The sequence below is a fragment of the Ahaetulla prasina genome, chromosome 7 (genome assembly GCF_028640845.1).
Source record: "Ahaetulla prasina isolate Xishuangbanna chromosome 7, ASM2864084v1, whole genome shotgun sequence".
NCBI lineage: Eukaryota > Metazoa > Chordata > Lepidosauria > Squamata > Colubridae > Ahaetulla > Ahaetulla prasina.
The window spans coordinates 63,483,635-63,617,542 of record NC_080545.1 but is presented as its reverse complement, the minus strand read 5'-3'; the positions used below and the strand labels follow the sequence as shown (position 1 = coordinate 63,617,542).

General features: G+C 39.1%; 1 protein-coding gene and 1 long non-coding RNA gene across 9 annotated transcripts; one reads left to right on the top strand and one right to left on the bottom strand.

Annotated features, from left to right (window-relative positions):
- Positions 1-17,607: 17,607 nt before the first annotated feature.
- LOC131201905 (uncharacterized) lies at positions 17,608-65,034 on the top strand. The gene is made up of 3 exons (XR_009156032.1): positions 17,608-17,802; positions 62,759-62,905; positions 64,271-65,034. It is a non-coding gene; the product is annotated as an uncharacterized LOC131201905 (long non-coding RNA).
- On the bottom strand, positions 59,783-126,147 carry FAM234B (family with sequence similarity 234 member B). Of its 8 annotated transcripts, none has more exons than XM_058190267.1 (14): positions 96,884-97,049; positions 95,248-95,316; positions 88,927-89,319; positions 86,927-87,025; positions 86,380-86,568; positions 82,060-82,190; positions 81,504-81,651; positions 79,145-79,286; positions 74,589-74,732; positions 72,770-72,851; positions 71,496-71,651; positions 63,505-63,607; positions 62,675-62,898; positions 59,783-61,559 (listed from the first exon to the last, which is right to left on the bottom strand). In XM_058190267.1, the coding sequence occupies exons 3-14, from the start codon at positions 89,165-89,167 to the stop codon at positions 61,554-61,556; spliced, it is 1,665 nt and encodes a 554-aa protein (XP_058046250.1). In that variant the 5' UTR covers positions 89,168-89,319; positions 95,248-95,316; positions 96,884-97,049; the 3' UTR covers positions 59,783-61,553. The 8 variants fall into 8 exon arrangements, with proteins under 8 accessions (XP_058046250.1, XP_058046249.1, XP_058046251.1 ...); XM_058190266.1 differs by lacking the exon at positions 96,884-97,049 and adding an exon at positions 96,466-96,504; XM_058190268.1 differs by lacking the exons at positions 95,248-95,316; positions 96,884-97,049 and adding an exon at positions 126,110-126,147.
- Positions 126,148-133,908: the final 7,761 nt, after the last annotated feature.

Sequence of the window (133,908 nt, the reverse complement as noted above, 5' to 3'; positions counted from 1 at the left end):
TGACATGATCAAATTATGCCATTCTGATCCTTAGATGTGGAAATTTACCCTTGATCACATAGCAATTTCTATTTTAATTCAATCCAGCTGTGTGACCAGCCAGGATTTTGAACACAGTTACACAAACATTTCAAAAATTTAATGTAATTTAATTAGTATGGCCACCCATTCCAGAAGACTCTGGGCAGCTTACAAAATTTAAAAAAATAACAGCAAAATAGTTAAAACGAACACAAACAAGTGGCCTGGACTAAAACAAGTAGAACAACAAACTGGACAGGCTCCTACTAATATATAAAAACCATATGCCTTCTCTATTGTAATCCCTGGTTAACTCAGGGCTTGGACAGAGCCAAAGTCTTAAGAATCTTCCACAGCTCCAGAAGAGTGGGCACCATCCATGCTATTCCAGAGGGCAGGGATCACAATAGAGAAGGCATGCTTTTTCAGTCCCACATTCTTGTATTGCCAATTAAAATATGAATTGTTTTAAATTTGAAATGCCCCAGTTTGAGGGTGAAATAGTTAATTTACACTCAGGATAGAGCATTTCAAATGAAAAACCCTTGTTTCACGCTCAAAATGAGATGTTCCAATTTCATGCTCTAAACATTTTCAAGTTATTAAAACGACCCGTTTTTATGCAAAACAACTGATTCATACCGTTTTAACAAAACAGAACAGAACAGAATAACAGAGTTGGAAGGTACATTGGAGATCTTCTAGTCCAACCCCCTGCCCAAGCAGGAAACCCTATAACATTTCAGACAAATGGTTGTCCAATCTCTTCTTCAAAACTTCGAGTGTTGGAGCATTCACAACTTCTGGAGGCAAGTTGTTCCACTGATTAATTGCTCTAACTGTAGGAAATTTCTCCTTAGTTCTAGGTCTCTCCTTGATCAGTTTCCATCCATTGCTTCTTGTCCTGCCTTCAGGTGCTTTAGAAAATAGCTTGACTCCCTCTTCTTTGTGGCAACCCCTAAGATATTGGAACACTGCTATCATGTCACCCCCAGTCCTTCTTTTCATTAAACTAGACATATCCAATTCCAGCAACCATTCTTTATGTTTTATCCTCCAATCCCCTAATCTTCTTTGTTGCTCTCCTCTACACTCTTTCTAGAGTCACAACATCTTTTTTACATCATGGCGACCAAAACTGGATGCAGTATTCCAAGAATGGTCTTGGAATACTGGTCTACCAAGGCATTGTAAAGTGGTATTAACACTTCATGTGGTATTGATTCTATCCCTCTGTTAATGCAACCTAAATTTAAATATTCAGAAGGAGCAGGCATTGCTATTTGTGGCCCTTGGAAACAGGTAAAAGAAACTGGAATCAGTAAAGCATACTGACACCAATAGCAAAAGAAGTAACTAAGGCAGCTGTAAGCATGCAAAAAAATAATAATAAATAGAACCATGCTTGGGAGCCAAGCTTGTTAGTTACATGCATATGTATAACATTTAATGTAAATTTAATTTAATAGTTGTTACATTAATAAATTAAATTAAATGTTAACTTTAATTAAATTGCAAATTAAATTACTTGTCATATTTCTAGGTCACCCAACTACCAGATTACTCTGGCGGATCAAACTTATATTTAGTCATATATGTAGATCATTTGAAATTAGTGGGCTATCAGGCATCTCCATCTACTCTATGACAAATTTGATTCAATTCAGAGGTAATGCCCCTGGGATTTCTATGCACCTATGCAATACCTAGTTACAGATAGTCCTCAATTTACAACACAATTGAGTCCAAAATTTCCATTGCTAAGCAAGTGGGTTTTGCCCCATTTTATAACCTTTCTTGCCATAATTATTAAGTGAATCACTGCAGTTGTTAAGTTAGTAACACAGTTGTTAAGCAAATCTGTCTTCCCCATTGATTTTGCTTGTCAGAAGTTCACACGACAAAGGTGATCATATGACCCTGGGACACTGCAATGGTCATAAATATGAGTCTGTTGCCAAGCATCTGAATTTTGATCACATGACGATAGGGATGCTGCAATGGTCATAAGTATAAGAAATGGTCATAAGTCATTTTTTTCAGTGCTGTTGTAACTTCGAACAGTCACTAAAAGAACTGTTGTCAGCCGAGGACTACCTATATTCCCACGTGGATCTCTACACATTCCTTCTGCTTCAATATAGCTTGTTAGGCTTAGCACCAGGTCTAAACAGTTCTGCTCTTGTCGGAAGCCGGCTTGTTCTACAAATAGATGTTCATCTATTATGGGACCTATCCTGTTTATAATTAATCTTTCCAGGAGTTTGTAGCAGGAGCTCAAAAGGGCGATAGGGCTGTAGCTTTCAATTCTGTCTTGTGGTTTGCCAGGTTCTAGAAGTGATATTATTTGAGCTTTTTTGAATTCTGGTGGGAAGTAGCCATTGGAAACTATGTCTGAGAGGAATTTACCAGTTCAATTCCATGTGCACCTCTTGGAGTTTATCAGGAATTCTGGATGAATGCCATCGAAGTCTGGTGATTACCACATTTCAGACTACCAATGCCAGTTTCAATTTCCTTTCTAGAGAAGGGACAAGAGTACCCAGAAAGCGTTCGGCCCAATCACTGAAAAGCTGAAAGTGCTTCCTTGATGAGAGTGAAGTGTCCTTTCCCTCTTGGACTTTGGAGAGAGATATAACTAAAGAGGCTATTTGATCATGGTTACATTGGGTGTTTGTCATGCGAGTTGTCTAGCTCAGTGGTGGGATTCAAATAATTTAACAACCGGTTCTCTGCCCTAATGACTGGCTGGGTGGGTGTGGCTGGGTGGGCGGGGCCAAGGTTGTGACAGCACTCAGCCTCCTGCAGCACTCTGCCAGCCAAAACGGGGCATGAGGGTTAATTACAAAATGTAGGTTTTGCTTTGTGACATCCAGATCCAGCAAGCAAGGGGTGTGAACTGCACAGAAAATACACTTTTGTTTGGTTATGAAGAAATATCCCCAATCAGATGTACACTAAATGTAGACTGACTTTTTTGAAGCTCCAGGTAAAGAGGATTCATTTTAGGATGAGAAACCACAGTTTGCATGTTGGAGGTTCCTAAAGGAATGCTGGGAAACTCTGTATTTTAAAGAACGTTTGAGGGAGGAGTGCAGAATAGTCCTTCTCTGCCTAAGGCTGTAGAGACCCTGCACTAATTGAAACACTTTTTGTGAAGCAACTGATCAACACTGACAGGGTAAGCCACTAGTATATGAAAATAAGAGCAAACTCCACTCCCTTCTAGTACAGATGATGTTACCTAGTTTGGTAATGGAACATCTGCAAGAAAACCATCCAGCTCAGAGAGCAGCAAGGAACCCACAATTCAACCCTGAGCTACAAATATTCTCTTCTATCAATAAACACTTTCTGGTTAGAGCCTGTGTTATATAAGATGGCTCCCAGTGGATTTCATTCTAAGTTTTGATATGATTTTTGTAAATAAGGAATGTGAATTACAAAGGCTGAGTATTTGATCCTTCATACATCAAAAAAATACAAAGCTAAGGAATAAACAAAAAACAGATTTGAAAAGAAAAAGCTCAGGAAAGAAAAAGAGTCAAAGTGTAAGAAAGAAAGAGGAAAAGGAGGAAAACTGAAAAAGAATGACTTCCAACTTTCTTTGGTACAGATATAAGTAGAAAAATGTATCAAACTTTTACTATAAGATTAACATTTGTCTACATTATTTCCATAATCCCTTATTTAATCATCAAAGTCCAGATCAACTTTTAATTTCAGTTTCTCACAAAAAGTCCAGTAATGGTTCATATCGCTTTAATCATTATTTATTAACAAAACTACAACTGATTTATTTAATTGCACCAAATTCTAAATAAAATAGGAATGGAAAATCATAAGCTCTAGTGTAGACCCATACTTCTCAAATTTGGCAACTTTAAGGTGCATGGACTTCAATTTCCAAAATTCCCCAGGCAGAATGAAGTTCGCCCATCTTAAACTTGTCAAGACTGAAAAACGCTGATCTACAGATAGGGATTTTTCCATTCCTCTTTTACTGGTTCCTTCTTACTTATGAGCAATCATAATGCAAAATTCCCATTCCCAATTCACCCACAGTAATGAGAATGCAAAATCCCCATTTCCAACTCACCCTAGAGCAGGGGATTTTGAGCCTGGAAGACCTCCTGCACCACCCTTGAAGCCAAAATGGGGGTCTGGGGAGCTTCTGGGAGGGGAGGGGAGGGGCAGGGTGGGTGGGGCCAGCCAGGGATGGGATCAGTCGGTTCTCCAAACTGGGCAAAAAGTTAACAACTGGTTCATCCAAACCGGTGAGAATCGGCTGAATCCCACCTCTAGTCCAGCTCCACCCAGTTTCCTTAATAGGCTCCAAGCTTCTCTGCTACATTTGCTGAAATTTAGTGATTCTTTGTATTGTTTCCACTTCTTATGTTGAGCTGCATCCAAGTTGTGTAAGAGATCATCAATGATCTCCCGATCACCGCTCTGTAGGAAGGTCTGGTAGAGTCTTTCAGTCTCTTCATTCCATCCTGGGGTGTACTTTCTTCTGAATCCTTCAGATATATGTCTTTTTGTTGAGGAGATTATTGCTTTCATGAATCTAGGATAGTGCTGACTACTTTGTGGAATCCACTGTATAGTTTTATCAAGATTTTTGACAAATTTGGGCCACCTGGCTTTTTTTCAACTTGTTCAGTTAGAAAACAAAGACTCTCAGGTCCATGGTTGGCCAAAGGTATACTTTACTTAAGCCAAATGGTTACAGAAGAAGCAAAGGTGGATCTGAGGTTTTCACGCCAGTGGTGGGTTTCTACCGGTTCGTCCCGGTTCAGGAGAACCAATAGCGGCGGCAGCAGGAGGCCACCACATCATAATGGATGCTCTGCACATGCGCAGAAGGTTCTGCACATGCGCAGAAGCACCCCACGCATACTCAGAGTTTCAAACCGGTAGTGAAGGTAAGTGAAACCCACTACTGTTTCACGCCCAAAGCATATGGTTAACTTTTCTTTACTCCTTTCCACTTCTCTGGTTATCAAAAAGTGCCCAATTAGGGACTAACAAATTGTTTGGGTAACAGTCCCTGTTTTTGTAGATGGCTGCATTCCTTTGCTTGACCTTGGACTGGCCGGCAATTCTCACAGAATGGTGCAATGCTTGGTTTAAATTCCTCATGGTAACCCTCCCTCTTACCCAACCCCACAGCTCCCCCCCTCGGTTACTATGACAGGCTGTCGTAGGCTGTCAGCAGGCAATGCACAATGCATAACATAACTGAATGGCAGCCCTGATGGTTCCATCTGGGTCTAGGGGTAGAAATTAGGGTAATTTGGATTCCAACTTCTAGTAAGATAGGACTTGCTGGCTGTGCAGGAATATATCCATTATTTTCCGGTTCATGGGGTTGGGCTGCAAATTTTGGCCTTCTGTGACAAAGCACAAGTCTGGATTGGTTTTGCAGTTCCATGCCACCAATCTAAACATGCCCTTGTCTTTAGCATTGAAAATCAGTTGAACTTCTTTGCTGAGGCCCAGTTCAACAATAGTTTGCTGTTGTCATCAGTGGAACAGTATTTCCAATTAAAATGATGGCTATTGAAATCATCCACATAGATTATTGGATGCACCTTGATGTTCAGGCCATGCTGTGTCCATGCTGTCAGAGGTGGTTTATAGATGTTCACTTTGTCTGGATGCCATTAAAGCATTAAAAGCAAATGCTTACCTATAGAACTGATACACATCAAGTCCATGCCAAAGTTGGAGCCAGCTCCCTTTATCTTTAAAGAACTCAGGAAAGGATAGAATTGAACTTTCCTTTCAGCCAAATACTCTGTAAGGAATTTGCTCTGTTCTTAGGGGATAGTTTTCTTTATAGTCAATTCTAATACATAAAGTCTAGTACATAAAGTCTCCGTCCCATTGTTGACAATGAAATACTTTGATCTATATATCTGAAGGAACCAAGCCCCCTCACATGGATCTTAGCTCTGATGCTATAGAGCAGGGGTCAGCAACCTATGCGTCGTGTCCCACTCCTCCGCTGACGGCCGGGTCAGGGAAGTCCGTATCAGGCGTGCCTCTGCAGCTCTGCCAAAGTCCTAGCAAAATTCTCAAGGCAGGCAGGAGACCAGGAAGTGGCTTCAGCAATCCAAGGTAGACTTTGCCTGACTCAGAGAATGCCAGAAAGCAGATCCTTTATATAGGCCATGGGGTGTGGCTCCATGACTCAGCACTTATCCAGGCCTGCCCCTCCCTTCCTTTTGCTGACGCCGCCTATCAATTCTCCTGAAGCGAGGATCTCTCCAGGCTCCAGCTGTTGGTAATTCACATTCCTCAGGCTCACATGCTGTGGGGGAGGGGGAGGGGTCTAGTTGCTCCGTTTGCCTGGGCATGGAGCCAGGGCTGGGGGCTGGAAGCACGTCAGGCCCTTTGTCTTGCTCTGCCTGTCTGGGCATGGTGCCAGGGCTGGGGCCTGGAAGCATGCCAGGACATTCCTCAGTGTTCGGCAGGAGATAAGAGGGACCAGGCTGCGGGGAAAGCGAGCGAGACACAACACTATGGCTTTGGAGCAGCGGTTCTCAACCTGTGGGTCGTGACCCCGTTGGGGGTCGAATGACGATTTGCCAGGGGTCGCCTATTTCCCATCGGAAATATGGGAAGTATACTTGCGAGTCGAAGAATCGCGCTCCAATGGTTGACTCCACAAGCCAGCTGCAGGTTCTTCAAATCGCTAGCCGAATTCGGCTTCAGGCGCGATGAATTAAAAAAGAGAGAAATCTTTGCTCTGATGTCTCCCTCTCAAGCCAGCTCCAATCACTCCCAATCACTAGCCTAATCTGGCTTCAGGCACGATAAACTTAATAGGGGAGGAGTCTCCGCTTTAATGCCTCCGTCCTCAAGGCAATCGCAAGCAGTTCAGATCGCTAGCCAATACGGCTTCAGGCGCGATAAATTCAAAACGAAAATAATTTTACGGTTGGGGTCGCCACATCATGGGGGATTGTATTAAAGGGGTCGCCACATTGTGGGGAATTGTATTAAAGGGGTCACAGCACTATAAAGGTTGAGAACCACTGCTTTGGAGTCACATGTGGCTCTTTCATGCCTCAGATGCAGCTCCCTGTTTCTGGTCGGTGCCACAATTTGGAAAGGAGCTTCCAGTTAAGGGTGGGGGGAGAAAGCATGGCATCCAAGGAGTAGACTCTATGGCAAGGGGCGGGTTTTCTGGTTGGCTCCACAATTGATAGGGCTTTTGGTTACGACAAGTAGAGGAAAAAGGACACCTCATTAGGAGAAGACTATGGTGGGGAACTGAACTTCTGGTCGGCTCCAGAATTGAATGGGGGGCTTTCGGTTAGGACCTTTGTGGCTCTTTGAGGGTTTAAGGTTGCCAAACCCTGTGTCGTGTCCCACTCCCACTCCGACGAACGAGTCAAGAAAGTCTGTAACAAACTTGGCAACGAAGCCTTTGCAGCTTGCCAAGTTCCTTTGAGGTTTATCAGGGCAGGCAGAAGTCCAAGTTGTGACTTCAGCGATAGAGTCCGATATCAGCAAACTAGATAAGACACTGCTTGACTCAAGGTTGGAATGCCAAAAGCAGGTCCTTTATATAGGCTGTGGGGTGTGGCTCCATGACTCAGCATTTATCCAGGCCTGCCCCACCCCTCCTTCTGCTGGCATCACCTCTCAGATCTCCGGAAGTGAGGGTCCTCCCACTTTGAATTGTCTTCAGCTGGATATGCTGTCAGCGTCTGGGAAAGGGAGGGGTCAGAGGGAGTAGGGCCGAGTAATTCCAGCACCTGGCTGGCTTCCTGCTCTGAAGGCTGAGCCAAAGGAACACACGCTGTATGAATGAGGTTTATCGGGCTTGTCCTTTCACTCCTGGAATCCTCTCTGGGCATGGGGCCAGGGCCAGGGGCTGGAGGCATGACAGGCTGTTCATCTTCATTATCAGACTCAGAGTCTGATAAAAGGCCCGGTTGGAGATGGGAGAGGCCCGGCTGAGGAGAGGAGGGAGGACGAGTCACAACACTCTGCTATAGAGCAAAGGTGTCAAACTCACATCATCATGGCAGCATCATGTGACGTATCGGGACTTTTTTCCCCTTTGCTAAACTGGATGTGGGTGTGGCCAACTCATGATGTATCCGGTCCATGGGCCGGGAATTTGACAGCCCTGCTGAAAACAATGTTAAGGGCCAACTTAGTACCACCTGTATTTAGCATTTTAAAGAGATGCCACCTGAGTACACAAAACAGCCTACATTCTTCTGTTTTCTAGAATGTTTTTGTTACTATTCCATGTAAAGCCCTTTAAAAATGTAAGGCAAGTGCTCTTCTGCAGATCCATAGCTGAAAGCCCCCCATCCTCATCTATGGGAGGGTGGAAGGTGTTTTTTTTTTAATGTTTCCCATGCAAGAAAGAGAGATTCAGAGACAACATATAATCTTTTCCTGTTGTTAATAACAATATCATTCTAATCCCTTTCCCAGATACTTCTAAAACATTAATTAAAAGTAACTGATACACAGTTCTAACTCATTATTTACTTACCTATTTTACTAACCTGAACACAGAGCCCATAATTATCATCTGGGCTTTCTATAGTTAGAAGAATGGAGTAGTTCATTTGCAGCTTCAGGAGGAATTCATTCAAAACTCACAATCCTTTACTTTTAGAAGAGGCACTTTTAATGTTTGATCTTCTAAATATTTACCCTTCACTGTTGGTCATCCCAACTCTTATTTTAATACCTAATCATTTTCTTAAAAATTAAAAAGAATCTTCAAGGGTATCCTTTCATCTCATAATTTAGAAATCTTATCTCTAAATTCTAAAAATTTGGGGTTAACATTTTATCAAACATTACACTCTGTGCAAATAAAATTCCTTTTGAAAATTTAAAAAGACATGCATTTTAGAAAGATGCTGTTTCTACCACTCTTTCTTCATTCATTGAAAATAGACATGAGAAATAGACCAGTATCATTGATGTCATTTATTGCTGGGTAAGAGGAGGGAAGGCTGTATTTCATTTTTTTTTCACAAGCAAGATACAAATACAAGAAAATATTTTTATTTTGGTGTGCTGCATGTTGCTAATTAATGCATATCATTCAAGCAGACTTTGAACACAGAGAATATTCTTTATTTTTACCTAATACCCTGAGATTTATCAACTAGAATTGGTAAAAAAGATATGAATTTAGAATTAAAAAAAAAACTATATCCAAGAATTGATTCTGATTATTGGACTTACACAACAGTTGCAGACTTCCCCACACAGAAAGTCCACTCCAAAATCTATATATTAGCCCATTGACTTGAAATAATCATCCATTTCATCCCTCTTTATTCCTTCATATACCACAGGAGATGAAGGGATCTATGGGTTAGGAGAAGTTGCACAGACACAATCCTATCCAGAGCCTCAGTTACCTACCTATTCCAAGAAGTGAATAATAGCTCAACAGGACTATGCAGTAGGCCTGCAGTTATAACTCCCAATTCCTTCTGAAACCCATCCGGGTCCATTAGTCACTGGGGGCAGACTGATCTAATAAGTCCTGCCTATCTGGGGGATACAGCTCTACAGAAACTCATTGTGATCTGATCTTGACATGGGTAGCAAAGGTAGTTCCACCAATTCCAGGACACAAAGGCCCTGCTCCAACAAGAACATCCAATCAGGTTGCTGACCACCTGGTTGGGCGCTGGATAACCTAGGACAGGCCCATGAAAATCATGGTTTCCATGAAATCCCAAGCTACCTCCTAACCTATCCCAGGGATGGTAGATTGAAGTCCCCCAGAATTATAAGCCTGGGGAACTCTACTGTCAGGCCTGCAGTGAGGTCCAGGAGGGCGGGTAGGGAAGCTGCCATGCAGCAGGGAGGTTGGTACAGCAGCAGCAATTCCATCTGATGCCTTGAGCCCAACCTAAGAAAAAGGGTCTCATAGCCGGGCACTTGTGGAGCCATGCTCCTGCGACTACCAGAGAATCTCTAACGACAACAGCCATACATCCCTCCCCACCCCTGTAGTCAAGCTGGTGTCCTATTCAATAACCTGCTGGGCACATTTCTGAGAGAGAGAAACACCTCCCTCTGGGACCAGCAAATCTCTGTGATACAAGCCAGTTCAGCCTTCTCTACAAGAATCAAGTCAGGAATAAGGCAACCCTTATTACAGGCTGACCTGACATTTAAAAGCATCAGCCTAAAACTGGGGCCATCACAGATTTGCTGACCAGGTAAAAGAGGTGACTTCAAGGGGGTGGAGTAAGAGACTGGTAAGGTAAAGGTTGCCCTCGCACATATGTGCTAGTCATTCCCAACTCTAGGGGGCGGTGCTCATCTTCATTTCAAACCCAAAGAGCCAGGGCTGTCCGAAGACGTCTCTGTGGTCATGTGGCCAGCATGACTAAACACCAAAGGCACACAGAACACTGTTACCTTCTCACCAAAGGTGGTCCCTATTTTTCTACTTGCATTTTTTACATGCTTTCGAACTGCTAGGTTGGTAGAAACTGGGACAAGTAACAGGAGCTCACCCCATTATGCGGCACTAGGGATTTGAACCGCTGAACTGCCAAACTTTCAATGGACAAGCTCAATATCTTAGCCACTGAGCCACTGAGCCACTGAGCCCTTAAGAGACCGGTACTAAATACCAAGGCCTCATTCCAAGTGATTGGCTTCCCCCTTGCATCCCACATCTCCAGTTACCCAACTCCACTGAAATACACTGCCCTACCTTGACTTCCCTGCCAGCCATTCCATCTTCAACACTCTTTTATTGATCTAAAAGAGAACCTCCTCCAACTGGCAAACAGTCAAAGGTAAGATGAACCCAACAGGCACTACTCTCAGTGCCCTCAAGCCCACACCACCCCTTCTTCACTGCAGCAGAAGGGTCACACCCAGCACCCCTATATCCCCCAACACATTCACTATACATCCATTCAGTTCATAACAGCCATGCTCTCACCCACCACACAGGGATCCACTCTCCTCCTCCCCAGCTCTCAACCAGAGGAGAGGAAGCAACACACTCATTTGACTCTCACCCAACCCCACAACCCCAACAATAGATTGAGAATTGAGAAAAAAACTCCGCCGACTCCCACAATAGACTCCCACAATAGACTCCCACAATAGATTGACTCCCACAATAGACTCCCACAATAGATTGAGAATTGAGAAAAAAACTCCGCAAACTCCGACAAGACCTGTGCTTAACTCATAGAATTATCTATTGCAATTTCCTTCCTGTTGAAGACTACTTCAGCTTCAATCACAATAATACAAGAGCAAACAACAGATTTAAACTTAATGTTAAGCGCTTCAATCTTGATTGCAGAAAATATGACTTCTGCAACAGAGTTATTAACACTTGGAACACACTACCTGACTCTGTGGTCTCTTCTCAAAATCCCAAAAGCTTTAACCAAAAACTGTCTACTATTGACCTCACCCCATTCCTAAGAGGACTATAAGGGGCGTGCATAAGAGCACAAAAGTGCCTACCGTTCCTGTCCTATTGTTTCATTTCATTATATCAATTAATGCACCTTTTCCTCATCTTCATTTATAGTCAGTTTTCTTTTCTTGCTTTTTTGCACTGTATTGTCATTCTATTTTATGACCATATGGGCAGGAAATGATTTTCTGAGATTCAGCATAGAAATATGCAAGCATTTTTAACGGGAAAATGTGAAACGGATATTTTAGTGGAGGGAAATTTGGAACTTGGAAAAGGAAAGGCCTATTATAAAAGCAGATGCTTGCCTAATAAGCTATGATTACTTTCTACAGTATGATTAGTGTAATAGTATGATTTTGCAAGCCTGTTTGCGTTTAAAGCTAGCTTACCTCAGTCCTCCCATCATTGTTAATTCATACCCAACACACTGCATATTGTATATTTCATTTTCCAGATGTAGTCAAATCTCAGGATTACAGGATGGAGTGCAACATTTTTTCAGCTTTAGCATATTTAGAGTGTGTGGCAGAAGTGGAGCAGGCAATATGGTTTAAAAAGGGAGGAAAACTGCAATTATAAAACTGATCCGACTTACTTCTCAATGCTGTATATATTTAGGCTAAGTCTTCTATATTTTCTTAACTTTTAAATTGTACACACCATAGAAGTAGCATAAGATAAAGATATGAGGCATTATAGAAATAGGGTAGCAATTCCAGCTGGAGGCTTTACTGTCTCAGTTGGTGTAGCTAATCAACTAAAGTTTCTTTCATGAATTAAACTGTGTTCCCCCATTAATGTATAAATATGACTCCAGGGTAGCTTTTTGAAGGATGCATGTCTCTCACGAGTCTTTGAGGATCTTTGGCTCCTCTCACCTGTACTAACAGAAAGCTGAAGCTAGAAAATTACTTTTTCAAACCAAAGGCAGAATATCTCACAGCTTGTTTTTTTTGTTTTTTGTTTTTTTGATATGAAACAACTTTGTCAGACATCCTACTCACATGGCAGAGTGTTGAAAGTAATAGACAAAGACATTCCCACGGGCTCCAAATTTAACAGAAATTATTTTGAATGTTTTAAAATGGAGTTAGAAACACATAACAAGGAAGAAACAGCAACATGGCTCAGAGAAAATACTGTTCAGACAACTTACTAAGCCGGTTTGTTTTATTACAATTAGGTAAATTAACCCAATATGTTACTCTTGTATTCCTATCCCATGGACCAGAGGTCCCCAAAGCTTTAAGACTTGTGGACTTCAACTCCCAGAATATCCAGCATAGCCATTGGAGCCCACAAGTCTTAAAGCTGCCAAGTTTGAAGACTTCTGCCATAGACTATGCTTGGGGTGTCAATGGCTTGGATGCCATTATTACTTAGCTATTCCAGCAGTTTGAAAACACTGGCTATATCCTGCAGATAATGGACAGATTCAAGCCCTTCTGTCAAACCATGTGCATTCTAGGCTGGAATGTCCCATGTAAAGTAGATTGTGAAGCCTGCAATTGTGTTTGAGAAAATACAATTTCCATTATTGACAGGACAGCAGTGGTGTAAAGACATTGCAAACTGTCAAAAGAAAAGATAAGCTACGTAGAATTTGGGCAAAAGTTTCTAGAAGAGTGAAAAGGAGTTGCCAGTTCTAAAGAAAAAAAAGGTACCAGTAAGTCAGGAATGGGATAAAGAGAGTGAGGCAAGTTATCTATTGTGTAGAAGAGGAGAGGAGCAGAAGGAACAACTGATAGAAAGAGCTTGGAAAGGAGGAAAACGCAGGATCAAGGCAGATTTTATTAGGATCTAAACATGAAGGAATAGTATCAACAGAAAACAGATGGATAAGCAACAAGACTAAAGGCCAGCTGACTGCAATAAAATTGCTGCGAGAGCTGCTGTGCCCTAAAGAAGTATGGAAGTTTTGCCACAGCTGTTTCTGTATTGTGCTCTCGTGTTTTTCGGGAGTAAAAGAAGGCATATTGGCCATTTTGTCATGCCGGATGAATTAATCTGTCAATTTACTGCTTTGGTTAATGTGGTTGCATTACCTGTGGTTTCCATCTGTAAGTGTGATAGCTATGTCACCATTGAGATTCCTTTTTTGTTGACAAAGGCTTGTGCACACAGAGAAGAGGAGGAATGGGCTGGAAAGAAGAGTTGGGTGTGAGAGAAATGCATAGATCAGGAACACCTAAAGTAACTGCATACCTGAGATGCTTTCACATTTGTTTCTGGGCCAAAGAGGAGGAGTTCCTACTTACATTTCAAGTAATACAGCTCTTTCTCTGTTTGTCATTCATAACTTCTCTAAAAAGAAAAGAAAATTTTGTAACAATGTTTCACAAACAGATTATTAAATCTCCCACCCCACCCCACCCCCAATTAAATAAATAATGTATATTTGTGTAGTATCTTCTGTTGCAAACTGATTTCAACCCAAATTCAATTCATATCATAGCCTGGAGTAAACCTTTACCTCAACACTAGTATATTCTATAGTAATGATGACCATAGTAAACTCAAAATAGGGGTGTATCATTCATTCAATGGCAAAAAATACAAAACTGCACGAGAAAGTCCTATGCTTAATCACAGCATTAAAGTTGGCCCAGACAGGCAAATATGCACAGGTAAAGGATAGGTAGTTCCTAGCTCAACACTACTGCCTATGAGAGGAATACAGGTGTCCTGGTGGACCATCACTTTAGTATGATCTATGGGGTGCAGCAGCTGCCAAAAAAGCCAACGCAATCCTGGACTGTATCAACACAAGGATAGTATAAAGCAGTGGTGAAATCCAAATTTTTTTACTACCAGTTCTGTGGGCGTGGTTTGGTGGGCGTGGTGTGAATTGGTGGGTGTGGCAGGGGAAGGATACTGCAAAATCTCCATTCCCACACCACTCCAGGGGATGGATACTGCAAAATCCCCATTCCCTCCCCACTCCTGGGGTAAGGATACTGCAAAATTTCCATTCCCACCTCACTCTGGGGCCAGCCAGAGGTGGTATTTGCCAGTTCTCCGAACTACTCAAAATTTCCACTACTGGTTCTCCAGAACCTGTCAGAACCTGCTGGATATCACCCCTGGTATAAAGATGTGTATAGAACAGGATGTGACAGTATAGAACAGGATGTGACAGTCCTGTTCTATACTGCACTAGTGAAGCCACATTTGGAATACTGCATACAATTCTAGCTAGAACAGTACAGAAAAGATACTAAGGTCCTAGAAAGAGTGCAGAGCAGAGCAGTTAAGATGATAGAGCAGGGGTGTCAAACTCAGGTCATCATGGCGGTATCACATGATGTATCGGGACTTTTTTCCCCTTTGCTAAACCGGGCGTGGGTGTGACCAGCATGTCACACATCCGGCCCTCAGGCCAGAGTTTGACATCCTCCAGATAGAGGGTCTGGAGGCTAAATCCTACAAAGAAGGGCTAAATGAACTATGATTAGTTTAATGAACAGAAGACCCAGAGGAGACATCTCAGTGCTCTTCCAATACTTGAGGCGACTGCCTCAAGACTGAGGACATTGATTTATTCTCCATAGGACCTGAGAGTAGGACAAGATGTAATGGGAAGCTCCTCAGAGGGAGATCCAACCTGGAAATAAGGAGGAATTTCCTGATGGTGTGAACTATTAACCAGTTGAACAGCTTGCCTCCTGGAACTGTGGGTGTTCAACCACTGGAGATTTTCAAAAGATTGAACAATAATTTGTCTGACATGGGATGAAGACTCATCCCTTGGGCAGGGGGTTGAATCTGATGATCTCCAAAGATCTCTCTAACCCTGTGATTCTGTAAGCAGGGAACTGAGTTTTCCAAGCACTTTAGTTCAAGCTTTCACAACATCATAGGAGACTCAGATGAACCACCATCTTTTCTACAACCTACAAACTATAGTCTCCCCTACCAGCCACTCTCACTAGCTGGCTAGCGGTACCTGCCAATCCATTTACCACCTGTACTCATCAATTCCCCTGACAGAGGTTACCCATGAGTAATCAACCTCTATAAAGAAAACCTCCATCATCCAGGACATGACTTTGAGACCAAAGGTAAAATGGCTTCCACAAGGGAAAGAGTCCCTAGCAGCCTTCCAAAACCAGCCTTACACTGCCACTACCCCTTCCCAGCTCAGCCAATCCCAACCATCCAATTCCCTCAAAGATTAAATCAAACAGTCTCTCAGGGTCTCAGATAATCTCATGGGTGGCCTCTTGATATGGAACTATGGGAAATATTCTGTTGCATCATCTGTCCCCGGCACAAGTCAGTCTATCACACCGCTGCTGTTACAAGCATAGCAAAAACATGGCTGGGCATATTTATCATTGCGTACAACAAGATGACACAGTCTCCAGTGGGCAGAACATTCTCACCATCCCTGCCAAAGCTTCCTATCCAATTCAAGGCAGCTAAGTTTGCCACCAAAGCCAGCCTGGGAAAGACATGTGGATCACCAATGAGCCAGCATATCTTCCACAACCTCAAAAGCCTTCATAACACCATAACAAATGTTCAACAGAGTCCATGTTGACATGACCAACCATTCTCACCACTGTCTTACTATTTTACTACTATATACTACTATACTATACTATTTTACAGTAATTATATTTTATTGCTTTAGATTTTAAACTACCTTGTTTTTGTCTAGTTTAGATAGTGCTTTAGTTTGCATTTTATTTATTGTATACGTCTTTCTTCCAACTGCATTTTAGTATATTTTATTGAAATTGCCAAGACAGAGCTTTGGCTATTGAGCAGTTTGAATTTTTAGTAAATTAATAAAATCAGTAAAAACATATGCACTATCTATTCAATATTAAACAGGAAATCCATTTAAAAATACATTATGAACACAGCAGATGCTGCCAAACATAATTTCAGCTTTACTATCATTGTTTGCTTTCCAACTCTTTGTCAAATATCCCAGGAGGAATTTCAGAATGTAAGACTGAATGCCCTGATTATGAAAAAGAAAGGGGGAATATTATTTTAGAAATGGTGCATACTCTCAAATGTTCCAAATAGTTCATTTTTTTCCCCCACAGCATCTGATTTTTTATTCTGTCTCTTCCCCCTTTTCTTCAATTGCATTGAAGGTCAATTTTTGTCTTCCTCATATTATAGGTAAAGGTAAAGGTTCCCTTCGCACATACGTGCTAGTCGCTGCCGACTCTAGGGGGTGGTGCTCATCTCCATTTCAAAGCCGAAGAGCCAGCGCTGTCCAAAGATGTCTCTGTGGTCATGTGGCCAGCATGACTCAACACCAAAGGCGCACAGAACGCTGTTACCTTCCCACCAAAGGTGGTCCCTATTTTTTCTACTTGCATTTTTACGTGCTTTCAAAACTGCTAGGTTGGCAGAAGCTGGAACAAGTAACGGGAGCTCACCCCATTACACGACAGCACTAGGGATTCGAACCACTGAGCTGCTGACCTTTCAATCGACAAGCTCAACGTCCTAGCCCCTGAGCCACCGCGGCCCCTCATATTATAGTAGGCAGCAAAGAGATACAGAAAACCCTAACTCTTGGCTGGGATTTATAGCAGGGGTGAAATTCAACAGGTTCTGGAGAACTGGTAGCAGAAATTTTGAACAGTTTGGAGAACCGGTAGCAGAAATTTTGAGTAGTTCAGAGAACTACTGGGCTGGCCCCAGAGTGCAGTGGAAATGGAGATTTTGCAATATCCTTCCCCCAGGAGTTGAAAGGGAATGGGGATTTTGCAGTATCCTTCCCCTGCCACGCCCACCAAGCCACACCATGCCCACCAAGCTACACCCACAGAACTGGTGGTAAAAAAAAAATTGGATTTCACCACTGGTTTATAGCTGTATTTGTACCTTAGAAATGGTAGCCTTTTCCATTGCAGAGCAGCATTCCGGGAATCCTCTGTTCCAAATGGGAGGAGGAAATATTCACATCTGGAGGTCATTTAAATTTGAAGAATTTCTTTGGAAGTTTCTCCTTTTGAAATCTAATCTATGGGTATGTCTATCCAAATGAACTTTTTGAGCACTGTGACTCATAAAAAAAAACTTGGCAAGGGGGAGAACCAAGCTGCTAAGAACAGCCTGACATAAAACCAATGCATCCAGTTCAAAGTCATGGATAGCACAAATAAGACGACCTCCTGAGGATGTCATTCAGGGAATTTTTGGAGTCAGTGTTCCTTCACTGAATCCTAACTTATTCAATACTGTTAAGTCTAGCAGATTGCTTTACGTATGCTAATCTCCTACAGGAGAATAATGTCCTCATTATCAGGTATGCATAGGATCATCAGGTATGCATAGGATCATCCATCCTTTATAAGGTAGGTAAAATGAGGAGCCAGATTGTTGGGGGCAATAAGTTGACTTTGTATATAATATACAAAAGGATGAAGACTATTGTTTGACATAGTGTAAGCCACCCTGAGTCTTCGGAGAAGGGCGGGATATAAATGCAAATTTTAAAAAAAATTTAAAAAATTAAATCTCACAAGTAATTTCTCTGTATTGGTTCAATAACCAAAATGCTTCCCTACATGATGAAATTGGGACTACGGAAAAGAAATGTCTTTTAGTGGGAGATGGCTTCATCTTCTTTCTTTTTATGGAGTACATGTGTTAAACCAAACAAAGCCAATAACTATTGTAAGAATTGGCTGCAATCCTATATCTATTCTCTTTGGAATAAGAGCAACCGAACTGGATGAGACTGTAATGTTAGAAGATAATTTTATCTTGGAAAGATTTTTCCACAGATGTAAAACACTAAACATCATTAGCATTAACTTGGAGCTCATTATTTCAAAATAGGGACATGTCTGTCTCTGCAGTTAACCAGATGAAGGGAGGCAGGATATTTTAAGAGTGTTGATTAGCTGATAAATTGCCAGTGGTGTGTATCACTAGCATTCCTTGAGAATCTGCTGATGAATGATTAAAGCTGGTTTGGTCAGATATGTCCACTAGGTGTGGTCGTAAAAAGTCAAAATGGTGGTAATGAATGTAACTGAAGTTCTGTTTGTTAGTTTTTGTTTGTGTGCATTGAAAGACTGACAGGTCCCAGTATAAATGGCAATGAAAAAAAGGGCCAAATAATTACAAAAATTATTTCAAAATTATTTTGCTTTATGGCATACAGATATGGATATTATAAACTACAACTTTTTCTTCTGCGTAAAACCATTTTGTAAAAGCAGCTTATAATGTCATGTGAAAATAACAATACAAGCAACAGATATAACATTAAACAAAATAAAATAAATGTTGTAGTATATTAGAAGTGTTATCTCAAGACTAGGACAAAATACCAGGTGAGTGTCTCAGAGGTCATGTAATGAAGAAAACCTTCAATTAAAATCTGAAAACAGGATGTGCAAACCCATTACTTAACTACTGCACAATATTGACCAAGCTGCTTTAACTACTTTGTAAAGTATCATTTGTTTTAAAAGCTATCATTCAAATTATTCTTCACCATATTTTTATTTTAAATGTCTCAGTTTAGGCCTGTGGATTTCTAAGGGTGATGGGTTAACTTTTATTCAGAAACTTGGACATGGCCTCTCCAAACTGGGTCACTTAAAGTTTTAAATAGTGACATCAATTTATAAGGATGAACAATTGTCGTAACAGTCAAAATGGATTCAGACATGTAACATGTGAGCTGGAAGATACTTGAAAGGTCATCAAGTCCAATCACAACTTAATTGCATTAAAGGTCTCTTTGTTGCTCATCATTTATGTTCCACTGATTTCAAGAGGAACAAAGTACAACTACTTTACCCTAAATCTACTGATTTACCCTGGTCCAGGAAGAATTTACATTGAATAATCAACAGAGAGTATAAATGGTGTATGTAGTTTTAGGAAGTAGTTTGAGAATATTATGGGGCTATAACTTTAGAGAGGTCTAGACAATACTAATTATCTAGACCAATCTAGACTGGAGTTTGATTTCAGATGAGGAACATAAAACAGAAAACTCACAGTTTTGATTTCTTTTCTGGACTCCTTCAAAAAATTGAATACATGAAGCCATTGGGAGAGATTAGTCATTTGTTTAGGGTAAGATAGCATCTATATGGTGATGGTATTCCATTATTCATCTGTATCCTGTTATCAGTGAGAGATGCAGTGGAAACTTTGATTTGGTGCCTGAGGACTGTAAGGACAGATGTTGGACAGAGTAAAACACACTGATTCAATCCAAGCAAGATGGAGTTGCTTTTAATTAAGAAACCTATTGGTTCTAGGATTGTACCAATTTTGATTCTTGATGGGGCCATACTTTCCAGAAAGAAGGCTTGCAACTTGAGACTTTCCTGTATTCTGGGCTCTTGTGTAAAGAGCAGGTGGAAACAAGATTCCCTGAAGATAGGTACTTGTGTCTTGCCATCTTTCAGTTTCATTACTACAATCAACTCAGAATGGGTTGCTAACTTTAGCTGGTGCAGAATGGAAAGGTCTACATCAGGGGTGTCAAACTCGCACCCCACGGGCCAGATGCATCACACACTGGCCATGCCCATGCCCAGTTTAGCGAAGAGAGGAAAAGTTGTGATACATCACATGACAATGCCATAAGGGCCTCTGGTGGTTCAACAGACTAAGTAGTCTGTTATTAACACAGCTGCTTGCAATTACTGCAAGTTCAAGTCCCACCAGGCCCAAGGTTGACTCAGCCTTCCATCCTTTATAAGGTAGGTAAAATGAGGACCCAGATTGTTGGGGGCAATAAAAGCTGACTTTGTATATAATATACAAATGGATGAAGACTATTGCTTAACACAATGTAAGCCGCCCTGAGTCTTCGGAGAAGGGCGGGATATAAATTCAAATTTTAAAAAAACCGATGTGAGTTTGACACCCCTGGTCTACATGCTTATTTGATAACCACAATACTGTTACATGCTATGTTACTTGCTATGAGAGCTGCACTAGTTATCAATATATTTGAAAGTGCAATTCAATATGCTGGTGACTACCAAAAGCCTAGGTAGCTGGTTGCACTAACTTAAGAGGTATGGCAGGAGGAGGCCCTGTAAAGGCTTCTTCTGTGGAAGTTCTCATCTCCTAATGGAACAACCTGTTGCCAGAAGGAAGGATGGCTTCCATGCTCATGGCCTTCTGGAAGCTGGTAAAAAAACTGATTCTCCTAGAGCGAAGGAACTCTGGCTGAGGAACTCTGGGAGTTGAAGTCCACAAGTCTTAAAGTTGCCAAGATTGGAGACCCCTGTCCTAGAGGATCTACAAGAGTTAGCTTTGAAGCCTTGGCACCTACATTAGTCAATGTATTAATGGAACTTTTAATTTATAGTATAATGATTTATTGACATTTATTATTGTTTCTTTATTGTTGTTTTTACTGTTTCTAAAGATTTGTAAACTACCTAAAGCAGGGGTCTCCAACCTTGGCATCTTTAAGCCTGGAGGACTTCAACTCCCAGAATTTCCCAGCCAGCTTTGCTGGCTGGGGGATTCTGGGAGTTGAAGTCCTCCAGGCTTAAAGTTGCCAAGGTTAGAGACCCCTGGCCTAAAGTGCCTCCAGAATGAGGGGTGGATAAAATCGTATGTATAAATATTTATTTATTTGCTTGATTTCTATAGCCGCCCTCTAAATAGTAAAATGGAGATCCGATGGCAGGATTGACAATGAATTTGAGTTTGGGAACAGAAGATAGGTCCTTACATTATGCATTGCATATATTTTTCTATCTGCGTGTGTTTATCTTATGTACATGATCTCATTTTCATGAATACAAATGTATAGAAGACACATTGTTTGCAAGGAGACTGGGCAACATTTTAATTGACCCATGGTTCGCAATTATATTCATACCCATCACATTATTCCCTTAGAGGAAACATAACATTGTGCAAAGTATAGAAAAGGAGTAAGAAATAGCAAGCCGAAGACATTAAAGACATGAGATTTTTTTAAAAATCAAAAAGGAAATATTGAAAAATCTAGTTTATGATATCCTGTTTACTTCCATAGATTTACTATGCTGAAAACCATCTTTTCTTTCACTACATCCTAGATCATTTTTTGTTTTGTTTTGTTTTATTTTATTCCAGAAGATCCTCCAGCCTTGCAATTCTCTATCTTTACTCAAAGATTCAGAAAGTTGTACATCTATATCAGTTTCAAATGCTAAAACGAGACCCTGGCAGCTGGCAAGGGGTTTGAAAACTTGTCATGTGATTCACTGCTGCATATTGAAAAGAAGAACAATTGTTAATATCTGACCACTTCTCCACCCACTGCAGTCAGGGAAAGAGAGGGACATGAGGGAAGCATTACGATCATTAAAGCAGGAACCTGAAAGTGCAAAAGGAGTTCTTGCAGGGTGTGTGCCGTGGGCCTTGAATGTCTCAGATATGAATCAAAGTTACAGCGGGAAAGAAAATCAACTACAATATGGGATAATTTTTTGCATTCTCGCTATGCTCATTTTCCAGCCAAATGATTGAATTGGCATGATTTTCGTCAAAAAGGAGCTATAATGCCTGAAGACTAACTAAATGGTCAATTTTCAAACTGAAAATTGTTCTTTTTGTTAAAGTAGTCAAAAGAAGAAAAGGAGGGGAGGGAAGGGAAAGGGAAAGGGAAAGGGAAAGGGAAAGGGAAATAGAATAGAATAGAATAGAATAGAATAGAATAGAATAGAATAGAATAGAATAGAATAGAATAGAATAGAATAGAATTTTTTATTGGCCAAGTGTGATTGGACACACAAGGAATTTGTCTTGGTGCATATGCTCTCAGTGTACATAAAAAAAAAGATACGTTCATCAAGGTACAACATTTACAACACAATTGATGGTCAATATATCAATATAAATCATAAGGATTGCCAGCAACAAGTTATAGTCATACAGTCATAAGTGGAAAGAGATTGGCGATGGGAACTATGAAACGATTAATAGTAGTGCAGATTCAGTAAATAGTCTGACAGTGTTGAGGGAATTATTTGTTTAGCAGAGTGATGGCCTTCGGGGAAAAAACTGTTCTTGTGTCTAGTTGTTCTGGTGTGCAGTGCTCTATAGCGTCGTTTTGAGGGTAGGAGTTGAAACAGTTTATGTCCAGGATGCGAGGGGTCTGTAAATATTTTCACAGCCCTCTTCTTGATTCGTGCAGTATACAGGTCCTCAATGGAAGGCAGAAAGGAAGGGAAGGGAAGGGAAATAGAATAGAATAGAATAGAATAGAATAGAATAGAATAGAATAGAATAGAATAGAATAGAATAGAATAGAATAGAATTTTTATTGGCCAAGTGTGATTGGACACACAAGGAATTTGTCTTGGTGCATATGCTCTCAGTGTACATAAAAAAAAGATACGTTCATCAAGGTACAACATTTACAACACAATTGATGATCAATATATCAATATAAATCATAAGGATTGCCAGCAACAAGTTATAGTCATACAGTCATAAGTGGAAAGAGATTGGCGATGGGAACTATGAAACGATTAATAGTAGTGCAGATTCAGTAAATAGTCTGACAGTGTTGAGGGAATTATTTATTTAGCAGAGTGATGGCCTTCGGGAAAAAACTGTTCTTGTGTCTAGTTGTTCTGGTGTGCAGTGCTCTATAGCGTCGTTTTGAGGGTAGGAGTTGAAACAGTTTATGTCCAGGATGCGAGGGGTCTGTAAATATTTTCACGGCCCTCTTCTTGATTCGTGCAGTATACAGGTCCTCAATGGAAGGCAGAAAGGAAGGGGAAGGGGAAGATTTGCCTAGAGCAATGATCATTCAATGGTAGAAAAGCATTCCTCACATCAGTAAATTTCACCAAGAAGAAATATAACTTTTTTTTTTACTTCATTCATTTAGTGGTTGGAACTGTAATTCATTTTCCATTGCTAAGCCTTTTGAGTTATCCTATTATTTCTTTTATCATTTTCTTTCAAAAAAAAAAAAAAACCTAAAGGAAAAATCCATTGCCTCAGTTGTGTGACTTGGTTAAATAAATACATTAAACAGAAAATGACAGAATGGTTGCAAAGTGTCTTTTTGCACAGTTGTACTAGAAACCATTTGCCTAGAAATACCCAAAGATTATGGCATTTCTTCTACTGTGTTGTCTAAATAATATTTGGAGGTGGAAATAGTGAAATCTACTATACGAACCATCTTCCCAGGTCTGACATTAAATTCCTATAATTTAATGTGAATTCTGAGGTACCCAATGGAGTAGAAAGACCAAATGGAACGGACAAACAAGTATCCAATTGACTAAGTCTATCCTATACTCTTTGGAATAAAGGCCTATTAAAATAAAGGGATTGGGACATCCAATTTCCATAACATATCACACACTCCTAGAGACATACAGGAGTGCCCATATCACATTTAGACAAATACTAGTTCTATGAGACTGAAACTCCACCCTTTTCGAGACTGCACCCATTGCCTGCAGCTTACTGTACCTTGCCAGCATGGGTGTGATAAATTGTAAATTAGTAGTTTATATTTCTGCACTTTTGTTGCAAGTTATTTGAACTTTAAACAAGAAAAGTATTCTGACAGATAAACTTGGGTGGAAGAAGCAAACTTTCCACCATTCTTTTGCCTTGGTGAAGATAAGATTATCTTGGTTTCCATTTTCAAACAAAAACTGTAATATGCAACAGCCAAGTTAAATTTCAGTGCCTGAGAAATGTACTTGGCATAAATATTTCTTGTAAATCTTTTCAATGTCAGAGAAAATCAGTCAAAGCCAGGATAGCCGGATACCTTCAAGCAACCACATGAATAACTGTTAAGACATAAACCAAAGAAAACTGCAGGACAACAAGATCAGGATGTGAGAGTGGATTCTAAAATCCTTTGCTCCTGTGGTATTCCCAAATATATATACCCGTATTTTTCAGAGTATAAGACGCACCTTTTTCCCCCAAAAAAGAGGGTGAAAATCTGGATGTATCTTATACTCCGAATGTAGCCCCGCCCAGCTTTCAAACAGAGGTTTCAGAGACTGAAAAAAGCATCAGAAACGAAGCTTCAAAAAAGAAGCCCCCAAACAGAGCTTCAGAGGCTTTTTTTCTGAAGCTCTGTTTTGGAAGCTTTCAGAGGCAGAAAAAAGTTTTTTCTGAAACAGAGTCTCAGAGGCAGAAAAAAAAGCAAAAAAAAAAAAGCAAGGCACAGAGCTCAACAACCAAGGAACCTGTTGCTAAAATTCACCTCTGGGAACAGCTGATTGGGGGTATTCCAGGAGGCCAATCCACCTGCCAATCAGCTTTTTTCTTATTTTCCTCCCCAAAAACTAAGATGCTTCTTATACTCCAGTGCGTCTTATACTCCGAAAAATACGGTGTGTGTGTGTGTGTGTGTGTGTGTGTGTGTGTGTGTGTGTGTGTATGTATATGTATATATACATATACATATATATAGGTCTTTGGTTGTTCGGGTTTTCTCCCGTGTAAAATTGGAAGTGTCTTGGCGACGTTTCGACGAAGTCTCATTCGTCATCTTCAGGCTTCAGCTTCGTGCTTCTGGGAGCAATAATATAATAATATTATATATTATATATGGGTCTTTGGTTATTCGGGTTTTCTCCCATGTAAAATTGGAAGTGTCTTGGCGACGTTTCGACGAAGTCTCATTCGTCATCTTCAGGCTTCAGCTTCATGCTTCTGGGAGCAATGTTGACGAATGAGATTTCGTCGAAACATCGCCAAGACACTTCCAATTTTACACGGGAGAAAACCCGAATAACCAAAGACCTACATACAAACACCCGCGAAAACCTCAGAAAACATATTTTTTATATATATATATATATATGTTTGCATGATTGCCACTGCCCCTCCAGACACAAGAAAGCAAGTACACTCTGTGAGCTTACTATTTTATATGATAAGAATATTGACTTTATAATCCACTGTATTGGAACAAAAGTACTTGACAAAACTAATGCCGTGTTCATATATTTGTACCCACTGCTATAATAGTTAGGGATGTCCCATAAAAAGGAGAACAGGAAAGTCTATCATAAATCCAAGGGTCTATTTTGGGATTCTCCCTGGAGATGAGGGTGTCGTACTCTACCAATGAATTTTATACTCTGATGTTTAAGGAATAAGAATTACAATTATGCTGACTGATTAAACTTCGCATTAACAAACTTCTGGAAGTTACTTATGGAAAGATAGGAAGGCAGGTAGATTCCTTAAGAGTAAGGAATGTATCTTGGAAATAGCCCCTCAGAACATAAGAAAAAAGTATGCAAGATTGAAAGCATGTGCATTTAGTGGGGTAGGGGTGCTCACACTGCACTATAATGCAGTCTTCTGACAAGGCCATGGGACCATCTGGGGCTATCACTTGTTATTCACAATGTCACAATGACAGCTGAATCAAGATAGTGAACATCCAGTGGAATTCTAGTCTATGTTGTTGTGCATGTGCGCTTGAAAGGAATGTTTTACAAAATCTTATATCTGGATTTTTTTAAAAAAACAGCATTTCTCAGGCTGTTTATGCAGGGAAGATTCAAATTCTCAATTTGGAAAGTGGATGAATTTCTGTTCTTAAATCTAATACAGGCAAAAGAGTTATTGTTTGACCAATTGGAAATGAGATCCGCCTTTTCCATTTCCTTTTCTATTGTCCCAACTCCTCTTATGCCTAGAGGGAGAACATATCAGAATAACAGAGTGGGAATGGTCCTTGGAGGTCTTCTAGTTCAATCCCTTGCTCAGGCAGGAGACCCCATATCATTTTAGATAAATGATTGTTCCGTCTTTTCTTAAAAGCTTCCAGCAATGGAGCATCTACAACTTCTGAAGGCAAGCCATTCCACTGGTTGGTTGGTCTAACTGTTAGGAAATTTTTCCTTAGTTTTAGGTTGTTTCTCTTCTTTGTTAGCTTCCATCCATTGCTTCTTGTCTTGCCTTCTGGTGATTTGGAAAATAGGTTTATTTATTAATACATGTATGCTAGAATGTTAAAACTAGCACTACCCTCATTAGAACTTCTTAGGACTTGCTCTTTCTATCTGCCCTTATGCATCAATTTCTTCTTTGCTTCCAGTTTATTCCCACCACATTCCTGAGTAAGAATGGAAATTATTGTCATTATTACACTATTCATTTTTGTTAGTTTTTAATTTTATTTCCTTGAGGATATCTTCAGGGGCTCAGGGAAGAAGATGCAAGAGATAAGAAGAGGAAGCTTCCCAGGTAAAAAATGAGTCCCCTTATAAAAAATGCTTGGTAGTGCCCAACGTTGCCAGTCTCTGCCTCCTACTTTAATCTTCATCTGTTTTATGACGTAAAGGTTATGTTATGTCATTCAGAGTGAAAGATGCACTATTTTTTAATATTTTGGGGGGAATGTCTGCTCTTATAAAATCTTTGCTATTGTTAGAGATCCTGGTGCCGTTTTCACTTCAGATTTCAATGGCTTGTGTTGAGCGAACTTCAACTTCAGCATTTATGTCTTTGCGCTTTCCACACCACATAAAGAAAGACTTGTATGTTCCTTTGAGGATTACATGCATGGTTGCCACTTCAGGGCTGCTGTTAATCTACTTTGGCATTCCTCACTTGTTCCAGGGGTCACTAGGGTGTGTTTCTGTTGAGACTAATAAAGAGGAAACTCTGGGTAGGGCAGAGGTAAATACCTGGTTGCTTGCACAAGAGAATAATATATTTTAGCAACTTTAATCCTGCTTTGGATCTTCTGCCTATTGTATTCAGAATGAAAGAACAATACTAAGTGTTCCATAGATGGTGGTACAATAAATTTCAAGTTTTCTGAGCTATGGGATAGCTTGATGCTCACCAATGGAAATTATTCCTTTTGTTAACAGATACAACTTTGTGCTGTTTTAAGAGGGTAATGGAATATTTGGCTGTAAATCAAGGGCAGCTATAGCATCAGGAAACAATGTAAGGCAGCCACATTAGAAATATTCTGAATAGTTGTCAGTTCCATCTCCCATATCTGGGTAGAAAAGAAAGAAAGAGAGAGCACAAGCTTCATATTTGAACAACAAACAATGTTGATGTTCTGTTTTGAGATGTGGAAATTTACCCTCCAAAGCCAATCTTAGTACATGGTTTAAGTAACTTTAGCATAGTCTTTAAATTTTTGCAAACAATTTTTGCAGGTGTGCAATTGGGCGTATGTGCCAAAGTAGGAAACTATCATTCACATTTATTTTAGTTGTTCAAGTGGGTGGACTTTCAACTGACGCTATCATCCCTTAGCACTGACAGTATTGATTAAGGCTAAGAATTAAGAATAAAGATTTTTTTAATGTTTTATCTTGTTGCTTTTTATTTGGTTGTAAGCTGCTTAGAATTGCCTCTAGATAAGATGGGCAGCATATAAATTTAATCAATCAATTAATCTCCAAGACTATTTGGATAATGATTGGAAAAATGATCTAGACCGTGTACTGTGAATATTTGATATTAATTGTGAAAGATTTCTGTATAAAGACAGCACCTGTGACATTTTTAAGGGCACTTCTACTAATTTTGGAAACTTCAAAGCCAAGCTGAAAACCTGAGAAGCTCACATGATTCTAGGCCAGGGGTTTCCAACCTTGGCAACTTTAAGACTTGTTGACTTCCACAAGTCTTAAAAGTTGCCAAGGTTGGAGACCCCTATTCTAGGCCAAGATGTGACTATTGGATTTTCACCCACTATGCCCTTATTTTCCTTCCAATGTACTTCTCAGAATACTCTCTTTTCAGATGATGTGAAATGTACAAAACTATTTGTTCCCCAATTCCTTCAGTCTCTGGAGTTCTTCAGAATGCAATCAAATACACTTAATAATAAGCAAAATATTGTGCTGATGAGCTGCTTGTCAGAAAGAGACCATCACTTCATGTCGGGTCTCCTCTGTCTTGTTCAGGAATATCTAATACAGGTAGTCCTCGACTTACAACACTTCATTTAATGGCCATGCAAAGTTACAATGGCACTGAAAAAAGAGATTTATAATCATTTTTCACACTTATGACCATTGCAGCATCCCCGTGATCACATGATCAAAATTCAGATGCTTGGCAACTGACTCATATTTGTGATAGTTGCAGTGACTGTGGTGTGTGTGTGTCATGTGATCCCCTTTTGTGACATCCTTGCAAGCAAAGTCAATGGGACGCCCGATTCATTTAACAGCTGCCTTACTGACTTAACAGCTGCAGTGATTCACTTAACAACTGTGGCAAGAAAGGTTGCAAAATGGGCAAAATTCACTTAACAAATGTCTCACATAGCAAGAGAAATTTGGGCTCAATTGTGGTCATAAGTTGAACACTAACTGCATTACCTCTTATTTGCCAGATACATTCTATTGCCTCTATTTCAGGGTCTCCAACCTTGGCAACTTTAAGACTTGTGGACTTCAACTCCCAGAGTTCCTCAGCCAGCTTTGCCAAGGTTGGAGACCCCTGCTCTATTTGGTACCTGGCTGTGATTGCTAAATTTTAGGGTTCTAACAGTAATCAAAGTAGATCTCACCCTTTCATTCCTCACAGGAAATATAGACATTAAGATCTGAAACATCTCCCAATTCTTCTCCGTCCTCATAAAAATGCAGCCTTCTCTCCTGGATGACATGGGAATTCAGGGAGCCAAAGAAACAGTTTCAGCTGCCATGGAAGAAATTAAAGCAAGAATTTTTTGCCATTATGGAGAGTTCTACTCTGCAGCCCATTTTAGTAATACTGAATTCAGGGAGAAGTATTTTCAATTGCTTGTTAAGCAAATATGAACTATGCATAATAATTCCCAGAAGTCTCTGCTTCCTTTTTTCTCTGGTGCTCCTAACTCAAAAATGACATGGGCCTGGAACAGCAAAGAAAGAAGGCATTTCCTTTTGGAAACTTTCTTGTGGCAAGGAAATGCAAAGAAATAATAACTGCATCAGGAACATTGTGTTACATGGAAAGCTTAGAGTTTGACAAAGATACAAAGAGAGAGCCATTGATTAATGTGCACGAAGACATATGAGTGCATGGGAATCTCTTCAGATGGATAGGTTAGTTCAAGGTAAGAGGGGTAGAGAGCACTTGAAATGAAGTGGCAATTATCACATGATGTGGTGAAGAGACACCAGTACAAGTTTCAGATTGCAGCTTGAGAAAAGGTGCCTTTTTTTTTTCTTCCAGGTTTACACATCAGCTCAGACTGCTGGCTTGTTTTAACAAATGAAGCCATAAAATCCGATGAATATAAGCTTGGTTGAAGCTATTCATTCTTGCTTTTTTTAGATAATTGTTCTCGCAGGTCTCAAAGGCAATGTTTTTCACTTTATGAAACTCTTCTTCCTCTGGAAGTTCACCCTCATTGTTGTTACTCTTTCCAAAGTCCTTCACTTTGTCTTGGAACAACTCTGCTCATCTTGCCTGCTGGTTGCACGTGGCAAGGCAGGAAAAGGCTGCACATAGCGATGTTCATGGGTGAAATTCCTCAGATTTCACTGCAGGGGAAGGAACAGCTAGCAACAGGTATTATCTTAAGAACTGCAGGAAGCCCCCCCCCTCCCCAGATTAAAAATATTCTTAATATTTGTTGGAAGAAATGTCCATCTGGGTTCAGTTCCAAGTGGGGAAAAAGACACTGGAAACATGGAGACTGCTTGGAAAGATGGTTTAATGGTGGACAGGATTACATGGTTTGAGTTCCTGAACAGAAAAAGGACGAGATACTGAGCGTGCCTTGGTTTTATGCTTTCTCTGAGCTTTGAACTTCCTGGGGCACAGGAAGAATGTCCTGATTGGTTGTCAGACTCCCAGACTCCCAGGGGGTGGGGGTCTTAACTAGCCTTGCTGGCTGATGTAATCTTCCCAGGTGCCATGTGGTGAGTTTCTAGATGGGTTGCTAGATGGGTCCTACTGTGTTGCAGATGATGGTCCATTGGCAAAGGTGGGGAGAATGAGTTTCATTGAATGAGCCCATTGACAAAGGTAGGGTGCTTTGTCCTTAAAACATGTTTCTCCATTTCTCATCCAGGGAAATATAATATTCTGCCCTTTTTAATATTTTCTAAAATATTTCATTCTTCTAGGAGAGGGGTGGGTGCTAACTTCCTACATATTAAAAAGAGGCAGAATAGTATATTTCCCCGAAAGGAGAAATGGAGAAAAAAAAAGTCTGAACAAAGGCAGAAAGCAGCCCCAGTCTTTCTTAATAGCCTCAAGCAAATGCCTCAAGTCTTTATAGATGGATATTTTGTACCTATTAAGAAACACTGGGCTAATCAATTCATAAACAAAACACCTTCAGCCCCCACAGTTGATGGTGTTAAATTCGGGCAATAACGAGGCAGAAGACCAGGATAGTGACAACAGCTCTTTACTATATGGTGAACCCAGCAGCTCGGGCTGGGAAAACCCTCTCTTTATATACAGTTTAGCCAGAGGCTTCATCCAATCAGCAACGTGCTTTTTTCCCGCTCAGTTTTCCCTCCACAACTTTTAAAGATACATTACACTCCTTCCCTCCCAGAGAACACTTTACCAATATTTACATAGAATTAACATCTTATTTTTCAACGTAATCACGCAAGTAGACTGGGCGTCTCCTGACTCTTTCGGACCTGCGCAATTCATTTTCTGGGAGTGAGTCGAGCTGACCGGAGGGACTGTTTGTTCCTCTCAGCTCCTCCTCTAGGCCATCCGGCCCTGGATTATTTGCAGAGTCGTCCCTGCTGTTTTCAGGAGGAACCGGTTGGCGTCGCTGGACTCCCTGGAACTCAGATAAGTCCCGCGTTTGCCCCGGGTTTGAGTCAGCTGTGGATTCAAACATGGGATAGTCAGGGCTTATTTCGTCTGATTCTGATTAACGGTTATGCGTTTCCTTATTTGGTCTATGTGGCGCTTCCACACCCGGCCATCCTCTATCTCTACTAGATATGATTTTGGTCCTGTTATCTCTAGGATTTTTCCTGCTAACCAGGTCGGGCCCTCGCTGTAGTTGTGTGCCCACACTAGGTCGCCTACTGCCATCCCTCTTGTTTTTCCGTGTGCCCCTTTGTAACCGTCTGGTGTGTAGTTTGGGTTTAAACGGTCTAGTGGGCACCTAAGCTTCCGACCCATTAATAGCTCTGCCGGGCTGCGGCCAGTTGTTACACAGGGGGTTCTGTGTTGGACTGCTAGGAATGTATCGATTTTTGTTTGCCAATCGCCTGGCCTGATTCTGGACAATGCTTCCTTTGCGCTCGAGCAAGCGTTCTGCAAGGCCGTTAAATCGCAGGGTGGAAAGGCGCCGAGAGGACATGTCGGATGCCCTCCTCTGCCAAGTACCCCTCAAACTGGGTTGCCGTGAATTGCGGGCCGTTATCGGAGACTAAAGTGTCGGGCAACCCGTGGGTTACAAATAGGTGCCGTAGGACTGAAATCACGACCTCGGCTGTCATGGATCTCATGAGGATGATTTCCAGCCATTTGGAGTAGGCATCGACTACTACCAGAAAGGTTTGGCCGTGGAAGGGGCCGGCAAAATCGATATGGATCTGTTGTTCCATATCGTGTTGTTCTTTGGAACCGGGGCCTTCCTGATGGCCCGTACCTTGCTTTCAGTGGGGTGAATCCCTTCCCTGTCTATCCGGTAACCCAGGAATTCCACAGATTCAACCCCGATCTGGCATTTGTTCAGTTTAACTTTGAGACCGGCAGACCGGAAAATGCCCAAAACTTTTCGCAGCCTTTCCCCTAATTCCTCTAGATTCTCAGCGGATACCAGTACATCGTCAAAGTATGGTACCACCCCTGGTAGTCCCTGCAATAGACGCTCCATTAGGTTCTGAAATAACCCTGGAGCCACACTAACCCCAAACTGTAACCGGGTACACTTAAAAGCCCCTCTGTGAGTCACAATTGTCTGCGCTTCGGCTGTGCTGTTATCTACAGGCAGCTGTTGATAGGCTTGGGTCAAGTCTAGCTTGGCAAAAACCTGCCCTTGCCCCATTGAATGCAGTAAGTGCTGTACCACCGGACGGGTAAGCACTCTTTGCAACGCTTTGTTAAGCGTTGCCTTATAGTCAGCGCAAATCCGGACCGACCCGTCCGGTTTGACTGGGGTGACTATAGGGGTCTCCCACTTAGCATGGTCAACTGGCACTAGAATTCCCTGGTTTACTAGTTTGTCCAGTTCCCGGTCAATCCTGGGCTTTAGGGCGAACGGGACCCTCCTAGCCTTTAAACGAATAGGGCAACTTGTGGGTCTAAGTTAAACGAGATAGGGGCCCCCGTGTACTTGCCCAGGCAGTCTCTGAATACGTCCCCAAATTCCTTCATGAGTGAGTCTTTGAGGTTGACTTCGTTTCTGAAGACTCCAGTCACTCCCATGCCCAATGCTCGGAACCAGTCCAGTCCCAACAAGCTTGGCAGGGTCCCCTCGACTATGGTGATGGGCAGAGTTTTCTTGTATTGTCCATACTCGGCGTGGACGGACGTTACCCCTCGAACAGGGATGCGATTCCTTGGTAGTCTTGTACCTTTAATTTCTGTGGTTGCAGCTTGCGCTTATGATGGCGGGTAAGGCTTTCACGAGTGTCCCAGGACATGATCGTGATCGATGAGCCGGTGTCCACCTCCAATCGGCACGGCACCCCCTCAATCTTTGTTTCCGTAAAGATTTTTTTTCTAGGCGTGTTGATGCGTGACCCACTCTCACGGTAGTCTGATTCAACTTCGCGCCTTTTTTGAGTTGACCAATCACGGGCCGCTTCGCCGTTCCCGCGCTCTGATTGGTCGGTTTGAATTTTTGGTGGGAAGGTTGGGGTGCTCGACAGGCCTGTGCTATGTGCCCCTTCCTTTCGCACCACCGACAAGTCGCATCCTTAAATTTGCATTGTTGTCGTTGGTGTTGCCCTCCACAACTCGCGCAGTCACCCCGGTCTTCTTTCTCTGGCCTCCCGGTGTGGAAGACTCCTTCCTCTTCCTCACCGTCCAACTCGGCCTGGACCTCTTCGTTGTGGACCGGGGTTGATTTCGCACCAGCCGTTGGTGCGACTGGCTTTTGTAGGGTTTCCGCCGCCTGGGTAGACATCTCATGAGCCCTGGCTTCGTCCAAGGCGTTTGCCAGCGTCAAGTTGCTTTTGGACAGCAGCCGCCGTCGCAAACGTATGTCCCTGACCCCACGAATGAGTTGCTCCAGCAATGCCTCTTCCAAGTCTCGGTACTCGCAATGGTTCGTGGCTTTCCTCAGGGCTGCCATGTATACGCTGATGGACTCGCCCTCTTGCTGCCTCGCTCCTGAATTCGAACCGTTGCACATACTTGGGCGGCGTTGGTGCATAATGGGCTTTCAATACGGTCTGTAGAGTCTGCCACGGCACCGACAGGGTTGGCTATTCGCCAACGATTCTGCGGTGTCGAAAACCTCTGGACCGCAGTGGCTCAGGAAATACGCCGCTTCCTGTTGTCTGAGACTCCTTGAGTTCGTTCGCCTCGAGGAAACACTCAAACGAGCCATGTATGACCCCATTTTCCTTAGCTGGGTCGAATGGCGCTGGCGGTGTGTAGCTGGACATCGCTGCTTTCCGCCTTGTTTGCTGGGTTCGCGTCTTCCTGGTGACTTCAGCTTTTTCCTGGCGCTCTTAGCCTCGAGATCCCATCCTCGCCGCCAGTGTTAGATTCGGGCAATAACGAGGCAGGAGACCAGGATAGTGACAACAGCTCTTTACTATATGGTGAACCCAGCAGCTGGGCTGGGAAAACCTCTCTTTATATACAGTTTAGCCAGAGGCTTCATCCAATCAGCAACGTGCTTTTTCCCGCTCAGTTTTCCTCCACAACTTTTAAAGATACATTACAGATGGGATTAAATTTGCATTGTTGTCGTTGGTGTTGCCCTCCACAACTCGCGCAGTCACCCCGGTCTTCTTTCTCCGGCCTCCCGGTGTGGAAGACTCCTTCCTCCTCCTCACCGTCCGACTCGGCCTGGACCTCTTCATTGTGGACCGGGGTTGATTTTGCACCAGCCGTTGGTGCGACCTGCTTTTGTAGGGTTTCCGCCGCTTGGGTAGACATCTCATGAGCCCTGGCTTCATCCAAGGCGTTTGCCAGCGTCAAGTTGCTTTTTAGACAGCAGCCGTCGCAAACGGATGTCCCTGACCCCACGAATGAGTTGCTCCAGCAATGCCTCTTCCAAGTCTCGGTACTCGCAATGGTTCGTGGCTTTCCTCAGGGCTGCCATGTATACGCTGATGGACTCGCCCTCTTGCTGCCTACGCTCCCTGAATTCGTACCGTTGCACATACTTGGACGGCGTTGGTGCATAATGGGCTTTCAATACGGTCTGTAGAGTCTGCCACGGCACCGATTGTACCGGCGTTGGCTCCGCCAACGATTCTGCGGTGTCGAAAACCTCTGGACCGCAGTGGCTCAGGAAATACGCTCGCTTCCTGTTGTCTGGGACTCCTTGGAGTTCGTTCGCCTCGAGGAAACACTCAAACGAGCCATGTATGACCCCATTTTCCTTAGCTGGGTCGAATGGCGCTGGCGGTGTGTAGCTGGACATCGCTGCTTTCCGCCCCTTGTTTGCTGGGTTCGCGTCTTCCTGGTGACTTCAGCTTTTTTCCTGGCGCTCTTAGCCTCGATATCCCATCCTCGTCGCCAGTGTTAAATTCGGGCAATAACGAGGCAGGAGACCAGGATAGTGACAACAGCTCTTTACTATATGGTGAACCCAGCAGCTTGGGCTGGGAAAACCCTCTCTTTATATACAGTTTAGCCAGAGGCTTCATCCAATCAGCAACGTGCTTTTTTCCCGCTCAGTTTTCCCTCCACAACTTTTAAAGATACATTACAGATGGGATTAAGAATTTGCATCCCCCACCCAAATTCTAAAGACAGGACATGGCCTTTAGGATATAATAGGATTAACCCACCATTCACTACATTGCACAACCCACTAGAGCAGGGGTGTCAAACTTGCAGCCTGCAGGGCCCGGATGCATCACACACTAGCCATGCCCACCCCCATTTTAGCAAAGGGGGGGAAAAGTCACAATACGTCATGTGACAACAACGTGACGCCACGAGCTTGATACCCCTGCCCTAGAGCAGGGGTCTCCAATCTTGGCATCTTTATGCCTGGTGGACTTCAACTCCCAGAATCCCCCTGCCAGCAAAGTTGGCTGAGAGTTGAAGTCCACCAGGCTTAAAGTTGCCAAGGTTGGAGACCCCTGCCCTAGAGCATCTCAATCACAAAATCCCAGAACCCTATAAAGATCCACCCATTCACCCAGCCAAGCAGTCAGCCACCCCAGAAACATGCTTCTGTAACTGAAGTGTCTGGCAACCAAATAAACCTTCTTTCCTTGCAGCCAGTCAGCCTTCATTTTATTTCCAGTATCTTTCTCCCAGCTTGGAACCGGACCGGGTTTTTCTTCCAACAAAATGTAAAAGAAGCCAAGGGTTCATCTTTTCCAGTATCCTGCTTCCCACAGCAGTCAGTTAGTTGCTTTGGGGAATCTCACACCACAAACAAGTCAAGAGTTTAATATCTCCTCCCACACACACCCGATAGCAACAGATATTCATGCTTCCTCTAAGCTGGAGATAATTCATACACATTATGATTAGTACCCATTGGTCTGCTAGCCAAATGCAATTTCTGCTGTTCTGATGTTGTCCTAATTTCCAAACCAAACGCCCTTAAAGCACGCCAGGGTCTTTCTTTGCCAACGACAGAAACCCTGAAATGCCTGTCATCTCAGAAGCATGATAGCCTATGGTCTCATAATGACTAGAATCATGGAATCCATTAAGAAAGCTAGAAAAAAATGACTTTCTGACATTTCAAAGCCCTTTTTCATTTCCAACCATGAGCAAATAGATGGAAAGAAATAAGAGAAAATGAAATCATTTTCTCTAGATACAAGCATACAAGTATGTGAGCCTTTGCTTTAGAGGAAATAGCATGTTGCAATTATCCCTGATGGTATTATAGAGTGCATGAAACAGGACCTTGATCATGTAAATAAAAGTCAGCTCTGCCACTGCTGCTACCAATGTATTCTGTAGTGCCTGACCAAAAAAACCCAAATCTCTATATGTTGCTGTGAAGTGCTCATTGGATTCATATTGACAGTAACTTATTGCAAAAGGCCAAAAATGAGAACATAGAATAACAGGGTTGGAAGGGATCTTGGAGGTCTTCTAGTCCAACCCCTTCTTAAGCAGGAGAGTCTATTCCATTCTGGACAAAAGATTATCTAATCTCTTCTTGAAAACCTCCAGTGATGGAGGTTTCTCACTCACAACTTCTGAAGGCAAGCCATTCTACCTATTAATAGTTCTCACTGACAGGAAATTTTTCCTTAATTTTAGGTTGGATCTCTTTTTTATTTTTATTATTTATTTATTTTGTCACAACAGTATATATAAGCATAAGCATGAAAATAACTATATAATATATAAGCATATATATGAACATAAGTGTGTAATAACTATATTAATTGGATATAATGAAAGGAAAGAATAGGACAGGAACGGTAGGCATGTTTGTGCTCTTATGCACGCCCCTTACAGACCTCTTAGGAATGGGGTGAGGTCAATAATAGACAGTTTTTGGTTAAAGCTTTGGGGATTTTGAGAAGAGACCACAGAGTCAGGTAGTGTGTTCCAAGTATTAATAACTCTGTTACAGAACTCATATTTTCTGCAATCAAGATTGAAGCGGTTAACATTAAGTTTAAATCTATTGTTTGCTCTTGTATTGTTGTGATTGAAGCTGAAGTAGTCTTTAACAGGAAGGACATTGCAATAGATGATTCTATGAGTTAAACACAGGTCCTGTCAAAGGCGGCAGAGTTCTAAGTTTTCTAAACCCAAGATTTCAAGTTTGGTGGCATAAGGTATTTTGTTGTATTCAGAGGAATGGAGAACTCTTCTTGTAAAATATTTCTGGACATGTTCAATTGTATTGATGTCTGAAATGTGGTACGGGTTCCAGACAGGCAAGCTGTATTCAAGAATTGGTCTAGCAAATGTTTTATAAGCTCTGATTAGCAGTGTAGTGTTTCTGGAGAAGAAGCTAGGTAAGATTAGGTTTACAACTCTTAAAGCCTTTTTTGCGATGTAGTTGCAGTGGGCTTTGGCACTTAGATCATTGGATAAACATTTGATAAACATCCACCTATTATTTCTTTTCCTTCCCTAAAGAGAATAGTTGACCTCCTCAAGTATTGGAGGACTGCTATGCTGTCAGCCCAATTATTCTTTTTGTTAGACTAGGCATATCTAGTTCTCACAACAGTTCACCCTACAGTTTGGCCTCCAGACCCCTTATCATCTTTATTGTTCTTTACTGCACTCTTTCTAAAGTCTCAGCATCTTTTTGTGTCATAGATAAGAGGAACAGAGACAACACTCACTACTTGCCAAAGGTGACAAATGAACTTCAAACTGCTGAAGGCAGAACTAGATAAGGGTGACTTTGCCATTAACTCATCAGATTTCTCAAAGGCAGGTAAGATCAGTTGAGAAGGGCAGCAATTATTGGGGACACATAGGAAGAAATGAATAATTTTCTTCTCCAAACAGGTCATTGACAAATGCAACCAAAACCACCTCTGAACTGTACCTCAGTTTGAATCCTATGAAGGGATGTCAAACTGGCGGCCCATGGGCCAGATGCGACACACGCAGCCCACACACACACCCCAGCTCCGCAAATGGAAAAAAACATCGCAAAACATCACATGATGGCAATGTGATATGGTGAGTTTGATACCCATGCTATAAAGGAAAGGTTGGAGACTTGAACAAAAATTCTCCAGGTAGGTTGAATCTAAATATGGCCTTGGTGGCAAATAATGAATTTATAGAACTTCCACTTACTTTCTGGTCTTCTAAGTATTGAATGATATTCAGCAGTTCCACAAGTGTTCTTCACCACTTGCATCTATTTGATAAGCCATAGAGTTTCACCCATAGAGTTTTTGGTTTTTCTCCATTATTTAAAGGGATAAGACTCATTAAGGGGAAGAAGGAATGTAATATCCTATCTTGATCTAGAATAGTTCATTTTTGAACTTCACTCTTTATTTATTTATTTATTTATTATTTATTAATCACATTTATATACCGCCCTATCTCCCGAGGGACTCAGGGCGGTTCACAGGCAAGTAAAAGACATATAAATGTATATTTATGTTGAACTGCTACAATTAGCAGGTATTGCTTCATATTCTGTGCTTCTTGGCTTTGTACTGTGTCATTCAAAACAAGCCATGATGACATCAAAATAATGACATATTACCATGATATTATCATCATACTAATTATTTCATTGATTACTTACATCATGTTTGTCCAGACATATATATTTCATAAATAAATAAATCTGATATAACTGTGTATATTGCATGATGTCTATTGCATGATGTCTATGACTTTACAATGATATTCGGTTGGCCATGGTGAGAAACGAGATTCGCTGCAGGTGAGCTTTTCATTTTATTAAAAAAAAATTCAAAAAAACTCCTTATTTTTCTCTTGCTGGTTCTTGCTTATCCAAAGAGCCATCAAAGTAACAAAATGGGAGGGTGCATCACTATTTCACAATTCTTTTTTAAACATATATGAGACAAGGATGGATCCTGCTGCAATTATCCCACTCTGCTCTTCATGTAACCAGCTTTGAGATAAAATGGCTTACATAGTATTTTCTTTTACATTATTACTAGGTTTACAATCCATAGTCACATGCACAAAGTTTTTATTTCTTTATTCTTTATTTGTCACAAATTGGTTCACCTTTAAAGTTATTGCAAGACTCTAACCAGTGGTGAAATCCTCCGCCAGTCACCACCGGTTCACTGCCTGTACTTGTGCGTTGCATGCCAGGCGCATGCTGCACATATGCAGTGCACGCCAGATGCATGCTGCGTGTGCACGCATGCACCATGCACACCAAATGTGTGCTTCATGCAGAAAAAGGAGCCGTTTGAAGGTAAGTAGAACAGCGGGGGGGAACAGCTGTGCTGTGGTATTTAGATTTGCTAGAAAGCAGGATTTCCTGCTTTCTAGCAAATGTAAATCATGCAGCACAGCTGATCGTCAGAAATACCAATTCGGACCAACCAGTAGCTTTTTTTTACTACCGATTCACCCAAACTGCGGTTCGCCTGAACCAGAGCAAACCGATAGCATTTCACCCCTACTCTAACTGTTGTGTCTTTGGTACCTACTACAACCTCTGAGCATTGTTGATCAGCTAAAAAGTGAGGACATGCATAATGAGCTGGATATAGCTCCCAGCCCTCCAAATTTGGCCCACTCCTATGAGTACAGTAGATGCATTCCATTCCTCAAGTGCCTGATTTAGCTATCACAGAGATTTAATCTTTAAAAAGCCACATCATCACCACTGCTTTGGCTGCATCACAGCTATCCCTCTTCAATATTTTTCCTGACAGCCCCTTCTCAAAATATCTTGCTGCCACAGTTGCAATGCAAACCTCCACCAGGGAGAAATCGGATTTTATCATCTCTCAGCTAAAGGTTTTTCTTTGTTCACCTAAGCAAATGAAAGTAGAGTGTTTCATGGAAGATCTCTCAGGTCCATTGATATGGGCAGGAAACAAAAAAAATAGCAGAGAGTTTTGGGTGCTCTTTTTTTGCCGATATGGTTCACCAGATCATTCTTATACTGTTCAACCATCATATTCTTAATTGTATTGTGGAGAAAATGTCCACTTTAAATAAGGAACCAAGGCATTTGAAGTTAGCTGCAACAAAGTATCTTTTTTTGGGACATACAGTTTCAGTGATGACTAGACTCCTGGACAAAAGAATGCTAAAGACCTCAGAACTAAGTAAGGTTGTGGGTTGTATACCCCAGAAATATTACATGGGAATGATAAAGAAAGCACTGTAAATCCTATTATGACATGTACAACCCAGAATATAATGCCTGATGATACTATAATATTATTTTACTAGGCTACTCCATCACCTCTACATTCTTCTCTACTAACAGGACTCTCACCTACCCTAATGATAATAATAATAATAATAATAATAATAATAATAATAATAATAATAATAATAATAATAATAATAATAATAATAATAATAATAATAATAATATTTTAATTTGTATACCGCCCTTCTCCCGAAGGACTCAGGGCGGTGAACAGGCAGATAAAATACAAATACACACAATAATTAAAAACATCCCTTAAAAAACTAATTTAAATGCCCAAATGTTAAAATTACATACTCCCCCATAAAATCACAAAACTTTAAAAACCCATCAAATAAAGATAAAAATCAGGCTAGTCCAGCCATACGAAATAAATAAGTTTTAAGTTCGCGGCGAAAGGTCCTAAGGTCAGGTAATTGTCGAAGTCCGAGGGGAAGTTCGTTCCACAGGGTCGGAGCCCCCCAGAGAAGGCCCTCCTCCTGGGGGCCGCCAGTCGACACTGTTTGGCTGACGGCACCCTGAGGAGTCCCTCTCTGTGGGAACGTACCGGACGATGGGAGATAGAGGCCGGCAGTAGACGGTCCCGTAGATAGCCCGGTCCTAAGCCATGGAGTGCTTTAAAGGTGGTAACCAATACCTTGAAGCGCACCCGGAAAACAACAGGTAGCCAGTGCAGTCTGCGCAGGATAGGTGTTATGTGGGAGCTCCGAACCGCTCCCTCAATAACCCGCGCAGCCGCGTTCTGAACTAGCTGAAGTCTCCGGGTGCTCTTCAAGGGGAGCCCCATGTAGAGAGCATTGCAGTAGTCCAGGCGAGAGGTAACGAGAGCATGAGTGACTGTGCATAAGGCATCCCGGTCCAGGAACTGGCGGATCAGGCGAACCTGATAAAAAGCTCTCCTGGAGATGGTCGTCAGATGGTCTTCAAAGGACAACCGACCATCCAGGAGCACGCCCAAGTTGCGTACCTTCTCCATCGGGGCCAATGATTCACCCCCGACAGACAGCCGCATCTGCAGCTGACTGTACCGAGGTGCCGGCATCCACAGCCACTCTGTCTTGGAGGGATTAAGTTTGAGCCTGTTCCTCCCCATCCAGACCCGTACGGCTTCCAGACACCGGGACAGCACTTCGACAGCTTCACTGGGGTGGCCCGGGGTGGAAAAGTACAGCTGAGTATCATCAGCGTACAGTTGGTATCTCACCCCAAAGCCACTGATGATCTCACCCAGCGGCTTCATATAGATGTTGAACAGGAGGGGTGAGAGAATCGACCCCTGCGGCACCCCACACATGAGGATAGATAGTGACACCATGTACTTTGGTATTTATTGTGCCCCTATACTGCCTCCTTTTACACCAAGGAAAAGGCAAAGGTCTGGTTTCTGTAATCTTTTTTTTTATTTCATTTTGTCACAACAGTATACACAAACATTGTCATAAAAAAATATCATGAAGAAAATATATATATATATAAGTAAAGAATATGCATCAGCTATATTAATTTGATATAATGAAGGTTACAATAGGACAGGAATGGTAGGCACTTTTGTGCTCTTATGCGCGCCCCTTATAGTCCTCTTAGGAATGTTAGAATCTGTCTCTTTTCTCTCCAGGCTCATCAATTGGCCTGCTCCTTTGTACGTCTGTGTCTTTCCTCATGCTTTCTTAGGCAGAGGTTTCTTAGGGCAGAGGTCATCATTCATGATAATCTCCACAACCGTTACTGTAATAGACAAAGCTTTTCTTTGCGGTACCAAATATCTCTTTCAGAAGGCCAACAGTATCAAGTATGCTGCATACACCTAAATTCATAGAAGCTCTGCCAAAAATTAAGTGACAAGAATCATGGTTCAACTTCACAAAATGGGTCAAAATACACTCCCTTTTCTTGAAACCATGTAGGAAAGCTTAGGAGAACCAAAAGTAATCATGTGGGGATTCTAGATAATCCAGCCTTGTTTTATTCTTAACAACTACACTCTTCTCTCCTTCCCTTACCCCAAATAACCAAGGACGTTATATCCACAGATGTCTGTTATCCAGAATTTTGAGGTCTGACTAGTCTTCTAATAACTCAAGAAATCAGCACACTGTTATCTTTTCAATGTTTGTTGAGATCCAGATCTTCTATAAAGCTTAATCCCAGATAAGTGTGCATGGAACTCTGCCCTCAAATTGATGCTTGTTTTCAGTTCTTTCCTTAGACATTTACTGCCACCTAATGGCTGAAAAAGGGGGGAAATGTTTTGCTAATTTCCTCATCATACAACCCCAGAAAACCAGAGTAAACGAACAAGCACCCATTTTGTTTCATCATGTAAATAAATGCTCTATCAGATAAATGTTGAAAGAATAAGGGCATTTTGAAAACCAATAAAATGTTTACAAAGTGAATCATACTCTTAAATAATAATTTGTAGAAAAAATGTTGAAATGCCTCTTTGCTGAAGGCACAAGAACAGGAAAAGCAAGTTTTTTTCTTGCCAATTAGCGATGTAATCCAGAAAATGTTTCTGAGTGTACTTTTTAAATTTTATTTGTTTAGAGAAAATGTATAAACAAACTCAAATAGAAAACAGATCAAGCAAATAAAAGGGTAGAGCAGATATTAGTAAACAAGGGATTTAAAAATGTCAACATGGTTATAGATTTCTGGTATACCATTAGTTAATTTTGACAAATGAGTTAATACATTTCTTTTAATGATTAAAAGTATTATTAAACTTTAAGCAAATATAAATAGCCATGATTAATACATTATAAATTATGAAGTAAAATTATAAGCTATGATAGATTGCATCCAAAGTGAGATTCTGTTCTGTTTTGAATATCCCATAGTATTACAATATCATCTCTATACATAGAAAAATACAAATTTTGTACAAATCCATAAAATAAGCTATTGTCCAAAAATGGTTTCCAATTTGAATTACATTTTACATCAGATTTAGTTTTAAGATACCAAGCTGTTTTGGACATTGAAGCATCTGATTCCACTCTTTTTGAGAAACCTATTGTCTCATATAAGAAGAAGTCACTTCATGGACAATGACTAAAATATATTTTAAATCACAAAGATTAAAAGAGGAGGCATAGGTCAGAATGCTTCTTAAATTAAAGTGGTTTTAAATATCGAAATGGGGAGAATACATGCTCAAATATCTCAACCATAATTGAAATATATTGTGTGGTTTGTATATGCCAGTTGGATCAGAGCACAGAAGGCCAGGTGATTTTAGTTTCCGCAAGAGGGATCTCAGATTATTCTGAAGAGCAGAGTTTTGGAAATCTGATGGTTTCTGGGAAATAATGTCCAACATATCAGAAAGGCAACAACAATAAAGTGTAGTTCCTGAATTTGACGCTTCTGAGGAAAAACTCTCAATCTGAAAATTGTGATGCAATTCCTAAGCCTATTTTATTATGCCATTTTTATCCCACTTTGACTTTTGGGAAGTTTCTTCTTTTTACTATAATAGCAAAAACTCCACCCGGAAGACTAGGTTGTGTGGAATAACTTCACCAAGTGAGCTCTTTTGCCGAGCGAAGATTTGAGCATTGGCCATTCCTAATGACCGCAGCATATTTTACAGTGCTTCTTGCAGTAATTGAGATATTCTCAAGAAGAACCAAGAATGCCAGTCACAGGACTCATCTTTCTTCATCATCAATGTTTATAAAAAATGTTGATTTTTATTTTAACAATGGGTAACTATGATATCCTTCAAAAATCATGGGAATTATAATTTGGATGAATATTTATCCTAAAAGACTCTGGCATTCCTCCAAATCTTTTACTCCATACAACCTCTCAGAGCTACAGCTCCTAGAAATTCTTTGGGAGAATATCTATTAAATGATTTTAACTCGGGGGAGGGGCGCTTAGAATCTGATTTGTCTCTTTGCTCAGACTAAAAGGTTCCAATAAATGCACTCAAAACATTTACTAGTATATAGAATAAATGTCATCATAATTCTGTTATGGTGAGAAATAATGTTATCTCATTTTTTATTACTGAAACATTAAGCACCATAGATCAGCTCTAAACTGCAGTTTGTCATCTCTAAGAGAATTTAATTTGAACTGTCTGCATAGCCAACTATTGCTATCAGCATGGTCCAGTCTGTGTGAACATGATATCCTCTACATGTACTGGATTTCAATATCTATAGCCTAGTCAGTACGATCATAGTCCATGATAACTGAAAGTTATTTAGTCCAACACAACCAAAAGAAGAACACATCCACAATGAATGTTACTGAAATACATGTTCAAGGAAATCTGAGTCTATTCTTAGTAAATTTCTGATTTGGACCCTATCTTCTGATTGTTCTTAAGCTATAGCTTCCCAAGTGTGATAGTATATGGGAATGACCTTAAGAGACAGGAGAAGGATCTATAGCCTGTCTCATAAGAGGCAACTCAATCCATGGATAGAGGAAAACTATGGGAAGCATTTTGGAATGGGACCCTTCCTTGTTTTCCAGATAGCAAAAAGAGGGGAGGAGAGAATGTTTTAGTCTGGCAAGATTCTGTTTACCTTAAAATAAAGATAGCGCTGATGTTCCTGGTTTTTTTCTTCTGGGCAACCACAAAGGAAACAATAATAAATCATGTCACATAAAATAAATAAAATAATGAGCTTAGTAACGCACCTATGCTTACCAAATAAAACTGCTAGACTATATTCTGGACAACCAGAATTGACACACCAAAACTGAAAACTTTAGCAGAACTGAGGTCAGAGATGTCCTCCAATTTTGGCCAATTATTCCTTTGTCTCAGTTATTCCTGAAACAGCTCCAGTTTGCTCCTGAATATCAGCACTGGTCATTGCCATTACTACTCCCCATAAGCATTTTGCAAGAATTAAAAAAGGCACAGACTTGGATTGTCTGGAGCAGACATGGACCAGTGCCAGGACAACCTAAGAACCCCCAGAATCTGGAATAGAGAAAAGGTGAGGAGATGCTGATGATGTGGATTTTTAAGACCTGCAAATCAAGTGACTCGAAATTAGACAAGAGCACCTTGATCTGTCTTGATCATTTTGGGTGATGCTCAAGAATGGGCTAAGATTGTTGATTCTGTGAATGCAAAAATCATTTCAAGGGATCTTTGGCACCTTGAATCTCACACATCCTGGTTAAATATCAGTGTTTCAAGAAGGCCACCACCATCTACGCAACATTGGAACATTTGTGACACCATCCCACTACCCCCATAAGCTCCCAATCCACAGTTTGAGAACCTCTGATCTAAGGAAAGAAAATGGGGAAAGGCAGCAATATCATGTTCACTGAGGTCTATTAATCTGACTTTGAATAAGTTTCTTTTGCCATATATAATGGGAAGCATATGACCCATTTCTCTACAACTGATTTCTTTGTTAGCAACAATCATTTTACTCTCTACCCCCATTCAAAAAGGAAGGAAAAACATTTCTTTCAAGAAAGGTATTTTTCTGTTAAGAGCACCCTGATGTATGTCAGTACAACCAAAGCAAACTGTCTGATAAGGGAAGGCTAATTATGTCTTTATCCTCCTTGTACTTTTAAGTTCCTGAGATCAAAAGTTCTTTTCAGCTAGCTAGATAACATCTTTCTGGTTCACCTAACATACCATGTTGGAAGACTGTTTGACTGGCAAATGAGCTATCAAAATCACTTGTTACAATCCTTCTTCATGGCTGCATTCACCAGGTGGCTTTAAGTAAGCCATAGATACCCTCCTTGTGCCCTTTTGTCCCACATTAAACACAGCACAGACATTCACCGGTAACTTTTTTTCTGCCATGGTACCTTTATCTCATCTCTAGCCTTTCCTTGAGGAAATTTAGCATCAACTTATTGTTTCAGATTTAAAGTAACATTTTCCTTTTCTTCTGTTATAATCTGGAAGTGTTCTAACGTGCTTCTCCCAGCACTTGTTCAGGATTTATTTCTGCCAGCAAGAGGTTTTGAGTAGCTGGGAGATGGGAAGGGGAGAGACGGCTTCTCTTTTTTCTTCTTTTTAACAGATTAACAGAGTTGGAAGGGACCTTATAGGTCATCTAGTCCAATACCACCACCACCCCACCCAAGCAGGAGACTCTACACCATTTCTGACAAATGGTAGTCCAATCTCTTCTTGAAAGCCTCCAGTGATGAAGCTCCCAGAACTTCAGAAGGCAATCTGTTCCAGTGGTTGATTGTTCTCACTGTCAGAAAATGTCTCCTTATTTCTAGGTTGAATCTCTCCTTTATTTATTTATTTATTTATTTATTTATTTTGTCACAACAATATATGTAGGAATCATACAAAAGATTATATAGTATATAAACATATATGGGTAAATATAAGGAGGTATAAGCATATATATAGAAAGAAGAAAAGAAAAACAATAGGACAGGAACGGTAGGCACGTTTGTGCGCTTATGCACGCCCCTTATGGTCCTCTTAGGAATGGGGTGAGGTCAATAGTAGAAAGTTTTTGGATAAAGCTTTTAGGATTATGGGAAGAGACCACAGAGTCAGGTAAAGTGTTCCAAGCACTGATGATTCTGTTACAGAAGTCATATTTTCTGCAATCTAGATTAAAGCGGTTGACATTAAGTTTAAATCTATTAGTTGCTCTAGTATTATTGCAATTAAAGCTGAAGTAGTCTTTAACTGGAAGGACATTACAATAGATGATTCTGTGAGTTAAGCTTAGGTCTTGTCGAGGCGATGGAGTTCCAAGTTTTCTAAGCCTAGGATTTCAAGTCTGGTGGGATAGGGTATTCTATTGTTTTCAGAGGAATGGAGAACTCTTCTTGTAAAATATTTCTGGACACGTTCAATTGTATTGATGTCAGAGATGTGGTGAGGGTTCCAAACAGGCGAGCTGTATTCTAGAATTGGTCTAGCAAATGTTTTATATGCTCTGGTTAATAGTGTGGTGTTTTTGGAAAAGAAACTACGCAAGATTAGGTTTACAACTCTTAGAGCTTTTTTTGCTATGTAATTGCAGTGGGCTTTGGCACTTAGATCATTTGACATGAAAACTCCAAGGTCTTTAACGGGATGGGGGTCATCTGTAAGGTAATGTCCATCTAGTATGTACTTAGTTTTTGGGTTCTTTTTTCCTATATGTAAGACTGAGCATTTGCTGGTTGAAATTTGGAGCTGCCAATTTTTAGACCAAGCGGTTAGATGATCAAGGTCGTTTTGAATGATAGAAGTATTGTCTGTGATGATCAGTTGATGATCCTTGATCAGTTTCCCCCCATTATTCCTTGTCTGGCCTTCGGGTGCCTTGGAAAATAGCTTTGCCCCTTCCTCTCTGTGGCAGCCCCTCAAATATTGGAACACCACTATCATGTCTCCCCTGGTCCTTCTCTTCACTAGACTAGCCATGCCCAGTTCCCGTAACTTCATATGTTTTAGTCTCCAGTTCCCCAATCATCCTGGTTGTTCTTCTCTGTATTTTTTCCAGAGTCTCAACATCTTTTTTATAATGTGGTGACCAAAACTGAATGAAGTATTCTAGGTGTGGTCTTACTAATAGAGCTTTATAGAGTGCTATTAGTACCTCATTTGATCTTGATTGTATCCCTCTGTTAATGCAATTTAGGATTGCATTGGCTTATTTGGCTGCTGCCATATAATGTTGTCTCCTATTTAACTGGTTGTCCACTAAGACTCCAACTAATTTTTTAAATGCCTCTGAGGATTCATGCAAGAGCACTATATCTATCACCCTGAATAGACACCAGTCTCATTCCAGCTGCTGTTTGACTGTCATGAAAAACAACATGGTTGCTAACAGTTTGATGAGGTGGCAGGTACCATTTTTCCATTCCATTGTGGCTTTGGTTACACAATGTGTTATTGTGAGGACTGTTATAGTAACCCCTGCACCAATCACAATTATCTAAATCAGGAATTCTACTACATCAGTGGTCCCCGACCTTTCTGGCTCAGTGGATCGGTGGAAGCAGTGATGGTGGCAGATGGGGAAGAGGAGATGGTTTCGTGCACCGCTTTCACAAATGCAGCTGTGCACGCACACATGAGCTCACCCACCACATCTGCGGCCTAGCATTGGGCCATGAGCCAGGGATTGGGGACCCCTGCACTACATGATCATCCAACAACTACTTCCAGATCAGGGGTGGGTTCTAATTACCTTTACTACCGGTTCGAATCATACCCATGCATATGAGCTTGCTGCACTTGCGTGCATGCTCTTCTGCATCTGCGCAGATCACTTTTGATGACGTTCGAGTCAGTGGGCAGAGCCTCCCACCGGTTTTAATACCGGTTCTATAGAACCAGTCCAAACCAGGGGCAACCCACCACTGTCCCAGATGTCATTGGCTACAAAATAAGGACAGAATACTTTACAGGTAGTCCTTAACTTACGACCATAACTGAGCCCAAAATTTCCATTGCTCAGCAAGACAGTTTTTAAGTGAGTGTTGTCCCATTTTATGACCTTTCTTGCCACAATTGTTATGTGAATCCCTGCAGTTAAGTTAGTAACACAGTTGTTAATTGAGTCTGGTTTTTCCCATTGATCACAAAAATTGATCACATGACCCCAGAACACTGCAACCGTCATAAATACATGCCAGTTTGCATTTTGATCACATGATCGTTGTGCTGCAATGATTGTGTGAAAACGTAAATCACTGTTTTCAGTGTCATTGTAACTTGTAACTTCAAATGGTCACTAAACAAATGGTTATAAATTGAGGGCTACCTATAGTCACTTTCTGCCAGACCAGCAACACCACACAGGACTGGAACTTGTTCATTTTCATTCACTCCTTTCTGCTTCCTGAACTCTCCTTGTTCTCTTTATTTGTCAGCTAAGCTATTTTTTAACATATTTAACAGAAGTGGAGGAGTAGTTCTGTGGGGCACAGGAAGAGTTCCTTCTACTTCAGTACCTGGCCTTATTTAATGCCTACTACCTGTTTAAAAAATGATTGATGGCTAAATCCAACATCCTGCCCATCCCAGATTAGGAAAAATGACTGCTGATTACTTTCCCTTTGGTAAAGGAAATAATCTAATAATTAATCTAATAATCCCTTCTACACCAGAAGTGTATTTGAATCAGCCAGAGAAATAAGATTTAACTGCTCCTCTTAATTCTGCACTTTAAATTTTGGGTGTTTTTTTAGTTCCTACTGAGTTATTCCCAAATTCAAAATCTCTAAAGTGGATGATGGCTCTCACATTTGCAGATCTATGAAAATGTATTTTCCATTTAAAAAGGTAATTTCAAGTTAGAAATGCACAACTCGAGGTAATCACCTAAGCAGAATTAAAGAGCCAAAAAGATTACAGTCCAAGTGAAATTATTTTGTACTCAGGCCAAAAAGAAAAGGGGAAAATCCATCATTTATAGTCCATTGCTAGTTTGGGGATCGGGCCTATTTAGTATGCTGGTAGGTGTTCTTTCTTTTAGATGTCAATAAATAAAAGGATTGGAGGGACCGAGAACTTCCTCTAAAGTATATTTAAGATGTATTAAACCAAAGAGAGCAGTAGAGAAACCAAAGGTTGGAGCCAACAGAGTATTATTCTGAACTAACCTTTTTCATCCCTTTTTCAAAGCTACTGAAGAATCCCTCTTGAGAAATTTTGTCTACAGTACATTTGTGTGGAAAGCTGTATATGAAGCTATGAAGAGTTGTAGCATCTTTGAGAGACACTGGTGGAGATCTGCTTTATTCCATGATTTGTGCCTTGGCTGCCTAAGGGACGAGAAATATTTCTTTAAGTCACTGCATTGTAGAGTTATCAGACCCATAACCCCTACATTATTTCTAGATCAGATTCTATGGATTGGCCACCTCCTCCCAGCCCATACAATAAATGATGGAGGGAGGAAAGATCTTTCACAATGGCGAAATCCATTGTTTTTACTACTGGTTCTGTGGGCGTGGCTTGGTGGGCATGATGTGGCTTGGTGGACGTGGCAGGAGAAGGATACTGCAAAATCTCTATTCCCTCCCCACTCCTGGGGCCAGCCAGAGGTGGTATTTGCCGGTTCTCTGCACTACTCAAAATTTCCGCTACTGGTTCTCCAGAACCTGTCAGAACCTGCTGGATTTCACCCCTGGCTCTTTCATGATTTGCAATGCCAGTTTCTAATTGAAAGCCCAGGACAGCCTTCCACTACCTGATGCTCATTAAAAGTGTTTCAATTACAACTCCCAACCTAGACAGAGAAAATATCGTAATTATGGGAGCTGTAGTGCCAAAACATTTAGAAAGTTGGGAAGTTTTGTAATTGTTCAAAATGTAAGGCTTGAGAACCAAAGAATTAGCTGTAACAGCTTTCTAAGCAGACCTTTTTCAATGTGACTACAGGCAATGCAAACCTAGACTCTGCTATTAACATTGTGCTGCAGATACTTGTAATAATGTAAATATTCTTTTAGTATCATTTTCCTTAATATCTTCCCAGTTCAAATATTTATCTATTTAAGATCATGAGAACAGAAAGATCCCCATTTGACTAGCAGATACGAAGTTTTAAAGTTCGTAAGATATCACTGTGCTTAAAAATAATTCTGTAAAAAATTAGCCTTGGGATGTTAACCTTTTATTTTGCAATTTCCTGCCCTATTTCTCATGTTAAAAAATTATCACAGCATATCCATTCTTTGCATTGTTGTACATGAAAAGAGATAGTGCTTTGGATCTAAATATTCATATGTCAAGGGACCCCTTTGGAAAAGATAAATTTCATAAACTGCAAAGCAACATGAAACTAAAAGGAATTGGGTGAGGCAAGGTGTAGTCATCTGAAAAGAACTGGGCTTTTTTTTGCCAAAAGAAAATTGAGAAAATCAAATGCCGTGAAGACTTAAAAAATGGGTGAAGCATAAACAGGTAGAACTGTATAAACCTGTTCCCTACAAATACAATTAGATAATATAGCACAACTTTATTTCCTAGATGCTTTAAAATTCTAGAATGACATTCTAAGAAAATTCTGTACTAGGATCCAAAATATTCAAAGAAAAAAACCGGATATGAGCACTTTTTTCCCCTTAAATAAAATATAGAAAGAAATGTAAGGCCTACCTTAGAGAAAGGTTTTCTAAACTGGAAGTGTAAAGATTTTCCCCCTCCCTCACTCTCTCATTCTCTTGCCAAAGAGATTGTCAGGAAAGATTAGCCAAACAAGTCTAGGTGGGGTTTATAAAGTACCTATCACCATATCCCAAACCCTATGGTTTCACCTTCTTTTCAGTGAAAGTGCAGGAAATTGACCTGGGGAATCATTCAACTTTAATTCCTTTCCCTCTGAAAACAATTGGTAAAGGTGGGAGGAGACCATTGGCAGAGTCAGTTCTAGGCTACTGTTTATATGTCTAAATTGGGCCACTCAGGGGAAAGGGTGGCTTTTGATCTGAAAATTATATTCTCCTGGAATGCATCTTTTCAGGGCCTTTTCCTATCTCCAGCTGAGAGGCTGCCAAGAGTAGCTCTTGTCCTGCCAGATTCTCAGAGAATGCAGCCACAATATTAGTAATATAACCTGATCCCCTTTAACCGGAAACATAAGGTGCTAGGATGCTAGGATTTATCTACTGAAACCTTTCTATCTTTTCTAGCATATCTGCTATAACCTATGGAGAAAACTGACATGAACAGAAATTATTTTTAAGTTTGGGAATGGCAGAATATACATGTTTATTCAAAATAAATACATACATGCTTTCTTACAAATGGAAAAATGTAGATAATTACAAAAATATTTATACCTACAGTGGAAGATTGGGTTATAAAATTGGCAGAGTTTGTGGAAATAGCAAATAGTTGCTCAGGGAAAAAAATAAGGATGTTTTTAAAAAACTGAAAACCCTAAATGGATTTTCTGTTGAAAGAAGAAAAGCTATGAATTTATGATTTGATCTTTTCTTTTATGTACATTGAGAGCATATGCACCAAGACAAATTCCTTGTGTGTCCAATCACACTTGGCCAATAAAAATTCTATTCTATTCTATTCTATTCTATTCTATTCTATTCTATTCGTAGACTGAGGATTTAAAAGGGCCAAGGTAGCAGGGGGAATAATAAGATGGCAATTACTTGATAGAAAGAAAGATGGAAGTCATAATTCTGTGTTTTCTTTAATTTTTCAGTTCTTTTTTCCACATTCTTTTTTCTTTTAATTTTTTATTGTGCTGAAGAATTCTAATAAAAATATTTTTGAAATAACAAATGTTAAAAACTATAAAATGTAACATACCTCTACATTGGCCAGGAGGGTTGGCAGTTACATCCTAACTTATTCCATGAGAACTGACATTTCCCTCCTTTAGGAACATTTGATCATTATGGTTTCTTCTATTGTGGATGAAAAATGTCATAGCTTCATTGAACATTCATCTCTGCGAGAGAGAGAGAGAGAGAAAGAAAGAAAAATATAAGCATCTTAGACCTTTTCTCACTGCTGAGTTGAAATACTATCTACTATCCTTTGAGTTGGCAGAAAAAATACCCTGGCATGAAATCTATGGTCCCCACTGCCAATTCCTAACCTGCCACTAGAGCCTCTGTTCTGGCTGGCAGCCACATGATGCAGGGATGATGGAGTGTCTGCAGGGTGTGTTAAAGCCCTTGGTTGATCCCTTCTGGCTTTGCTATACCCCTCCATGCTTTTCAACATTACCAGCTGAAAGGAAACATCTGCCATACAATAACACACGTGAAATCTGATTTCTTTGTACAACTTTACTGTTTGTCTATTAGGCACCTTTTAAATCTTACTGCAAACAAATCTGTTTAAGATGTTTGCTATAAAGGACACACAGGCTGATAGTTAAAAGAATTGGAACAAATAGTCTTTTCAGTCCCTCTGATGAATGCAAAATTCTGGCAGATTGATTTGACTGATCTCCCTTGGCTGATATTATTTAGTGCTGATTTAGAGAGAGGAGTGGAATCCTAATAAATCGTCCCCTTCTCCCTCCCCCATTTCTGTCCTTGGTTTTAATTAACTAAAATAGCCAAGCACCTAGGGAGTTGTAGAGGTTTGGCATTTTGAAAGGCTGGCATCTCTGTTAGCCCCCTGATCACTTGTCCAGAGGCTTGTTGAGATTTAGGATTTTAGAAAAATTGCACTCTCCTGAAAGCAGAAAAATAGGCCTCTTTCAAAAATAACTCCCAGGAATATTCGCACAGAATTGGGGGGGGGGGAGTTAAAATGTCAGCCAGACTAATGACATTAAAGTTCTGTTTGTTTTTATGTATTGTATGTATGACACACATTAAAATGAGTAGAGCTTTGACCACTCCATCATGGCCACCATCTTGTCTTTTTTGGCAACAGAATCTGCACCACTCCAAACCACCTGTAGGCTCTGGGATAATTCTGCCCCTACAGTCTTCTGACAGTTATCACCAATGGCATGAGTGATGTAGGGCATCCCATTTGACATATCATAAAACTGTTCCTAATTACTATTACCTTAAGAGGAAAACACTACTTTTAACAATAGTACAGATAAGGATGGTTTAAAGCTATCTTGCACACAGGCTGAAGAGAACATTATTATGACAATGAAATTCATTCATAATGAGGTTAGGTTAAATGGAGAATAGCCATTTCTGATTGTGGTCTTTTTCTGTTGGAGATTTCCTAGTGGTGTATTGTATTGGATTACATTTTTATTATGGTATTATTGGTATCTTTTGTTCTCACTTTTAACAATTGCAAATATCCTGTACTAACCTAGTTTCAATGTATACAACAGTAAATATATATACTGTATATAATGATAAGTGGGAAAAACCTTGGGAGATGGGGAAATAGATGCTGTCTAGGGAATGATCAGATAAGCAAGACCATCAGATAACTAAGGCATGGTGAATGTGAGCAGCGGGTTCCACTCCAGAATAGTCAGTGGCAATGTTGAATATTATTGCACCCTCTAAACCCTGGAAACATGATTTTTCCCCTCCCACAATCACTTAGTTTTAAGAAGGCGAAAATCCACTGGAAACCAGTGCTTTCTATTCCCACTCCTTGAAGGTGGTCCAGTAAAATACTATCATCAAAGCATTAATAGCTAGAAAAAAGTTTAGTCAGATCAGTTCCACAATCCTGAGTCTTGCTGAAGATTATTTACAACAGTGATACATTCTTCATACAATACCCAGGATCTAGATAATGTTTTTTCCAAGTGTCCAGGTATCTCAAGGACATGGCAGGTCTGATGCTCATCCATTCCCTTCCATATGCATTTAAGACACTGATGCCTGAACTAATCCAGGCTTTTTAAAAAACACTAATTATATTTCAGCCCTTTGAAGAATATATTCTGAGATGTTGTTCTTTACAGTCCTTTGTATTGCTGAAGATGTTATTTGTTTTTGTTTTTCAGTTTAGAATTTTATATCAATAATTTGTCAATTCTTAGTAATGTCAGGGAATCTATCAATTCCTAGAAAATTGCTGAATTACAGTTTCTAGTAACGACAGCCAATATGTCCAATGATAAATGATATCAAGAATTGTAGCTCAGAAACATCAGACAAGTAATAAGGATGTGTCCATGCATCATCCTTGTTACTTAGGACATACAGTCACCTTTTCAGCCCTGAGAACTGTATCTGGTAGTCAGAAGTCACAGGCTATGCATATGTATGATCCCCACATGCTTATGCTGCAGTAATTACTTCTCCATTGTCATTGGTACTCTTTAAAATGCTTGCCAGGAAGAGAAATGTGTTCTCTTTTTTCCAACAATCTGTGCAGTGTCACTAGTATGCTTTGTCCCGTCCCCCTCCCTTTTTAAAAAAAAAAAAGTCTGCAGCACATCACCAGTTTTTAGTAGGATCCAGGGAGATTGGTTTTTCAAATGATTCTGGTCCAGACTGCTGCCAGCATGAATGAGAATCTACAATGTTTCCCACTCTTCAGCTTGATCTATTTGGTGTCAGAGAAGCATAAATAGGCCATGGAGGCTTTTCAAGCACTAGAGAGAATAACCACTAGCCACATTTAGTCCCCTTGTTGCATTTCTGTGGTGGTGCAGTGGTTAGAATGCTGTTTTGCAAGCTAATGCTGCTGACTGCCATCAGTTCGATTCTCAGCGGCGCAAGGTTGACTCAGCCTTCCATCCTTCCAAGGTTGGTGAAATGAGGACCCAGATTGTTGGGGGCAATCTGTAAACTGCTTAGAGAGTGCTGTAAAGCACTAGGATTGTGTGTTTGTTAGTAGGATTCACTGGGTTAGGGATTTTTCTCTTCTTTTACTGTCTTTCACTGTGAGTTGTATTGGGTTGGGGGGTGCATCAAGGGAGGCTCAGCCAATCTCATTGTACACATGTCGTACTGACAATAAAGGTTTGAATTGAATTGGATTGACTATGAAACGGTATATAAATTTAAGTGCTATTTCTGTAGATAACAGCCATATTTCCTTTGTTTCCTTGCAATTGCCCATCATCCATTGTTGCCTAGGGATATATGAAGATCCTTACCAGTTCCTAGAATTGGACTGTGACTCCTAGTACAGCCACACCTTTTATTTCATATGTGACAGGCTACTAGTGGCTTGCTAAACTAGTTAAGCTGCTTGCTGAATCTGCCAAAATGAGATCAGTGCCAAGGCAGTCAAGCATAATTGATGAAGCTGCTTTAGTTTTGGTTAGTGGCAAGTTTTCCAGGCCTGTATGCTTTTATTAATGCCTTATTTAGTAAGGATAGAATGACACACGAAACGTCTAACCATGGATCATCTCGATTTGTTTCTTCCAATTATCCCAAAATGTATCATTTAGTTTCACATGAATTATTTGAAAAGCTGTTATTTCTAAATTACTATGCTAATTACTATTACTTTAACAATTACTATATTATACTACTAATCAATTATTATTACAATATTTCCTTTATACTATAATCTATAGCAGCGGCCCCCAACATTTTGGGCACCAGGGACTGGTTCGGTGGAGAGAGGTTTTTCCGTGAACCAGGGGGGGGAGTGATTTCGCTTGCAGTCTACATCCTGTGGATGGGGCTTTGCTTGTTTGTACGGTACAGTTTCTGGCATGCTGCTGCTCAGTACTGGTCCACAGACCGGGCATTGGGGGACCCCTGATCTATAGTATAACTATTATTACAACATTTCCATTTTACTATTAATATACTGTACACAGTAGTATTACTAGCTGTATTTTCTTTTTACAAACCCACTTCTGCCTTAATTCCTCTCTCTTTGGGAGTTCTTCTGTTTTATTCTTCTCTGTTAATGATTGGTGTATATTTGCCCCTTTCCACATTGTACTTTGATTTTTTTGTGCCTATACACCTGTACTTCTTTTTCTTCTGGGTCATCCACTCCTTTTGAAGGAAAAAAAATGCATTATTTTATTTGGCTGCTTTTCTCTGTTTGTTGGTGGCTGCAGACCTCCCAGAACACGCTTCTCCTCCCAAATCTGTTTCAAGGTTGCAGTTTTATTGGCGACTCTGCCATGCTGACACGGAGGAAAAGGTTCAAATGGGAGGGAAGGAAGACAGCCCAGAATCTCTACATTTTTTTTTAAATAGCCTACTCTGCCACCGAAGCGCAGAGCAGCAGCTTGAATCTGCAGAGATTAGATCTATCGTTCTATTCCATGAGAAGAAATCGATATTTTCATCACACTTGAACTTTTAAAAAATCAGTCTATGATTACTAATCCCGAGATAAAGACAAACTCCCCATTCTAGCAGGAGAGCGCCTCCCCTCCCCCATTCCCCTGATATTTATTTTATTTTATTTATTTTATATTTATTTTATTTTTTTTCATTTTAATTATTTATTTATTTATTTATTTTATTATTTATTTATTTATTTATTTTATTTATTTATTTATTTATTTTATTTATTTATTTATTTATTTATTTATTTATTTATTTATTTATTTTATTTATTTATTTATTTATTTATTTATTTATTTTTATTTTATTTTATTTTATGGGTGGGAGATTCTTAACTCATGGAACTGCTCTTCCAATCCAGCCTTGGAACAGAGAAGTTACAGAAAGCAGCATAGCCAAGGAGTCATCCAAGAGGATTGTTCCTCTTTCTTGTAAAATCACTCTTTGGGTGGGTAGCCTTCTTATCAGGGTAACTGTTTTGTTTTACTTCATTTAATTGTTGTTCTTCATTTACTTCTGGGGGTCTAAAACAGGATATTCCCACCCTAGACCAGCTCCTCCCAGACCCCATTCAGAGCATTATTCAGCTCCTTTATGCATATCCAGTGAATAATAAAAGGGCAAATCAACCCTGCCCCACCATACCTTCATGAGCATGGGTATTGGTTGATTTTCCCACCAGTGGCTGAAACTGAATGGGGAAAAGAAAAAGATTAGCAGGGAATCCATTACAGCAGGGGCCTCCAACCTCGGCAGATTTAAGCCTGGCGGACTTCAACTCCCAGAATTCCCCAGCCAGCTTTGCTGGCTGGGGAATTCTGGGAATTGAAGTCCGCCAGGCTTAAAGCTGCTAAGGTTGGAGACCCCTGCATTACAGGTAGTCCTTGACTTATGACCAGAATTGAGCGCAAAATTTCTGTTAAGTGAGATATTTGTTAAGTGAATTTTGCCCCATTTTAGGACCTTTCTTGCCACAGTTGCAAAATGAACCACTGCAGTGGTTAACTTCGTAACATGGTTGTGAAGTGAATCTGTCTGCTCCCTTGACTTTGCTTGTCAGAAGGTCGCCAAAGGGGATCACAGACCCCAGGAATCTGCAATTGCCATAAATAATGCCAATGATCAAGTGTCCAAATTTTGATCATGTGACCACAGAGCTGCTGCAGCCGTTGTAACTGTGAAAAGCAGTCATAAGTCACTTTTTCAGTGTCATTGTAACTTCAAATAGTCATGAACTGTTGTAAGTCGAGGACTACCTGTATTTACTGCTCTTGAAACCACTCCGTGTCCTTTGTGTGATGGCAGCAACACTGCAGCACAGTCAAGGTAGATTGTGGGAAGCACTACAATTTAGGCTGACCTGTTTTCTTCCCAAGTATGGGAGGAAAGCACATTAAAACATGTCTGAGAGGGAGTGCCCTGTCAGTCAATCTTTATTACGCATTTGTCTAGAAATGCCATAAATTAATATCATTCCAATGACATTGCCATTAAATAGGGAATGTGGCATAAGCATTAACTAACATTCATGGAAAACAAGTTGATCTACTTACAGTTTGCCGAGAAATACTGTCTCAGCCTTCCATGTCCCAAGGATTCTGCTGTTAGCATTCATTGCATAACTGCGTAGCTATGATAAGAAACAGCTTGCTTTTGGGGCTGTTTTTATTGTTTTGGCTTTTCATAAAAATAGGACCTTTGGACACCAAAGCAAAACAGCTCAGGCAGTAACACTTTTCCATGCCCTTGCTCTCCAGAAGGAACAAATAACCAAGAGTCTCATTCAGGCAGGTGTAAGCATACAAGTAGCATATATACTCCATATATTTCCGAGCTGGTGAGGTTTTTTTCCCCTCAACTGACAGTCTTGTCATCTGCCTAGAGTCACAGGAAGCAAGTCAATGCTCCAGAGAGAGTAGGAACTGAAATTTAGGCCAACTAGTAAGGAGCACTTTGACGTATGGGAACATTTGGCTTGTAATAACTAGATTATGCTGGCTGGCCACAGTTGTGCACTGTTTATAGGCATGGGGTGCTCTATTCAGTTAGAATTGGGAGAAATATGAATGTTTAAAGTCTAAATTGCCACCTTGTGTTATATACTTAATGGCGGGAGAATCAGCATTTATAAAATCCAATCACAAATGCAGGTTATTAGATAATATCCTGGCCTATAAACGTGTTTCCATTTCATTCTAGAGCAAAACAGCCTCAGGACTTGCTAACAGCATGAAATAACAGGAAGTTGGTAAGGCTTATCTATACTGATTGGCGCTGACAATTTATCCCGGACAGCCTGGGCTTTTCTCACATAAGCCGAGTAGTGACTGAACAATATGGATTTATTTTACTGAATGATATATTTAGCTTCTCCTTTTCTTCATTCCATATGTCCTGCATTTTGTCAAACTTTGTTGGATTTTAAATAATGTCCGTCCATGGATATAAACTTTAGACTTATTAGGAAGAATAGCTTTATGATTAACTGAAGGGCCAATTAACATAGTGTCATGGCTAAACTATCCTTATTCTATAAATCTGCTTCACCCTAGAGGGGAAAAATGGATTTCTGTAAGTTCTGTTCTAGGCAGAAGGCTGTCTATGATCACAACTGATATGTGCATATTCATACAGTAGCTTCTCATGGCACTTTTAACTGCTGACAGCCTACAAACTCTAATTTTATTCTTTTCAAGACCCACTTTCAATTGCCATAGAGAAGCCAAAAAACTCAGCTGACACAGATATGCTGTACATATTTATTTATTACTTCCGGTAACGTTTATAGCTTAGAACAACATACAGACAAGCCTTTTCTTTAAAGTGCATAGGGAATACAGGGAGAGAAGAAGAAAAAACAATCACAGAAAGCTCAGAAGCACCAAACGGCATAAATCAAATCTGAACTGAAGGGAAAAACTCAGGTTGCATGTCATCATTTCAAGTAGTTTTCAAAATTTGCCAACAGGATGACCAATGCAGATTTTTCCTTGTTAAAGAAACTCTGGAAGCAATGTGGATACTACTTTCTCCAATTGGTTGCCTTTCAGATACATCAAACTGCCACATGTAGCAGCTATGAGAAACACACCCAAAACATTTATGACATACATATTATGATTGTGTTAGATTGTTACTGCTACACAGTAGGGCCTTAAACTGTTAAAAGAATTGCAGTTCAGAACAAACCCAGGAGGTGGCAGTGAGGAAGACAAGTGCTATAAATTGTGCTAACATTTACCAAAACTCCTTTCCAACATATACAAATAAAAATAAAGCAGTAGAGCCACTGCCTCAGAATTACTGTGAGGATAAAAGCTGATAAAGAAACACATTTGAAAGGGATTATGTACAGATCTTGAATTCAATCCAGTACGGCAATTCCTCTTACATTGCCAAGGAGTAGTCCTGATCCGTACTTGATCCAGGAATAAATTGACATTTCTCATAAAGGAGGAATGTAAGCAATGGAGTCACCAAAATGTGTATTGGGGAACAGGAACAGGAAATGGCTAGTGGTTTTTCTAAAGGCATACGTTCAGCCAGAATAGGATGCAAGAATAAACAGATGTTTGATTTTACTTGTTAGGGCTCTCGTGTTTTTATGAAAAAGCTTCAACTGTATCTTCTTTCAGAATTGGTATTTTTTTTAATACTTTAAAGCAAAACTGAGAACATACATTAATGAGAAGATAGTGGAATCATTATCACCTTGTTCAATGATAGACAAGTTCTATTTTAGGAGATTTGTGTAATACTAACATCAAAAGCATCTGTCATTCTGTTTCCTTGGGAATGCCTGATCAGAATTCATTTGGTCAATACACAAGAGCCTTACAACAAACTTTTTATCCATTGTTATATAAAACTCCCCTATAAATAGATTGATTCTAGACTCATTTGGGAGATTTGATGGTCACTAGACTAACTTTCAGTAGCTAATCCATCTGGCTCCGAATGAACGAATTAATGCATGCATGTATCAAATGGCACTAGGACACATCATATCATTCACTGTGGATTATGGACTGAGACATGGAAGATAGGAATAATTAAATGGGGAAAAGGAGCAATCCTAAAATAAAAGGAGGTTAAAAAAAACTGAAGGAACTTGGAGTGAAGGGTGTCAGTCAAGGGATTAGTGGTAAAAGGCAGAATACACTGAAATACCTGTACAATATAAATAGGATCTTAAATACTTCTACAATATAAATAGGAACTTTTTCATATATTTCATAAATTAAGATGGCAATACCCATACCCCAATATCCCTGTTTAAATACCCACATTCAATCCACCTGGAAAGAAGTATGCAGACATGTAATAGTAAACAATGGGACAAGCAGCTTTCCTTCAAGTCAGGATACTTAAGGGTGAACAGTTCGGCTTCCCCAGTGCTAAAACATCTGGGCTTAGTTCCCATTCTTCATTAACCGGAGTTTTCATAAAGTCTGACTGACCAGCTTGGTTGTAGTCACTGAGCTCCATATTTGTCACTCAGAACCCCTGAGATAATGGCTAGAACTGAGGTAGAGAGAAGAAAAGGTGTCAGATATGCCAAGTCTGGCTTCTGAATTAGTATTTATGCAAGGCACAATTAACAGTAACAATATGTTGGGAGAAAGGGAGATGAGACATCAACTATATCATGTCAGCCAGACAGTAACGGGACCAAGATTTTAGTTAAGTATGGCTTATTGAATAATTTATAACTAGCTAGATTCACACATTAAGCTAATCTGTAAGCCATAATACACAAATTGCAATTGGAATTCTCATATTGTATTAATCAGACACATTATGGCTTACAATAATATATGAACTATATCTAGGATACATGCAGTTCTCCTGCACCAAAGATCACAACAGATTAGAAAAATGAGCCTACTCTTGGCCAATAATACCACTAACTATATTTGAAACTTCAATTTTAATGAAGAAAGCAATCTCCAATTTATCTACTGGAGTTTATTCATTTTTTTCTTCTTCTTCTTTTTTTTTTTGATGATAAAGGACTTCCTTTTTAGAGATTCTGGCAATCTTCCAATATATGGAAATACTCTGCAGAAGTACAGAAAAAGGCAATTGGCCAGGAAGTCTCAACCATATTTCCACATAGCAGCTCTGATGTCACTGAAAATTGATCTTTTTTATGTATTTGAGGAATTGGTTAGTTCATCCATGGATACAGGATTCCTTCATCTCCCAAAAGTCTCACAGCCCAATCTGAATCTTATTTTAACTTTTTGACCCAAAAGCACAATACTAAATTTTAGGAAAGCAAATAAAAACATAAAAATCCATACTGTCTCCATTTAGCTACTATACCACATTTCTGAGTCATGCAAGTTAACTTCTGTATTAGGGGAAGGCAAATTAAAACATTAAACTTTAATCCTCAATTGCTTACTCAAGGCCTCACTTAAGCATTTTCCAGATAAGTGAGGCACTGTAGAATCAGAGCATGACCAAGGCCAATTCCTCCCATATCAAAACAGAGAAATCATATAGCTTAGCAGTTTCTCAACTCTTTTATTCTGTAATTTACCAAAATGTCATTTGGCTTCTCCTTCAATAAAACAGTCAAGTTAGTTCTCCACCCTCTTACATGCCCATGTTTAAACCCCAAGGAATCTCACCTTCTGAGCAAAATCAATAAATTTGATCCTAGAAAGAATCCGCCTCAGTTCCCCATGATTGATTTTGGCATTTGTGTCTTTCAGAGGTACATCCCGGCTCTGTGTCATCAAGGCCCACCTCAGGCGGAGCTTTCTAACCGACAGAACCCCTGGCTGGTGTTCAGAAGTGGGACTTCTTGTCACCGTAATATAAAAGGCATCTTTTTGAAGATCATTTATTCCAACTAACAGGTGAAAAGGGGAACAAAAACAACAACCAGTAAACAATAAATCACATTTGGATTCCTAAAGCTAATATTTCTTAGCTGTTCTTAAATGAATTCAGATTTGGCTTCTAGTTACAGCTAACAGCTAGGAGCTGTGATCAGCGGTATGAATACAAATGGCTCTGCAGCACAGATACAAGGTCACAATCACACAGCATTTTTGGTTGCGCAATTACACACAAGCAAAAACAAATAATCTGAAATCTTAGCACGTTGTAACTGCTTCTAAGTCTTAGAAATTGTAATTGCAACAAAACATTTAACACCTATAGTCAAAAAAGGCAACCAATTTTATTAGAACAATATAAGATGCCAAGAAAAACACACCTTCAGTATTTTAGATCCTTGACAGCCTAGACCAGTTTAATGAAATATGCAAATAATGAACTGCATTGTGCATTCAAAGGAGAGATCAATATTTAACTAAGAGGCTTAAGCACTACAAACAACCCAGCAAAAAAAAAGGGAATTGAGCCATTATTAGCCATCACAAACTAGGACATCTTTCAGCATTTACTTAAGCAAACTTGGCTTTTCCTTTCTGATTTTTCCTGGCATACTCACTAGATGAAGCAATTACTGGGTCTGTCGTATTACTTAGGTCCAAAAGGACTGAAGGGAAAGTAGGATGAAGAAGATAAAGGTGGTGAATCCTTGGCCTGGGTTCCTAAAATGGCAGCAACAACAGACACAGTCATAAAGGGCCCTTGCTTAATTAATCTCACTCATTTCAACAGAATTAAAGTAGACTTTGTAGACCAATTCCATAGCCCAGCCAGCATGACCAGTGATAAAAGGTAATGACAGCTACACTGCAAAATACAAGATTACACAGTGTAATAAAAAGAATCTAAAGCAACTTGGAACAGAGATGAGAAAAGCTTCTAATGATCAAACAGCAATCAGTGTATGGACATTTCCTGCTATTACCACCTTCATATTCTCATTAAAATCAGTCTATGTATGCATGTCAATTATCCCGATTTCATCTTGCTGCCTCCTGCATGAACCTCAATATTGCTCATAAGTTAAAGTACCAGATTCACAATAACTGCCAGTGTTCCTTAAAAAAAATCTTGAGAGGCAGCTTTTATTTCATTTTATTTTATTCCAAGAGAAGCAGAGCGGGGCGGGGAGACAGGGAAGCAGTGGTTTGCCCAAATCCATAGATTAAGGCAGGATCAGGACTGCACTTTATATGGTTGTTTGTATTGGCTAAACTAAAGTTTCTAATGATAGCAACAGTCATGTGATATGAAGGAAGCTGAAATGAAAAAAAGAATTAGAAAAGGTTAGTTTTTAACCTTCTAATGTTTTCTTCTCATTACAGGTATTCCGATGATCATGTGCTATCAGTGGAGGAAAAATACAGACAGGGTGAAGAAGAATCATTTGAAAGAATAGAATAGAATAACGCAGTTGGAAGGGACCTTGGAGGTCTTCTACTCCAACCCTCTGCTTAGGCAGGAAACCCTACACCACTTCAGATAATTGGTTGTCCAATCTCTTCTTAAAAACTTCCAGGGTTGGAGCATTCACAACTTCTGGAGGCAAGTTGTTCCACTGATTAATTGTTCTAACTGTCAGGAAATTTCTCCTTAGTTCTAAGTTGCTTCTCTCCTTGATCAGTTTCCACCCATTGCTTCTTGTCCTGCCTTCAGGTGCTTTGGAGAATAGCGTGACTCCCTCTTCTTTGTGGCAACCCCTGAGATATTGGAACACTGCTATCATGTCATGTCAGAATAGAAACACCACAATAATATATGAGTACAGGTAATCCTCCACTTACAACAGTTCATTTAGTGACTGTTCAAAGTTACAACGGCACTGAAAAAAAGTGACTTATGACTGCTTTTCACACTTAAGACCATTGTGGAATCCCCAGGGTCATGTGATCAAAATTCAGATGCTTGGCAAGTGACTCATATTTATGACGGTTGCAGTGTCCTGGGGTCATGTGATCCCCTTTTGCAGCCTTCTGAGAAGCAAAGTCAATGGGGAAGCCAGATTCATTTAACAACCATGTTACTAAATTAGCAACTGCAGTGATTCACTTAACAAATGTGACAAGAAAGGTTGTAAAATGGGGCAAAATTCACTTAACAAATGTCTCACTTAGCAAAAGAAATTTTGGCTCCATTCTGGTCGTAAGCTAAGGACTATCTGTACCAGATTTCTCTCTAGCTGTATTAGCCCTTTAAGTTTATTAAACATATTTTATTCAGTTCCTTAAGTTTATTAAACATATTTTATTCAGTTCCTTATATAGGTAATGCCTGTGTGGATTTATCAAACTTGACATTAAGAGTTTGGTCAATGTTTTCCTTTCTTTTGTGTAGCCGATATAGCTTGGCTGAGATGAACAAAGATTATTTATGCAATCTTGGCATGAAGATTATTTCAAGGTGGTCAAAGCTGCATTGCAGTAATAAATATTACAACTGCTCACTGACAGAGTAATAAGCCCCTTTGTTAAAAGACAGATGAAAGCATGAACACTGTTGTTTTCAAAGACACGCATACTCTTGTAGTTACTAAATAATTCTCCTAAAATGTAAAGTGTGTTCCCTAGTTTGGATTTATATCTAGGGCAGCAGCGATTCCATAGCATGCCAGATTGAATACAGGTTCAAAATAAACCTGGTTACATCTTCCAACATGTGTGATCTGACAAACAGGTCCAACTCGAGGCCATTATGGTTTTATACATTTAATGGAACTGTCAAGCATTTGAAAAATAATCAACATTCCAGATATGGAAAAGTAATACAGTATTTACCCTTTCTAAGGCAGCTAGTGTGAAATTTCAATGAGAGACACAATTTGATGTTTTCAGATGATTAGGTCTGTAGCTTCCATAATTTGCCAATGGCTTTGCTAACTAGGATACATGGGAATAAAAAGCTCGCCTATTCAGAACTGGAATTTGCTTCCAAATCCAGTTTAAGATTCTGATAATCTCATTATCTAAGACTAATATATTTAAACATTGCTTGTATCGATATTACTCTGGCCCTACTTGTCAATCTACTACTATGTTTTATCGAACTACCGTCCGGTCTCCAACCTTCGTTTTGTGGCGAAGGTTGTTGAGAGTGTGGTAGCGCATCAGCTTCCTGAGTACCTGGATGAAACTGTCTATCTGGACCCGTTCCAGTCAGGCTTCCGGCCTAGGTACAGCACTGAAATGGCTTTGGTCGCGCTGGTGGATGATCTCTGGAGGGCCCGGGACAGAGGCTGTTCTTCTGTCCTGGTCCTATTAGATCTTTCAGTGGCTTTTGATACCATCGACCATGGTATCTTGCTGCAGCGGCTGGAGGGGCTGGGAGTGGGAGGCACCGTTTTTCGGTGGTTCTCCTCCTTCCTCTCTGACCGGTCGCAGACGGTGTTGGCAGGGGGGCAGAGATTGACCGCGAGGCGCCTCTTATGTGGGGTGCCCCAGGGGTCGGTTCTCTCGCCTCTCCTGTTCAATATCTATATGAAGCCGCTGGGCTAGATCATCCGTGGTTTTGGGGTGTGGTGTCATCTGTACGCTGATGATACGCAGTTGTACATTTCCACCCCTAACCATCCCAGCGAAGCCATTGAGGTGATGTCCCATTGTCTGGAGGCTGTGTGGGTCTGGATGGGGAAAAACAGGCTCCGACTCAACCCCACCAAGACCGAGTGGCTGTGGATGCCGGCATCCCGGTATAATCAGCTGAGGCCATCGCTGTCTGTGGGGGACGAGTCATTGGCCCCCACAGAGAAGGTCCGCAATCTGGGCGTCCTTCTGGATGCACGACTGTCATTAGAAGAGCATTTGACGGCCGTCGCCAGGGGAGCTTTTTATCAGGTCCGCCTGATACGCCAGTTGCGTCCCTTCTTACACCGGATTCCTTGTGCACAGTCACTCACACCCTCGTCACTTCCCGTCTGGACTACTGCAATGCTCTCTACATGGGGCTTCCCTTGAAGAGCACCCGAAGACTTCAATTAGTTCTGAATGTTTGCAGATGATTTGGTTGTTTCTTTATCTCAACCAATACATTCAGCTGTATATTTGATGGAGACAATTGATCAGTATAGTAAGGTATCTGGGTTTAAAGTGAATCAACAGAAGACAAAAATGATAATTAAAAATATGAATACACATCAGAGGGAAGAATTAGAAAGAATAACTGGATATGAAGTAGTTAAAAAGGTTAAATACTTAGGAGTATACATTACAGCATCGAATGTAAAATTATATAAAAACAATTATGAGGTATTGTGGGGAAAAGTAATTAAAGAAATGGAGAAATGGAAGAAGTTACAATTATCATTGTTGGGAAGAGTGGCAGCTATAAAAATGAATGTTTTGCCTAGATTTTTATTTTTGTTTCAAATGATTCCAATTTTGAAGAAAGATGCAAATTTACAAGAATGGCAAAAAGGGATTAATAAATTTGTATGGAAGGGTAAAAACCGAGGATAAAGTTAAAAATAATGCAAGGCGTTAGGGAAAGAGGGGTTTAAAATGCCTAATTTGAAATTGTACTATGATGCAGTTGTTTTAACTTTAATTTCTGATTGGATTAATTTAACAGAGGAAAGGATTTTGAATATAGAAGGTTATGGTTTGTTATATGGATGGCACGCATATGTAATATATGACAAGAAAATTGATAAGACATTTAAGAATAATATGGTCAGAAGTGCGTTGTTGAGGATTTGGAAAAAATATCAATATAAGTTAGATGGAAAGATACCAATATGGACCATCCCCAGACATATGATAGAGAATATAAATATATTACAAAAAATGGAAGTTATCACTTACAAAGAGCTTTTGACTATGGAAAAAGGGGAATTACAGTTGAAATCTAGGGAGAAATTGAGGATGAAGGAAGAAATTATACATGGTTCCAGTATGGACAATTGCAATCTAGATGGAAAATAGATCAGAAAATTGGTATAAGGCAAAGTGATGATAATCTGGTAAAACAAATAAAAGATCAAGGTCAACAGCATATAAAGAGATTATATAATGTATTGGTTGAAATTGATTCAGAAATGGAGTTGGTTAAAGATTGTATGGTAAAATGGGCACAAAATTTTCAACAACCTATAATGTTAGAAACATGAGAAAAAATTTGGGTGAGGAATGTTAAATTCACACAAGCACAAAATTTAAGAGAAAATTTTTATAAAATGTTTTATAGATGGCATTTAGATCCTAAAAAACTGTCATGTATGTATCCAAATGTGAAAGCAAAATGTTGGAGATGTGATTGTGAGGATGCTACCTATTATCATATATGGTGGACTTGCAAAAAAGTTAAAGCCTTTTGGATTAAAATATGGTGGATTATGCAGAACATTTTGAAAAAGAAGATCAAGTTTGTTCCACAGTTCTTTTTATTAGGAATAATCTCAGATTGCACTGTTATAGAGACAAAACTGATTCTGAATTTAATAACTGCTGCAAGATTATTGATTGCACAATATTGGAAGAAAGAAGACTTACCCACAATTGGAGAATGGATTAGTAAAGTATCAAATTTAGCAGAAATGGCAAAATTTCCTCCCTACTTGAAAGACTGTACACAAGAAAAATATATATTGGAATGGAGGAAGTGGATTGATTATATTCAAAATAAGTATCAGATTAAAAAATATCAATTAGTTTTTGAGTGAAGTTAGGAATTATTATGTATTAGTTTAAGAAAGAAGGGAATTGATAGTGTGATGGTGTGAAATGGAATATGTTTTATGTTATATTTTAGATTATGTTTGTTAGTTACAATACCCTGTATTCTGTTCTGGGAAGTCTCGGGGAAGGAGGTGGGAAGGGAAGACTATAAATTGATTGGTTGCCATTGTACAGGAATAATGGTAGAATTAAACAAGTTGAATGGTGTAATGTCGGGACTGCTCGGCAAACACTCCTGAAGGAAAGGGTAAGGAAAGAGGAGTAAAGAAGGAAGAAAGTAGGTAGGTAGGTGGGTAGGGAGGAAAGAAGGAAGGGAGAAGAAAGGATAGGAGGAGGAGAAGAAGGAGATAGAGGGTTAGAAAGGATGGTAGTGAGAAGTGGGAAAGAGGAGGGGAAGTAGGAAAGCGAGGAGAAGGTGGTGGGGGAAGTTTAAGAAGGATGAGAAGGGAAGAAAGGATTAAAGGGGGGAGTGGCAGTCGAGCAGCCCTGACTGAGTATAATTTGAGTATAGGACTGATTGTTGGATAAGTGATTGTATTGTACACTGGTCAAATTGTGGGAATTATTATGGAAAAATAAAAAAATTTTGCAAAAAAAAAAAAAAAATTAGTTCTGAATGTGGCCGCGCGGGTGATAGAGGGAGCGACTCGTTGCTCCCATATAACACCTCTCCTGCGCAGGCTGCACTGGCTTCTGGTGGTCTTTCAGGTGCAATTCAAGGTGTTAGTTACTACCTTTAAAGTGCTCCATGGCATAGGACCAGGTTACTTACAGGACCGCCTGCTGCTACCGGCGATCTCCCATTGACCAGTGCGCTCCCATAGGGAGGTTCTCCTTGGGGTGCCGTCGGCCAGTCAATGTCGGCTGGCGACACCCAGGGGGAGGGCCTTCTCTGTGGGGGCACCAACCCTCTGGAACACGCTACCACCAGGTATCCGTCAACTCCCTGATCTTCGGACCTTTCGACGCGAGCTGAAAACATTTCTGTTTCACCGTGCAGGACTGGCCTAGTGGGGTTTTAATAAGGGGTTTTATTGGTTTTAAGTTCTTCAATCAACTCTAAATTTTCCTTTGTATTAATTGATTTTACTTTGACTGTAAACCGCCCTGAGTCCTTTGGGAGAAGGGCGGTATAGAAATTGAAACAACAACAACAACAACAACAACAACAACAACAACAACAACAACAACAACAACAATAATAATAATAATAATAATAATAATAATAATAATAATAATAATAATAAAGACTGTGCAGACAGGCAGGTATAAAAGAAATGGAAGCCCCATGTGGATTTCCTTTCCTAGGAAGAAATGTGGGTGCAAACACTTATTGGCTTTGAAAAGCTTATTTCTTATCTTTTATCATGCATATGTTTTTAGATGCATAATGCCTGGGTTTTGCAGCTCCTATACTACATAAGGTGACTCAGTGGCTAAGACACTGTGCTTGTCGATCGAAAGGTTGGCACTTCAGCGGTTCAAATCCCTACTGCCACATAACGGGGTGAGCTCCCGTTACTTGTCCCAGCTTCTGCCAAACTAGCAGTCTGAAAGCACGTAAAAAATGCAAGTAGAAAAATAGGGACCACCTTTGGTGGGAAGGTAACAGCGTTCCGTGCGCCTTTGGCATTTAGTCATGCTGGCCACATGACCACGGAGATGTCTTCGGATAGCACTGGCTCTTCGGCTTTGTAATGGAGATGAGCACCACCCCCTAGAGTCGGGAATGACTAGCACATATGTGCAAGGGGAACCTTTACCTTTACCTTTATACTGCATTAGGCTGATGCTTTTTGCCAACGGAAGTTGTCCTTAAAATGTAGAATTATGTAGGGGTGGGGGATGGAAGGAAAAGAGAGAAATAAATGTAATGTTTACTATACTAGAAGAGAGACCCAAGGATCTAGTCCTCCTATTAAAGCTGGTTGGGTGACTTTGGGCCAGACTGTCTCTCTCTCAACCCTAGACAAGAAAATTAAAAACCCTCTATCTACCAACCTGATCTATACAGTGTCAGGAAATTGTTATTTGCCTAACTAGTTGGCCAGGCAATATATAAACTAACTATGTATGTTTGTAGGAAGGCATGATATTGCTTTAAGGCTGTGCTACATCATGCAAGCATCCTGATTGGTTGAGCTCTGTAGCCAATGTATAAAAGGACTACTAAATTATGGCTTGTGGGGAATCTACAAAGATGCTACAGCATTGTAACCTAATGACATGCTGCAACTGTATATTTGAGCTTTATGATTGTTGCTTGATCATGGCTGATTCCTCAAGATACTGACTGTTGTGTATTGAACTGAACCGAACTGAAAGACCTTGTTTGTTGTGCAAGTCTACGTTGGTAAGAAGACTTTGTAACATCCCTGACTGACTGGCTTTATATGTGTATGACCTGGATTGTTTTTGGACTATGACTTTGCCTTTTCCCTAAAAGTAAAGGAATATCAAACCCCAGTTTGTCTGCAAGTGACTGTTATTGTATACAACCAGTCTCAGTCGTTTTCATGCGTAGGGTACTCTGCTCAACAGTCCACAACCTTGGTTGTGAACCCAGATTACCCTTAACATACAGCATGGTAGATTATGGTCTATAACTTTCAGGGAAGAAGCCTTTGATTCAGGCTGATGACAGATGTATGTATGTGTTTAAATAAAGAAATGGGCCAGGAAAATATTCACAGAAATGAAAATATTTTTTCCCCAAAAATATTGTTTCAAAGTCCTGGGAACAATAAAATCAGAAAAGGAAGATAGAATGGGCAAAATATTTTTCATGCCCTTATATAACTGCAACTTGTTTTCAACCATAATTAAATAGTGTGGTTTCAGGGCAAAATGCCTCCTCCAAACTCAAGAACTCTGCACTCACCAAGCTTTTGAAGAAAGATTGCTTCTCATTAGCCCAGAAAAGAAAGACAGATTTTTTGTCCAAAGTCAGCACTGACAGTGCATCTGATTTTCTCATGTGATATGGCAGCTCATAATTCCAAACTGGCAGTCCTGATTTACCATCTACAACCAGAATCTAAAAACAGAGAAACCCAGCATTAGCAAGATAAAACTTCAGGGGAGAAGGCGGGGAAGTGGAAGAGAAGTGAAAAAAGGGATTAAACACCCTTTCCACATCTGTTGTGTTCCCTTTCATTACCATTCTTAAAAGATGCACATTAAATGCCAAGATGCCTTTAATGTCTAACTTGGCCCTTAACTCTCAGAAATGAATGATCATATGACAAGCGTAGTCAACCTCTTGTGGTCACTGTTTAGAAGAAAGGACATAGATGTATCAACAGCAGACACATTTAAATGCCATGAACTACATAGTCTACATCAGTGGTAGTCAACCTGGTCCCTACTGCCTACTAGTGGGCATTCCAGCTTTCATGGTGGGCGGTAAGGGTTTTGTTCGATATGAAGCATTCTTTTTTTATTATTTAATTAACTTTTTTTAAAAAATTCATAGCATTACTTAAAAACATTTTCATTAGGTTTTCATAAAATTCCCCGTGACAATGTAAATTTCTGAAAATATACTATTTGTGTCACCCTTGCATAAGTTTAGTTCACGTTACATAAGTGAAACTAAATGGCACTATAGTGCAACTGCAAACAAAAGAGCCTCGTCCAGAATAGCTCACGCATCTCCCCCCACACCACCCAGCTGTAACAGACAAGCAGAGCTGGTAGCTGGCGCCCCCCCACAAACCCAATCCACGATGCGCGAGAGGCATGCACAGACGACAATACACGGTGCATTACTGTGGAACCGGTGGGCGGTTAGAAAATTTTACTACTAACAGAGATACAAAAGTGGGCGGTAGGTATAAAAAGGTTGACTACCCCTGGTCTACATTATGTTGTCACTAACCACTTGTAGGAATTAAAATCCCAAATACCAGGGAGAGAGGACCATCTGGCTTACCTTGAATTAGAATTCAAGTAATACTGCTCGTCACAATGGATTGACTGTAAATTGCATATTGGGCAGCTATACAATTCTTTCGCGATTTGGTGCTCTTCAAATGCAGAATTTCCAACCAGCATTGGGTTGAGGAAAAGTGCAAATAAACATTTATTTTGGAACTACCTGCCTGAATAGTTAAGATTGCAGAGGATTGTACTGTAAGAAAGCAGTGACTGCACCTTTCTAGAGACGTTTCCATGCTGGGCCTGAAGCATGAAATCCAAAGTTTGATCTTCATTGAAGTACCCCGGGCAAGGCTGGCTGCAAAAATGAAGAAAACAGTCAGACTGAAAAGTGGATAAAGGAAACATCTTATGTCCATGCCTGGAGAGAAGTAACTTTTCCTTCATTGGAGAATATCTGCATTCCTACAAGCCTAGACTTCATCAGAAGGTTTCAGAGTGTTTATCCACTGAATCTGCTCTCCTAACCAGGAAATCAGTTGTTGTTAAAACAAAAGTAAAGTGACAATTTTGGGCCCTAGTAAGATCTTGAATTTCCTAGCAGCAATTTTTCTCACTTGAGTAGAATCTGATTCAGTTAAGTTTCTACTTCACTTGAAGCTTTGTGTCCTTTATGGCTGCTATGCCCCTGTTCAGAGTAGTGCACTTACGTAACACAAAAACAGGTAGCCTTCAAAGCCCCATGACTCTTTCATGCATCTTTTTAACATGGCTAAGATTACACACACACACACACACACACACACATGTACACTGCACATTTGGACTTGAACAACTTCAAAACTTTTTTTAATGCTACTTCTTTTAATACCAAGCTTCTTGATTCAACTGCAAAGTCATAAATACTTTCATAGTCAGAGGTAGCTTGTTTAAAACATGTGTGATATTATTTCTCATCTAGTTAGGGCTGCTGCCATATCTAGTAAGCTTTTGGCAAAAAACTAAAGATGTACCTGTTCATCTAACACAAAGGGAATAACTCAAACGAGTCAAACAACTAAAAAGGGGAAATATATTCATTGCTCACTTGAAGGCAACAAAGGCCAACCAGATTCCTGAAAGGAGAAACTCCCATTAATAAGGGTTACTAGCAAGAATGTGGCAGGTAAGTGAATAACTGCCTAGCCAAAGTAGAATGAGTTCCCTGCTTCCATAATGATAAATGTTGATGTTGACATCAATAATTACTTTCCTCTACAATTTAACTTATTTTCATGTCTTACAACTTACTTTTTTTTTTAATTTTGTCACAACAGCATACACAAACAAATGTCATAGATAAAACAGTATATCTTGAAGAATATATATATATATAATTAAAATTATGCATCAACTATATTAATTGGATATAATGAAGGGAACAATAGGACAGGAACGGTAGGCACATTTGTGCTCTTGTGCACACCCCTTATAGTCCTCTCAGGAATGGGGTGAGGTCAATAGTAGACAACTTTTGGTTGAAGATTTTGGGATTTTGAGTAGAGACTATGGAGTCAGGTAATGAGTTCCAAGCATTAACAACTCTGTTACTAATCCTAGGATTTCAAGTCCGTCGGTATAAGGTATTTTGTTGTTTTCGGAGGAGTGAAGAACTCTTCTAGCAAAATATTTCTGGACTCGTTCTATTGTGTTTATGTCAGAGATGTGGTATGGGTTCCAGACGGATGATTCAAGAATATTCAACATTACAGACATGCTATATTAATGGAATAATTAAAAAAACACCAGCTATCAAAGGTTCAGATAAATATATATCTTTCAGTTGCTTAGAGCTGTTCTCCAGTGGCTCTTCAGAAACAGATCAACCTGACCCAACTTGATGATACACTAGAAGTGCTAAATGCCAACTCCCCAAAATCCCATCCAGCTTTACCAGATTTAAGGAAAGCTAATTTAATAGAAAAACATTCCACAGGAGAGGAAGCTCCTATAGATTAACGCTAACAAGAGTTGTTCCTTATTAACCTGCTACTACATATGAGCTCAACAGGAGAATCAGAAAAGGTCCCACTCCCCACCCCTCAAACCCAGTAACCTGTCAATATTCGGCTGCTCTAGAGTCCAACGCTGTTCCAAATCTTGACCTCGCAGTAAAGTCAAACCATGTTCAGTGGTGATCAAAAGGTCACTGCAATTGCTGTCAGACGATTTCACTGCCTGTAGAAACACAACGCCACCACTGCAAGATACAGAGAGCAAACAAAAAGGTAATGAGTAAATTACAGTAATGTCAATCATTTTCCCAATATACTCAATTCTTACTGCTTTTCTGGTCATGGACACGTTTTATGGCAGCAGTGCTGTACAGAGCAGGTTCCCCATTTTTTCTTCTAATGTGTTTTTTTTCCCAATTTCCAGTCTATCCTATAAGCCTAGAACATTCTGATGGTCTCTGCTTCAAGTATTAACCAGGTCTGTACCATCTGTTTTATTTTTCTTTTATTATTGTAAAAGCAATAAAAATTTATCTTTAAAAAAATAAGTCTGACTCAATGTAACTTTTCTAGATTAACCAAGGCTGGGTAAATGCTACCATTCAGCTGGTTGTTATTGTGATTTATCCTTGGAATCTTCTAATTTTAACCACACAACAATTGTGCCGGGTAATTGAGGTTCGGAGAGAGCACCTGAGCCAAGACAAAGATACAAGTACTTATAGCTTTTTTAATAGAAAAAAAAAGAATTAATCTCTTTATAAGATAGGGTTACCAAATGAGGGTAGATGCTGAGACAAACTCTCAATCAAACCATGGCTTGGATTGCTAGTTAAATTCACATGAAGGAGTAGGTTCTGTAAATAGTCTGGGGCACCATCTAAACAACTTGCATATTGAGCCTTGGTGGCACAGTGGTTAGAGTGCAGTACAGCAGGCTACTTCTGCTGACTGCTGGCTGCCGACAGTTTAAATCTCACCGGCTCAAGGTTGATTCAGCCTTTCATCCTTCCGAGGTCAGTAAAATGAGGACCCAGATGGTTGGGGGAAATATGCTGACTCTGTAAACCACTTAGAGAGGGCTATAAAGCACTGTGAAGCAGTATTTAAGTCTAAGTGTTATTGCTATTGCTATTGCTATTGCTGGGAGTTTGGGAGACACTTCAGACTTTTACTTTTTAAGCCCACCAGAAATATTGCAGCATAATTTGAACAGAATACTAAAAACTAATTCCAGCATAAAATGTTTGTGATTCCGTTACTAAGGAATAATTAGAGTATATCGGTAGTCCTTGACTTAAGACCACAATTGGGAGCAAAATTTCTGTTGTTAAGCAAGGCAGTTGGAAATTTTTTACCACCTTTTTTTTTTGCTACAGTGCTTAAGTGTATTATTGCAGTTATTAAATGAATCATACGGTTGTTAAGCAAATCCAGCTTCCCGCATTGACTCTGCTTGTTGGAATCCAACTGAGAAGGTCTCAAATGGCAATCACACAACCCTGAGGTGCTGCAGTCTTCGTAAATACATGCAGGTTGACAAGTGCCTAAATTCTGATTACTTTTTATTTATATGATACTGAGTGGTTTACAAGGACAAAATCCCAATACAAAAACAATACAAAAAGCAACACACACACACACACACACACACACAGTGACAATAATCGATCTATTTGATAGGCTCCATGTCATTTTGGGGTTCTCAGGCCCATTGGCACAACCATATCTTCAGAGCCTTGTGAAAGAGTGTCAAAATGGGGGACCAATCTTATCTCTATAGGGATAACGTTCCACAGGGAGGGAGCCACTATGGAGAAGGCCCTTCTTCTTGATGCCTTAAGAGAGGAAACCGGAAGTACGATGTGCCCATGGGGATGCTGTGACAGTCATAAGTGCAAAGATGATCATAAGTCAATACTGCTGTTAAATGAATGGTTGTAAGCTAAGGACCACCTGTATGCAAAGTTTTTAGATAATCGGGTTTTTTTTCCAGAAAACACTTAAAAGCAGGAAAAATCCAAAATGATTTAATTTCATTAAATTAAATTAAACTAACTAAAAGAAACAAATAGGATTACAGCCTATGGTCTTTAATAATATTCCCTTCTGCCAAATTAGATATTAGAATTCAACAATCACTTTTGGGCAGTTTCCAAGGGCTGCATTCAAAGCTTTCAGAGGCTGCCTGTGCCTGAGGCCCCAAGTCTGCGGCTCTAGAGAAAAACAAAGCAGCAGCATGTCAAATGTTCAATGCTGCAGGACAGTGAACCTCCCCGCTATTACGTACCACATTGCAAAATTCTGTGTAGTAGCATAATAAACACAGTGGACTCTGACAGACTCTAATTTGGGCCAAAGCAGACCATTATTTATATCAGAGATAGGGAACCATGACCCTTTTATGACTTGTGGACTTCAAATCCCAGAATTCCTGAGCCAGTGTGGCTGGCTCAAGAATTCTGGGAATTGAAGTCCATAAGTCATAAAAGGGCCATAGTTGCCTACCCCTGATTTATGTTCATTCAGCCAGCAGATAAATCGGTGTCCACGTTAAGATGCCAATAGAGTCCTAGGTTTCACAGCTCTACATACTTATCCAGGACCTAGAATAACATTGTGTATACTTATCTCCATGTACAACCACTCTGTTGATGTTACAGATGGGTCTGTGCCCAGGCTCATAAATATTTTAAGTAATTTAATCTGAAACAACGATTCTTATCCCAACTTTTTAACTATGAAAAGGTTAAGCTATGCTTGGAGGCCGTACGGGTCTGGATGGGGAGAAACAGGCTCAAGCTCAATCCCTCCAAGACAGAGTGGCTGTGGATGCCGGCACCCCAATACAGTCAGCTGCAAGTGCGGCTGACTGTTGGGGGCGAGTCATTGGCCCCAATGGAAAGGATGCGCAACTTGGGCGTTCTCCTGGATGGACGGCTGTCCTTTGAAGACCATTTGACGGCCGTCTCCAGGAGAGCTTTTTACCAGGTTCGCCTGGTTCGCCAATTGCGCCCCTTCCTGGACCGGGATGCCCTATGCACGGTCACTCATGCTCTCGTGACATCTCGCCTGGATTACTGCAATGCTCTCTACATGGGGCTTCCCTTGAGGAGCACCTGGAGGCTCCAGTTAGTCCAGAATGCAGCTGCATGGGTGATAGAGGGAGCCCCTCTTGGCTCCCATGTGATACCACTCCTGCGCAGACTGCACTGGCTGCCTGTGGCCTTCCGGGTGCGCTTCAAGGTTTTGGTAACTATCTTCAAAGTGCGCCATGGCTTAGGACCAGGCTACTTACGGGACCGTCTGCTGCCACCGATTGCCTCCCACCAACCTGTGCGCTCTCACAGGGAGGGACTCCTTAGGGTGCCGTCTGCCAGGCAGTGCCGACTGGCGACACCCAGGGGAAGGGCCTTCTCTGTGGGGGCTCCCACCCTCTGGAATGAACTTCCCCCAGGACTTCGTCAACTTCCTGACCTTCGAACCTTCCACCGCGAGCTTAAAACACATCTATTTATCTGTGCAGGACTGGACTAGAATTTTAATTTTTAAATTTAATTTTAATGGGGTTTTATCATTTTAATTGTAATTTTAAATTTTGGCCTATTTAAATAAGTTTTTTAATTAGTGTTTTATCTTGTATTATATTTGTATTTTTATCGGGCTGTAAACCGCCCTGAGTCCTTCGGGAGATAGGGCGGTATAAAAATTTGATTAAATAAATAAATAAATAAATATAATTTTTAACCACTAAATATTAATCTCCGTTTAGGGCTAATTTTAGCTACTTTATGATTCAGGTTTTTATGTTCTTAGTCATTTTTTGTTGTTGTTTTTTTAAAAAATTGGTCTGTTTTATATAGTTTTACATAGTTCACTTTTGAACTATGCCCCACTCGGTCATTGTTTCAAAGATATTTCCTTATCTAAAACAGTGAAACAGAATGATCAAGGATGGATAGATAAAAATGCAGTGGGAACAGGAGCAACTTCTAACTTCCTGCCAGCTTCTCCATTGAGTTTTCTTTTGGGAATTTGGCAGGGGCATTGGAAATCTCCCTCCTTTCCTTGCTTTCTCCCCCCCTCCCCCTGCTATTCCTTCCCAATGGGCAGGTAAGTTGCTGTTGCTGGGTGGGGGAGGAGGGAGCAAGAGATTGCAAGATTGGCTGGGAAACAGTCACAGAGCATTGAAAATGGAGATCACATGACCACAGCAGCATCCCAGCAGTGCAGCAAAAGCCACAACCACCCCAATTTCATTCCCTCATTCTCTCTGGAGTCATGGGCCAAAAATTGTCATTCATTCTTTCATCCAATTAAAGGTCATGACAATAAGATTTTTTTGTAATACATAGATATTTCTAGTGCATGACGCATTGCTTTTGCCCAATTGCAGTTTTAATTTAATTTAATTGTACAGTATATGTATATTGGACTTGGATCACAACAACAAAAAATATTGGACAGTCAACTTCAATGGTCTATGCAATGAAAGGAAAAACACTCCTTTGAGCAATGGCAATTATTAAAAAAAAAAAAACCTATATCATCACACTCATTTCTTGAATCTTTAGCCAGCTGAAGATTTGTGCATTTCACACTGAATTAAAACTGGGTGATTCACAAATTTCATGGTAGAGAAAAGATAGTGTCCCACCTGTAAATATCAATGAACTCTAACAAATCGATTGATCTGTGTTTCTCCCACTCTGGTTCTTCGTGCTGCAGCACTGGAGGAAAATTATCATGATTTCTGGCCTGCGCAAAGATATCTCTTAAAGCAACTGCATAGACCCGACCTAGGTAGAAAGGAAATGCAAAGTCTAAAATTCTGTTGTGTTTGATAAAGCAGGTGTGAAATCAGTCAGCAGCTGGAAAGTTAAAGACATTCAATAGAGACATCCCATCATTATGAGGGCCTTTATATGTATACAGATAAAAATTCTAGCTATTCTAGTTAAGTCAGGGATGTTCTGTGGCAGGTGCTTGTATGTTTGAACTCTAAAATCCCAGAGCACTTTATCGTCTTCATTTTCCATTACTTTGTCTACTTTGCTTTCCACTAGTTCTTGCTTGCAAACAAATGGGATTTCTTGCAAATCTTCCAATGCGACATTATTGCTGCTCTGTCATGACATTATTTGCCGTCAGTCTGTGTGATTGTCTGGCAGCAGCTAAACAGGCAGCCATTCTTTCTTCAGCTTCTTTGCAGAGATGGGATTTGCTGTCTGGTAACATCTTCACAATTCTTCCTTTGTATGCATTGTTCTTAAAGCTTAGTTTGTGCAGTCAGAATTAGTCCCTCTGTGTCTCTCTTCAACTTTCCTGCTCTTAGCAATTGCCAGGTTTTCTCATCATCTAAATTTTTTTTCATACCCATCCATGATCCTTGGTAAGTAGTCTGTCAACATGACTTTCCTATCTAGGGCTTTTAGTTCTGCTTGGGTACAGTCCATACTTCTAGCTATGTATTTAATGACTCCAATTACCCAGGTGTTCATTGCCATGATTGTATTTCTGAGTTTGGACTTTAAGATTTTTTATACAGGTAGTCCTTGATGTACGATAACTGAGCCCAGAATTTATGTTGCTACATGAGAAATTTGTTAAGTGAGCTTTGCCCCATTTTATGACATTTCTTGCCACATTTGCTAAGTGAATCACTGAAGTTGTTAAATTAGTGACACAGCTGTTAAGTAAATCTGGCTTCCCCATATGACTTTGCTTGTCGGAAAGTTGCAAAAGATAATCACATGACCACTGGGCACCGTAACCGTCAGAAATATGAAACAGTTGTCAGGCATCCAAATGTAAATCACTTGACCATGGGGTTGCTGCAATGGTCGTAAGTGTGAAAAATGGTCATAAGTCACTTTTTTCAGCACCTTTAAAACTTTGAACGGTCATTAAACAAACTGTTGTAAGTCGAGGACTACCTGTATTCCCTTCATATATTCACTTCTAATTTCTTGACTTTAATGTGATTGAGGTTGTCAACTTGAAAGATATCCAGGTATTTGTAGTGATCTTCTTCGGACTCTTGATGCTATTTCCATAGGACATCTAGATTCCTTCAGTTTATACTATTTTCCCCTGTTGATGATAAGGGTGGTACATTTGTCCAGTCCAAACTCCATTGCAATATCTGAGCTATATATTCAGAGAGTATTGAGCAGTGATTCTATTTTAGATGGTGTTTCTCCATACAGCTTCAGATTCCCCCTGTAAAGGAAGTGGGATAGCCTGGCAGATGCTTTTGATGTTTGATAGCCATGACCTGACTTGTTCAGTTTTGTTGACAGAGGAATCAGTGCAATGACAAACAGTAGTGGTGACAGTGAGACTCCTTGAGAAATTCCAATTTTGCTGTTAATCTCTCCCAGTCTAACACCATTGACCAGCAACTATGTCTTCCACTATGCTATTGATCTTTGCACAAAGCTTCTGATATTTCTATTGACTTTTTCTAAGCACTTGATTATCCAACCATGTGGCAAGGAGTTGAATGCCTTCTTTTGCATTCAAGTTGACGTTCCTTCTCTTGCAGTTTTCCAAAATCATCTTGTCAATTAGGAGCTGGTTTTTTTGTTTCCTCTGCCCTTTGGGCCATTTCCTTTCTGCTCAAGTATCATTATATTTTTCTCTTTTTTTAATATGAAAGAAATAGTACCTTTCTAAGCAATATAGTACCAGTTATATGTATATGTGAAATAAAAGGAGTTGATAGCATTTAAAAAGATACTGAATAGGGTTGGGCTTTACAGAAAAGTCATGCACATAGTGATTTTATTTTTTACCCACCATGCCAACTAGATATTCTTTAGGAATGTAAATTGCTATGCTTGATATGATTTTGGCATTTATAAATTAAAGAACTAAGTATCCTTGAGGCGAAGCCCATGAAATGCTTGTCATCAGGACCAAAGTAATGCTACCAGGGTTTATAGGTCAAACGCCTTTTATGTAATTTCAGTATGCTTTAGAAATAAGAATAACAAAGCAACTGGACATTTTACCAAAGCCAAACAGGATGTAGACTGCTCCATGGCAGGTGATATAAATTTGTGGATCAATCAGTTTTCCACGTCTATTGATACTGTACTTCACAGGTCCTCCCACTGGGCTTCCAGTTTTACCCGATATCAGGATAAAGCTCAATTCTGGCTACATAAGAAAAAAAAAAGATAGAGGGAATGTGAAGATGGAAGTCCAATCACACTCTATCCAATGCACATCCAAGAAAGACTGAATGAAAAACATTTTTAAAATTATTTTTTAGCTGCATCCTGTTAAATCTTATCAGGTTTCTTATTTAGCCAATCTATCCGATGATCAGATGCTGTGGGGCAAGTTGAGTTAACAGTTTTTGAATTAGCAAAAATTTATAATATTTTTTTGCTTCAGAAAAAAAGGCTAGCACATTGTGGAAGACTATTCATGAAACAATTATTCTAGCCTTGTCTAATCTGTTACTCTCTAAATATCTTGGACACCCTTTTGGGATAAACTATAAGAAAATAATGCATTCAGATCTTCCTCCTTCCTTACCCGGGCTTGGGAAACGCAGCCTACCTGTGTTTTTCCAAGGGTCAAGACCATCAAATCACTGATCCGATCTCCATCCACATCAGGTATAATAACAGCTGGAGCAGCCAAGATTCCATTAGAAAAGTGGGAGGAATCAAAGGTCCAAACTGACTTCCCTAAAGGATGATATACAATATAATTTGTATCAGCCAAGAAGCATCTTACCAACTGGCTAGGGTTTACAGGTAGGGTGTGCTCGATTGGCAAGAGTGTAGGGGGAGGTGGCAACTGAACAAACTTCAGCCAAGTTGGTCACATCTATTGAATATTCAATTTAGCACTTTCCAGTTATGTTAGGATCACAACTCCAATAATTTAATTTCTAAAGGTCGCTGGAAATACAATAATTAAATCAGTCCATGGTTCCCATCATGCACTGCACTGCCCCAGGGCTGCCCCAGCATACCTACAGGAGTGTCACAGTTATTACTTAATAAACAGAACTCTTATTGCTGATGGCCACAGTTTGGGAACCATGAGGGCCACCATGAACTCAAAACATTTGGAGTTATCTCGGGTTTTTTTCCCCACATTTGGTGACAATCCAGCAGTTCTGGATTTATAGGTAGTCCTTGACTTACGACCACAATTGAGCTCAGAATTTTGGTCATAAGCCATTGCAGTTTAAGGTCAAGTCACATGTGATCAGACTTGAATTCATGACTATTTTCTAATATTTGTTAGTTGAATCACCGCAGTGATTAAGCAAGCCACATGGTCATAAATCCAAATCCAGCTTATCCAATAGGTGCTTTTTGCTATAAAATTTTTTTAAATCACAAAATACAATCACATGACCACAGGATGCTGCAACCTGTCATAAATGCAAGCCAATTACCAAGCGTCTAAAATGTAGTCACAATACTGCAGACTCCTCACATCCTGGACACAAACTATTTCATCTCCTTCCCTCAGGACGATGCTATAAAATATTGAATGCCAGGACAACTAGACAGAGGAACAGTTTTTTCCCCTCATGCCATCATTCTGCTGAACATCTAATTCTCACATTTCTGCTTAATGTGTATGTATATCAACCCACAGAGTGTGGCTGCTGTATTTATTTATTATTTATTCCTATTATTGTTGCTATTGTTATTATCAGCATCATCTCTTTTATTCATTAAACATGAAACTCAGTCAACTGAACATTTAAAAATAACAAATATCATAACAAATATCATACAGGAGGCTGTCTCCCGAACCGAAAAAATTCCCAGGGTTAATGCTTTCCAAGAGTTCTCTTTTCGGACTGATGGAATATACGGCAGTAACTTGTGGATTCTTGGACATAAGGAACTACTAGGAAATATTGTGACTGACTTTTCAAAAGGAGTAATGAAGGAAAGACAGAGACTAATGCATCAAAAAAAAATGCAAGAGACAAAAGTATTATCCTTGAAAGAAGTTTTTTTTGAAATATTAACAGATAAAAATATTAGTGTCCCTGAAAGACAATATGTGAGGAAGATCTGGAAGAAATGGGTTGATTATATGTTTCATATCTATCATAAAAGACTAGATATTTGGATTTATACTGGATTTTGACGAGGAAGGACTAAAGTTGAATAGATATTGTAATTTCCTGTATTGAAATTTTATAATGTGTTGTACTGAATTTTAAATAGAATATTCTCGAAAGATCTTATGTAAGAAAGACTTGAGGGGAAAATTATATGGTTATAGAAGCTATAAGGGAGATATTCTCTGAATTGGATTGGATTTTTATGCTTTAGCTGGTTTTAAATACTTTAGGATTAATTTGTTCTATTGACTTATATATTTTATTACTGTTTATTGTTAATTTTTTTGAAGGATTTTGGTTATGTAAGGAGGAAGTCAGAGCTAGAGAGGGAAAATTGGTATAATAGTTTTGGGGGAGGAAATTTTTAGCATATGTTTGTTTTATTTTTAACTATACCTTGTGCTTGTTCCGGGAAGTCAGGGGGGGAGGGGGGAGGGGGTTTATGAAGGGAGGGGGGTTGGGGGGAAAGGGGGGGAAAAATTTTATAAAACTTTTTGAATAAAATAAAAAAAAATAACAAATATCATTGACTGGTACTGATGGTTGATACAGGTTGCTGCCAGAATCCTAGGTATCAATAAAGTATCTTTTAAAAATGCACTATCATCATCATCATCCTCTATTGTCTTGCAAGTTCCGGAGACAAATTGCTTGTGTATTTAATCACACTTGGCCAAATAAAGTATTCAATTTAACTGGTGGTGTAGCACTTATACTGAGGACAGGTCATCGGTAACTTTTTTTAAGTTTGTTGTAACTTTAAGTGTTCATTAAGCAACCAGTTGTAAATCAAGGTGTATGTGTTTTACAAATGAAACAATTTTTAACAACCCAGTTCTCTTATTAGTCAGCCATTTCTATTAAACATTACCAAACTTTATATTCCAAAAAGTGCACTGAGTTGGCTGTGTGTGTCCCAGGGCACTCTGTGCATTTATTGGAAATAATATATAATTCCCCTCTATAAAAATAGCAAGCCAAGCTGTGGAAATATGCATACGTGTCAAGAATAATCTAGTAACTGAAAAATAAATATGATACAGAATTTAACTTAAGCTGGAAATCATTTATGGATTACAATTCTACATATGAATACATATAACCAAAGTTTAGGTTTCTTGTAACATAAGATTTAATATTTTAGTTTTTTCTTAATTCATGAAGTAATATGATTTTTAGATGAGACAGAAATGTTTGTTAGTTTTGGACTTCCGGCGGATGTCGCGGCAGTATCGAATATGAGGAATGGGTCTTCACGCTCCCATGCCAAGTTCTCCCTGTTGGAGGGCTCCGAAAGGGTGGTGTAGAAAAGAGGAGTGCCCTGTAAGGGTGGTGAAGAAAAGAGGAGTGCCCTGTAGTTCAGGGAGAGCAGCAACTCTCCTTCTGGACTCAGGGCTTCTTCCCTCTCCCTCGATGAGGCAGGCAGCCATCACCATCGCACAAGCACGAAGCCGTAAGCACCAGCCAGAAGATGATGAGTGAGACCTCGTCGAAACGTCGCCAAGATACTCTCAACCTTACACGGGAAAAGACCTGAATACGCCAAGACCTACATGTGTGTGTGTGTGTGTGTGTGTGTGTGTGTGTTTATGTGTATGTGTATATGTATATGTATACACACACACACATTTTTTTCTAATATAATGATAGCCTAATTAGAAATATAAATAGAGGTAGAAATAAGAATACACACCTTTATATGAAGCAATAGTTATAGGGAAAGCATGGAGGTTGAAAAAGTGTATTATAAGGTATGTTTAAATAATAGGAAGACTGGTACTTGAATGGCGTATTGTGATTTTAAACAACTAAATAAAGAAGGGCTACGCCTTATATAAACATGTGTATTAATATTAGGAGTAGCAATAGTGTTCTGATTCGAAGTTAGAATAGAGGTAGAAATAAGAAATAGGGGGAATATTAATAGATATATTTTTTTTTCTTTTTATTTAATAGAATATAAATAACAATTTGGTGGAAAAGATCAGCTGGGGAAAAATGGTATTACCATGTATACTTACAGTATCATTGGTATTAAAATGAAATATTGAAATATTGAATAACTACTTTAAAAAAACCATGTATATTATTACTCGGATCACACAAGTTTGATTAATATAGCAATTATGATGATTATCATTATTGATGTTTGTATCAAAATGAATTATACTCAGGGGCCACATTGTGCATGTATTGATATTGATGTATATTTAAAAATAAAAAAACTAATAAAAAAAATTTTTAAGATATTTTTTGTTTTCTGTTCCAACATACAATTTATATCATACTGGCTATACTACCAGACTGCATGTGGGTGTGGTTAGTCTAATCCACCATCAGTTCTTGTTCTTAATGTTTTTCATAGTTATTGGAAAATAGTGATCTAGAGAGTGCTAGGTTGATGGGCAAGACGAAGGTGGCAGAAGGAGAATAAAACACAGTCTGACCTGCAAAATAATTGCCACTTTACAAATCTGTGTCTGTTTCCAAAATGGTGTCTTACAATGAAGTTATTGAGTCTTTTTGTGTCCATTGTTGAAGATTACATTATTTTAAAAGTAATCCATATTATTAGTCCTGAAGAAAGAAGGTTGACAATTCAATGGAACAGTAGACCCTTGACACTTCTCATCTGAAAGGTCAAGTACTGGAAGAAAAAGAAAGAAGCTGTCCATCAAGGTATCATTATTCCTTCTAATAAAATCTGTGAGTCAGAAAAGGGGCTACCAAACTCCTCATTTTCAATTGTGTGAATTATTAGCTGCACCAAGTCAACTTACCTGATGAGGCACTCAGAAGACTGAGAAATGTAGAGGTCCCAGTAACAAGGCAGACAGGCTCTGCAAAGAATGCAGAGTCCAAATTCTTACACTGCACACTCAAAATCTCTTCTTTAACATGACTGGCCCATAAGATGCTGCCGTTCATACCCGAAAGTGCCATTATTGTTACCCATGGTGTGGAGACACCTGAGGACACATGTAGAAGAGGTACATTGATCTTTCTATAATGAAAAGGGGAAAAAACTGATGTGGAGGATTGGGCTACTTTCAAATTTTTCCAAAGCTACTTGGAAAGTAAAGTATACATTGCAATGTATCACAGGAAATGAATTAACTCAACTAATTAATTGAAGCGATTGTTCAGTAAGAAATCAAAGACACTAAATATTTTGTTTAAAAACTGTCATCCAGATGTGGAGAAATTGTATTCATGTTCCTTGCCGGCAAGTTTGCTAGAGAGAAGGTGGGTTTGTGGGCTGCCGGCTTGCTACAATTTCATTAACCTCTCAATTCTGAAATTACTTATTACAATTTGCACACTTACCCAATACACTAGCATTTTTCAAAGCGGTGAAGGAGAGCAAGACATCAGGGAGACCATCATTATTTACATCAAAAAGTTCTGGTGGAAACAGAATTCCATCTGAAAAGTAACGTGGAATAATTACTTTTCCAGAATATTCTAAGCATATTCAGAATGAATATTGATACAGGTATCATAAAAATCTTGTATGTAATCTCCCTACTTTCTGCAGTTTAGCCCACTCAGATACATTTCTTGACCACTGTAATCAATTCAATTGGGCTAACATTAAACTACATTATTGAGAAGCTTTTGATCCTGACCCCACATCCTGAAACTTAATGTCACTACTATTGCTACAAATGTAAAGGAAAATTCAGATCACCTAAAATCCAAGAACTTGAGATGCCTGGCATGAGTTCTGCAATATTTCAATATGATGAAAAGAGGAATTGAACAAAACTGATGTCAGGACTGGCCCAAAGTAACAAACTGGCTGCCGGTAGCTTTCCGGGTGCAATTCAAGGTGCTGGTTACCACCTTTAAAGCGCTCCATGGCTTAGGACCGGGGTATTTGCGAGACCGCCTTCTGCCACCGATTGCCTCCCAACGACCTGTGCGCTCCCACAGAGTGAGCCTCCTCAGGGTGCCGTCGACCAAACAATGTAGGTTGGCGGCCCCCAGGGGGAGGACTTTCTCTGTGGTGGCACCAGCCCTATGGAACGAGTTACCTCCAGGGTTGCGCCAATTCCCCGACCTCCGGGCCTTCAAACATGAACTGAAGACTTTATTATTTCACCGAGCGGGACTAGCCTAAAAATGTATTTTAGCAAAATTTTAATGGGTTTTAATCGGTCTTTGACCGTTTTAGTGATTCGGCCACTAAATATTTGTTTTTAATTGTTTTTAAATAGTGTTTATTTATTATATTTATATTATAGTGGTATGTGTATTTTAATATTGGCTGTACACCGCCCTGAGTCCTTCGAGTGATGGTGCGGTATAGAAATGTAATTATAAATAAATAAATAAATAAATAAATAAATAAATAAATAAATAAAAGCAAAGATAAGTTATTGATGAAAAGCTATTTTGAGGATTACTTCCTATCATGCTGTGGTTTTTAGAAACTACAAGTCCTGCTCTTCACTCTACAACATAATAGCTATTGCACATACTAAATATCTTGCATTATACTAAATATCAAAGTAAGGAAAAGTACCATTTCCATATAATTCTGAAGTGGGAAACATGGAGATCCCAAAAACAGCATTTAAAAATGGCATTCCAGCTACAGAATAACAAATTAAGCAAATTAAGAAATAAAAGTTAATTGTTTTGTTTCCTGGAATAGTAAATTAACTTAAATTTAAGCCATGAGGTTTTTTTCCTCTGTCCAAAGATCAAATTTAGTTAACATTCCCATGTATGACTCAAAAGATTCACATATGCACATTAATTATCTAGCCACTAAATGTTCAACTGGATAGAACATTTAGTCCAATGTATGTGTAATTGCTATACTCAAAATCAAAGAAAATAAATCTTTGAATAGTATAACTGCCACAGAATTAAATAGATATATTTATGTAAAATAAGCTTTAATACGTTTTGTTTATGGAATTAGAGACAATTTGAAACAATTGTTTAATTGGACATAACCTAAGATAGCTTTTACTAAATTGAAATAAAACTTTCAATATGGTATAAATAAAATACCCCAATCAAAAAACTGCCAAAGAGCCAGCCAAATAATCTCTAAGACCACCCCCATCAACACTGATAGGCAAGCCACCAGAATATAAACTGACAGAAAACTGCACACCTTACTAGAACTGATGATGTTACCTAGTTTGGATAATCAAACATCAAGTTCAGAGAGCACCAAGGAGCTCTCATTTCAACCCTGAGCTACATATATTCTCTTTTATTGGTATCCATAGTTTGAACAAAGCTCTCAGTATGTTTCTTGGTAGGGTATACATTTCATAATCTAAAAGTTATTTCCAGATATTTCTTACCTGCTACTTGTCCTAAGTTGTGAATCCAAGTATTATGCAAGTCTCTTGGTGGACAAGGAATGAGGAACGCACACACCAGCACAAGGATCATGGAGATAACCACAGTGAGTAAGAAGATGGCGGTGCGCAAATAAGGCATCAAGGAACTGGCTGTCTTCTGCTCCAAACCATTGTTCATTTCACTTGGGTACTCTTCTGTCATACCTTCCGAGAGATGCTGCTTGGCTATACTAGTTTCCATATCTGAATCAACATCCTGGACTTCCCCTAGGGGACTTTTCCCATTTTTAACGCCACCATTCTTCTGCAAATTGAGGACCAAGTCATCTTCACTCTCATCACTGTCAGCCTGAGTGAGAGGGTCATATTCTCCAAGGTCTGGACTCTTCTTACCTGAGAAGGTATATGGAAAGTGAGAAATATGATGAAAGAACTACTGTATTTTTTGGAGTATAAGACACACTTTTTCCCACCTTAAAAGGGGGTAAAAATTTAGGTGCTTCTTATACACCAAATGTAGCCCCACCCACCCACTGGCCCCACCCTTTGGCCTCTGCCTCCCAGCAATTTACCTCCTTGCAGCAAGCAGCAAGAAGAAACAGCCCGTTTCAGCTACAGCACAGCCTAATTAGCACAACTTGATTGTTGGATCCGCCTCCCGACTCTCAGCTGCTTGCTGCAAGGAGGTAAATTGCTGGGAGCAGGGTTTTTTTCCTTGTGCTAATCAAGCTATGCTGAAAACAAAAATGAAAGTAAAACAGGCTATTTTATGTTTGATGCAATGAGGCAAAATTGCTGGGAGGCAGAGGCAGATTTATTTTTCTTGTTTTCCTCACCAAAAAAGGTAGGTGCATCTTATAGTCCAGAGCAGAGGTCTCCAACCTTGGTCCCTTTAAGACTTGTGGACTTCAACTCCCAGAGTTCCTCAGCCAGCAAATCTGGCTGAGGAACTCTGGGAGTTGAAGTCCACAAGTCTTAAAGGAACCAAGGTTGGAGACCCCTGGTCCAGAGTGTCTTATACTTCGAAAAATACGGTATATAACCTATATATGCCAAAATTCTGTCCTCTTAACCAGGGGTCCCCAATTCCCGGGCTGCAGCCCACTACCAGGCCTTGAGCCTTTCGGAACATTGCATGCACATCCCCACTTGCACGAAAAGTGGGCAAGCATGGGCACATGCACTCCATTTGCACAAGCAAGTGCACGTACCTGCCACTCGCACAAATGGAGCTGCATGTGCACACGTGCTTGCCCACCCCTCATGCAAAGCCATCCCCTCTCCCCTCCCCCAGCCGGTCTTCAAAGCTGGAAAGGTTAGGGAACTCTGCTCTTAACCATCTTTTTGGTGAGGCAGTTAAAAAAATTCTCTCACCTTCTTTCAAAGCACAATAATTAAAACATTTTTTATTTTGTAGCCTATCGTTTACAGCCCAGTACTGTAAACTTACACCGGACAACATTTTTCCAAAGTTTTCTTCCCTGAAAACCTTTGGCATTGATAGAGCCTTTGAGACTGAACACAAATATAATTATGATCATTTTTTACTGTAATGCTACTCCCTTGCACAACTGTCCCATCCCATGTGTAACAACGGTACTTGATATATACAAGCTTTATTCCAAGCAGCAAAGCTACTACTTTTGGATCTCTGCAGATATTCCAGTTGTACTGGATATGCTTCAACAAGTGTTTCATATTTTTGTATATTTCTTTCATATGTGCAGCACAACCAACAGGTACTGAAAGTTGTATATTACCGTTGTGTAAAAAAACACCAGATGGTTTCTATAAAACGGTACATGATAGTTTAAATTACAAGTTATTTTCATGATTAGTAGCCAAAAATCTGTAAACATGTTCAGGAAGCCAAATTTTGTTTAGTATTATCATAGCAACACTTTTCAGTTTTTCTATAGTAATGTTCAAAATACAAAAGCGGTTAACAAATCATTTTGACTTTATAGATCAAATAGAAAGGAATTTTAAGCTTATTGTTATCAATGCAACCTTACTGGAAATAAGCATGTATAACAGTATAACTTACTTCCCATAAATATGCTTGAGATCACACTTTAGAGTTCCATGAAACATATCTAATATGGTTTACTATAGCAAGAAACATGCCTTTCATTACTATACTTTTTTTAAAGGAATCACTTACACACTCACCCAATCATATCAATTTCACCGAAAGACTAAATCGTCAATTTCTTTTGCCTGGTTTCGATAGGCAATGTAAAATTGATAAGTAAAAAATCCCTTCAGATTTTTTTTAATTAAAAAAGTTTTATTTTAACATTCATATCCAATAACATATTTAATGTACCATCATATACAATTAATCGGATCTGCCCGGTCACCACCCCCTTCCTTTAATTCTCTTCCCTTCTCTACCTTCTTCTACTTTCCACAACCATCCTCCCCCTCTCTTATCTACATCCTCTCCTCCTTCCTCCCTACTCCTTTCTTCTCCCTCTTCTATCCCTCTTCCTTCCTTTCCTCTTCCTCCTCTTCTCTTTCCTACCTCCTTCTCTCTTCTACTTCCTTCTTTCCCATCATTCTGAAGTGGTAGCCAGGCAGCTCCGATCTTACATTAATTATACGTCTTCGATCATCTTTGTACATTGTCCATCAATCTATCTTCTACCCTCATCCCCTCCCTCCCTCCCTTCCTCCCCCACCCGGGGCTTCCCAGAACTGAATACAGGGTATAAAACTAACAACAAAAATTAAAATATAACACAAATCATAATCCATAGTCATTCCTTAAAACCTCAACTCCCCTTCCAGAAACAAAGAAAATACATTTCTTCCAATCCATTATATATCAGACCATTCCACTCCTAGAGTTCTCAGAAATTTCCGATTTAGTGTTTGTTCTTGAATAAAGTACATAGTTTTTAATATCCAACCTTCATCAATCAATATCAAAACAACGTTCCATCTTCCAATATTCACCATGGGTTCTTCTAAAATGTCTTTCTTCCTTAAGCAGTCTCTCAAAAATAGTTCATATTTCCAACTTAATTTCTTAAATTTTTCTATCCAACCTTCAAGGGTAAACAATAGTCCATCTTTCCACATCTTTGACGTTTATATACATAAAATAATATTACAAATATCCAATATATCAATTGTAATAATTAAAATCTTCACTTTACCTTGCTTATATCAAATAACATTATTAAAATTAAACCTATAACTTATCCAAAATATATCTATTATAACAATTAAATTCTAATCAGCCATATAACAACATTACATCCATCTCTTAAATATAATATTTAATCCAAATTCCTAAATTTTACTATCTATCCTCCAAAGTTAAACAATATTCCATCTTCCTATTCCTTTATACCTGAAATATATCAAATAGTACCCCTAAAATTACACATTTATATCCAAAATAAATCATTTACAAAAATTAATCATAATCATATATAATAGAATTAAACATTCTCCTCTTTTTCTGTCTTACACTTTTTCCATCATCTATTCACCATTCAACTTAACATCTATTAATAAAGAGTTCCCAATCTTTAATACATTAGTGTAGAAATCTCGTGCTTTACAAACTGTATTGAGAAAATACTTTCGTCCTTTATAATTCACTGTTAAACCAGCTGGAACCTCCCATCTAAAATATATCTGATGTTTCTTAAGCTCATCCACTAAAAAAGCAAGTTCTTTTCTCTTTCTTAACATTTTAGGAGGAATTTCCTTCATCATTATTATATCTTGTCCTAATATTTGAAATTTATTTTTATAAAATACTTGCAAAATTCCATACCTAATCTTCTTATTTATAAAATAAATAACCACATCTCTTGGTAAACACTTCTGCCTTGCCAACCAAGAATTAACACGATAAATTTTTTCAATATTAACTTCAAAATCTTCTGGTTCCACTCCCTCTATCTGAGCAAAGGCCTGAATAAAAATCTCTTTCAAATTTTCCTCTTTATATTCTCTTAAGCCCCTTACTCTTATAGCATATTCCATTAATTTAATGAAATGGAGAAAGAAATACTGGATTTTAAAGATAAGGTGGAAGAGCAGAGGAGGGAGATGAAAAAATTAAAGGAATCTATTACCCCATTATTGTTATCTAGTATTCAGACAGAAGAAAGACTGGATGAACTTAACCAAATTAATTTAGATTTGCAAAGGAAAATAGATTGAATTTAGAAAATAAAATAGATGATATTCAGGTTAAGGTAGATAAGGCAGATGAAGAAAGGGTTATATTACAATATAAATCCCTTCAGATTTTACTCCGCTAGTTGTTGGCAAATATAGAGGACGGTAGTCATCTCTTTTTCAAGGCCATTGAGCCAGTGCTCTCCAAAGAGATTTCCGTGGTCATGTGGCCAGCATGGCATCACAGGGCACCTTCTCACCAAAGTGATACCTATTTATCTATTTGGATTTGTGCTTTCGAACTGCTAGGAACTGGGGCGAGGATGGGAGTTCACCCCATTGGATCACAATCAGGTCTCAAACCTGGGCTGCTGGCTTTCCAGCCAACAAGCCCAGCATCTTAATGCTGAGCCACGACTCACATAATCCACATAACCCCATATAAAAATAATTTATAAATCCTGGATCCTAAAATCAGCACCTATGTTTGCCAATGTGTTCCATGGTGGCCTACCAGGTTCTATGCTATCTGAAATTGCACTTAAATATTCTTTTTAACTGCAACAAAATTAAGTGAGAAGTTAGCTTAATGCAAAACAAGATCCCTCTTTGGGCATCTTCTTTATTACCAACAAAGACCAATTTAAGTTTTAGAATTTTTAGAATAGAATTTATTGGCCAAGTGTGATTGGACACACAAGGAATTTGTTTTGGTGCATATGCTCTCTGTGTACATAAAAGAAAAAGGAAAGAAAAAAAGATACATCAAAGGTACAACATTTTAACCCTTAATGATAGCAACAAAAAGTTACAGTCATACAGTCATAAGTAGAAAGAGATTGGTGTTGAAAACGATGAGAAGATTAACAGTAGTGTAGATTTAGTAAATAGTTTGACAGTGTTGAGGAAATTATTTGTTTAGCAGAGTGATGGCCTTTGGGAAAAAACTGTTCTTGTGTCTAGTTGTTCTGGTGTGCAATGCTCTGTAGCGTCTTTTTGATGGTAGGAGTTGAAACATTTTATGTCCAGGATGTGAGGGATTAACTTGCGAACTAAGCTATTGTGGCAGGAGGAGCCACTATTTTGCTTTCTGATACATTAATGTTTTAGAATTTATATGGCAGCTATGGAATTGACACATTTCCACTGCTCTGAAAATGTTATGGATGCTATTTGTGTATTTTCAATTTTATTCCATTTATTTGCTACCTCACTCCTCATGAACTCTTTATTTTTAATTTTTTTTTCAGTACAGATTAAAAATACATTTTGAAATGTCAGTAACAAAAACCTATTTCAAATCAAATATCAAATGTGAAGAAAAACATACTACACAAATTCAACTGGAGCTAAATATTCTCAATGCCTGTGGGAAAAAAAGGAAAATATAGGATGCATGCGATATGATTGCATTCTACAAGGAAAAATAATGCAGAGAAAAAGGCTGTATTTGATAGAAAGGGGGAAATGCTTTAAAAAGGGATTACGTGGTTTCAGTCTGATAAGCAAGACAGCTGAGAGAATTCCCAATCAGAAGTGCATTATCTCAATTCTCCAAAGATTTCTCTTCCTGGGAATTTGTAGATCTATGCCAGAGCAAAGAAGGTAAAGGCAAAGCAGACTCTGAAGCCAACCATTATTAATCCAATTCCAGCATAAGAGATGACAGGGCTTTTCTACACAACTTTTTTTTTTTTGGTCTTAACTCAGCCTTAACTCCTCACACCTGCTCAGACAGGTTTCCTGAGGTTTTCTTGGCATGATTTTGGAAGTGGTTGCTATTGTCTCCTTCCTAGGACTAGGTGTGTGTGACTAATGCAAGGTCATCCAGTTGGCTTCATGCCTAAAGCAGGACTAGAACTCAGTCTCTATACAGCTTTTAATTATGACACCAAACTGGTTCTCTTTACATTGCTATAGGATATCTGATTTACTTTTGCTAGTTACAACGACTAGAAGTTAGAATAGTCCAAATTTTTAGCTAATAGCAAGATGTTAAGTTTCAGAAGAAAAAGTCATCTTCTTAGGTGTACTTTCTCATTTTTGTCTGGAATTTCTCGGGCTCTACCTCACCAAATCAAATTATGTGCCATAATGCACTCATTCAATCTGCATTTAACTGGAATTTTTCAATTAATTTTCCAGAATTTCCCAATTCACTCAAGAGAGCACACTCACAGTTCTCACTGTTCAATTCTCTCTAAATATGTTTCTCTGCATCTTTACACAAGGTTACAGCCTTTAGACCTATTAAAATGTAAAAAAAAAAGACAAATATGTTTATTCATCATATTCCTATATCATCCAACTTTCCTAAATGACTTCACTCTTAAGGTTAAGAAAATACTGGACAACATAAGCCAAGCTGTGCAAAAAAGTTATTATTCATTGACCTTTGTACTCAGCATGATATGCAGCCTCACTCAACCATGAAAAGCTTAAAATAAGACTTTAATTATAGTTGTATCTCTTGAAGTTTAAAGAGATGACAAAAACTCAGTTAAATCAACCACAACCTTCCCAGCACTTTCACTAACAGCTGGGCAGTTTCCAAATGAACAGCTGGTACCACAGCCAATAAACAAGGATTGTATTATTATTCTATCTGCTCTGCCTTTTCCCCTTTACTGCCAAGAAACAAACCAAAATATTCCAAAAAAATCCAAAAGCATTATTTAAGCCCCCTGAAAATTCCATGAATGAAAGTGAAGGCGACTGCAACATAGTATCCATAGCCAGAAAGTCTCTGGCTCCCATTATCACTGTCTGTCTAGTTCTCAAATATTCCTTTACTTCCAAAACAAGTTATTCCTAGTGAAATGTAAATATTTGCAAAAATGCTGGCTAGCAATACTTGGATCCAAATTGCTCTTAGGAACAAAGATTGCACGAACAGGCAGACCTATTTTCCATCTCTGTCGCAATAGTAAAACTATACCTATTAATTCCTCTATCTCAAAGCTGCACCCCATCACTTTCCCTGGGACCAGCACTGCCTCAGTTTCTTCTGCCATCAAGGTTAGCCTTTCCTCCCCGCCAAAGAACTGGGTGGTCTCTGCACCTACACTGCGCATCCACAAACGCTTAACAAAGATAGCCAGGATTTATCTCATTCGCCTCTCCCGATAATAATTATCCTTATTCTTTCGAGCCATTCATCTTTCTTTTTCTCTATCATGATCATGATCATGATCATAAAGGGCACCTGCTGGGACCCGGATATACGCGGGAAGGAGGTTGGTGGGTCTATTCTCCTGATGGGACCCGGATGTTCTCTCGGACTGAGAAATCCGAGTCTAAAACCCCCAGCCCTGCATACTCCAGGGATGTCATCCTCATCCTGCCCACTCTGCATTTCCCACCAGCGTTTGGCGCGCTGCAAGTCAAGACCCCTACCTGGCAGCTTCAGCGCCCGTGACAACACCGTAGCCATGCTGGAGGCAGGAGACGCGCATGCGCTCGACTCTTCTGCCTCCTGGGAAGTGTAGTTTTGCAGACAGCAGGCATTAAGGTGTTAATGGTCTTTAGCGTGCTTGCACGAAAATTACGTAGATGGGAAAACAGCCGACAGTCTGCGTTTGTACTTAGCTTTGAGATTGTATATACTTTACAGCCGAGACCGCCTTAAAGGTGATCAGCGTAAGGCAGTTTGTTTTTCTAAGTGGCTGTCTCATATGATATGATGCAAGGGATCCACTTCAGTTTTCCCTAAAATGCCGGGTACCAGTTTTTTAAAAGGATCCTTTCCTAGGGCACTAAAGAGATGAGCCAAATTTTGCTAATATTGGAACTGGAATTTCTGGGAGATAACTACCGGTAGTAGAACCTCTGATCACGAACTCTTCTGACCACAATCAAATTGGGTTCTGACGGCTGGCGCATACTTTGACACCAGGACATTTTTCAATCAAAGGATTTCCGTTTGTAAATTCCCTTCCTTCGAAAGAGCCAGCTGTGAGGCATTGGAAGGGACGAGAGTCGACAAATGTTTTGCTGTTTCTTTCACGGGTCTGGTTATTTTATCCTGCTTTCCGACAGAAAAAGCCAAACCAAACAGAACGCTTCTGCCCTTTGATATACTGGGACTACACATCCCCATTTGGGGAGCCGTATTTTAATTGGAGGGGGAGGGGGGAAGTTGGCTGGAAAGGTTGCCTACGTTTCAAACGTTCGGGGGGAGGGGAGCATTAGCAGGCGTCTTCAGAGGAAGCGCCTTTCAAGTGCTTTGGTCCCTAGTCAAAAGTCGTTCAAGGATCGGCGAATGAAAACGAACTTTCCGATCAGGATACTCTATTAGCGTTTCCGCTTACAGTACTCCAGGATCAGAATGTTTTTCTACCACTGGAATGCGTTGCTTGCTTGTCCTTTCTAGGGGAATTGTGGTGCATCTCTTCTTGGCACCAACATTTTCGATTCTGCAAATAGCACCATCAATATTTGTAGTCCCAGATATATAAACAATGAATGGCTCAATATTCAACACAATTTTGATTTGCAGCCAAGATGGACTTTGGCTCCAGCTAAGAACCTCTTACAGTCTACAGAAGAAAGCTGACAGTAATCGGAAACAATCCATGAGGGTATGTGGGATGCCACAATCTTTTTGACCTGGATCACAAAATACCTTTTCAAAGATGAATGACATTGTAATGCCAATTAAAAAAAAAACTGTAGTGCATGCAAGTTAGTGAATATGTAAACATAAAATCATAGGGCTGGAAGGGACCTTGGAGGTCTCCTCGTCCAACCTCCTGTTCAAGGCAGGAAATTTTATATCATTCCTATCAACTGGCTGTCCAATCTATTTTTGAAAACCTCCAGTGATAGAGCACTCAGTATCTTGGGAGGCAAGCTGTTCCATTGTGTGTTCTCACTGTCAGAAAATTTATCCTTATTTCTAGGTTAGATATCTCTTTAACAAGTTTCTACCTATCTTGGATGGAAATGTGGCATTATTATAAATAAGATCTATATTAACAGCTTGGCTGTTCTTACAAATTCTTCAGATTTTTTTTAGCTCTCTGGAGAAATAATACAATAGTGATCTCACCTGCTAAAAACAATCTTTTTTTTCATGACAGTGTCAGGATAGAATAGGGATGGTGTCAACATAAGGGAGTTTGTGGTTAAAGCATGTTGTAGGAGCTGTGTAGGGGGACACGGTGGCTCAGGGGCTAGGACGTTGAGCTTGTCGATCGAAAGATCGGCAGCACAGCGGTTCGAATCCCTAGTGCTGCCGTGTAACGGGGTGAGCTCCCGTTACTTGTCCCAGCTTCTGCCAACCTAGCAGTTTTGAAAGCACATAAAAATGCAAGTAGAATAAATAGGGACCACCTAGTTGGGAAGGTAACAGCGTTCCATGCGCCTTTCGCATTGAGTCATGCCAGCCACATGACCACAGAGAGGTCTTCAGACAGCGCTGGCTCTTCGGCTTTGAAACGGAGATGAGCACACCCCCTAGAGTCGGCAACGACTAGCACGTATGTGCGAGGGGAACCTTTACCTTTACCTTAGGAGCTGTGTGGTCACTTGAGTGGATATAGATTAGTGATGGCTAACCTTTTCGGCACCGAGTGCCGAAAGCAAGCACAATGTACATATGACCTGCCCCACATGCGCCCCACCCCTGTGCATGTGCCCCGACCCCCACACATGTACATGCATCTCCTGCATGAGCTCCAACCCCCATGTATGCATGACAGAGACCTGAAAATCAGCTGGCCAGTAGGAACTGAGCTCGCGTGTCCGCAAGGAGGGCTCTGCGTGCCACCTGTGGCATGCATCACGAATATAGATGGTCTCAACCTCTCTTTCTATCATTGGCAGACAATGGTAGACAATGGAGGTGCCAGCAGCGATTGGAGAGAACAACTGTTCTGTTCCCAGAGCATTTGCTGCTCTGGCAGGACAGGGTTCATTTCTCTCTGTTGCAACTACTGCTTGGATAGCTTTCATAGAACCTCAGGGTCAGGGGGTGAAATCTAGCAGGTTCTGACAGATTCTGGAGAACCGGTAGCAGAAATTTTGAGCAGTTCGGAGAACCGGCAAATACCACCTCTGGCTGGCGCCAGAGTGGGGTGGGAATGGAGATTTCCCAATATCCTTCCCCCTGGAGTGGGGAGGGTATAGGTATTTTGCAGTATCCTTTCCCTGCTGTCGTGTCCCACCCCCACTCCGACGAACGAGTCAAGGAAGTCTGTAACAAACTTGGCAACAAAGCCAAGATTCTGTGCAGTTTGGAGAACCTCCAAATCCCACTCCTGACTGGCCCCGCCCGCCCAGGAGTCCCCACATGGCCCATTTTGGATGCAGGTAAGTGCAGGGTGCACAGGGACGCGGTGGCTCAGGGGCTAGGACATTGAGCTTGTCGATCGAAAGGTCAGCAGTTCGGCAAAGAAGGAAGGGTGGGGCAGGCCTGGATAAATGCTGAGTCATGGAGCCACACCCCACAGCCTATATAAAGGACCTGCTTTTGGAATTCCAACCTTGAGTCAAGCAAAGTCTTATCTAGTTTGCTGATATTGGACCCTATCGCTGAAGTCACAACTTGGACTCCTGCCTGCCCTGATAAACCTCGAAGGAACTTGGCAAGCTGCAGAGGCTTTGTTGCCAAGTTTGTTACGGACTTCCTTGACTCGTTCGTCGGAGTGGGAGTGGGACACGACAGCAGGGAAAGGATACTGCAAAATACCTATACCCTCCCCACTCCAGGGGGAAGGATATTGGGAAATCTCCATTCCCACCCCACTCTGGGGCCAGCCAGAGGTGGTATTTGCTGGTTCTCCGAACTGCTCAAAATTTCTGTTACCGGTTCTCCAGAACCTGTCAGAACCTGCTGGATTTCACCCCCTGACCCTGAGGCTCTATGAAAGCTATCCAAGCAGTAATTGCAACAGAGAGAAATGAACCCTGTCCTGCCAGAGCAGCAAATGCTCTGGGAACAGAACAGTTGTTCTCTCCAATCGCTGCTGGCACCTCCATTGTCTGCCAATGATAGAAAGAGAGGTTGAGACCATCTATATTTGTGATGCATGCCACAGGTGTCACTCCAGCTCAGTTCCCACCGGCCAGGTCTCTGTCGTGCGTACATGGGGGTTGGAGAGCATGCAGGAGATGCATGTGCATGTGCAGGGGTCGGGGCACATGCACAGGGGTGGGGCGCATGTGGGGCGGGTCATATGTACATTGTGCTTACTTTCGGCACTCAGTGCCGAAAAGGTTAGCCATCACTAATCTATATCCACTAAAGTGACTACACAGCTCCTAAGGTAAAGGTAAAGGTTCCCCTCGGACATACGTGCTAGTCGTTGCCGACTAGCATGTATGTGCGAGGGGAATCTTTACCTTTACCTAAGTGCAGGGTGCACACGGAGGCTTGAGGAGGGTGAAAAATGGGCCTACCAGAAGTTCGGGAAGGCCAGAAATAGGCCTGTCTCAGCCTCCAGAGGGTCTCTGGAGCCGGGGAAGGCCATTTTCACCCTCCCGGAGGCTCCAGAGCCCAGGCAGGACAAAAATACCCCCCCCATACTATAGTGCAGGAGGCCGACTAGGCCACGCCCACCACGCCCACGCCCACCCATCAACCAGGCAGAGAATCCCTTGCTAACATTTTTGAAGCCCACCCCTGTGCATAAGGTTGTGCTAATCAACTCTTCTCAAAAGTTCCCAGATCTAGGTTTTTAAGGTCTTTAAGAAAGAATCTGGATTGTCCTAATTCCTAACCTTTAAAAATACCTTTAAAAAAAGGTTCCCAAGCTCGCATGCCACAGCTGATTCCCACACGCACACGCACACACTGTTCTACTTACCTTCCCAAGCCTCCTTTTGGTGCGTACTGCACAGCTGCACAGCCAGTGAACTGGTAGTAAACTGGTTCAGATTTCAACACTGGGACAGGATCAGGAGTGAAATGCTCCCGGTTTGGACCGGATCAGCCCATCTGGTAGCGATGGTGGTGGGTGGTTCGGAGAACCAGTAGCAAAAATCCCTGCCCCCTCCCCTGCCCATATCCAGCTGAGCTGCGCGATCATCAGAGCCCTTTTCTTTTACTTTTAAAAGCATTTTTTACATTTTTTAAAAAGTGCTTTTAAAAGGTTAAAAAAAGGCTTTGACGATCACAGCTGAGCTGCCTGATCGTCAGAGGCTCTTTTTTTTACTTTTCAAAGCATTTTTTCTACAACATCTTCGGCCAAAGACGTTGTAAAAAAAATGCTTTTAAAAGTAAAAAAAAAAATTGCACGCTACAGTTGATCACCACCCCCACCACCCCCACGCACTGTTCTACTTATCTCATGCCTCCTTTTGGCATGCATTGTGCATGCACAGACATACCTCACATTTGGTGTGTACTGCGCTTGCGCACACAGTGAACATGTTCAGCCAGCGAACCCGTAGTAAACTGGTTCAGATTTCACCACTGGACAGGATCATATACCATCTTTGCTATCTTATGGCAATGTGTCCAAAGAACTTCATGCAGCATCAAAAAAAAAACACCTAAATAAACCTGGAAATAGATGGGGAAAGATTTTATCTGTACTTGGACTGGATTATGTGGAATAGTGGCAAGAAAGGAGAAAAGGAATCTAAACTCTCTCCAGGAGGATTTGGAGTGTGATAAGATGAATGTGTTGATGGTAGGAGGCAGATTGGCAGGCATTAATATCCCAGCAGTGATTGGTCACTGTAAAAGTCAATATTACCATATGAAACTGCCCTTGTTAAAATGTACATAATATTGTAAATTCTATTTCTAAATAATTTTTATTTATTTGACGTGTATGCTGCCCATATCACCTAGAGCAGGGGTCTCCAACCTTGGCAACTGTGAGCCTGGTGGACTTTCCAACTTTTTTTGTAATAAAAAAAAAGAAAAGAGAAAAACACAGACTTCAGAGGATAATTAGAACTGCAGAAAAAATAATTGCTACCAACCTGCCTTCAATTGAGGACCTGTATACTGCACAAATCAAGAGGGCCGTGAAAATATTTGCAGATCCCTCGCATCCTGGACATAAACTGTTTCAACTCCTACCCTCAAAACGACGCTATAGAGCACTGCACACCAGAACAACTAGACACAAGAACAGTTTTTTCCCGAAGGCCATCACTCTGCTAAACAAATAATTCCCTCAACACTGTCAGACTATTTACTGAATCTGCACTACTATTAATCGTTTCATAGTTCCCATCACCAATCTCTTTCCACTTATGACTGTATGACTATAACTTGTTGCTGGCAATCCTTATGGTTTATATTGATATATTGACCATCAATTGTGTTGTAAATGTTGTACCTTGATGAACGTATCTTTTCTTTTATGTACACTGAGAGCATATGCACCAAGACAAATTCCTTGTGTGTCCAATCACACTTGGCCAATAAAATTCTATTCTATAAGTTTTTATTTTATTTTATAGCATACAAAAATTCCAATTTCAATTGAACAGTGTGTTGTCTGGATACAAATCATTTTAGGAAATAATAATCAAGTGTTTACACCAATATTCATTGCATAAAGATCAATTATATTAATATCAATAACAATAATAATCATACTATTTGTTTAACCACGTTAACATATCTTCCTTATATCACTGATCCTTCCATATATTTCCCTGTTTCTAGCTCCTGTTTTTGTCATCTAGCCATTGATAAAATAAGTACCAGGTCAAAAAATATTCAGTTTCTTTCTTTTCCTTAATTGTAAATGTTAGCTTATCCATTTCTGCACATTCTAATATTTTTCTAATCACATCTTCATATGTTGGGATGTCTTCACTTTTCCATTGTTGTGGAAATACTATTCTCGCTGCAGTCAATACAGTAAAATCAGATATACATACCCTTTGTTATGTTTGTCTGGTAAAATGCCCAACAAAAATGACTCTGGTTTCAAATCTATATGTTGTTTTATCATTTTTTCCAGCCATATATGTATTTTTGTCCAATATTTTTTTGCTTTTTGACATGTCCACCACATATGATAGTATGTGGATACCAGACAGGTATCTGGTGAAATTTCCAACATTTTACAGATTTATCCTTAAACATCTTTGCTAACCTTGAGAGCAGAAAACCCCATCTATAAAACATTTTATAAAGATTTTCTTTGTATGCAGTAGACATTGTTAGTTTATAATTTCTATCCCATAATTTCTGCCTTTTATCTAACTCAATCAAATAGCCAAAAAATTTAGCCCATATTATCGTCTCTTTTACTTGTTCCTCTTCCATCTTAATACTTAACAAATAGCTATATATTTTTTTTCATCTGTCCCTGTTAATATCTGATCTAATTCTGTTAATTCTTTATTTAAACCATACATTTTAACATCCTTCTTCTATCTAGATTGTATCTGCACATATGATCACCATGTTATCTCAATCACTTGATCACTCAGGTCCTATTTAGCTTTATGTTCCCCCTTTTCATTTAAAATATCTTTATATCTGGTAACCTTCTCTATATCAATAACATTTGGATAAATCAGTGCCTCCATTGTGGAGAGTCAGAGTGGTATTTTCAAATAATGTTGTTCTTTAATTTTCTTCCATACTAATAATAATGCATTCCTAATATGGTGTCATTGGAAATAGCTATGTATTTTGTTTTTTCCATACCATAAAAAAGCATGCCAACCTAATTCAAGATCATGTCCCTCCAAGGTCAATATTCTTTGTTCCTCAAGCCAATCCATTCTTTCACCCAAGTATCGAAGCCTGGTATTCCCAATCCGGTAGCCCAAAACCACTTCTATTTTTAGAATCTTGTAACATTCTCAAACTTATTCTTGCTTTTTTCCCTTGCCAAATATATTTTAATATTGTTTTATTTAATTATTTAAATTTTTTTTCCAGTTTTATTGGTATTGTTTGAAATAAATATAGTAATCTTGGCAAGATATTCATTTTTATAGTGGCTACTCTTCCCATCAATGATTTTAGATTTAGATTTTAGATTTAGAATTTTAGATTTTTCCGCTTTTCCAAACCCATTTTAATTTGTTGCGCCAATTTATAATAATTATCTTCTTTCATCATTACACACCTTGCCATTAATTGAATTACTAAATATTTAACTTTCTTGACTATCTGTATACTTATTTTCCTCATTAGTTCTTTTTTCTGTGTCTGTAAATTTTTTAACTATTATTTTGGTTGTTTATTTGTTTTCAGTACTGCAACTTCACCATATTCTTCTATTTTCCTAATTAGTTTAAGTCCATTTTCTTGTGGGTCTTCCAAGATAAAAGACCAAATCATCTGCGAATGACTGTAATTTAGATTGTTCCTTTTTTATTTCCATACCTTTAATTTCCGTATCTTGTCTAATATTTCTATTTAACACTTCCAATGTCAATATAAATAGTAAAGGAGATAGTGGATAACCTTGTCTTGTGCCTTTTTTTTATATTAAAATTCTCCGCCATATCTCCATTTACCATCACCTTTCCTGTTTGTTTATGGTATATTGCCTTTAATAAATATCTCACCAAACTCCATAGTTTTTAGTTGTAACAGCATAAATTGCCAATTTATGTTGTCAAATGCCTTCTGCGCATCTAAGAAGATCAACGCCATTTGTTTTCCAGGATGTGCTTCATAATATTCCAATGTATTTAAAATCAGTTTCTTATTGTTTTTAATCTGTCTCTTAGGCAAGAAGCCATTTTGGTGTGAATGTATAAATTTATTTAAAACCTTTTTAGTCTATCTGCCATTATTGAAGTGTATATTTTATAGTCAGCATTCAGTAAAGGTATGGTCCTATAGTTTTTTAACTGCATTAAATCTGAGTCTTCTTTCGGAATCAGAGTAATATCTGCTTCTATCCCCAAATTTGGTATCTTCGCATCAACCAATATTTCATTATTGACTTCCATCGTCGATGGGCCTAGAGTATCTTGTAAACGTTCGTAAAATTCTACCAGCAGCCCATCTGGTCCTAGTGTTTTATTGCTCTTAATCACTTCTGACAATTCTGACAATCTCCCAAATATAATCCTATTCATTCATTGAAAAAAACATACAGGTTAATGAAAAGCTATCTAAACATTGTTGCTAATTATTTTTTTCCATGCTTTTAGTCATGCCTCTAGACAGTACTATTTCAAAATACATAATTCTTAACAATGTTTTACATAAGTAAATTTTAGAAGCATAGAAATTGCTATTCAGTATGAGGCCATCTGCCATCATGGCTTTATTAAATGCTCCTTATCTTACTTGCTCAGGTTTTAAATGTTTCCAGGAATTTGGGGTTGCTGAATGGTGATGAAGGAAACTGCAATGTGTTTGCCCTTCTGAAATGAAAACAACTGTAAGAAACCCATGTGATATAGATTATTGTTTGGACATCTCTTAAAACTATTTTGTTTTCTTGGTTTTTGTTTTAGCAGCAAGAATTGCTGTTTCCCATTAAGCAGGGGAACACATCTTGACAATTATGGCTTTGGAAGCTCCTTTTATTAAAAATCTGATATTATACATTACTTTTTTTAATACTAGATCCTCTGCCTTAATATTTGTGGCTCTTGCAGACTGCTTTGGAAGCCCACCACAGTGTCCCTGTAACCTCATCCATCAGTTCAGTTGTGAGCAATTGGAAAGTTTGATTGCATTGGGAACAGTCTTCAGAAAAATATGTACTTCCCAATAGCCAAACATGTCTATAAATGGCAGCGTGAACTTAACTGTCTGAAGCAAGATTGTTGAGAAACCCAGGGAAATCATGTGGTTTTCCTTATAGAAATTTTGATCAAGGTTGTTTTGCTTCTCATTCTGCCAAATGGTAGGCAGGAGCTCAGAAATATAAAGCAGATTGTTAAAATGAAAAGGAAAGTTCAAAGTCTTCTCTATTCTTCCAGCATTTCTGCTTAGAACACAAGATTTGCATCTGGATATGTATGTTGAATGGGTGTGATGTGTGTACTTGGACCCCGTGTGCCAGTCAAAAGGCAATATACCATGACTATTCAGAAATTAGCTCCTTTAAAATAATTTCTGTTATCAGTCTGACAAAAAAAAATCTTTATTGCACCTACACATTTTTTTAATTAAAAAATATTATTTTTCTATGAGAACTCTTCATGATGGACTGATTATTAGGGCCCATTACCTGCCATTCTTTGTTGGATTACCTCAGAGAAGAAACCTGTCAGGTGTAAAAGATCAGGTCCACACATGAAGGTCCAATTAAACTGATTTTTTGCTACTCATGCCTGTGCACAAGTGAATACCTGTTAGAAAGAGTCAACGGAATTCAAGAGAGGTGGGATGTAATTTGCTTGTGGCCACATAGGGATCCTAGGCTGATCCCCCTTTTAACTCTTCTCCCATGTTCTGCCACACCTTCTCCTATACATGCATTTTCATTCAGTTGAAAGAGCTTACAAACCCATTTGAATGAAAGGGGAACAGTTGATGTGACAAATTTGAATGCATAGTAATACCCTGTGATGTACTTACCTGCCCTGTCATATTCTCTGGATTCATGAGTAAGTTATTCTCTGATATTTTGGACAATTGTATAGTAATTTATCTGAATGACATTCAGATTTTTTTCCCAGATATCCTTTATATTCAGTTCAAGTCAGGAATGTGATACAGCACCAACATGAAGACAAACAGTACATCAAGTTAGAAAAAGTGTTTTTTTAAAATCTTGGACTATTAGGGGTATCAGATTTCTATAAATTATGTGCAGATGGATCCTAGAAAAATTCATTTCATATTTACATGCAGACACCTAGAAAGGTTAAAGATCTCTAAAATGTTCTGGATATTACCATTTTTTAGAAGCATCATTCCTGTTTAACAGAATTTGTAAGTTTTAAGAATGCCAATTTAAATGTCTAATCAAAAGCAAAACACCTTTGAGTACCTTTTCATCCAAGCCATTATTCAGACATCCAGATCTCCATTTTTGTGCAAACTGATACACTGGACTTTACTTTAGGACTTTTACTCTTCCAAGTTTCAGTGGAAGGGGAAAAGGCTCTCTTGCCTCACTTTACTTTCTCCTTGCTGAAAGGAATTATTGTACCCTCATCAAAGATTTGCTAATAAAGCAGCATATCAACAATAAGATGAAGGACATTTTCTGTTCAAGAACAAATCCGAAAAGTTTTGGAAGTGTCATCAGATACCTGGTTCATATTACCATATGTAGTGGACATGCATAGAAGCTAAAAGATACTGGACTAAAATCCACACATGGTTGGAAAAGATGATTAAAAAACATATAGACTTTAAGCCAGAAGTGTTCCTATTGGGGATTATACCTGAAACATATAATAGAGAATTGAGATATTTGATGGTGAATGTTCTGACAGCAGCCAGGATTGTGTTTGCTAAAAATTGGAAAAATAAAAAACTACCATTGAAAGATGAAATTATTAAGAAAATAATGGAATGTGCAGAAATGAGTAAATTGACACCTGAAATTAGAGAACAGGAGACAAAGAATATTATAAGATATGGGATCTATTTTATCAATGGTTAGAAGGGAAAATATGTTTTAAAAAAAGATTGGAGAAAGGTTTTTATCAGAGATGATGTTGAACTATCTAATTGACTTAAGAGAATGGAATGGATAATGTATAATATTAATTTAGAAAAACTTATATGAAATGAGAGAATGAAATGTCACAATTAACTAATTGATAAAATGTCTAGATATATATTAGATTGATAAAATGTAAGATTAGATAAATCAATTTGATGTATATGGTGAAATTGCACAAGAGATTTGTAATCAAACCCATTGACACATTGCATTTGGATGGAAGGTGTTTTTATGTTTTTTTGTTTTAAAAAAATTTAAAAATTTTAAAAAAAGATGAAGGACATTTTAACAAGAGTCATCCATCTTGTGCAAGTGAGGACAGACCCCAAGAATCAGGAAAACTTGCAGAACGGATAGTCTCTCACTCAATATAAGATCAGGTAGGTGCTATTTCTATCCTGCTTCAATTTCTGCATCCCCTATACTCCTGACTCACAAAATAAATTGGCAAATGTGCCATCATGCAAACCTGAATTGACACTTACTGTCCATTTCCCTCTATCACAATCTTGAAATCTGAAAACCTCACCCCTCAAAGCTAAAGAAGCTAAAGGCAGGAAAATCAACAATAGATAAATTAGATAAGATTTACTTATCACAACAGCAAACCCATAATTAAAGGTTGAACGGATGACCTCTTAAGGAGACCCGGAATGAAATCCAGCAGGTTCTGACAGGTTCTGGAGAACCGGTAGTGAAAATTTTGAGCAGTTCAGAGCAGGGTTCTCCAACCTTAGCAACTTTAAGACTTGTGGACTTCAACTCCCAGTTGGAGTTGGAGTCCACAAGTCTTAAAAGTTGCCAAGGTTGGAGACCCCTGGTTTATTTTTTATTTTTATTTTATTTATTTATTTATTTATTTATTTGTCATAACAATATATACAAGCGTTGCATAAAGGGTTATAAATATATGAACGTATATATGAGGAGAAATGAGGTACTAAAAACGTATATATACATAGGGAAAGAAACAGTAGGACAGGAACGGTAGGCACGTTTGTGCTCTTATGCACGCCCCTTTAGAGTCCTCTTAGGAAAGTGGTGAGGTCAACCGTGGACAGTTTTTGAGTGAAACCTTTGGGGTTATGAGAAGAAACCACAGAGTCAGGTAATGCATTCCAAGTATATACAATTCTGTTACAGAAATCGTGTTTTCTGCAATCTAAACTGGAACGGTTGACATTGAGTTTGAATCTGTTTGTAGCTCTTGTGATATTGTTATTGAAACTAAAAAAGTCATTGACAGGAAGGACATTACAACGGATGATTTTATATGCTAAACCCAGATCCAGTCAAGGCGACGAAGTTCTAAGTTTTCTAGACCCAAGATATCAAGTCTGGTGGAATAAGGTATTTTATTAGTTTCAGAGGAATGGAGAATTCTTCTCGTAAAATACCTTTGGACACGCTCAACTGTGTTGATGTCAGATATATGGTAAGGGTTCCAGACAGGAGAGCAGTAATCAAGAATTGGCCTAACAAATGTTTTATATGCTCTGGTCAGTAGCGTGGTGTTTTTTGAAAAGAAGCTACGTAAAATTAAGTTGACAACTCTTAGAGCCTTCTTAGCTATGTAGTTGCAGTGGGCTTTGGAACTTAAATCGTTAGATGTAAAACCCAAGGTCTTTGACAGGGTGGGGTCATCTGAGGCAATGTCCATCAAGCATGTACTTTGTGATTGGGTTCTTTCTTCCAATGTGCAAGACTGAGCATTTACTGGTTGAAATTTGTAGTTGCCAAATTTTAGACCAGGCAGATAGATGATCAAGGTCCTTTTGAATTGTGGATGCATTGTCAGTGGTGTTGAAAAGTTTGACATCATCAGCAAAGAGAACACAGTTACTTGAGATATCAATACAAAGATCATTTATGTATATTATAAAGAGAGTAGGTCCAAGAACGCTGCCTTGAGGAACACCACTCTTGACAGGAACAGGATTTGAAAGAGCATTACCAATTTTAACTATTTGTTGTCTGTTTGACAAAAAAGCAGATATCCAGTGGTGTAAGGGTCCTGAAATGCCATAGGATTTTAATTTTAGGAGAAGTTTATCATGTACTACTGAGTCAAAAGCTTTGCAGAAGTCTATGTATATTGCATCTATTGATTTACCTAGATCAAGATTAGTAGTCCATAGGTTTTACAGTAGAGAAGTTGTAGATTGCATGATAATTTTTCCTGAAGCCAAATTGTTTATTTGAGAGAAGGTTGTGCATTTCTAAGTGTAAGGTAATGGATTGGTTGATGATGGATTCCATAACCTTGCAGGCGACGCAACATAGGGAGATAGGTCTATAATTATCAACTAAGCTGGGGTCGCCTTTTTTGGAAACTGGAATGACTGTGGCTAGCGGCCAGAGACTGGGGAGGGGACTGGTTCTAAAGGCTATATTAAAGATTATACTTAGGGGTTCTGCTAGATTACTAGAGAGTTTTTTAAAAAAGTAAGCACAAAGACCATCAGGTCCAATGGATAGAGATGGCTTCAATTTACTTAGAGCTTTACCAACATTTTCTTCTGTAAAATCAACAATTGTTAAGTTGTCATGCTCATTGATTGTACAAATTTGGAATGTTGGATGAGTGCCATCACTGTTGACAAAAACTGATGCAAAGAATTTATTAAAGAGGTTTGCTCTAGATTCTTCATCATTGTATTCATTGCCATCAGGATCTTTTAGAGGTGGCATGCGTCTAGAGTTTTTAAGCTTGTTGTTGACAAAATTATAGAAGGCATGACTGGAATTTGTGCGCAGAAGATCTTCTTCTTGCTTGGTGTGGTAATTTGTGCATTCAGTTTTTATTTGGTTGCATATAGTTCTGTAGCGTTTTTTAAAATTAGCTACATAGCCCTTTTTGTTTCTTTTCCAGAGGGATCTTTTTTTAGATTGAAGCTTTTTTATTGATATGGGTAGTTTGCTTTTCCTAATCTTGATGGTAGTTAGTGGTACGTATAGTTCGATGACTCTGTAGATTTCGAGTAGGAAAACTCTATAGTGGTCTTCAGCAGTTATACAGGTTGAGAACAGATTTTGCCAGTCTAGAAATGAAAGATCATTGTTTATAAAGTCATAATTGGCTTTTTTGAAGTTGTAAATGGGAATGCTATTGATATGATGGTTTAAGTCACAACGTATATTAAGATGGAAGTCAATCATGCAATGATCACTGTTGGAAAAGGGTTCTCTTATTTGTAGTCCATAAATGGTATTGTTATTGTTGCAGAAGATGAGGTCAAGGCAGTTGTTTAGTCTTGTATTATTGGTTACAAGTTGTTCAAGACCTAGGTTAGTAACAGCGTTGTATATTGTTGTGTGGATTGGATCAGTTGTACTTTCGTTAGTTATCCAGTTGATGAGAGGTAAATTTAGGTCACCCAGGAAGATGAGTGGATATGGGCAAGAGGCAGCCCAAGTTAGTAATGAGGTTAAAATATTAGCATGAGTAATATCGTAGTCGGGGGCTCTGTAGCATAGAATGAATCGAAGTGCGGTATTAGATGATAGATCACATACAATAGTTTCAGGAAGAGAAAGTTTGTGGGCAACTTGTATGTTTTTTAGATTAAGTGACTTTTTATAGAAAATAGCCACTCCACCACCTCTTCGGTTTTCACGATCTGAACGGTGAACTTGATATTCATTGTTTAAAATGATGGAATCAGGGATGGAAGAGATTAGCCATGTTTCGCAAATAAATATAATATCAAATGTACCACTGTTTAGCAGGAGGATAAATTCAGGTAATTTGTTAAGAATACTTCTTGCATTCATCAATTTACATTTAAAATCTGTAGAAAGAGGTGTTAAAGAGGTAAGAGGCGTGCATACCTAGTTTTGAATGTTAGTTGGTTGAGGGATATGTATAACTGGTGGTTGTATTGGAGGTTGGATGGGTGGATGGAAGTTTTGGGTAGTGAGTGCTTGGATGTTGGGTACTAGACTGTTTGTTGATAAGGTTTGTTGGATGGATGGTTGAAAGGCTGGTTGGAAGGTTGGTTGGATGGATGAACGGATGGCTGGTTGAATAGTTTGTTGGATAGCTGTACGGATGGCTGGTTGAATGGTTTGTTCGATGGCTGATTGGATGACAGTTTCGATGGATGGTTGGCTGATGGGTACTTGATTGGTCGTTGGGATGGCTGGTCTTCTTCTTCTTCTTCTCTTCTTCAGAGAACCAGTAGTGGAAATTTTGAGTAGTTTGGAGAACTGGCAAATACCACCTCTGGCTGGCCCCAGAGTGGGGTGAGAATGGAGATTTTGCAATATCCTTCCCCCAGGAGTGGGTAGGGTATGGGGATTTTGCAGTATCCTCCGCTGGAGTGGGGTGGGAATGGAGATTTTGCGGTATCTTTTCCCTGCCATGCCCACCAAGCCCCACCCACAAAACCGGTAATAAAAAAATTGGATTTTGCCACTTAAGGAGACTTATACATTGATTTGCCTCCTTCTTCTGTGACTGACAGACAACTGTTTCACAAAAGTCATTTATATGTTCCTCTTCCTCAGAGAAAGTATTTTGTAATATTGCCAAAACATTAAAATAAGATGTCAGAATTGCATTTTTTGTTCAGAAAGTTCTGATAGTAGGAGCAGTTGTCCCTCATATTCAGCAACTTCTTCTCCCTGTCTAGTTTCATAGACATGAAAGAGGAATACAAGGTGGAATATTATTATTTTTTTAAATTTTGGATGCAAGAAGAGGAGGAATGAATATTTAATTAAATGAAAGGGCTATCCTTCACAAGTACTATATGCATCACAATTGGCCTAACAATACCATATGACAGAGGTCACCAACTGGTGGTCTGTGAACCACTGGTGGTCCACCAGAAAATTTTGGTGGTCCGCAGAAAAATTATTTGCATTTTTATATTGCACTAAATACTATTTATCTTTTTTAAAAAATCATATTAGTGGTCCGTGAGATTTAAAATTATGAATTTGGTGGTCCCTGAGGTCTGAAAGGTTGGTGACCCCGGCCATATGAAATATCCATGCAAGCACCAACTCTATGAACCTTAGACTCACTAGACAATGAACACTTTGTTTCCTGCCACCTTAGTCTTTCTAGTTGGTGTTGCTTGGCAATAGGGGGTGGGGTGGGGAAGGCTATTCTGAATTCATCTAAGTTTTCCATCTTGGCCTTCTCCATTTACAATGAGCTGCTAGACCTGCCTCATGAGAGGGAAGAGTAATTTTGATGGGGAGGCAACATGAAGGTTGGTTTGACTCAGAGGAGTGAAGTGCCAAGACATTCCAGAAATTAGATTCGAATCCTGGAAAAATAAAGCATAAAAAGAAATCCAAAACTATTCTAGTTTGATTGGGTTAGATATAAGTTGAAGTATGGAGGATATTTGATAGTTTTTCAAGATTCTGTTACAATACCTTAAAAATATTAAAGTCCATTCCAAGACTCCTAATAACTCCTGTTTTCTAAATTTGTCTACCTTGAAGGACTGATATATAGGATTTATTCTATGGTACCTCTGAATTGTCAGTTCACTTTTGAAAGATGAATAGGAACACAGAAGCTCAGACACAAAAACTACTTATCATACCATATGTTTGTTTGGAAGTTCTTTCATTGCAGTTTCACTGAACTCCATAATAATCCTAAGAAAAACATGTTTAGGATTGTGGTGTTATGAAACTGTTGAGTAATTCTGGTTTTGTTTAGTTTAACAATCCAGGAACTTTGTGAATGCATGACCAAAAAAAGCAAAAGCAAAAAACAGAAACACCCTTCATTTCCTTATTTACTTAGACAAAAAAAAAAGGTTTTGGCATATTATATCCCGAATGAGGTAATCAATGAAGAATTAATTTGACAAACAGCAGGATCATCCTGGGGAACAAATTCAGAGTTGGCTACAAATTTTGTCTTCCATAAAGGAAAACAACAGAGTAGTAGGAACTACTGTGGACAGCAAATGGGGTTATATCATCATTGGGGCTGCCAATAATTGTGGGGATATAACGGGAAGTAGAAAGATGAATCAGAAGATGCTGGACAGGAGAAGTAACTTTGAAAAAGTTAGTGATATTTTCAGTTCTTTGCTATTCCCCTAAACTGGGGAAAAGATGTTTAGCATTAATGGATAAGTTGGGAGGCTGAGAAAGGAGAAAGTGGACAAAGCTCTGAACACAGTTTGGGGAAACATGTGGAATAAGAAGCACAATAGTACATAATAGGATACGTCACTTACCAGCTGAACCTAGAAGAGTGACTGTGATAGAAAAGAAGAGGAAACAGAGACTTCTTGAGAGCATCGTCCTGTGAAATCCAGGTAAATTTTACATAGAACATCATACCTAGCCAGGAATAAGGTAAATGTCCAATATACAAGGGGTATTATGCAACCTGTAATATTTCTATCAGTTCTCTGGATGAGTCTAGTTGTCCAAATGTGAAAGTGTATATGTTTTTTTATAAATGAGGCAGTAGTTTAAGTGGTTAGAGAAAGGGAGAGAGAGAGAATCTTTGAATAGATCTTCTGTACATACATTTTTAGATTCTGGACATATATAGGTTATCTATGTTATGAAATAACTATGTCTCTTTTGAGATATATCTGTAGGATAACAGTCATAAAGTTTAACAAATTTCAGTCATTTATTTATTCCTTCCAAAGCAACTTATTGCTTAACAATAGGTACTCAATAATACATAAGTTGTAGAAGTTATAAGCAGGGTTGAATCTGTCTGAATGTTATTACTTCTTTTGTTTACCAGAAATTATTTTATTTACTTTAATTTATCTAATTTTTCTCTTTGTTTTCTTCATTACATATAAAGGGGTTCATTTTTCAAAATCTAAAAATAAAAACAGTTATAATAAAGGCAGCTACCAATTAACATTCATTCTTAGGTAAATGTACATAGGCCTATAGCCTAAGAAGCAATGAATATAGCAAGCAAACTAAAAGGCATAATTGTTGCCTGGATAAAATAAACCCTTTGGGATGTCTAGTTGCTGATGCTGCCAGAAACGAAAAGAAAATTTGAAGCTGCAAAGACAGACTTAGAGTATAGTAGGAATATGGAATGTACATGAAAAATCTCACACAATGATCCATAAATCAACTAGAGACTGAAATTTCAAAGTCACAGTTACACTATAACAATAGAAAGGATAATGGATTAAATCTATAAAAATCTATTTAAAAAACATTGATAATTTGAAGGAAAATTGGTACCAAATGTTATATAGATGTAACACCACTCCATCAATGATATTTTAAATGGACAAATCTTATAATAATGAACGTTGGAAATGCCATGATACAGAAAGATCATTTTATCACATGTAAAAAAATTCAAAAGTATTGGAAAGACATACATAGTATAATGCAGAAAATTTTGATTTTAAATTTGAAATGAAACCACAATTATTTTTATTAGGCATTAATCTCAGAAAAAATAACAATTTCATGAGTTATATGTTATAGCAGCGAGAATAAACTGCTCAACTCTAGAAGAAAAATACAATCACAGCATGATCTGACTGGGAATTTAGACATGAAGAATATGCAGCAATGGCAAAACTAACAAGACACATGTACAACAGAAATCTAATTAAATTTAAGCAAGAATGGTTGTCATATATGCAATGTCTCATGCAGCATGGTAAATATAACCACCTACAGTATGCCTTTTAAGGAGGCCTGAATGTTTACAAATGTTGCAAATCGGTAAATGTAAAAAAGGGGGAAAACAGAATCAATAAAGTTTTAAAAATTATTATTACTTATTTATTTATTCCTCCCCCTTCCCCAATCTAGACCTAGGAACCTTTAATATCATGATTATCCAATGTTCAGCCAACCTTTGTTCAACCAACCAATGTTCAACCAACCTTTGTTCAACCAATCTTTGCTCAACCAACCGATGTTCAACCAACCAACCTCCAACCACCTATGCAAAATCTCCAACCATTCAAAGCTCAACCATCCATTGCTCAACCAAATGTTGAACAACCATCCAACCTCTAAACACCCCCACCCATCGTACATAACCCCCAACCAACTATCATTCAAAACTAGGTACACATGCCCCTTACTTCCTCTACACCAAACACTGCAGATATTAAATGTAAATTGATAAATGCAAGAAGCATTGTAAATAAATTGCCTGAATTTATCCTCTTGTTAAACATTGGTACATTTGATATTATATTTGTTTGCGAAACATGGCTGAACTCATCCCTCCCTGACTCCATTATTTCAAACAAAGAGTATCATGTTTTTCGGTCAGATCGTGAAACCCGCAGAGGAGGTGGAATGGCTATCTTTTACAAAAAGTCACTGAATCTAAAAAATATTCAAGTTACACATAAACTTTCTCTTCCTGAGACTATTGTATGCAACCTGTCCCTTAAAATCACACTTCGATTCTTACTATGCTACAGAGCCCCCGACTATGACATCGCTCATGCAAACAAGTTAATCACACTACTAACATGGGCTACCTCTTGCCCATATCCTCTCATCTTCCTGGGTGACCTTAATCTACCTTCTATTAACTGGATAACAAATGAATGTACAACTGAACCCATCCATACTACCCTATACAACGCTATTACAAACCTTGGTCTAGAACAACTAGTAACAAACAATACAAGACTGAACAACTGCCTTGACCTCATCTTCTGCAACAACACAAACTCAATTTATGGACTACAAATAAAAGAACCTTTTCCAACAGCGACCACAGCATGATAGACTTTTGTCTCAATATACGCCCTTACATAAATCGTCATAATAATGGTATTCCAAACTACAATTTCAAAAAAGCCAACTATGACCTTATAAACTATGACCTCTCATTTCTTGACTGGCAAAATCTATTCTCAATCTGCATCACTGCAGAAGACCACTATAAAGTTTTCCTGCTTGAAGTCAATAGAGTCATTAATCTTTACATACCACAAACCACCACCAAAACCAGAAAAAACAAATTACCCATATCAATAAAAAAGCTACAATCCAAAAAAAAAACCCTCTGGAGAAAAAACAAAAAGGGCTATATAGCAAATTTCAAAAACTGCTACAGAGATATATGCAATCAAATAAAAACTGAATGCACCAATTACCACACCAACCAAGAAGAAGACCTCTAGCACACAAATTCCAATCATGATTTTTATAATTTTGTGAACAACAAACTTAAAGACTCGAGATCCATCCCACCACTAAAAGATTCTAACGACAAAGAATATAATGATGAAACAGTTAAAGCAAACCTCTTCAACACATTCTTTGGCACAGTCTTTGTTAATAGTAATGACTTATATCCAACATTCCCCAATCGTACCAACAATGAGTGCAACGACCTAACACACATAGATTTCACAGAAGATAATGTTGAAAAAGCACTTCGCAAACTGAAACCATCCCTATCTATTGGACCAGATGGACTATGTGCATACTTCTTAAAAAAGATTTCCACTAATATAGCAGAACCCCGAAGCATAATTTTGGAAAAAGCTTTCACGACCAGTTCCCTTCCCAAACTTTGGTCACTTGCAACGGTCATCCCTATCTTCAAAAAAGGAGACCCCAGCCTAGTTGAAAATTACAGACCTATCTCTCTTTGTTGTGTCACTTGCAAAGTAATGGAATCTATCATCAACCAATCCAAACAACCTACTCTCTAATAAACAATTTGGTTTCAGAAAAAAATTATCATGTAATTTACAACTTCTTCACTGCAAAAACATATGGACTACAAATCTCTGTGACCATATTACAAGTAATTGTGTTCTCTTTGCTGACGATGTCAAATTATTTAACACCACCAACACTACAGCTATCCTCCAAAAAGACCTGGACTTCTTATCTGAATGGTCTAAAACTTGGCAACTCCAAATCTCAATCAGCAAATGCTCAGTCTTACATATTGGAAAAAGAACCTAAACACTAAGTACAAGCTTGATGGACATTACCTTACTGATGACCCCCGCCCTGTTAAAGATCTTGGAGTTTTCATATCAAATGATCTAAGTGCCAAAGCCCACTGTAACTACATCACAAAAAAGGCTTTAAAAGTTGTAAACCTAATCTTGCGTAGCTTCTTCTCCAAAAACACTACACTACTAACCAGAGCATATAAAACATTTGCTAGACCAATTCTTGAATACAGCTTGACTGTTTGGAACCCATACCACATTTCTGACATCAATACAATTGAACATGTCCAGAAATATTTTACAAGAAGAGTACTCCACTCCTCCGAATACAACAAAATACCTTATGCCACCAGACTTGAAATCCTGGATTTAGAAAATTTAGAACTACGCCGCCTTCAACATGACCTGAGTTTAACTCATAGAATCATCTATTACAATGTCCTTCCTGTCAAAGACTACTTCAGCTTCAATTGCAACAATACACGAGCACACAATAGATTTAAGCTTAATGTTAACCACTCAAATCTTGATTGCAGAAAATATGACTTCAGTAATAGAGTTGTTAATGCTTGGAATACACTACCTGACTCTGTGGTCTCTTCCCAAAATCCCAAAAGCTTCAACCAAAAACTATCTACCATTGACTCACCCTATTCCTAAGAGGTCTGTAAGGGGCGTGCATAAGAGCACAAACGTGCCTACCATTCCTGTCCTATTGTTTTCCTTCATTATATCCAATTAATATAGTTATTACATACTCATACTCATATATATGCTTATGTGTTGTATAGTCGTTTCATGCATATGCAAATATATACTGTGCGACAAAAATAAATAAATAAAAAATAAAATAAATACATGAACAGCAGCCATAAAAGAAATCACTTTTCTGCAATGACAAATTGGCTGAAAATCCAGTGAAATAGAGCACAACATTTGCACTCGCTTTGTCATCTTTGCTTTTGCTATTTTTTTCTTGGTAAAATTTCTTGCATATATGTGGTAGTCATTCCCAACTCTAGGGGCCAGTGCTCATCTCTGTTTCAAAGCCGAAGAGCCAGTGCTGTCCAAAAACGTCTCCGTGGTCATGTGGCCGGCATGACTAAACGCCAAAGGCGCATGGAATGCTGTTACCTTCCCACCAAAGGTGGTCCCTATTTTTCTACTTGCATTTTTTACATGCTTTCAAACTGCTAGATTGGCAGAAGCTGGGACAAGTAACAGGAGTTCACCACAAACTGCCAACCTTTTGATTGACAAGCTCAGCATCTTAGCCACTGAGCCACCACATCCAAAAAATCAGGGATAGCAACAGCTATTTTCAAACAACTGAAATACAGAAATTTAGCTCCATCCCATTTTTGTATATTTTCTATATATTCAAGGTAAACACAGAGCATTACCCAAAAGTTCCTCATACTATATCTAAAACTTCCACTCCTGGCCACTACAGGAGCTTAGAAGAGAGCCTGTTTGGCACCCTGAAAGTCTCTCTCTAATTCGTCCCATATATACATCTTGCAAGTCACTACAATGTGAAATTAATCAATGTTAAATTAATTAAATTATTATATCATTAGGACCAAAAAGATGGCATCTCAGAGGTCTGGAAGTTGGACTTTGTAACCACAATAAATCTAGTAGTTTTATTTTAAAGGGAATGGCAAGTAAGAGTTGTTTTAAAATTTCTTAGTCCTTCTAGTTCAGGTGCTGATATAAGTTCAATAAGCAACTTTATATTACTTTTGGTGGGAGGGGCAACGTTGCTTGGAATTTTGCTGGACAGCTCCATTTGAGTGGATTTCTGTATAACACAGTTGAAAGGGGCCTTGGAGATCTTCTAGTCCAAACCCCTACTCCAGCAGGAAATCCTATAACATTTCAGATAATCTCTTCTTAAAAATTCCCATTGTTGGAGCATCCATAACTATGGAAGAAAATCATTCCATTGATTAATTGTCCTAATGTCAGAAAATTTCTTCTTAGTTCTAGGTTGCTTCTCTCCTTGATTAGTTTCCATCCATGCTTCTTGTCCTGCCTTCAGCTGCTTTGGAGAATAGGTTGACCCCCGCCTTCTTCTTTGTGGCAGATATTAGAACACTACTATCATATGATCCTTAGTCCTTCTTTTTATTAAACTAAACATACCCAATTCCTGCAACTGGTCTTCATATGTTTTAGCTTCAAATCCCCTAATCATCTTTGTTGCTCTTCTCTGGAACAAAAGTTCTCTTTCTAGAATCTCAACATCTTTTTTACATTGCAGTAACCAAAAGTGGATGCAATATTCCAAACGTGCTATTACCAGGGCATTATAAAGTGGTACTAACACTTCACATGATCTTGATTCTATCCCTCTGTTAACGCAGCTTAGGACTGTGTTGGCTTTTTGGCAACTGCAGTACATTGCTGATTCATATTTACCGTATTTTCAGAGTATAAGATGTTCCAGACTATAAGACACAGATACCTTTTAGGGGAGGAAAACTAGGAAAAAAATCTGCCTCTCAACAATTTGTCTCCTTGTAGCAAACAGCCTGTTTCACTTTCAGCACAGCCTAATTAGCACAAGAAAAAAAATCTGCCTCTGTCTTCCAGCATTTTGCCTCCTTTCAGCAAACAGCAAACAGCGGAGGCCAAAAATGGGGCACGTGGAGGCAGCAATAGGCAATGTCAATCCCTGCAGCCTGAAACAGCTGATGGTCGGGAGGCCGATCCAACCAACAATCAGGCTGTGCTGAAGCTGAAACAGGCTTTTTGCTGCAAGGAGGCAAATTGCTGGGAGGCAGAGGCCAAAGGGTGGGGGCCAGTGGGTGAGCGGGGCTACATTCAGTGTATAAGATGCACCCAAATTTTCACCCTCTTTTAGGGGGAAAAAGTGTGTCTTATACTCCAAAAAATACGGTAAGTAATTGTTCACTAGGATTCCAAGATCCCTCTCACAGTTACCACTAAGTCCAAATAAATTATATCTACAGCATGTCTCTGGTCCACTAATTTTGTCACGTTGTCAAAGAATGCAATAAGATTTGTCTGGCATGATCTATTTTTAACAAACCCTTGTTGGCTTCTGGTTATGACTTTGTTTCCATGCTCTAACTGCTATGTCTCTCTTTGTGATGTCATGAATGGAGTCATACTCAACTACCTGGAGAAGACTGCAAAATAAGACAAATACATTTTTTTAAAATCTCCAATTTTAAATTATAAATAGTAAAGAAGGAAAACAGCATAGTAATCCAAATAAAACTACTAACTAGGTATGATGGCATATTATAATCAGTAGAAATTGAATGTGTATTGTTACAAAGATTTGGGAGGAAGATTGGTCTCACAAGGCCCTAAAAATGTAATATGTGGAATTTTTGTTTGAAGGTTTACCATTTCCATTTTATAGAATCTACAGTCAAGAAGATTTTTTTTCCAGATATGAGAGATTATTTCTGCCTTTTATATCCTCAATGGAGAAAGAGTTGAGATATTTTATCTCACAGGACTGAGTCAGTAAAGGGACAGGAGCTGTTAGATTGCCTCCACGTTCATTTATTTGACCTATGAGATTTGTGCTACAATTTCAGCCTTTTGATATAATAAACTTTGATCTGTCTCTGCTGGGAGAAAATGATCAGGCATTTTCATTACCAATTTAATATAAAAAGGGATAGCAGTTTATTTAGAAAGAAGAATGTTCAATTATTAATAAAAATTGGCAGAGAAAGTCACTAAGGATAATACCAGTGAAATATAGTGCTGTACAACAAATGGATTAACAAAAATCTACAGCAGCTTGTAGAAAATCAGTGAGCCTGTCCATATTTCATATGGAAAGAGATGTTCACAAATCTTGCTGTGAAAAAATATTGCTATATAATTCGTCCTATATATTGTTACCAACAACATTTTTGGGTCAACTTGTAAGTCACTATGCATTTTTTATTTCAGAGATCATGGGTCCTGCTTCCACTTAATCTGTCTAAAAGTCCAACATTAGAATCAAAGATATATTGCATACTTAAGCATTTGTCAATAATCAAATTTCCAAAACTTTTTTTTAACTCACTTACTTCTTTCATGTAATTACTTAATGTAACTTTCAGGCATGAATATATGCTAAAGGCTGGGGAGAGGGAGATGTGAGTGTTGATGGGGGAAAAAAGTCATAATATTATAATATAATAATATTAATAATATAACATCATTAATCTAAAAACTGTGAAACTTCCACCATGCACTTGTGGGATGGGAAAGCATGAAATAAATTTTAATGTTCCATTGAGCATTAAATCTTCTTAAACTGTAGCTAGACTCCCCAATTTGGAAAAGTGCTCACCTTTGTTCATATTTGAGTCAATTCCCAATAAGTCCTAAGAGTATTCAGAAGAGAGGCTATGATGATTTCTAGGTCATTAAGTAATGCAAATCATCCTTAATTGGAAGGATAATTTAAGTTTTTCAAAGCTTACCATAAGTAATTGACACATAAATTCTACATGAAATATCCACTTTTTCATTTCTCATGAGAACTTAGTTTATAATGATATAAACCTTGTGAATTATTACCAGTAATCCTGAAAGTACTGGAGTTTCTTTTAATCCTCTGCAATTTAACAGAACTAACAGAATTACCACAACTGCTTACTGACTGCTAGAAGCCCTCGTTATAGCAATCATCAGAAATCCATAATAATGCAAAATCTGTCACATTTCAACCCATGGAACCTACATGAACACAGATGGCCATCCAGCTGTTTTGGCACTAAGACAGAAGGAGATTGCCATTGTCTTGAATGATTTCCTAATTTTCCAATATAGCCTAAAGTCTGCGAATTTCTTCGTAATTCTTATTTAATTATAGCTCAGCTTTTTCAAGATGGCTAAGGCTGGGTGCTGCCACTAGTTGTACTGTACACCCAGCTTAACAAAAGTCAAATGTAAGATGCAATAATGATCAGTAGCCATTTTCACAGCCACAATTATGCTACTCCATTGGAGGAAAAACAGCAAAGGATCATCTGGTATTTAGTATTACAACATAGTTCAGTGCTTAAAACATTCTGATCTTGAAGAGAATTGGCTTACTCCACAGCATAAGAGACTATTTCATGATGCAAGCTCCATCTTAACACACTTGTGTACTTCATTGAGACAATAGTACAAAACGTCTATCCCAGACTGTGCCCATCAGTCTTTCTGTTGTGCTTGGTGACCCTGAAAGAAAGCAGTTTTTAATGTAAATATAACTTTCAGCTCTAAACTGAGAATGCTGGCTTTTGGCTTCTTCTCTCAGAATCTAGTCCTTGGCTCACTGCAGTGAACCAGAAAATCAGGATAGGATTAGAGATAGGGTGGCACTTTGCCTTCTAATCCAATAATTGTTTCAACCAAGAAGAACTAGAGAAGGATTAACCTTCCCTTGCAATTGTATTAGTTCCTTATTAGGACACAGATTGTTGTATTGGCTCCAAGGAAGTTAAGGAATGGGAAGCCTTACATACCAGTGGTGGGTTGCCCCCGGTTCGGGCTGGTTCGCAAGAACAGGTAGTAAAACCAGCAGGAGGCTCTGCCCACTGACTTGGACATCATCAGGAAGCTTCTGCGCATGCACAGAAGCTTTTGCACAGGAGCAGGAGCGCGCGTGCACAGTCCCATTGCGAACCGGTAGTAAAGGTAAGTAGAACCCACCCCTGTTACATACATCTTTCTTTAAAGCCATATTTGTGAAAAACAGCAGAACAAATGGGGTCACTATGTTACTAATATGTCAATCATCTAATGACCTTTATCCAGTAAGATCGAATTTCACTAAATTGGGCAAAATTATGTGGCTGGGGAAATTACATCTGGCATCATATAGCAGGTTTTAAGGGAGCTTTATTCCTTCTTTCTTTAGTGATCTCTACAACTTGCTATTTTTTCCAAAGGTAAAAATTATCCAAAAATATAATTCCTCATGTGTTGAATATAACTGTATAACCTAGCAAGGGCTTATACTGTGTTGTCCTAAAAGTGCTTTTTCAAGAGGCAACTGGACTTTCTTCTTTTTCTTTGAAAATGTTTCACTTCTCATCCAAGAAACTTGGAGAAGAAACTCAGAGAAGACGTTTCTTGGATAAGAAATGAAACATCTTCAGATAAAAAGAAGAAAGTCCAGTTGCCTCTTGAAAAGTAACAATATAACTTTTGGGACAACCATGACCTGGATGACTGAGAATCTCCATAGACATTTAACTTGTGTTATTTCTGCTTCTTTGAATTACAGTAGCTTTCTTTTCTCTTTTCTGTTTAAAAGAAACTCGGAATTGGATTTCTTGACCTAGAAGATGAAAGTGCTGACCAAGCCCATCATATGTGTTCTCCCACTTCTTCTCTTCTTCCAATCCCTGCCCAACAGCCTTTGTAAGAAGGAGTTTCTGGATCAGATTCAGGAGTGGGACTACAGAGACGGAAGTAAGTGGTGCAATAAGGCAAGAAAACAGCAGTTGTGGAACATCAGATGAGTCACATTCTTGAGAGAGGAAGGCTATCTATGTTTGCTTGTTTAACCCTCTAAAGAATTCACGAGCACAGATGGTTCTGTATTAATACAAATATGAATGTTTTTGTAAGATACCAAATGACTCCTTTATTTTTACAATCTGAGTACAGAACACTAAACTACAAACAAATGCAAGATGAAAATGTTATCCATATATGTCTGGTATTATAACAATATAATCCAAAGTAACAAAGTAACTTTTAGATTCAATCAGTTTTCCAAATCACATAATCAGGTCCGATAAAACAGATGAATCAATTTGAATTTATCTGCCAATTTAATGATCTTTTCTCCTACACAGAAAGGCTTTTCCCAGATCAGATCTCCAAAGTTCTCCATGAGAAATAAGAAAACTCTAAAAATTTCTTAATAACATATCTCATGCTCATTAGACCTCAATGAAAAAATAATTTCATTATATTGTCCCTTAGAAATAAAAGGGAGCTGGCTGTAGACTCAAGAAAAACAATTGTACAATAAATGGGAGCTGGCTGTAGACTCAAGAAAAACAATTATACAATAAATATTTACTCAATCTCTGGGCCCTTTATAAAATAAGTGCAAAAAAGCTACATCAGCAATCAACATGTCTCCAAAATCCGCCTTTGAAATAATTTATGAATTAAAGGTAAATCAAATACCATAGGTGGGGGGGTAGGGAATCCAAATATTTTTTTCTTCTCATCACTATTTTCATGCTTTATTGAAAGTTCTCATACAATAATTACAATAGTTAAACTACAACCTCTGCATTTTTTCCCCCTGAAACGGTTGGGTTATCTTTCCTCAAAGGATTCCCATTGCTTTTTTGAAATATCGCATATCTCCAGTATCTTGCAACTGGACAAACAAAAGTATTACTCCAGTTTTTATTGTCAGTGCAAATATTACTGGGATATATTTTAGGCAAAATCTATAACATTCATTTAGTACAAGCTCCACAGTGGCTCAGTGGCTAAGACACTGAGCTTGTTGATCGAAAGGTCAGCAGGTCAGCAGTTCGAATCCCTAGGGCCGCGTAATGGGGTGAGCTTCCGTAACTTGTCCCAGCTTCTACCAACCTAGCAGTTTGAAAGCACGTAAAAAATGCAAGTAGAAAAATAGGGATCACCTTTGGTGGGAAGGTAATAGCATTCCATGCGCCTTTGGCTTTTTGCCGGCCACATGACCACGGATATGTCTTCGGATAGTGCTGGCTCTTTGGCTTTGAAACAGAGATGAGCACCACCCCCTACAGTCAAGAATGACTAGCACATATGCGTGGGGGGAACCTTTACCTTTACCTTTATTAATAAAATACTAGATAAGTTTGCAGAATTAGAGGTTCGGACATTCCTATCTATGCTTATACTTTTGAAAGTACCTAATCAAGACTTTTGTTCTCTTCATTTTTATTCTTTGAAATGTGTAAACTCATCTCCAGCAAGGAAGCATGGACAGTTCCTCTCCCTCCCTTACTAAAAAGCTTAAACACAAGAAGAGTTGTCGCCATAGAAACCCTATCTCAGTTGGCCAGCTTTTCCAACTTTTATGCAGACATTGAGATAGGAGTGCTGGAACATACTGGTGCACTAAAGATAAAAACCTCTAAGTGTTGGGAGAAAGCTAAAAAGAAACATCCATTTTTCTGTAGCTTTTGATTACCTTAACTTATCCTATCTCTATATGCATTCATAGTTCCCATCTTTCCAAGAATCAGATGAACAAAAATAAGTATAGAAAATTAGCACTGCCTATCCAAATATCATTCAAGCACAACATTACACTAATCTTCAAACTTTTAAATTTAAAGTTAGCAAAAGAGAGTGCATATGAAGACAATATTTTAAAAAGAATGGTAGTGATATTTCAGAAGTAGTCAAAATGCATTATTGTAATAAAAACATTAAACCTTAGTAGATTTCTAAATGATGGCAATAAAGCCTCAATCGGGGAACTTATTTTATGTGGTTTGTGTGGGGTTTTGGTGGGAGATGTGTACGTCCTCAATGAAATCAAAGCCTAAGGCAGGTTTGCCATACCTGTTTCCTCATTTCCTTCCAAAAATTGGCAGGAACTCTTGTTCCCAAAAAGCCAGCAGTGCAAACTAGGCGATCTGCAGGAGTACAGAAGAGAAGTCGGCAATGGATCAGCCACCCACATTTCTAAAAAGTCTTTTAAAAAATGTTTTTCTAAAGCTAATCTTAGAAAACTGAAAGCAATCTCGCACATATGTATGAAGAAAATAGTTTAACAGAATAAGTCTCATTTAGCATTCTCTTTTCTTTCCCTGCTTCTCCTCCCAGTGAGGGGTCCTTGGTGCTCTCTGTGCTTGTTTGCTTTCTTGCAGGCGTTTCATTGCCCAAACTAGGTAACATTATCAGTGATAGTTTCGGTAATGAAATGTCTGCAGGAAAACAAGCAAGCTCAGAGAGCACCAAGAACCCCTCATTTCAATCCTGAGCTACAAATATTCTCCTTTATTGGTATCCTCCCAGTATTGGCCATAAGCAGGACTTGAATAAAACGTACCTGTATTGCAGATTACACTATTTAAAGCTGTTCTTTAATTTTCAAAAGTAGCTGTGTGTTGATAGCTGATAAGAAAACTATTTTGTTTCCGACTCTTTGTTTTTCCCTGTATGAAATCATGTCAATTTTCATTCTTTAGCTGACAAGGTCAACGTTCAAGGCACCAAGAGCATTACACGCCTATTGGAGAAGTGGGGGAACAGCATCTTTTGGCAAATCAAGTTCTCTTTGTTGAGTCACCCTGACACTCTGCTGCCAGAACTGTCTAGGTAAGAGTAAGAGAATGGCAGCTCATCATTCTGTATAATCTATCCTTTTGTAGGAAAGACTAGATTAACACTGATGTGGAGATTCTGTCGCTCAACCTATTGCTGCTGAAGTGCAGCTTCAGACTTTTTTTGCCATGCCCCCCCCCCCCGGGCTCAAAGACACTCCAAGACCTCTCACTGTATGAGAAATTAGGGGGTTTTGTTTCACTTTCCACTTGCTTGAGACACATTTCACTTGTATGTACCTCCATGAGGACAAAATGAATTTCAGCTATCAATTATCATGTCTTCTTCTAGAACAATACTCTGTAGTTAGCGTGTGCATTTATGTGTGTGTGTTTTCTAGAACTAAAAACAGCTAATATAATGCTGTTATAGAAATGTGTAATGTGTTTAGAATTATGCTGGCACCTATAAGATCTGCCTACAAGAGAATAGGCACAAGCCTGAGCAGGACTGAAGAAGCAAGACAGTTCTTTTGATCTCATCAACTGACTTCTGAGTAAATGCGGAAAGGATCAGGCTGCATCTCTGGTAGATAAATCTAAACAGGCTTAGATAGTGATGCTTCTTGTAAAGATCAAGAGATAAATGATGGTCTATCCACCAGAAAGCAAGAAATTGCTGTTTATCATTCAAAAGTAGCTGTTCAGAGCTGAGAAAAATAGAGAGAATAGGATGGGGTAGGTAGGATTGGATTGGATTGGATTGGATTGGATTGGATTGGATTGGATTGGATTGGATTGGATTGGATTGGATGCAGCAGGTTATATGGGAGAGGAGGAGGAGGACTGGCTCCCATTGACAACAAATAAATTATTCTTTTTAAATAAGAAGGATGGAATGTTAGAAAAGATGAGTGCTATTTGCTTATCTTCTGAAACATTTATGATGTCAGTTGTAAGCATAAAATGCTCCCCTGTGTAAAATATGCTCTTAAAGTAAATGCAAAGTGGTAGTTAAGTGTACAGGAATCTCTAAAGGATTTTAAATGTCATGCTAAATACATAATAAAATGCCTATCCTAATCCATTTTCGAAAGATTAAAGATGTATTCAGCACGAGTCTCCCTCCCTCTCTCTCTCTCTCTCTCTCTCTCTCTCTCTCTTTTTCTTTCATACAGCCATGCACACAGATACTGAATATACTATTACCTGGGCTGACTGAAATCTGTAGGGAGGCATTTATATAAACACAAACAGAATATACAGTTAAAAAAATTCCTTTATCAGACACTACTTCAGACAGATAAATTCAAGCAAATTATGATCCATAGAAAAATATCAACATAATTGTTTCTCTTTACTTGTTTAAAATGAATATCAAATAAATAAAATACCATTAGTCTATGTAATAAGGGTTGCTGAAATAACATAAATGAAGCGCTTTAACATTCAAATGATCCTCTATCGATTATTAATAATTTTAAAATGCATATTTGTTTCAGATTGCTAATAACTAATCATGTGAAGGAGAATGTGGTCTATTTTAATATCATGAGCTTCAAAGCCTAACAATTTATACCAATACATGTATCTGCAGTTCCATATATATGCAGTATTCAAATTCTTTGCATTGTTGGTAGTTTAGACACCTTTAATGCTGAATTTGAATTGTAGGCTACTTCGTAAATTGTCCTGGTCAGTGTCATGCATATTCATATAAACAATACTAGTTGGATACTCATGCTTCACTACAAAACTATGTGATCAGGCTTGATAAATCAATAATTAAACTTGAAAATTAATGAGTAGTTATGATCAGCCTCTCCTCTCCCCTTCTCTCCCTCAGCCTTACCCCACAGAACCCTATCCTATCCTATCCCCCTTCTCTCCCTCAGCCTTGCCCCACAGAAACATCTCCTATTCTATCCCCTTCACTCCCTCAGCCTTGCCCCACAGAAGCCTCCCCATCCTATCCCCTTCTCTCCCTCAGCCTTGCCCCACAAAAGCCTCCCCTATCCTATCCCCTTCTCTCCCTCAAGCTTGCCCCACAGAAGCCTCCCCTATCCTATCCCCTGGTTGCTGCTGGGAAAGTAAAACTGAAAGTGAAACTCCTCTCCTCTGCTTGTATTTTGCATTTGGAACAGATTTCTTTTCAGGTGGGGAGGGGGAGTAGAACTCCTTAGCATCGGAGCGTGTTAATCATAATATAGGAAATACTATTGCTCTGATGGTCATTTAGAAAAATCCTTTCTTAGTGAGCACCTAGAAGCCAAGAGGAACATACGTGCAAATTTCAAGTTTGTAGGCTTTACAGTTCTGGTGATTTCATGATTACGGAGTGAGTGGTTTTCGCTTTTTTATATATAGATTATTTAGGATTTTATTTTCTGCAAGTGAATGTATCTTCTGCTAGCAAAACATTTTGCATTTAGCATACAGCTGCATTATTAACCTATAATATTTAAATATTTGTCTATGTTATGCTTTTAAAGTAAGTGTAATGTACAATATGCCCCACCTTTCAAAATATTCTGTTGCTTCCTCAGTGGTAATGTATATCTAAATCTGGTACAAATCAAAAGCCCAACCAATGTAAGCTTTGGTGGATCTCAGAGAAAGTCTGGTTAACTCAACTAGCAAAAAACCTGGATGTTTTTTCCTGTCAAAAGCTAACTAGTTATCCAGAGGAATTGGATTACATCTCCCTGTCTAAATTGTCAGTGCCATACTGGCTAGGAATGGCAGAAATTACAGTCTGCCATATCTGAAGAGTTTCAGGAAGGGAAAGTCTGCCCTGACCTTGATACTTTATCATAAACTGTGACATATGCTTTATTGCAGTATGCCATTGCTTGTCAATAAATTACTACGGTTTCTGTTGAATACTGATCTGTACACCACCTCATGACACTTGTTTTAATCTGCAGCCTCCGCCCTGCTTCAGAAGCCATTGATAATCTCCTGAAACAAGTGGTTTCAATAAAGTCAAGATTGGCGGAACTGAATGAGAGGCTTAGGATCATAGAAAGGGCTCCATTTGTTATCCGCTACAAGGCCAGAAGGAGTCAAAAGCTTTCTAATCTCCAGCTGCAAAGACTACCAGAGAAGAGGACCCATGCATGGAGGCGAGCTCAGAGGGATTAATTTGTTTTTTATGAAGGAAGAAGATTAGCAATTCCTGAGATTTTTAAGAAACCACACAATAAAACCCTGGTTAAAAGGACACAGGTTTAACGCTAATTCACTGAAGATCCTTCTCCTCATGAGTGCTTTTTGAACTTGTGACTTCTTGCTATTTGAAAAAAATAATTCCTTCTTCCTCTTCAACTGATATTTTCAACCCTATTTCTAAAATCAGTAAAGCACCATTTCTATAGAACACAAACAAACAAAAATCTCCATTCTTTAGGCTGGTATGTATGTAGCTCATGAAGTCTCAAGAAACCCCCTTTCCCACTGTGAGTTTTCAATACATATAAGCGGCGAATTCAGATTCGAAATTTTGATGTATCAACATTCAATTCAATTTTGTACTTCAAAATTATTGATTTGATCTTGATTTGCTTTGAGATTCCAGTTTAAAAAAACAATTCTAAAAGTCAGCATTCTTTAGAAAGAGAATAGCCAGATGGTTGTTATGAGAAGAAGCAAAACAGGTCAGGAAAGTTTTGCAAGGGAATCAAATGGTTGTGAAACTGATCTCCTGAACCTTGGGGAAGAATGTTTGACTGTGGTTTTCTGATTAAAGGAGTATACTTTTGTTTGTGGAATGTATGTCTGAAGAGAGAACTTTTAATTGTAGCTGATTCAATGATCAGATGAGAGGAAGCAAGAGTCACATTCCTCAACTAGCAGCTCATTCTTAGCTAATACACTTTGGAAAAAGGACATGGAGCTAGAACCTTTCAACCACACCAAGAAGCAACAGAGAACTAACAAAAATTAGAGGATGGAGCAGAACTGCAAGGGAGAAGGAACAAACAAATCAGTTTTAGCATTAGTTGGAATCATAATAGTGAAGTTTACCAGGTTTGACTATTTAACTGAGTATCTGCTAATTTCATAGTTTACAAATGTAGGCATTTCTCTTGCTAGAAGGTATAAGTGTGGGAAGCCTGCATTTCTTTTTTAAGATTCATCAGAAATGGTGAAAATCACACAGATATTGCATGAAAGCCAGAAGAAAGAACATTGGAGCAGGATCTGAAGAAAAAAAAAAGGCACCACATTGGGAGCAGTGAGGATAAAGATACATGGCAGTAAATAGTCAATACTGAAGTAGAAGCTGGTTCATGTCGCTGGAACTAGCCAACTGAGTTGAATAGTCTTCTAAATCAAAATTATAAATCACTCTGACAGCGAACGGACAAATTCAGAACTATTTATGAGTAATTCCCTCCATTTGGAGAATTTTATTTTGAAAGCCAGTTTAGTGTAGTGGTTAATGCATCAGGCTAAAACCAGAGAGATTGTGAATTCTAATGCCACCTCAGGCACAAAGTCAGCTGAATGAGTTTGGGCCAGTCTCTCACACACACACACAAGCCCAGGAAGGAGCCAAAGGCAAATCACTCTAGAAAACCTTCCCAAGAAAACTTGCAGGAGCATCCAGGCTGTCTCTGGGAATTAAAACAACTAAAAAAAGATAGTCACACAAAATAATGCGGTATGTATGCCAGACAAAGGAAGATATAGATAAGATTTGGGGGAGGATTGAGGATCATAAAAGAAACAAGGGAAAAAACCATAACAATCTCTTTCTCTCCAAACAAATCTGCCTAAACAAAATCTAGCTAGGAGGATAGAAAGGTCAGAAGAAAGCTGTAATAATAAAAGCAAATCCTGCTCTAAGTATGCTCTGGAAAAGCAGGTCTGGCTAATCATGTCAATTTTAGAGAATTGTCACGAACTTCCTCCCTAAACTTTTGCCCAGATATGCAAGTGGTTACAGCACTACAGCAGATTCAGCCAAAGCCATAAGTGAACTAGAAGTGAAAATAGCTAAGAAATTGAATGCATGGAGTCAAAATGGGCACCTTCAACATGCTTCAGTTATTTTAAGACTTGTGTGAATGATTTAAACTTTACTGAATGAAGACATCCCACTATAGATCTGCACCGACCTATTTCCCCCCCACCTTTCAGGAGCGTATGAATAAGTGTCTCCACCGGCTGCTGTTTGAAGAATTTGTTTTATAGTCAATCATCAGAACCATAAAGCATATTTTAAACTTTAAAAGGAATCGGCTCATTCTTTTCTCTGGAGATATCTTCAGCAGGGCATTTAAATCTACTTGATTCAGAATATAGATGGGAAGGAAACCAATTCATATGGAAACTCTTAAGTTTTGCACAGCTGCTTTAATTGTTGCTTGAGACTAATCATGAGCTAGCCAAGAACTGATAAGCACGTTCAAGTAATTCCAACATTTTTTTCTTTTCTACAGAAAATTACATTTCTTTAGAATATTTAACTTTTGACTCCAAAAATAAGTGTTCTGTATTGCCCTACAGACATTGTAGCTCTTTTGAATCTTCACAGATGATATTTTCCACAATATAAACCCTCTCCAAAATACAGTAATCCACATATACCTGAAACTTTCCAGTGTTTTTTAAAGCATGCCACTTCTACACCTTTGTCTTTCATTAGCCTTTATTTTAGTGCATAGCTGTGAAAGTCTGTTCCACCCATTTTTTATTCATCAGTCTGGTGTTTTTCAGTGAGTGGCAACTATCATCTTGTTATCTAATTTACAAGGGAAGGCCCTGTTAGTTAATTAAAAGAATACACTAATACACACAGTAATATATGTCAGCGTTCCAGAAAACCCCCTCCTGCAGGAAAGACTCTGAAGCAAACAACTTTCAACGTTCTTTTATTAGCATAGGTAAACTGGCACAACTGAGGAAACTCTGAATCTGGGGATCCGGGTTTTTTCTCAGTAAGACAAACTCCAAAATCACCACCCCCTTGACCCCTCAGCCGATCACAGGCTCCAATCGCCAACTGTCCCATCTTGAGACATCACTCTGGCCACTCCTTCTCCTTCTCCAGATGCAGTCCTTGCCTGACCTTGACCGGCAGGAAGAATGTTATTATGTCTAATGGCCCCTTCTACCAACTCCCCCCTCCTACTTTCCCACACATGGGAAAGTGGCAGCGCGGAAGCCTCCGGCCTAGTATGGCTTCCCAAGCTGACAAATAGATACACACATCTATAACAGGGCTGAGAACATGTACAAAAAGGCCTGGAAATTGTAACAAATGCAATTCCAAAATATTGCCCCCCCACATTGGTCCAATTTTATTTTAAAGCTCTTTATTGTCCTTTGGTTGAGAAAAATGATAGACTTTAGAAGAAAATATTGGTATCAAGTTTGTTTTACGGTCTGGGTTTTGGTAATTTCAGCTAAATAAACTATGATTATAGCTACCTCCTTGCCACTTTATCCATTATAAAATATCACAAGTAACATGGAATAATGTTCAGCCCTTGGCATCTCCAGCTCCTTTCCAGGCTGGAATCACAGCATAGACAAGTTTTCCTCAACCTGAGTCCTTTCAACTACATTTAAATCTACATTTAAAGCTTTGCTGGCTGGGGAATTCTGGGAGTTGAAGTCTTCCAGGCTTAAAGTTGCCAAGGTTGGAGAGCCCTGATTTAAAGGGCCAGGATTAGAGGATGTACATTGTTTTAAGTTAGCTGCCAGAGAAACCACGACTTTTCATCAAGGTGCTGTTTATATTCTTAAGGAGAAACAGTAACAATAAATTCTGATCTGTTCAGCTGTTCACTTCCATAAGAGGAACAGAATGGAAGGGATCGCCTGGGAACATTTTAAGCAATATAAACTAATTATTTTATCTACTTCATGCAAAAGAAAGAAGCAACGGAACAAGATATGCTCTGAGTTAAGCCATCACAAAGAACAAACACACCTATAATAAGATCAGAAAAAAAGCCATCGACGTTAAAATGGCCTGCCTGCAACATCATCCGATTACATGAGAGCAGCAAAATAAATTGGTAGCTTAGCCATCCCCACGCTATCGCCTGTTGCCTTTTTCTAACTGCTCCTTTTTTTTTCCCC

What these genes read in the sequence shown, in the direction of transcription:
- FAM234B (XM_058190265.1), bottom strand. Translation starts at nt 96,502, where the DNA reads ATGGCTACGGTGTTGTCACGGGCGCTGAAGCTGCCAG. An exon ending in GAGCAGCCGAATATTGACAG is followed by an intron (nt 72,852 to 74,588) that starts GTTACTGGGTTT and finishes TCATTTTTGCAG; the next exon opens with CCAGCCTTGCCCGGGGTACT. An exon ending in ATGGAAACGTCTCTAGAAAG is followed by an intron (nt 71,652 to 72,769) that starts GTGCAGTCACTG and finishes CTCTGTTTTTAG; the next exon opens with ATTCTGGTTGTAGATGGTAA.